This window comes from Pollicipes pollicipes, unplaced genomic scaffold, assembly GCF_011947565.3.
Source record: "Pollicipes pollicipes isolate AB1234 unplaced genomic scaffold, Ppol_2.1 Scaffold_4740;HRSCAF=5597_pilon_pilon_pilon, whole genome shotgun sequence".
NCBI lineage: Eukaryota > Metazoa > Arthropoda > Thecostraca > Pollicipedomorpha > Pollicipedidae > Pollicipes > Pollicipes pollicipes.
Genome location: NW_023596545.1, coordinates 28,535,896 through 28,653,395, shown reverse-complemented (window position 1 = coordinate 28,653,395; position 117,500 = coordinate 28,535,896). Strand labels below are relative to the sequence as shown.

The 117,500-nt window shown below is 50.9% G+C and overlaps 2 protein-coding genes across 2 annotated transcripts in view; both read left to right on the top strand.

Annotated features, from left to right (window-relative positions):
• The window catches only part of LOC119098163 (DE-cadherin), a 39,800-nt gene extending 20,620 nt beyond the window's left edge, over positions 1-19,180 (top strand). Inside the window, exons 9-27 of the mRNA XM_037221093.1 lie at positions 1-39; positions 1,159-1,274; positions 2,611-2,769; positions 4,494-4,628; positions 5,463-5,612; positions 6,097-6,268; positions 6,947-7,155; positions 9,353-9,538; positions 10,425-10,571; positions 11,281-11,475; positions 11,930-12,077; positions 12,680-12,779; positions 13,230-13,426; positions 13,859-13,995; positions 14,415-14,648; positions 15,253-15,388; positions 15,839-16,009; positions 16,909-17,088; positions 17,651-19,180. The exon at positions 1-39 is cut by the window's left edge and continues 108 nt beyond it. Coding sequence (XP_037076988.1) covers positions 1-39; positions 1,159-1,274; positions 2,611-2,769; positions 4,494-4,628; positions 5,463-5,612; positions 6,097-6,268; positions 6,947-7,155; positions 9,353-9,538; positions 10,425-10,571; positions 11,281-11,475; positions 11,930-12,077; positions 12,680-12,779; positions 13,230-13,426; positions 13,859-13,995; positions 14,415-14,648; positions 15,253-15,388; positions 15,839-16,009; positions 16,909-17,088; positions 17,651-17,805 — 2,966 coding nt within the window. The 3' untranslated portion in view covers positions 17,806-19,180. The remainder of the gene's footprint in view (positions 40-1,158; positions 1,275-2,610; positions 2,770-4,493; positions 4,629-5,462; positions 5,613-6,096; positions 6,269-6,946; positions 7,156-9,352; positions 9,539-10,424; positions 10,572-11,280; positions 11,476-11,929; positions 12,078-12,679; positions 12,780-13,229; positions 13,427-13,858; positions 13,996-14,414; positions 14,649-15,252; positions 15,389-15,838; positions 16,010-16,908; positions 17,089-17,650) is intronic.
• Positions 19,181-48,357: 29,177 nt separating this feature from the next.
• Positions 48,358-100,194, top strand: LOC119099208 (Kv channel-interacting protein 4). The gene is made up of 6 exons (XM_037222320.1): positions 48,358-48,438; positions 63,391-63,582; positions 64,695-64,833; positions 98,098-98,233; positions 98,838-98,900; positions 99,449-100,194. Exons 1-6 carry the CDS (start codon positions 48,369-48,371, stop codon positions 99,500-99,502), a joined length of 654 nt encoding a protein of 217 aa, XP_037078215.1. The 5' UTR covers positions 48,358-48,368; the 3' UTR covers positions 99,503-100,194.
• Positions 100,195-117,500: the final 17,306 nt, after the last annotated feature.

Here is a 117,500-nt window from a genome sequence, read left to right as displayed (position 1 = left end):
CCAACGTCATCGAGGTGGTGGCCCGCGACCCGGACTCGGGTGAGGCTCGAGGCGGGGCGGGGCGGTGACGGCCGCTCGGTGACGAGTGGTCGCCGGGCGCCGTCGCCCGGGTTAATTAACGAGCTCGTTTGAGCACCGGCGGCGGCGGCGCCTGAGCCGTCGCGGCCGGCACTGGACCGGTGTCAGGTGTCAGGACAGGTGTCAGGTGTCAGGGCGGGTGTCGGGACAGGTGTCGGCTGTAAGAACATGTGTTGGCGGTGGTATCGGGTCGGGCGTCGCATGTCTTGGCTGCTCATCGTGACCGAAGTCTCGGCCGTTCGCCGTGACGTGTGCCGCGTCAGTTCCTGGTGTTTCGTCTCCGGTTTGTGGTCTGCAAACTATTGATAACTGTCTGTAGCGCTCCTCATGCTCTTGCTGAGCTGCTTCTCTTTTGACCGTGGTAACCCCACCTACTCCGGTGCCCTGGACTTGGCGCGTGAGGCTCCATGCTTCGTCACCGCGTGAAGCCTGGCACCGGTGTGCCGAGGCAACCGTCCCTGGCTGCAGTCAGTCGGCAGTGGCACTCCACCAAATGTCAGTGTGGACATGGATGCCCCATCACTTGCTGAACAGTTGCGGAGTCCTGTCCATTGGTGACGGCCGGCCGGTCTATAATCATTCTAGCTCACTTCCCTTACAGTGCTGACGTAATACTGTGGTGTAAATCAATGTCCTCGGTTGTGTTGTACGGCAGGGAGCCTTCTATTTTGGTGATATGGTTTCTCGGGTTGTCTCATGGTGTGGCAGAAGACGTGCGCTCGTCCAGTGCTTGCTGTGATGCGTGCTCGAGGCCAAGCGTTGTTCGACCCCTGCGCTGCCGCCGTCACTCTCCGGAGACGATGCCATGACCCGGTCAGGGCTTCACCGGGATGAGCGTGGCGGGACAGCACCGCCCGCCCCAGCGCGGTGGATCCCGGTTCGTTTCCGTCGTGCTTTGAGTGGCAGCGTGGGCGCCCCAGCCCCAGCCCCGTGTTGACTCTGTGGCACGGTATCGCGGCCTGGACAGATGTGTTTGCCCCGGTTATCTCGGGCCGGGTCGAGTGCGCCCACCTGTGTGTGCCGGTGCATCCGTGTCTTATCGGTCCTCGCCCCGCTGGAAATTGCCTCTCTGCCCGGCAGACTCCAAGATCCAGTACCAGATAACAGACGGGAACCACGGCGCAGCTTTCGACGTTGACACCGACACGGGCATGGTCAAAGTGAAGAACAAGCTGGACTTCGAGAACGTGAAGGAGGTAGGGCAGACGCGGCCATCCTGTCCCGTCCCGTCCCGCTCACGCTGATCTGCCTACGCCGGAGCCGGCTGGACCGCGCCTCACGGTTCCAGACTATAGCGCAATAAACTTAAATGGATTTCAAACTGGTCAGCACGATCATAAACTTTATGGTGCTGAAGCCTTTCTATTCGAAGGCGTATCAAATTTGGGTTTCGTTGCGATGTGTGATGCCGCGTGATCATGTGGCGTTTTCTGTGAGTTTCGGGGTAGAGCTGTTTTACGTTCGTCAAATGACGTCATAAACGAACCGACGGCATTTTCGGCGGCTATTGGGAATGGTCTCAAAGTAAATGGTGGTCGCGTCCGTCATAATCCAGCATTCATCAGCATTTAACGTGTTCTCACACAGTCATGAAACGTTGACCGGCTGTATTAATGCAATGCAGAACGTGGTTACGACGGGGTAGCACCTCACTACACGGATGACACGTGTAGTTCGGCCCAACTTTGTCACTTTTGTACGACTGGATGGATTCCGCTGCTTCTCCGTGGCCGAATAGGCTGCCGAGTCGGGTGGGAGTCACTCGATTTGAAACATTCGGTTTGTCTTACAAGCTGCTGCAAAAGCACTGAACTTAATTGTGTGTTGTCCAAATATTGCTGAAACTTTGTAGAAATGTTGTCGACGTTTTGGCCCCATAAAGAACTATGGGCCTTCTTGAAAACTTTGTGCCTTTCCGGGGCCAGGTATGACGTAGTCATACGGAAAAATGCATGCTTGAGGATGGCTTGTCAATGTGCAACACCTTCGCGTACGTGCGATGCATCAGCATGCGCTACCATAAGCACATTTATTTTAGGCGTCGCGAGAACGGATTGGCGCATGCGCGCAACACTGCTGTACCACGTTATTTATTGGTGTAAACATTTGTTATTCGTGACGGTGTGGGCGCCAGGTAAGTTCTAACCTTTTAGCGTCACGTTCCGCCTCGCGACGTAAAGAGTCGTGCCATATCTCGCCCATGACGTATGGAAGGGCCATTTGCTGAACCGGTACTGTCAAGCTGGCCATTTGATCATCCGCCGTCTACTCATGACTATGAGACGGAGGTAAATGTTAATATACGCCCGTAGAACGCTCTTTGTATGTCCACTTTCATGTGCCCGTAGAATACCACCTCCACCGCCCATTTGCTTTCGGCTTTAAAAGACCACCTCTGTCGTCCATTTACTCGCGCCCGTAGAGGACCGCCTGTGACGTCCACTGCTCGTGCACGTAGAACACCGCCTCTGCTGGCCGTTTGGTCCTGTGCGTGGAGGCCCGGCGGTGAAGGTACGCCTCCCTGTCCGGCAGTACACAATCTCGGTGACGGCCTCCGACGGCAAGTACGAGGCCACCCACCCGGTGAACATCGACGTCACCAACGTCAACGACGTGGCGCCCGTGTTCAACCAGTCCGAGTACCGGCTGAAGATGAGCGAAGGCCGCGCCTCCTCCGAGCCAATCACCAAGGTCGGTGGAGCCAGGCACATGGGAATGGTATAATGATCTGTCTGGTGTAGGGGTTCGGGGACTTGAGGTAAGGGTGGGAGTGAGAGTGGGGAGGGGGTAGCGGGGACGACTCTTACAGTGGTGGAGTTTGTGTTGTTGCCATGTTTGGCGACTGGCAGGTGAGAGAGTCTGGTTGGAGTTGAGCGTGGCTTTGCTGCACGGTTTACTGAAGCCTCTGCGGAGGTGGTCCGAAGTGCGCGACTAAGGGTGCCGCGCGGTCTGCTGCAGTCTCTACGGAGGCGGTCTGGAGCGTGCGATCAAGGGCTTTTTGTTTTAAGAGTGAAGAATTGCTCCGTTGTTTTTTTCGTTGCAGCAGATAGGGGCGACATTTATTAAACGTTTGAGCCGATTGTGGCTCGTTTTTTTAAATCATTTTACGTCCTGACAAAGCCATCTTTTCCATACTGGTGGAGAAGGACACTTGACTCAATACAGTTGAAGCACGCATGAGGCTCAGTAACTGGTCCTACAATTCATATGTAGTTTCGAGCTTGTTGCTGTTGTGTAGCCGAAGAGAGGACTCCCAGATTGGGTCCACCTGCTTAAAGGCTGTTAAATAAAGCCGTGATTTAGAGATTCCCACTTCAAGCGCTGCCCATTATACGGCGCATTTCAGAGATCGATTACCACATTCGTCTCGCAAAAAGGCGGTCGCAGCTGTTGCACTGTGTCCTTGAAGCTGGTTGCGATGATCTTATCATGGTTTGTGATAGAATTACGATTGGAAATTTCCATACTGTTCAGGACAGACCTTCCACTATGGAGAAATATGACACCAATATCCGAGAGACCATTCCAATCTACAGTCCCGGGTGCTGTTAAACCAGAAGCCAGCTACGGGCTATATGTTGTCGTTGGAGAACTGTATACACCGACTCTTGGCACGCCAAGTTTTAACAGTATCTATCCAATGCGCCCGACAGCTTGAAACGTGCAGGAGGGTGTGTAGCTTTGGACGTGTTGTAATTCGTAGTGCGTAAAAGTAGGTTATATTTGGCCATGGTATTACTATTGTCTTTAACTATTTGACATAGCAGGCCTTTCCGTCACCTGTAACTTCTGTTGCCTTGAATTATTTTATGTAGCAGACTTTTCCACCCACCCAAGAGGCTACATGTCGCGTTGTGCCGTCTGAACCCCACGTGGAACTCGACTCCTGTTCGTTTTTACTTTTTTGGCCTGTGCATAGTGGGCGACTCACCAGTTGTTTCCATACACATGTTCTTGCTCGAAAGTACTTGGTGACACCCGCGCAGTCATGCTGGTCATGTTTTCACTTGTGAGCGCTCTTTGCATGCTTACGTCCCGCTCGCCTTGCCTGCGTGTTGGTCATCTCCCAGGTGTCTGAGTGCCGTGCCCCTACGTCCACGGAGCGGTACCTGGACCGGAGGCCCTTCAGGTCGCGTGATGTCCGTACGGGTCGCACCAGCGCGGGACGGCGCCCCGATGGGGCCCGGTAGCGTAGTCGTCCTGCTTTGATCGTCATTGTTTGTATTTACGGGAAATAGGACGCTTGAGCCCTATCGATTACCGGATAACCTAGTTTGATTATTTTAGGAGACCTGGCCTGATTTACAGTCGGGTTTTTGTGCCAATCCGCGCTGCACCTTTCTTTGGCGATGTGTATGTAGACGGCATGTAGTGTATGTGGGCAGCAGATGATAATCACCGGACGTTGCCCTCAGGTCACGGCCACGGACAAGGATCCGGATGGTGAGGCGTCCATTGTGTACAAGCTCTCCGGTCCGGGCATCTTCCCCGACCGGCCCAAGGACGACGTCTTCAGCATCAACGACGACGGCGAGGTGGTGGTGCTGAAGGTACGCCCCGCCGCCTGAGGCCACTGGGATCGCGCTCTCCCTCACGGCCCGCTCGCTCCATTGGTGGAGTCCAACTGGCTCCATCTCGCTCCTGTCTGTCGTGCCCAGGCGGGGTCGTCAGCGGAACCCTAATTGAGTCATTCTTCTTCGCGGCTCAGTCTCCCATCTCCGGTCTGGGCAGGCCGGCTGCATGCTCTGGCTGGGTCATTTAGCGGCGGGGCTTGTCGTCCAGGCGTCGTGCCGCGCGAGCGAGCGGATCGCAGCAACTGTTCCCGCGCCGTTCCTTTGACGGCGGAACACCACCACGTCCAGCTGCAGGTGTTGTCGGTGGCGGCGTCACCCGTTCACTTGCACGCCTAGCAATCCGAGTCCCGCGTGATCGATGTCGACAATTTGCCCAACATTGCGCTATGATTAGACTGAAATTGCTTCAGAACCGGCAAGTGTTCCGGCTGGGTGCGGCGAGACATGTGATACGGCGTTTGACCTGGATTCGTTAGCGCTCTGTCTGGCCGCGACGGGTCACGGTCCGTGACGCTGTGCGCGTTTTTGCAAGTTTACAGCGCTTACATGGGCCCGCCTTTTTCTGAGCATCCCGCGCTGTACTTCGTCATCATTATTTTCAAATAATCCTTGTTGGCAATCACCATGTGCTTCGCCCGACCCTCCGCGTTTCGCTCATTCCCAAGTCGACCATGTCCGCGTCTCGCGCCCACCGTCATCTCCCCCTCCCCCTCCCCTACCCCCACCCCCGCTCCTGGACCGGCGACAGTAAGCGCGCGCCGAGGCCGCGGCCGCCGCCACCGCCGCTTGTAACGGTGACCGGTGCCGCAGATCCTGGACCGCGACGAGGACACTGGCGGCCGCGAAATCTGGAAGCTGTCGGTGGTCGCCTGGGACAACGGTGGCAATGGCCTCGGCTCGTCCGTGCCCTTCACGCTCACGCTCACGGACATCAACGACAACGCGCCTTACCTGATCCAGGTGCGGTCACGGAGAGACGGCGCCGCGTGCGACTTGGTGCCTAGCTCCCGCCTCAGTACGTGCTGGCTGGCTTCACTCCCTCTCGAGTGTCGTGGCACTAAGGGTCTGAGCAGTTGCGATGATCAATGCGTAATTCCAGAGGTCAAGGAAACAAACATTTTGATCTCGGTTTTTGCAAAGGGTTTTCTTTCTCTTAGCTGCATGTGCCGCATGAATTTTGGACTTTCCTCTGACGGCTTCTATTTTTGGCTCAGTTTTTTTTAATAAGTTTTGTTAGTGACTTAGGTTTTGTGTCTGTTCATTGCTGGCAATCATTAGTAATGCATTGCTGCTATCAAGCGTTGACTTGACCCTGCTTGAACGTCTTCTATAGGACTGTTACCTGCTTTATCGCTAGCGTAGCGTTACGGCACCGTAATAGCGCCTCACAAGCTACCGACAGCCAACGCGCAAGCGTCTAAATACAGCTGCACATGCCCCGCAGAGCAACAGTTCGCGGCCAGTAATCATGGAAAACAAGTCCCCGGAGGATGTCGTCATCCCAGTGGAAGCGGACGACTTTGACGACCACCAGAGGAACGGCCCGCCGTACACATTCCAGCTCGACCCCAACGCCCCTGACGACATCCGGCACAAATTCAGCGTCATTACCGTCGGTGAGATGGCGCCACAGTCTCCTGCTCCCGATGCGTGTTTTGCTTTGACAGCTTTAGAACATGGATATTACATAAAGTGAAGTGCTTCGCCCTCGGCTGATTTGATAGCTAACGTTTCTTGGCATGTTTTGCAATGGATTCTCAGACGACGTCTCTTGGGATGTTTTGCAGTGAATTCTCAGACGACATCTCCTGGGATGTTTTGCAGTGGATGCTTAGATGACGTTTCTTGGCATGTTTTGCAGTGAACGCTCGGACCTCGGCGCGCAGACATCTTATGTTGCGCGGTGCGGGCAAAGCCATCTAATCATTTTGTTTTTTACAACTGGCTGGACCCGGTCGCCAGTTCACGAAGGGCACTGGCATCAGCCGTTTGTGGTATCAGAAACGAGGTCTTGGGTTTGACCCTTGGTGACCTATTCCCGGGCTCATGCTATTGGCTGGGAGGTTTTTCGTCATGTGTTCCACCTCTCTGGCTTGACCACACCAGACCAGACCAGACCCGATCCCAGCTGGCTTGACCTGACCTGGCCCGACCGGACCCAACATGACCCGATCTGACCTGATCTTACCTGACCTGGCCTGACACAATCGGACCTGACCCAACCTAACCCGGCATGACCCGCTGTGACCCGAACTGTCCCGAGCTGACCCGAGCTGACCCGAACTGACCCTCAGTCCAGGACAACCGTGCGGAGATCCGGCCGCTGGTGACCTTCGACCGCGAGGATCAGAAGTCGTACGCCATCCCGGTGGTGGTGAGCGACAGCCAGTCGGCCTCTCCCGGCCCGCTCACCGGCACCAGCCTCTTCACCATCATCATCGGCGACGAGAACGACAACGACATGAAGGAAGGCACCAGTCGCATCGAAGTCTTCAACTTCGAGGTCAGTCGCGAGGTCCCACTGTCAGTGGCTGACACGTGCTTGGCTCAAAATGCACCCGACTCTGCCTGCCGTCGGGGTCAGATCCGGACAGAGCGTCCCTGGATCGCTGGGGGACGGGGCTGCGAACGTAGCCTGGTGTAGGTTTAAGTCGGGGGTCCATGTCGTGGGATTATGAGGGTGCCCGTGAGACTGTGAAAAACGTGCTCTGGGGCTTCGCCGCGATGGGGTCACTCCTTAAGCTAGTCCCAACGCAAGTATGTCAGCGTGGAAAAGCATTCAAACGATCTTAAGTATCGTTGCTCATTATACGACGCCTTAAGTCGACTGCCGCGGAGCAGCGGCGCCGAACGCTGTGCTTATTGTTCATTAAGCATTGTGTATTCCCTCATCGCTAAGGTATTTTGATAATTACCACTCTGCTGCCGGCACGCTAGAGTGCAGGCTATTCCATGTTTTAAGCTGATTTGATGGTCGTTGACGGGGAAAATGGAGGTTAACGATATGGTCGGTACGGTGCGGAAGTGCAGCTGAAATGGTGCCATAACTGCATCTACACCATACCGTGAATGCCGATAACATCACCGACATCATTTCTCCCTTGGGACTTGCTCGCGCGACGTCGTCTAGCCGGCACCGGGCACCGTATTTTACTGCGGTGCCTCTCCACATTCATTTCACCGAAGTTGTCGTGGGTATTTCCGTTACCTCGGTCACTCCTTCTCCGGTCTTCCCGCGAATGCTGAAAGCGCGGGCAACCGGCGTTCCCATTCTCCGGCGGTGTGTCGTATTCCGCTGGACATTTACCCACGTGAAGACCATGACGACGTAAGTGTCAATGACCATGGAAACTAGAGGCGAGGGTGGCGACAACAACATTCGCAGTGATTCTTTTTTTTCTCGGCGCTTTTACCAACTGCAGCCACTGCTCAAACAGCCGTCTCGTGTCTCTCACGACATTAGCCACAACGGGCGGGCAATTCGTGCGTAGCGCGCGAAATCTGAACCCCAGCCCACCAAGCAGACGCGCCGCGCGTGCTCGAAGACGCGTCGTGACCCGCCCTGACCTCGGACAGGAGCGGCGGCGCGCGGCCGGGCCGCCCGAGGTCGCCGACGTGTGGCTGACGGCCGAGTACGTGCGGAGGAAGGTGTATTTCCCGCGCCCCAAAGTGGGTACCGGCTGCCCTCGGCCGGAGCCGGACTCCGCCGGCCACGCATGGATTGTGCTCGACACGCGCGGCATGCCGTTACTGGGGCGCTGATCGGCTGCGCGAGCCTGCCGGTCCTGGCACAGTGCAGCGTCGGTGCGACGAATGCGACAGCTGCGACAGCTGCACTGTGGTTGCACCAGCTGCTCTGCGATGGCTGCACTCGGCTGGAATGTGCGGGGCGCGTGGTCGATGCGGCCGCTCCGTTGCTGTGTGGACGCCCCCGCCTGTACAGAGTGATTCTCCCCGTGCCGGTGGCGGCGCGCCGGACGGCAGTGGTGTGTCGCACCTGGCTTGTTTACTCGACGTCGCCAATGGCCTGAGAACGGCTGCCCCTGGCGCCCCGCTTGTCCGTCACGTCAGCGGAAGCGCGTGACGCCGCCCTGACGTCACCGACGCATGACGCAAGCCACGTCAGCACGTCAGACCACGTCGGCACCGCCTGGCCTCTGCCCCCTGCCTTCTGCCCCCTGTCCCCTGCCCCTTGCCCCCTGCCCCCTGCCGCGGCCCCTGCCCCCCGGCACTGCCTTCTGCCACCCGCCCGGCCGCAGAACTGGTCGGACGTGACACTCTGCTTCCATTGACATCCGCGTCTGGCGCCGCGCCCCCACCGGATGGCTTGATTTGATTTCGCCTCTGGCCGTGCAGCACGCCGTCGGCTGCAGTCGCTGTCACTTTGCCGGCGGAAGTGTTTGTCATGAGGTGCTCTTCTGTCGCGATGATTTCCTCGAACGCCGCCATGCCGTGCTCCCCAGCGTATCGCGCCTTTCGGACGTACGGCTGCAAGGTGACTGACTTATTCGCCCCCCGGGCATCGTCCTGATGTTGACAGTGAGGTATGGCCGGGAGTCCACCTCTCCCAACCCCGCCCCTTTCAAAATTGAGTACCACTTCAAGGCACCGAAGCGTTTCTCCTGCTGCGTGACCGCGTGACCTTCAGCCGGTGACCGTGAACTTTGCCACCGCTGACCTGGTGACCTTCATGGCCGCAGGGGAAGATGCCTGACACGGTGGTGGGCCGTGTATTCGTGGAGGACCCGGACGACTGGGACCTGCCGGACAAGACCTTCTCCTGGCTGGACGGCCAGGACTACCGCCACTTCGAGCTCGACACGGAGACGGGCAGCATCACCATGCGATACGGCACGCCAAACGGCTCCTACCCGCTCAAGTTTCAGGTACTGCGCCGAGCTAGGGAGAATCTTTGTTTGCCTGAGAATGGGAAAGGAGGAGAGCGAGTCTCGCGTTTGAAGATATTGACGCAAGCGTCAGATGTGATGGAACAAGTTCACCTATAACTATTGTAATTATTGGTATAATTTTTTAATGGCAAAGACTGCTCTTGGTAGCACAATTCTCTGTTTAGTAAATTTGCTTTTCGATGTGTCATGGTTTGATTACGTCATCGTACCTTGCACAACATTGGTTGATAGCCGAATGACAGCCGTGATGTCTTGAAATCGTGCTCACAAACGCCATATATGAACTCCTCTATAATCATATCTTTCTTGGCCTTTATCGCCGTATGGCTCATGGAATAGCAGGACATTAATGACGCTATGATGACGTTATCAACTGTCAAGGCAACTTAAAAATACTCTCCCAGAAATACTCACCCCATTTTCGCGGGCGTGCAGCTCAGAAACTAGCGGGCCTAGGTCTTAAGAAGAAAAGGGTTGTGAACAGCACCGAAAGATCCTTCAAAATGGCTATTTCAGTTCAAAACCCCATATAAATGTGAAACACTCCCTTTAAGAGACAACACGTGGCATTCGGTTCAGACGCGGTACGCAAGCTCAGTAATGATAATATCCATCAATAATTCATCTCGTTTCGTATGCTACGCTTTAGGCTCAGCCCCGTCCCCATATTTGTAAGCGCTGGCTGGACCCGTTATCTGCAACAGGACGCCTAATCTGATACCCAGTCTGTAACTGAACCTGAAACTGAATCCGAAACACCGGCGAACGCCATCATCGGGCGACGAGAGCTTGTTTTTCACGCCACCACCGCGAAAGCCTTGTGGTAGCGTGCGATAACAACAGTTCCGCCGCGCGTCGCCAGGTGTACGACAAGAAGTTCCGCAGCACGGTAGACGCGTACGTGACGGTGGCGGTGCGCCTTCTGCCGCGGGAGGCCGTCATCAAGTCGGGCTCGCTCCGTATCAAGGGCGTCACGGCAGAGGAGTTCGTCTCGCGGCCGGACAGGGAGGTGAGTCGCCGGCGGATCTCGCTGGGCGTCACGCTCGTGACCTATCTGCCCACTGGACTCAGAACGTATGACCCGCGCCACGCCTCCCGTGACATGCGCCACAGCTCGTGCCCCGCCTCCCGTGACACGCGTCACAGCTCGCGACACGCCTCCCGTGATATGAGTCACAGCTCCCGCCGCGCCTCCCGTGACATACGCCACAGCTCGTGCCACGCCTCCCGTGACATACGTCACAGCTCGCGCCACGCCTCCCGTGACATGAGGCACAGCTCGCGCCACGCCTCCCGTAACACGCGTCACAGCTTCCGCCACGCCTCCCGTGACATTAACCCGGAGCTCGGTTTCAGGCACCTGGCTCGTTCCGCCACGCTCACACCATGCAGTGTCTCGCTCAGGCTGTCATGCCCTCGAGGGTCCTTGGCCACGTTCATCGGACGAGGAAAATACCTCTTGCTTACAGTCAGATAAACATATGCACGAACACGACCCACAATGTTTTGATCCGGCACAGGTCAAGGTCACGGCTTCCCGCCGTGACGTCACCGCCCCCCCCCCTCCCCCAGACGCCGTCGATGCACGAGCGTCTGATCGTCCAGCTGGCCCGGCTGTTCACCACCGTCCCCCCCTCCCCCAGACGCCGTCGATGCACGAGCGTCTGATCGTCCAGCTGGCCCGGCTGTTCACCACCGCCCCCCCCCCCCTCCCCCAGACGCCGTCGATGCACGAGCGTCTGATCGTCCAGCTGGCCCGGCTGTTCACCACCGCCCCGGAGAATGTTGACCTGTTCGGCGTGCAGAACAACGACGCCGGCGGCGTGGACGTGCGCTACTCGGCGCACGGCTCGCCCTATTACGACAGCGAACGCATGGACGGCATCGTGGCGCAGAACAAAAACAGGTGGGCGGTGGGGGGCGCCGCGCGTGGCGCGTGATGAGGCGAGGCGGTAGCGTCTGTGCATGCCACGGCTGGTGTGGGTGGTGCATGGTGTTGAAGGTGGCGGTTGTTGTGTTGCGCGCATTTTTTGCTACGGTGGTTTATGATGTTTGGTTTGCCTATGCATTTAGCTGTAGTCGTGTGAGTGCATTGACCTTATGGGAGAGAAACGCTGGTTTGTCACGGTTATTGTTGTCATGCCTATTAGAGAACCGCGTGATTGAAGTACTGTTTCACCTCGAATATGATGAGTAAGATATGAGGGAAGTACATGGCCGATATGTTCCTGGGTTTTTATCACCATTAAGATATCATGCCATGACACTGCGACGGAGCCACGCGCAGCTGACCGGCCCCGCTGATCCATCTTAAGCTGCTGGCATGCCGTCCTCGCGGTTGCTAACTCCTGTGATCTGCGTGCTCAGCTGGAGGATTTGTTCGGCTTCGAGATCGAGCAAGTGGGCATCAATGACTGCCTGTACGAGGCAACCTGCCAGGGCAGCTGCCACGCCGAGCTGAAGATCTTCGACGACGAGGTGTACCGCGTCCAGACCAACACGTCGAGCATCATAGGTGGGTCGCAGCGTCGGGATGGTGGTGAGCGTATCTCGCTCCTACCGCGCCGACAGTAGGCATCGGATCAGAATAGGGTCCGTAAATGCCCAGTGCAGTCAAAGCAAGCGACGCATCTGGAGTACATAAGGAAGTTGACTTCTCTAACGCTTGACCTGGCCCTGCCCTTCGCTCGCTCCGCCATCATTCTGTGAAGGCCTGCATGCCACACGAGGTAGCTGAGCTATTGCGTCACTGATCCCGATCATGGTGGTGGATGGGTGTAGTCTCGTTGGATTTAATGCCAACAACTGTTGCTGTATTGCCTATGTCTCCGTGTCATTTCGATAGCACCAGTGTGTCGACGTACGACTGGGAGGCACATGCTCATTGCATTTTGTACTGGTTCCCCCAGGCTGAAACTCGTGCAACAGCCGGTGCAACTTTGTGCTGAACTTTGAGCATTATTTTGCTTGGATCATTTTACCATGATCACCGCGAGTTTTTCCTCCCGATGACATTGAATCCGTTGCTGCGCCACAGCATTAGGACTAGCACACGCGATCATCACGAGCCGCTTTTAAATCTTGTGACCGACGCCTGGGGCTGTTGGACGTCACCAGGTGTGAAGACGGAGCTGCAGTACCGCTGTGGCGAGTGCGAGGCCAAGATGGAGCGCCAGATCTGTCTACACGACGGCGGCTGGAATGAGGCGCGGCAAAAGTGAGTCGGTGATGTTCAAAAGCCTCGATCCCAGAGCTGGCCTTGGATAAACCAAAAGGTGTTTTTATTTAGACTGAAGCCTCTGACGTTCGCAGTTCTACTACCGTTTGCTAAGTCTGAACGCCCTGCACTGTCACGGATGTTCACCGTATCCTACAACACACGAGAATGCAATTAGAGATCAGCTGGTGCTTTGCAGAAATGGTGGATAAACCAAAAATACATGTTTTCATTTGGGCTGACGCTCCTGACGTTTGCATTTCTATCTTTTGTGAAGTCTGAACGCCTCCGTTGTCAGGAACGTTCATTGCATCTTCGGACCCCGACCCGTCACGTTCGGCCACCGCGCTCCAAAGCGTCGGCCAGCCCGTCTGTGTGTTTCGCTCCGTGGTGGTGCGCGCCCGCGCGCCCGCGCTGCTCCCTCGCCGTCACCGGACCCCGCGCGCGCAGGTGCGACTGCCCGGAAGGCTACCCTGGCCCCAACTGCCAGGGCGACACGATCCACTTCGAGGGCACCGGCTACGCGTGGTTCCCGACGCTGACGGCGTGTAACGCGTCGCGGCTCAGCTTCGACCTGACCACGGCCGCCGACGAGGGCCTCGTCATGTACAACGGGCCGCTGTCCGAGCCCCCCGACTTCGTGCAAGGTCAGTAGGCGACGCCGGCCGCCTGGGAGGGGGAGGGCGTGCGGAGCCGCTGAGAAGCAAGGGGTCCGTGGGGCTGAGGGGGGTGGGGTGGGGGTACCGAGCCAGGCCCCGGAAGATGAACATTGCGGAAGCTGTGCGTGTCCGGATCGCCCACGTTAGTTCAAGGAATGTGGTACAAGCCAGGCATCGCCGTGCGCGACTTTTTCGGATGCCCAGCGGGTACGGTATCAACTGCTATGTAGGCGTGCTTTCACCTGTCACAACGACCAGGAATTTCACGCACTGTATGAAGAGACAGCGAAGGATTAGACGACTTCGTATTGGTAAGTAAGGTCACTTGGCAAGCTGCCGCTGCCTGGTACCGCGCTGATATACTCTGTTTCACTGAACCTAGCGTCTCCCTCCTTCTCTAACATATCACTCGGCGTGCAGATTTTTTCGCGGTGGACCTGTTGGAGGGTCGCCTGCGTGTGTTCATGAACTACGGTACGGGAACGGTAGTGGCCAGTCCCGAGGTCAAGGTCGACGACGGGGTCATCCATCACGTGGACATCACCTGGGACACAGAGGTCAGTATGCATGCGGGCTCTTGCTGCCATGCTAGTCACGGTCTGGAGTCGTGGTGTTTCCGCTATGTTGACGTCGCATCGGGTGTGAAGATAGGGATGTATATGGCGAGAAAAGGTGCCGCGGTGCACGTCTTGAACGCCCGCAACAGGACCTGACGGAACAGGCGTGCCCAGTACTTGACAAACGTAAAACAGGGGATCGGGAAGGATGCGTTGCAAGGGAAAACAACAGCTGCAACATGCAACGTGACGTGTAACGTGACGTGACGTGTGACGTGACGTGACGTGACTTGACATGTGACGTATGCCGTGCCGTGTGACGTGACGTGACGTGACGTGTGACGTGACACGTGACGCCTCGCGTTACGTAAGTGACGTGTGACGCCGGCGACCCGCGTGACGCCCCTCCCCGCCTGCAGACGGTACTGGTGCTGGTGGACAGCTGCGTGGGCGGCACCACCTGCCAGGCGTCGGTGGCGGCGCCTGCCGCGCCTGACGGCGAGAAGAACGCCTTCCTGAACGTGGTGACGCCCCTGCAGCTAGGCGGCTCGGCCGTGCCGCTGGACCGCGTGCAGGCCTTCATGTCCTGGGAGACGGTGCCCGGCTGGGGCGGCTTCTCCGGCTGCCTCCAGAACATGACCTTCCTCGACAGGGTGAGACAGCGCCCGCGAGCGGCGGGCGCGCAGAGAGCGAGACGGGCTTCGTGTGTGATCACGAACTCAATAAACCGATCATTATGTAGGTGTGTTAAAAAACGGAGAGTCACGTCAGTTGTGTGTATGATTGTTGAGAAAGGCTGAGGCGAAACAGATATACTTCAATTTTGGTTTACTCTGTCCATATCACGAACAAATCGCTGTTAGATACATATGAATAATGCCGTCCAAAGTTGATGCAGCATCGCCTATTTTACGTGTTTTGTGTAGCACAAGTGTAACTGGAGTTAGTTTAGGCGTGGTGCAGATTTTTGCCAGAGTAGAGTGCGGTTTTGGGTTATTGTGACAATTTGGATCCGGTTCGGGCAGGAATTAGGGTTTCAGCAGAGAACTGGTTTATAACCATCATCCATGACATGGGCCATCTATCATCCCCATCGAAGTGATAAGTATTTATCATAGATAGTGTATTGTCGACAGCTTGACTGCGACCGTATTTGCATCGCTCCCACGTCACTTACGTCTCGAATCCTCCAGCCAGAGCCACGCAGTGACTGGAAGGAGGCTGGTGACCCACTCCTTGTGTCCGTCTAACGCGCAGGTGTTCGACCTGAGCGCGCCTGCTGAGGGGAAGGACTTCAGCCGTTACTGCTCGGAGGTGGTGAAGGCCAAGCCGGTCATAGAGCCGACGTCTGGCTTTCTGGCCGTCATTCTCGGCTGTGCGGGTATCCTGCTGAGTGAGTGATCCCCAGCTCGTTGCTCAGCGCTGACCTGAGTTGGAATGCTTGAACTGCTGCTTGTATTGCATGAGTGGTGAGTGGTGCACCGGGGCACTTTGTTTCGGCGTGTCAATGCGCTGTACCAAAGCTGTCCTGCGGAAGGTTTTGTAACGCCGTGTACCGTCCTTGGCGTGTCAAAATCGAGATTCATTCACACAATGACACTCATTGGTTGACAACTCAGCGCTGTTCATTCATTCATTCATCCATTCATTCATTCATTCATTCATTCATTCATTTATTCATTCAGTCAGTCAGTCAGTCAGTCAGTCAGTCACAAAGAGACATCCGGTCGTCATTGTCACGATTATTCCGAGACGAACCCGATGTTCCGCTGTGGTTCAATGTTCAATCTTCGCCGACTCGGCTGCGACGCGCCCCTGGCCTGAACCCGCCCCTCGCCGGCAGTGCTCATCATCGCGGTGATCATGTACCGCCGACGGCACGTGCGAGCCCTCTACAAGGAGCCGACGGACGAGATGCGGGACACCATCATCAACTATGACGACGAGGGCGGCGGCGAGAAGGACCAGACGGCGTACGATCTCAGCGTGCTGCAGGTGGCCAACGGCGTGCCCAGTGAGTTGGGAGCGGGAGGGGGCCGGGCGTGGGTCGGTCGGACCCTGACTTCAGACATGGAGTGGCCCTGATGGGACGCGTGTGAGTGTGTGTGGATGTGCACCGCCGGCATGAAGCTGTTACCAGATTTTTTGTAAGGGTACGTGGGCTTTGGTAACGCTGATCACAAGCTAGATTTAGTGCCAGGTTTTCAAACATCACTGGTGTTACCAGAGGGTCACTTTATTAAGCATGTCTGCGGTGCTGGTCGTGGCTTACTGCTAACTGGCCAAATGTGAGAGAATGCTGTGTGTGGTAACAGTATCAGTTCACAAGCACCGGAGAGGATAAATTATGATGTCGCGTCAGCAGTAACAAAATTGGCATTTGCCTTGCGATACTGTGTCTTTTGGCTTCGAGTCCGTCCAGTTTCCACTTCACGCTGCCAGCGTCTTAGTTATCGATCTGCCTGCCATCTATGCCAAGTGTCCTGCACTACAGCTTCAGTTGTGCACGGTTGGGCATGTGGTCGATCCCTGCATGCTTGAGACTACGAGCGTTCTGAATAGGAGCTCTCTGGCACATCCGTGGGCAGTTGATGTTGTTGGAGGAGGGCGATGGATGTAGTTTAAGTGCCTGTTGACTTTAATAACGGCGCCGAGGAAACCTCAGGCTAATTGCTCACCTAATTGCAGCTGGCGGCGAGTAATTTGAGTGTTTGATGCGAAATTTAACGAGAACAGTGCTTCACCCCCTATTAAATTCCTCACGAGTTAACGATAACAACCCGTGAGATTTTCGCCCACTGTGTGCCATGCATCGAGCATTCTGCCGCCCCTACAGCAGAGTTTAACCGCATACAAGCAGCTTGTCACCCAGACGACCACCGGGACCCCGTGACATCGCCGTGCTCCCCGCAGAGGAGAACGGCCGGCCGGTGGGCCAGACGCCCGGCCAGCCGCCGTCCGTGCGCAGCTTCATCGACGACAACAAGAACCAGATGGACAAGGACGAGCAGGCCTGGCCGTCAGACGACGTCAGGAACTACGCCTACGAGGGCGGCGGCAGCTCGGCCGGCTCGCTCTCCTCGCTCAACTCGGGTAGGCGGCTGGTTGGTCGGCCGGCGCGCCGGCAGGATGTGGGGGCGCGAGGCTTGGTGGCGCGCGCCTGACGGGGCGCGGGGCTTCTGCGAGGCAAAACAGGTCGTTTGTTGCTGTTTGGATGTGGCAGGTGGATGGTTTCATTTCCGTGGCGTCGGGACGCTACGTCTCGCTAAAGCGCAGATGAATGGAGTGGATTTAGAGGGTGGCCGGATTATCTTGGAGCGAGGGAAAATGTTTACGTAGATTTTCTCAGGATTAAGGGAGTTTTTAAAGTCTGACTGGTGTAGTGGGTGCGCCAAGTGCCAGTCGTTTTGATTTCCTGAGCGATATTAGCACTTATTTCTGATAATAACTTCTAATTTCACGTCAGTGTCGTCCCAGCCGCAGTGGTGGCTGCCGCCTTTATTTTTAACCCGACTATCTTTAGACACCAAGGCGCAGCTAAACGCTTGACACGACGTGGGGCTGTCACAGCTGGCGGTGTCGTGACGTAGTTGGACGGGGGCCCCCGGGCACCTCGGGTACCGTCCCTTCTGACCCCTCGGCCCCCCCGCTGCAGGCACAGACGACAACGACCTCAACTTTGACATCCTGAACGAGTTTGGTCCCCGCTTCCGCAAGCTGGCCGACATGTACGGCGGTGGCGACGAGGACGAGGACGAGCCGGCGGCCGGCGGCCGGCCATCGTCTCTCGCTGGCGAGTCCTGGTGCTAGCGGCGGCCCGCCACCCCGGCCTGAGCAGGTGCCGCAGAGGACGCGGCCCCGCCGGTGGCCGAGAGGGGCTGGGTCCGTGCTGGACACGTCGCGTGCCTGCGACGGTCGTCCGGCGCTCGTGGGTGGTTCCGCCCGTCCCCAGGGAGGACTGTCGGACGGCGGCAGCTGTGAGTCAAGCGAACAAAGGACCTTGGGTCTGCCTGCGTCTGCGGCTATCTCGCCCGCGCCAGGCCTTTTGTGGCCGTCGACTGCCGGACACGGGAGACGCCTCGAGGCAGCGTGTGGGCCCAACCGCGGCCACTGTAGCGGCGAGAGGAGTGACGCACGGCGCAGGACCAAGACCAGCGCCGGACCGAAGCCAGCGGCGAAGTTGTGATACCCGGACGTTGTCGTGCGTGGACAGCACGAGCGGCCGCGCCCGGAGGTGAACGCACGAGCGGGATGCCCCACGCGGTGAGCCGCCGGCTAGCAGATATCATTGCCACGGAGTACTTAATCTATTTTACGGTGCGGTTTGTGTGCGCGCGCGTGCGCGCGGTGCCCGCCAGCTACCGCGCGCCTAGTCATGTGAACTGCGGACGGGCTGTCGGGACCACAACCAACCAACCAACCAACCAACCAACCAACCAACCAACCAATCAAAGCTGTGAACCTGCGTGCTGGCGAGCGCGAGCGCGGCCGGGCGCAGAGGTGGGGTGCAGGGCGGCTGACGCCCGGCGGGGGCGCGGGCAGACGCCGGGCGGCGCTCGTCCAAGTGCCGGCGTTGCGAGTCGACGCCGTGTTTTGTAATCCATGTGATTGGTGCATCGGTGGCCGTAGCTAGCGGTGTTGCGTGTGCGGCGGCGGCGCGCCGGCCGTCGCGCGCGCGTGTCGCGGTGACCGGTGGCCGGCCCTCGGCCGGTTCGCACCAGGTTCGGAGTGGGGTGGACCGGAAGAGCGGAGGCATTTTACGTGTAGGGTCTCCTGCCGAGAGGCGGGACGCGACCGCCCGATGTGTGATCGTCAGTGGGGAGCGGTCCAAGCTGAATTGTCACTGTCACATTCCACTTTTCTACAGCGGCGACGTCACGGTTGACTGTGCCTCGCCCCGCGGCTGTGGGCCGGGGCTTGCACGCTGGTGATGATGATCTCAGTCCAGATCTGGAGGTGCGTCCTGGAGCTGTCACTCGTGCAACTGTGCCCTCACTAGAGCCTCCTGCCCTGCCGGTCGCACTCTAGCCCGCCCGGGGCCGGTGTGTGGCTGTCTGTACCGATGTCCCGCATTTTCTCAGCACAGCGGGGAGTGGCCCGAGCGGTCGGGCGGTCTCTCTTCTCTTTTATATGTTTGATAAGGTACCGACAGTGCCATAACGCTGCTTCTTTTAAATAAAAGTGCCTCACGAATTGTCGGTCGTTTGGAGGTGTTATCTAGATGGTATGCACTTGGCTTTTACAATGGTAATTTGACTGGGGTTTTAGCGTCAAACTCGCTGTAAAAGACATCTGTCAACTTCAGTGTTGTAGTTTTTACGGCGGTGCTTCTTGCTTGTAGTTAAAAGTGTCTGATGAGTTTCTCTTTTTTGACTGAGTGAAGAACAAAGCTGCGTTTTGTCCCCAATTTCTGAAACGGCTATCGAAAGGGTTGCCCGTCTAATATAACCAATCAATCGAAGGGGCTGCCCTAAAAAATTAACGTAACTTAACATGAGACTGGCCCATTTGCGTGTTTAATAGTACAAATTTCACGCAGGTCAGTGCAGCTGGATGCTTGGAAATCGAGCCCCGGCAGCTTTGTTACGAGAGATGGCCTTTATATCCGCGGTCTGCTGTTCAGTTCGTGTCCAGCCAATCAACTTCTCGTTTTAACAGATACCTTTCACAACTAGGGAGGTGGCCGTGCAAAACTACAGTGATTTTATACCCGCAGCGCTGGTCGCTCGTGGGTATGCATAATGGCTGCTCGGATGTACGCGCACATTGTGAGAAACCGTCGGCCGACGGGTTTCCCGTCACAAATGTCATGACACACGATGTTTCGGAGCGTCGGCTCGGGCGGGCCCTCCCGTCCGAGCCAATCATCAGTCATGCGCCGGGCCAGCCTCCCCGTCTATCCCCGCCAACTGTGCTTAGCGTGCCTCTCCGTCTCGCGCTGGGTGGGGCCCGTCGGAGCGCTCGGCGGCCGCGCCCGGCCGCCGTCGGCTCCGACATTCCTGCCCAGGCCGGCTGTCGCGGTCGACGCTCGCCAGCGGACCGACGGCCGCCGGTCACTGACGATTCGTCATCGGCAATGACCGGCGCCGGCGCGCGGTGGCCGTCGTTAATGCGTGCCGACATACCGGCGGCGCCGCCACGGCCCGGTTGCGGGCGCCACAGGGCCACGTTGGGAGGCGTGGTGTCCTCGTTGTTGGGCGAGGGGCTGCTAGCGGACAGGTGTGTTGACTGCCTCGTGACGCGGGGGTCACTGTCAACTGTGGTGTATGGGAGGGCCGTGTGGTGTTGGGCATTGTCGTGAACGATGTGCTTAGGTGGCGTCCGCCATGGCGCGATGAGTAATGCAGTGGTTGCGGGCGAGGCCGTAGCACGCAGGTCAAGTGAGCATTATTTGGTTAGTGAGAATATTGTCCGGCTGCTACGCTTTCTGAGGGGGCTTTGTCACCACTGATCGTAGGTTGACGTATTTTCTCTGCCGCAGGGAGTGTGATCTATAAAAAGGCTAAGACTTAAGAACCATTCACGTACCAGCGCTTTGATCATATGCGTGTTTCCTGTCGCATAGTCACATTGCCACGACTTCCTCTCCCCACGTTCGAGTAACATGGACTACGTAAATTTACAAGTGCCGATGAAACAAAGTTCGACAAAAGTAAAGGATGACAGTTAGAGGAAAAATATCATGGATGTCGGGTCCGGATTTCAGCATACAGGTGCCAAAGCAACATAGCGCTATATGATACCGTCACAGGAGAAAACGGAAGTCCCATGCGCACAAGTTGATTTACGCAGGCAGACAATCGCTCTCGTGCGCGAACAACGATCCCGTTTTGGATATTTTTAAAGGATTAGCGACATATATCGCCAACCAAACCAGAAAAAGACGTGAAACCACCTGTACGGTGCGGGCGTATGTACGGGCTGCAACTCACTGACGGATTGTAAAACTGTCCGAGCCAAGCTACAGTTACGATCGACCGGTAAGCGGTCAGAGAGCTGTTGTTTCCAAAGCCGATCTCAAATACACGACGCCCCGTCTAAATGGAGGCAGATTGAGTCATGCAAGTTACACGCAAGTTTAGTCCTGTTCACTGTGATAAATAATCACCCAAGATATGCATGCGTTCTATAAAGCTTCAGTCATAATGGCCGCTGCTCTATATCCTTGTAAATTTAGCGATTTTGCTCATTAATCCTCGCCCAAAAGGGGAGGGGTCGGTACGATCCTATTTTTTCAAGAATAATCCTCCAGCATGGTGTGCAATGCTGTTATGTATACATATATATATATATAGGACGACGAATCGGGTCGACGGTTAAAATCACGAGATCTTACAAGCCTCGAAAACATCTGTTTTTTCTGTAATTATCCTACGCCGCATTAAGCGGCTAAATCGAGCTTTACCTCAGACACGACCAGGCATGCCAGCACGAAACATGTCCAGCTGAAATGTCAGCATTGATTTTTTTAATTGAAAACGTCATGTTGAAATTGACAAAGTCATGTGCAAGCTCAAAGTGCCTTGAAATATTTAAAGCGGCATGTACAAATTCAAAGCGTCGAGTTAAAATCTTAAACGTCATGTCAAAGTTGAAAATATATCAGTTAACAGCATGTCCAACTGTCTCGAACGAATGAGGGCATGTCATCTGAGTGCATGCGCACGAGGACCAACGCAGAACGCATTCACACCGATAGCGCGTGGCGATGCATCGTTTTTGCGCCCCCCCCCCCCCCCCGTGCGTATATCTATTTCAGTGGCGTCCGCGCTCGTTGGCTGTAACCACGTACACTGGGCAGCCTGCTTGACCAGCTTTTGGAGGACGCGCGTTTGTGAGGGAGGTGCGCTCTGGCTATGTAATACCTGATAGTGAATACTGCTGCATGCATGCTCTGTTTCGTGAGGCGGGCACGCCAAGGTTATTTAATCGCACTCTCTTTCATCCCGAATACGCTACATGTTGCTGCAGTGCACCAAAACACGCCCAGATGAAAGAGCTGGTAATGCTCAAATTTCCATTTCGGCCAAATCCTACGCCGAACTTAAATGCGGGCCGGATTACGCACTTGGCTGAGCGAAAGCATGGCTGCACCGACGAAGCTCGCGTTCTGCGAGTTGATATTTTAATCAAACATTAATATCCGCACCAGTGCGCAGTTCGTTCAGTTTGAACTAGGCCGGGTTGCCTGCAGCAGAAGCGACGACTAAATGAGAGGAAGCGCGTTCCAGGTGGTAAAACAGACCTGCAATCAGCTGTCAGCAAAACTACAGCCAATAGTTACAGATGGATATGGCCACGAAGCACTGCCGCCTTTGCACAGGTTTCGTCTTTGTCTTTCCGGCTTCTGCTTTCGCTTAAATGGAATGTTCCGCATTTTAAGATAACGAAGCAAGCATCATGGATGATAAAAATCACTTATAACTATCGCTTTACTTTTAAGTGGAAAAGACTGCTTTTCACAGCACAACTACTTTTGTTAATGACTGTCCTCAATACTCCATTGATTGCATCATGGAACGTTTGTATGACGTTGAGGTGTTGCCAAACTAGCGGTGCAAATTGTTCCCGTTGCATTCACTCGTGGTAAGTACGTCAAACTCACCGAGAGATAGCAGTATTACTGTGCTTCTACTTTGACCCTTTCTCGTGGTATCCTTGTGTAATTATCCATCAGTTTAAGACGTTTATTTACGTTCACATACTCGATTATGGCGCTTCTGTAAGTTGTTTTGTTTGCAGGTCTTTTTGCCGTAATAGGTAGAAATGGTGTCCAATTTCTTATATCATATAGCGCAAAACTTGATTCGTGATTGAAGCTTGCACAGTCCGCTCAACATTGATTGAGAGCCAACTCACGTCCACCAGGGGCAGCGCTACCAATTTTTGGTCGGGGGACGAGGTCACAAAACTATCGCGAGCCTTTAATAAAAACAAAGGGACGAGGAATCATGTGTTCAATAACTGGCATTCTTGTAAACGATCATTGTTATGGAAATTCCGCACGTGTTTTGAGCTACACCACCATAGGGAATGGGGCGCAGATACTGGGATGGGGACATGGTCTGGGACCCGCAACTTTCTGGAAATTTAGCATGGGGCCTTTTGGGTGTTAACTGCAAATATAGACACAAATGGCTGTCATCCCCTCGCCTTCTCCGCGTGGGCGGATGTCCGTTGTTTCATCCCGGCGGGAGCATGATCGCATTATCTCAGCTTTTTCTCAGCACATCATATTTTCAATGGAGTGGCTTTTTCTCAGGATAGCATGTATCTGTGTATCAACGTGTGTACATACGGTGGAAAAAGTTTCGGGGGTGACATTTTACGTGTTTGAATCCCGCAGCTACGCTACGGCTGGGGCGCCCCATTCCAAAAGTGTGTTGTTTTTTCTTATGGAAAAGTAACAACAAAGAGTAAATCTTGCCATTTCATACCGTGTCAATAAACATAGCAACGATCCGCTGCTTGAGCATCACAAAGTTCGCATACTTCTTCCAGGTCTGCACCGCCACCGTTTATGGTGCGGTCCTAAGCGCATCCAGACGGTCTTTGTTTTGTGTTTACACTGGCAACAGCGACTGCGGCTTGAACTGCATCAGTTTGACTCAGGCGAAGACTATCATATAACACACTGCTGGTGGGTCGATCCTCGTCTGCGTCTGCATTTATCAAAACAATTTTCAGCTCCGTCATCGCACGATGAAGTTGTATTCAGCTGTGGGTGAACTGGCGGGCAGGGTCGTGAGAAGACGATCAAGCGCGATGACCTCAGGGATGTGCTCCCGAGCGCTGTGCCTGATATTGCGGAAAACGGACAGGGGAAAAGATTTGAATACAGCCACCAGGGGCCATACGTGACCCCTTGCAAATGGGAAGGGTCAGTCCCCGGTTGCCCTTCTGGTGGCACTGTCCTCGGGCGTGTCCGTAGGGTTGGCATACGCAGCTTCTGCGCGACCTGCAATAAAAATGTCCCGAGCTGGAAAAGAACGAAGGAAGAAATTAAACCGCGTCTTTTCCGGCAACGTAAGTGGCGTATCACAACGCGATGGACTTAAAGCGAGGTGCATTTTGAGCATGTTTTCATGCAAAGTATAGGATGACAACCTGTCTTCGGCTGGTGAGTGATATTTGTAGCCCCCTAAAGGGAATGCTTTACATTTGAAGATATTGAAGCAAGCATCAGATACGATAAATAAGCTTACTTATGCCTGGTGGTAAACTTAAGTGGAAAAGACTGCTTTTGACATCACAATGCTCCGTTTAGCAAATATGCTCTTCAATGCATCATGCTTTGATTTCATAATCACGCCTTGAGGAACATTGGTTGAGAGACAATTAACGGCCGTTATATATGGAAATTGCACTCACTAATGCCAGATATGAACGCATCAGCACTACAATTTTCCCGGCCCTGATCGCCGCATGACTTCGATAATTGCAGGATTTCAATGACATAATCATGGCCTCATGAATGCCAAGATGACTTTTAAATACGTTCCACGAAATAATCTTCCCATTTTCGCGAGCGCGTGGCTTATAATTCAGGGGAGCGTAGGTTTTAAGAAGAGCAGTTTTATAAACTGTACCGAAAGGTCTTCAAGATGGCTATTTTAATCCAAAACCCCACATAAACGTGGAACACTCCTTCTAAAGATTTTCCAGTGAACCTTAGGAAGGAAAGGAAGCAATTCTCGAGAAATCTTTAGTACCATCTCTTCAAGCCCGTGGCCAAAATCTTCCTCACGGGAGCCAGGCGCAAAAACGTCGAGAGATAGATAGCGATTTCGAATGAATCTGATTGGCAGTGAGACAGAAAATACGACACACCCACTCAAGGATAATGCTTTTAAGTTGGCCCCTGCCGGTCCGGCCAGTCAGTGCCGGAATGCTCATCGAAAGCCATGCCGCCACAGTTAAAAGACCATACAATGTTTAAAGATTAAACAAAACCAGTAAATGCATCTGAAACATCAGTAAATGCATCTGAAACGTCTGATTAAACAAAACCAGTAAAAGCATCTGAAACAAATAACTGGACACTTCCGTGATGTGTGCCCAATCTGTCCATACGTAAACAAGTTATGAGTGTTTCAAACTTTTATATCTTGGTATCAAACTGACCTCGGTCAGCTCAGTGATTTGCTTTAAGCTTGAAAATCCCCTGGACAAAAAAGAATGGTACTGGAAAAGATATGTAAATTTTGCGTCGCTCCACTCGGCCGTTTTATTTTTCCTTGCTCAGCCCGGGAAACAGCTAAAAGAAAAATTCCTGTCTGCCCACCGTCGTCGTCGTCATAAGGGGCTTACGGCACACTCAGCTGCTGGGGCTACATAGTTTCGCCTGCCTCTCACCCTGGCCGTAGGGGCGAACACCGCAGGGACGTCTTCCTCCCTGGCCGAGCTGGGCTGATACCTCAATTTCATTTGTTCTCATTTCAAATAGAAAATTGTTTACATAAAACTTGTTTAAAATACGAAAGTTCAGTGATATGATATCAATGGATTAAAACTTGCTTTTAACAGCAAATTTCATCGGAATTGCCGTACACATTGTGACTCCTGGAGCACGGGAATGGCTAAAGAAAATATCATATGCTGGTGCCATCATGCAAGACACTTATGCATCATTAATTCAAGGTACGCAACAAAAAACACACAAAGTTGCTGGGCTTATCTGTTTGCTTTCTAAAGCTTCTGAAAAACATGACAGTGGGAGCGGTGATAGCAGGTGGTGGTCATTGACAGAGAGTGTGCAAAACACAGTCGTACCTAAGTTAGGAGCATTTTGGTGTGTCCGCTGTCAGTCAATGTTTTTTGAGATCAGTTTTCACTGTTTCCTTTAAATATGTCTAATATTCATAGCCTGCAGGCACGCGATCATCCACCACATCCTAATTCGGCTTTGAAATTCAGGCTCAAACGCCAACGGATGTGCTCCGCCAGTATAGGGTGAATATCGCAGAGCGGTGTTTTGGAGTCCTCGCGGCATCGTACTAGCTTTGTAACAATACAATCATACCGATGCGGGGTACCTTCAATGTGGTAAACATGGGAAATCTGGCCTGTTAGTGAGAATCTACGTGATGGACTTTTTGCCTGCGGGAAGGCTGTTAGGGTAGGGGGAGTATCCCCCCTATTCGACGATAGAGGGGAACGCGTCCCCCGCCCCCCCCCCCCCCCCCCTCCCCGGCTCCCCAGTGACGCCGGCCCTGGCATCCAGCGTACGTGGGAATCGTGCTCACGGACGTCAAATCTGAACGGCTCAACCACAATATTCCTTCTGGCCTTGAAGGCACCGTGTCCAGTGGCGTGGCAGGACATTGCTGTTGTGTCGTGCATGTCTGAACGGCCTAGAAATAGTCTGCATGAAAAATTCTGCACATTTTGGCGGGCGTGTAGCCCCGAAACTAGAGGGTTTTAGGTTGCAAAGGGAATGCCCCACGTCTGATGATGTTGAATCAAGCATCATATGCAATGAAATGAGCCCACTGATGATCCTTGGCAGCATTTAAGGTGAAGAGACTGCTCTAGACACTGAAATTTCTGTATTCAGCAGAAATGCTCCTCATTACGTTATTACTTAATTGCGTCACGGAGCGTTGTTGTAACAGTACTCCCCTGCAGCTCTTCAATATCCCGAGATTGACAGGTGGTGCTGAATGCATGCTGAACCAAATATTGTTCGGTGCTCGTTTTTTGGCCCTTTCTAGTGACATTATTGCATATTTATCATTGAGTTAGGGTGCTTATTTGTATTCACATGCTCGGTTATAGCGAAATGCTATCTCTAGTTGTTCTCTAATGAAGTGTTAAAGTTCTGGCTATTCAATAACAAGTCTTATTTACGTAAACGTTAGCAAAAAAGCATTACTTCTTGCATTATGTACCACAAAGCGTACTTCGTGTTAGAATGTTGCATGGCTTGCACAACATAGGCTGAGAGTCAACTCACAGCCATTGTTTATTGAAATGGTACCTACGAAGGCCAAAAATAAACGACTCAACAATTATATATCTATTTACCTTATACGCCGCGTGGTAAGTGAAATGACAACATATTAATGACGCTATTATGGTGCAATGGATGCCTGAGTAACCTTGGAAAGGCTTCACGAAATAGTCTGCACGTCTTCACGGTCATGTAGCTCAGAAACTCGAGGGTTTAGGTCTTAAGAAGTGCTGGGCTGTGAACTGCACCAAATCATTTTAACAATGACTGTTTTAGTTTAAACCCCATGCAAATGTTGAACGTATTTTTTAAACCACTCTACTACCTTCAATTTATATATATATATATATATATATATATATATATATATATATATATATATATATATATATATATATATATACATGCTTTTTTAAAGATTACAGCTGACTCAGCATTGATTACATTTTTGAATGATTTTTAGATCAATCTGATGACAGTTTTTGCTTCGTCTCGATGTTGGTGTTGAATGTCACCAAAGCTCATGATGCAAATAAGATATAGATCGTCATGTTGCATGGCCGGGTATTATTTATGTTTCTCAACATTTCGCCCTCAAATGAAATTTTTTGGCAATGCCGATATGATCGCATATTTGTAAATTTCAAGCTCACTCGTGACTGCTTTAACAAAGACCTCATGCGTGCACTCATCAGGTTTTGTGATATCAGTATATCGCAAACATATTATTTGCATATGACATCACGCACGTAAGCATGTCTCATGAACATGGTAGGGTTCATGAACATGGCAGAACATGGTAAGGTTCTGAGAGGGTTCTGCGTTCGCTGAACATTCTGGTTAATGCCCATCGAAAATAATTCGCTAGATGGAAGACTGCTTCCGCATGTTGCAATTGCACATCCGATGTCGCAAAACAATCATGGCAATTGCTGAGGGTGTATTTGGCCTCACAACCGAACCATGTCAATATATATATATATATATATATATATATATATATATATATATATATATATATATATATATATATATATTTGTCAGGCAACAACGTTCATCCGCGGCACGCAAAACACTCAATGTTGCTGGGCTCTCCGCCCTAGTGGTGGTTTCCCATACAGATGGAGTGCTGCACGCGTTTTGTTTGCTAATGAGAGGGTTCTGCGTTCGCTGAACATTCTGGTTAATGCCCATCGAAAATAATTCGCTAGATGGAAGACTGCTTCCGCATGTTGCAATTGCACATCCGATGTCGCAAAACAAATCATGGCAATTGCTGAGGGTGTATTTGGCCTCACAACCGAACCATGTCTGACACGACTTATATTCGTGCACGTTTCCATTTCAGTCATACAATGGCGCCTTGGTGGACAGTAAATCAATGCCCAGAATAAAACAATAAATAACGTGCACCAGCGCCCCGCTGGGTGGTGGGGTTCGGAATTCTTGTTGAGTAGCGGTGTTTCAGCTAACAGAATCTATTCATTCCAAGTATTCCAAACGCGCATTTTCCGGTCACGTGATGACAACGAATGCGACGCTGATGAAGCTTATAACATCCTTCGTTGCATGAGTTAATCTTACTTGCGGAACTCGGCCCTTCGTTGATTCTGGCCTTCCGCGCCGACGAGGTTGAGGGGCGTTAGGATCGTTGTGAGGTAAAACAGCACTACATGTTCATTGAAAGATTTCGGCATGCAAAGGCAGCGAATTACACTTTGCTCTAAGTGCCTGCTTTCTCATACAACTAATCGTTCCTGGTTTCATTAGCATCTCCTGTTAGCAAGCAGGCAGCATCATTAGCTCCACTCGCCGAGGATGTCCGCCTTGCTGTGACATCTCGAGCGGCAGGCGGGCCCGCCGCCGTCACCAGCAGTCCCTGGCGGCGCCTCCGACGATCCCCCCCCCCCTCTCCCCCGCCTCCAGGGAGCGGGAACCGACGGCTGGGCCGTCCCAACTTGAGGTCGCGGCACAACCGCGCCACGTCGCAAGGCAAAAAATGGGTTCAAGCAAACAAAAAGTGTTTCCCTCATCCCTCAACTTTTTACATGCTCTCGCGCTGCCGTGCCGCCTCCCGTCAGTCGACTACCGCTCGTCCGAGCGTCGCACTGACAGCGGCACGCGCCCACTCAGCGACCCACAGCCGCTCGGGGGGAGTGGGGGGGGGGGAGGGGAGGGGAGCGACACCTGCGGCGGGTGGGGAGGGGCGCCCAGAGCCCCGGCGGAGATGCCCGCGGCGGTGAGACGGCGCGCGGCGGCGAGTGCGGCGCACGCGAGAGCACACACCGCGGGACTCATCATGAGCATCTACCGCCGCCGCGAGATGGGAGAGTGGGAGGGGTAAGTGCGGCGTGCCGCGACACGCTGGTGTCGTGCGGTGATGCGCCCGTGACGTGTGTGTGACGTGTCCATGACGCATTGTGACGTGTGTGACGCGAAGGCGACGGAGCGCGGCGGTGCCGCTGTGCTGGGATGGATGAGCTTGGCGTGGTTGTCGGAAAAAGAAGAGAACAAGTCGGGGAATGACGAAGGGATGTATGGGCTGTTGAGTCGCGACCACTGATGCCAAAGTTAAAGGAAATGTTCCGTATTTGAAGATATTGAAGCTAGCATGGGATGAAATGAGCTAAGCTCACTTTTAAGTATTGACGTATTTCTAAGTGGAAGGATTCCTTTAGAAACACAACTTCTCTGTTTAGCACATAACTCCACCATGTGTCATTGTTTGATTACATCATCATACCTTTCACGATCTTTACTGAGAGCAAATGACGGTCGTTAGATCTGGAAATCGTACTCAACACCAGATATGAACGGCTCGACAATTTTACTATGTTTGGCCTCGGTCGCCTCATGGTCAATGGATTTGCGGGATTAGAATGACGTGATTATGGTGTTAAAAGTCTCCCCAAAGTGGTCTGCACATATTTGCGGGCGTGTAACTCAAAAAACAGAAGCGTTTAGGTCATACGAATGGCAGGGCTGTGAACTGCACCGAATAATCTTCAAGGTGGCTTTTTCAGTTCAAACCACACACAGATGTGGACCTCTCCCTATAAAGGTGACGGTGGTGATGGTGGGATCAATCAATAGCGCTTTACTCGTGACGGCTGCCTGCGACAGCTGTGTAGAGACGAGCAGGCGAAACAGGTGTGATTTAGCCAATGCAGGGGAAAGACGAGGAGGTCATGATGCCGGAAGAAGTTCAGCGGAGCAGTACAGTAATCGTTTAACCACCCTCTGTTGACGAGTGTATAACTGCTACTTGATGGAGTATACTTATATAGGTATCCGCGTGTAGTTGTCACAATATGTTATGGAAGAAGTGTTCCAATTTTTTATGAGGTTTTGAACTGAAATCGCTCTTTTGAGAATCATTTTGCGTAGTTTACAGCCGTGCTGTTTTGAAGGGCGTGTTGCACGTTTGTGCGGGGTTTTGAACTGAAATGGCCATCTCGAAGATCATTAGTTGCAGGTCACAGCCCTGCCATCGAAGGTGTAAATACTTCAAGTCTTCTAGCTATACACCCCAAAGATGTGCAGACTATTTCGTGTAGACTATTTCAAGGTTATTTAGGCATGCTCCCATGCAAACGTCATTCAGATTCTGCTACCCCATTAGCCAAATGGCGCTCAAGGCCAAGAATGTGATCGTCAAGCTGTTCATAACTGGCGTTCGTGGGCACGATTTCCAAATATTACAGGCGTCAATAGGCCTTCAATCGATGTTGGACAAGCTGAACAAGTTTCAATCACAAATCACGTCTTGTGCTAGGTGATATAAGAAGTTGGACATGGGTGCCAGTTATTGCGAAAATAAGTCTTGTAATCGAATAACTTGAGAAAAGCGCCAAAACAGAGTTGGATAGGGCAAAGGCTTTAAACTTTCTGATAAACATGCAAAAGCATTACGAGAAAGAATGAAAACGGAAGCACACAACGATATTTAGTTGAAAAAAGACCTCCAGCGTTGTCACAGCCACCTCTCGGGAGATTGGAGCACCACATATGAATGCTAGCCTGGCAATTTCGCACGGATAGTTTGGCAGCGCCTCAGCGTCACACAAACCTTCCATGACGCAATCAAACGATGACGTATTGAGGAGCATATTTACCAAATAGAGAAATTTTGCTGTCTAGCGCAGTTTTTTCACAAAATTATGCTAATGGCTAGAAGTCAGCTTATTTCATCATATCTGATGCTTGCTTCAACATCTTCAGGCGCGGAAAGCCCCTTATAAAGTATCGCACATCGTACAACACCTTGCTGGACCCTGCCGACTAGAATGGAGGGCATAATGCAAGCTTTTCAAATCGTAGCTGTCCTTACAACCAGGGAGTAGTTCCGCCAAAGAAGTTAGGGGACGGGGGACAGTGGAAATGCCGAAACCTGCCCCCGAGTAGCCAGCAAACTGGTTCTCCTCGGATTTGGATGTAGCGGAAGATTGCCCATATCCAGCCCAGATACGGCCCACCCCATATTTGGCAGCACAATCGTAGGGAAATATCTTTAAGGGGCAATATATCCCCTAAACAACGGAACCCTAGACATGTCACAAGTCGTCTAAAACCTCCCTTAATCCTAAGGCTACGGTGAAAATATGTCGCGTACCTTAACTAGGGGAAAGTTATGGACGATGAAAAAAGTATTTCCGCAGTGCGTCCCCTACGATACGCTTCGAGATTGCCCCATCGAACTATCGACAGATGTTCATGAAACTGGCTAACGCGAGCCTGAGAGAATTCGAGATTTAGCAGTCAAAAGAAACCCATAAAACGGGTATTCCATTCGATATCGACTTGTGTAGTCCCAGCTGCATGTTAAATAAAACGTTTAACTCAGACACATAAGTGCTTAGAGAAAACAGACACCTATCTTGTCTGAAGAGCAAGCTAGAGACCATATAAATTACGTACCGCTGCCAAAGGCTGACACTCCCAAAGAGAAAGCGACAGTGGCCACTAAGGGTAAACGGTCCCCGCACATTCTTATGACTACACCACATCATAGACTGTATCCCCAGCCTATGGTGGATTTAACTCGCTATTCGCTCATTACAGCGAATGATTTAAAACCGAAGGTAAAAGATGGGGTCAGCACGCCTTTATTTGACGGCGGTCTAGGAATAAAGCCCCGTGGTAGTTCCGTCAGCAAGCACCTCAGCGGTTTGGGGCGCTTTTTCTCGGAGCCCAGCCCTTGGCGTGTCGGAAACCTTTTGGCAGCATGAATGCACTGTTGGCGGCCTGACGAGACCGCGCCGCGTCTACCCTAAACAGATCTAACGTCGCTTGAAGTTGATACACTCTTTTCCTCGGTGTGGCACCACACCATCTGAAAGGTCTGGACAAACGAACGGTGCCCCACACAGCCGGAGCTGACGCGGGCACTGCACTTATACCCGCCCGTACACGCCACTGCCGCCGGCTCCACCCCAAATTCAGGATGAACGGCGCGAACTGGCTGGCATGACTGCGCTATTGTGTATTATCAATTGCAGGAAATGGTGCCATTAACAGGGACGTAGGTAGTCTAACAGGCCTTAGAGAGTCCGATCCAGTGAATAAGCACTCGCCCGCATCCGCCGCAAACCGAATTATGAACATGCGCATCATGTCAAAAGGTACAGGTTAACGTGGTTAGCGAGGTATGTAACATCGATGGATCCACTCATGCATTACATCTCCTGGGAGAGTTTTTGACGGGTCGAAGGACATGTTGGCCCACTTCTGCACGCTTGGATGGGAGTCATGGCTCTGATCGGGTCTGCCAGTGGCGGTACAACGAATGTTTGAAATCCTCTCTCGCTGACAGTCGTGCGGTCTCGCACGCGCCGCTGCCGCTGGGTCCTCGGTGAAGAACTGGTGGTGGTGAGAGTGGGCTGACTTGGGGGCACTCTTGTCCCTCATTTCGGAAGGAGATTTTATTTGCAGGTCTGGTAATAGTCTTACAGTTTTCCAGTGTCCATTTTGTGGGAGTGCCGAACGGCAGCATTTTGTACGCTGCAATGTCGGATATTTTTGGTGGCATGCACGCACACGCGCAACACCGAAACCGGAGGATCTGAATTATTGGCATCGCTAAAGAAAAAGCTGTTTGTCGGGTCCCCCGAGCGACTGACAGACATGTATTTGCGAACAAGACATCCCAATGTTGCATAGATTCTGTTCCCGCAGTTTCCACCAAAAAAAAGTTTGCGGAAGTTAGTGAGGATGACAACAAATGGAGTGCGAGAGCAAACTACTGTTGTGATGCGATAGCATAATATAAATAAAATCAAGAGTTGAAAGTAGCAAGACAAGCCGTGTTACCCACTTCTCACACTGTCTACAGCGATACTGGAGTGCCGTTAACGTCTCAGATATTGTTTGACAGAAAAAGGACCGCATCCCCCGCTCAATCTGCGGCCGCCTGAGTAAGCCGTAGGCCACTTAAGTAAGTGGCCATGCTTCGGATGGCCACTTACTGATGATCGGATCTTACGTGCGCTTCCATGACTGGGTCCGTGTGTCATGTCCGTCCCGTGTGGCGTATGTACGTCTACCATGGTCAATGACATTTTACGTTACATTCTGCACGCAAGACAATGCGTAGGCGAACGGCAGCAAGGGGACCGGGTCGGCTTCCGGTCGCATCGCAGCTGCTAGGCCCTTCCAATGAGCAATAGGACAGTTCACGATGATGCACGTTTGCATTGGCCCGCTTGCAGCCTGACAGGCCCAGATTTGTTTATGAGACGCACACTCTAAACCACTAACCGAACAGGTGCTCGGTGTGGATTTGATTCAGCGCAGGTTCCATTCGGTAGCGACCAATGACCAAGCCCCGAGTGGAAACTTGAATCGGGCGAGAGCGGCATTCTCCCCAGCAGAGATGTCGAGATTTTCGGTGCAGTTCAAACTAGCTGCTTCCGTGGAGTTCAAATAATAAGGCGAAGTTTGAATGATCTGATGCGTGTTTGGCTGCCCCCCCCCCCCTCCCCCAACCCCCATCCCCTCTGGCTCTGTCAAGGCCTGCAGACAGACGGCAAACGACAAATCATGGCGACAATAGGTAAAAGCCTGATGCATTCCCTGTATTAATTAATTATGACGGCAACATACGCCGGCTTTTAACGCGAGCTCTCGGATACGAGTTTGGCTTGATTCAGGTGTGATTAGCTTGCCGGGATATCCAAGTCAATCTGCACATTCGACCAAGGTAAGAAAAAACATGGGTCCTACCAGCGATAGGGTTTCCTACTTCTAATTACATAAACAATCAAACTACGGGCGTCTGTTCTGAAGCCATGTGAGAGCCATTGCCAACTGATATCTCTGAAATACCGCGCTGCAAAATTTATAACTTTATATCGCTAGCTGGTATAGAGATGCGGTGGCCCCAATTCACTAGAAGCCATTAGGCTGTACTCTAGTTATTGGTTGTGCTGAAGCAGAAGGTAGAGATTCGGCTGCAAGACGCCCCTATGCAACATAAGCATGCGATACGTCGCTTTGTTAAATCTTGAAACAACAGCTGTTGAGAAATTGAAGGTTTTGTGGAGAATTGTGGATCTCCATATTTTTCTCCTTTTTTGCGAGAGGAACGGAAGGTAAAGGAAAGGGTATCCACATAATTTGCGGCCGTAGCTCAATTTGCGAGGTAGAGAACAAGTCCATACTCGCGAGGAATTTGTGGCAAAAAAAAAATGTTGGCCCTCTCCACAGTGTTTGCGGACGGCCATGGCTCCAGTGATTCCCTTTGCCAATGACAATGAGCGTGGCACCAATGTGCTGCACTCCGACGCCAATTCTTTGGCAACATTACATCTCCTCTCAAAGGGAACAAAAGGAAAGGAGAAACAAAGAGAAGAAAGGAAAAAATAGAAAAATAAAGGGAAATTACAGATATCGATATAAGAATAGAAAATGTTTCCCGTCATATATCCAAAGAGATTATGAACAAAGCCACAGGTCGAATGAGTCTGAACTGAACAGTGGAACATGTAAACTTACACTGCCCAGCCGGCCCGGCCGTCACTTGTGCAGTCCAGCCCGGCCCGGCCGTCACTTGTGCAGTCCAGCCCGGCCCGGCCGTCACTTGTGCAGTCCAGCCCGGCCCGGCCGTCACTTGTGCAGTCCAGCCCGGCCCGCCGTCACTTGTGCAGTCCAGCCCGGCCCGGCCGTCACTTGTGCAGTCCAGCCCGGCCCGACCGTCACTTGTGCAGTCCAGCCGGCCCGGCCGTCACTTGTGCAGTCCAGCCCGGCCCGACCGTCACTTGTGCAGTCCAGCCGGCCCGGCCGTCAGGCTTCCAAGAATCGTGGTGCCGTAGAAGACCTCGGCAGCCTCACACCGAGAGCTGACAAGTTTAGCTTGTGGACGGCACAAGTTATCTTTTGTAATCCGTGGAGAAGAAGCAGAAAACTTGTCTATGCTGCAAGTAATAAACAAAGCATGTTACCAGCCAGAAATGCAGCTTTATAACACAAAATGAAAGTGAGAGACGAAGGGCGAATTGTTCAGCACGTAATGCGTTGCATTTGTAATCTTTTCGGTTTTTTGTGAGTTGTGTTCTCATTGGGGGAGAGGGGGACAAACATTAGGGGGGAGGGTCTCCAAAAAGAAACAGTGCTCCGCCCATGTGAGCAGGCCCGTGATCATCTTTTCTGTCCGGCACACTGGCAATACGGCCATTGCTTGGCCGTGATTCCCGAGTAGCCCACCGATGCGGGTCGCTGCGTCCTGCCTGCAGACCGGCGGTAGCACTGCAGTGCTCGGCGCGTGCCGTGCTCACGACTGGGCTCAGAAAGTCACGAAGCAGTGGGACCCCTCGACACAAACAACACCACACGTGGACGTACGTCTGGGTGTGCTCCAGCTGGGCGGAGTTCTCAAAGTTCGCGTGGTCCTGTCAGCAGAGGTTACAAAGTTCGGGCCGGCTAGTGATGAGCGAGTCGATGTCCCCCCCCCCGTCCCCCCCTCCGTTCCAACGTATTCCAAATGATGAGTTACAGTGCGTCTTGACAACGCAGTGGTGACTGCAACACCCATGTCTTCACAGCTCCACAGAAGCTGAAAGGGGACACTGTGGCTTGCGTTGCATGTATCTATCAGACAGAGACGTATTTGGAAGAGGCGCTGGGACACATGCCCCCTGTCTTTATCGATTTTTATGTGAGTTGATATGCATGTCACTAAATGTTGCCAACGAAAAAATCAAGGTATACTCGTACAGAGAGAGCAAAAATAGATTGAAAGTGACATTATGCGACGTGCAAGACACTTGGCTTGCCTCCGGCGCAGTTTATTAAAACTCTGTTCACAAATGGAGTTGTATTCCCCATTGCCAGATCCTGCATACGCCCCTGGTGTACGTGCCGGCATGCGAGCCGGCATACGCCCCTGTTAGCAACACACATGCTTGGTGATCAGTTACGCCGAGAAACAAATAGCTTAATACGCACGCCACTGCATGAAATAGGGCCAGCCTGCAATCGCCATAACACTCTTCATGAGCCTTTCATCTAGCTTCTCGCCAACCTCCAATGTTTTCTACGCTATCCCTGTCGTTGGGTCGCATTACACGCTCTGGTTTCTGCCGCCGTCTGCTTCCGTTGCAGTCCAGTCGGTGTCATGTGGAGGCGCCGTCCTCGGCCTTTGTTTTCCAGCGTGTGCTGGGTGACTGCTCCGTAAGCTTTGAACTCACGCGACGAGGTCTGGACGACATTCGCTCCGCAGCGGCGCTGTAACCGTCCTGTGCGCGACTGACGGCTGGCAAACGGGTGCGGTTTTCACGGTTTGCGCTGGAAAGCAGCCAAGGCGTCGCTTTTGCACGCGTGTTGATCGGTAGCGGGCAGCCGAGCGGCGTTTTTAGACGTGACAGTGAGTCATGGAGAAGCTTGTTCTCCTGACGTCTCCGTTCAGGTATGTTGGGACTCCAGAAGGCACTCGATGCCTGGCGAGAGCGGCTGGGTTTTCTGTTTACATTAACGAACCGGGTCGTAATGTGTTGATGCTTCGTACGGATTGAGGCGAATTTTTTGTAGCCCGGCTGTCTTGTGCGCATCATGTGCTGGCGTTGTTCCGAGTCCAGCATGGTTTGGTTCGGGCTAATGAGTTTGCCCCATTCATATGAAAATGCTTTGGGACTACCGATAATGATTGGTGGTCCTCGGACGTCTCGGTTTCAAAGGCCATTTTGCTGACGAAATCTCAGTATTCATTGAAACATGTTCCCAGCTGTGACATACTTTACCGACACCCATGACTCCTTTCTTTTTAGCACACGTTTTCTCTTCGCGCTGTGATGATCCTGCATGCCCCTGGCCCTAGCTGGCCCTCTGAGGGCCGACTTTGCGCCGTGGTGATGCTGCCATTGTAGCAGCATAGCGGCGCTACACCATCAACGCCAGCGTCAATGGCGCCATGACGAGCATAGTGCTGCGGCCGGAAGCGAAGAGCAAAACGGATTGCTCGGGTTGAAAAAGCATTTCATATTTAATCGATTTGCCGGTGCCTGGAAAAGTACAGTTCGATTTTGTATAAAACATATGCATTAAAATTCCCCGTCCGTGACCATTAGATGGGTGTAGAAATGGAGAAGTCAGTCATGGAAAATATAAGAACATTGAAATTCCTTGGCAAACGAGGCCTTTGTACCGCCGTCAGCTGATCGTTGCTGCCAATGTCCGCTTCAGCCGGAGCGCGTGACCAAAATGAAGAGAAATGGCACACTCTGAATGTGCCAGGCCCTAAATTGGAAATAGCTTCATCGCATGTGATGGAACGTTCCTTCGTCACCATTTACATATTTTATGTTGCTTAATGGAACATAGATCAGCCCACACTCCCTACTTTTGCACATATATCAGACGGTATCCTCCGAATCGGCAGCGGGCGCGGCGATAAGTGTTCATCTTTCAAGCCTGGCCCCTCGGGACTTTCATCGTCGTTCGTTAGGTGCTTGAATGATAACTTACCTAGATCCGCCCGTAAAACTGCGAGAAGTTGGCACGCTTTTAGTATAAGCCTAACTTTATAATGAGGTCTCTTGTCTTCTCACCTGCTGATAGCGTACACCGCCCGCGAAGGCTTTGTTGTCAGCGAAGATTAGGATAGAGGCTGTCTCACTGATACAGTTATTCATCTCGCCATCCCCGCTGGTCGTTTGTCAACAGGCCTGTGGTGGAAACAGAAAACTTGAAGTAGTGCTTAGTTCTACATCGTCGTCAAATTCCTTATCCTATCGCATGTGCAGATATCGCTGAAGTTTGCCTCGATTTTACTACATTTGAGAGATCAATCACAGCATGCCATATTCAGATATCTTTCAAACAGTCCGACAAACTTCGGACAGAAGCGCAGATTTTATCCCTAACCTGTATCGCAATCTTTCGACCTGACTCCAAAAGTGGCTGTGTTGATGCATAGCCTGACGTCATAACAAGCCCCCGCCCCCATTGGTGGCGTGTCTGCAGGATGAGGTCACTGAACCGGCTCCTGGCTGCGCAAGTCCCGTGGGTGGGCGGAGCTCAGGCGCGACAGCGTTGGTTTCCGTCCAGGTCGAGCTGAAATGCTGCATCGTGATCTGTGGAGAAAAATGTTATTCGATTTCCGCTTTTAATTGGGCTTGGTTTCAAGAATCACCATCAGACAGTGCAATCGGTAGCATGTTGAGTCCTACACGATCGAATCGGAACTCCAGCAACTTTGGAAAACGAATGCGGCAAGAGAACCGCTACTGACATGACAGAGCCGACCCATGACGCAATAAGAGCGCGACATCACGAACTTGTTCATGTTCTTTGTTCTTATCTCCCCAGATGCCCTTGGCCACCACTGACGTGCTCGGCTCTTCTGATGTTGCATGGCGGCGCCAGGGCCTATCTCGCATCACAAGGCGCGCCTGTGACGTCTCATGGGTCCCCGCTACCCCAGACAGCTTTGCTCGTAGCGGCTTAACTGACACTGGCTGGTACCTGGGGGTATTTTCGGATGGTGTTTAACTCCGACCTGGCCCTCAGCTGGCACAGTGCTGTCATTGTTGGCCTCCTCGTGAGGATGAATGCAGCGGGAGATATGGAGTACCGCTAGCAGAATCGTTGTTTAACACTGCAACGTCGTTTAACCAGCACATTCTGAAATACCGAAAGATGTCAACTCGGAAGAAGAGCTTTGAATTTACAAGGCCGAAAAAACAGGAGTGGGAGGCCATTCTTGGTTGTATCCGTCTGATCGTAACCCAAGCCATGTCACGCCAGTGACCCTGGGTGACCGCAAACCACCCATGTGACCCCAGTATCTCTGCCTGACCTCGACCCACCCCATGTGATCCCCAGTAACTCTGCCTGACCGCGACCCACCCCATGTGACCCAAGTATTCCCCGCCTGACCGCGACCTACCCCATAGATCCCAGCAACTATGCCTGACCGTGACCTACCCCACGTGACCCCAGTAACTATGCATGACCGCGACCCACCCCATGTGACCCCAGATCCCCGCCTGACCGCGACCTACCCCATATGATCCCAGCAACTATGCATGACCGTGACCTACCCCCATGTGACCCCAGTATCCCCGCCTGACCGCGACCTACCCCATATGATCCCAGCAACTATGGCCCTGACCGCTGACCTACCCCATGTGACCCCATATCTCCCGCCTGACCGCGACCCTACCCCATGTGACCCCAGTATCCCCGCCTGACCGCGACCTCCCCATGTGACCCCAGTATCCCCGCCTTGACCGCGACCTACCCAGGTGACCCCAGCATCCCCGCCTGACCGCGACCGCCCCCATGTGACCCCCAGTATCCCCGCCTGACCGCGACCCACCCCATGTGACCCCAGTATCCCCGCCTGACCGCGACCTACCCCATATGATCCCAGCAACTATGCATGACCGTGACCTACCCCATGTGACCCCAGCAACCATGCATGACCGTGACCTACCCCATGTGACCCCAGTAACTATGCATGACCGTGACCCACCCCATGTGACCCCAGTATCCCCGCCTGACCGCGACCCGCCCCATGTGACCTCAGTAACTCTGCCTGGCCGTGACCCACCCAATGTGACCCCAGTAACCCTGTTCGACTCTGCATAACTGTGGCGCGACCAGTCTATTTATCCCGCTGTTTGATCATAATTCACTCCACGCAATCCTATTTTATCCAGCGTGAACCTACGTCACCCTGTCTTATCCCACATCACCTTACTTTTCTCTTGTTTTTAAAAGAATGCGACGTACGTCGTCATGCTCTTTGTATGGAACGGCGGCGACTGTAGTAGCCATATAAGCGCTCAGGGTCCATCCCGTAACCGAGCCTTGAACTAGGGCCCAGGGGTGAAAAGTGTCGGTTCTGTCACCGACGAAGTTTGGAACAGTCTAAATTGCCACCTGGAGACTATCAGATCTATCAAATCTATCGATCTATCAGAAACTATTGCAGTATAGCTATAAATGCGATAAACCACACAAACAAAAGATAAATGAAATGCAGTGCGTCATAAATTTCAAACGTTTTTGTTTCCCGAGTTTCATTTGCACAGAAGTATCATTTGCCAACATGCCAATCGTGCCAGCGTCAACATCCTGCGAACAGTCCTGGTGGTTAGGAAACAGGTATTAGTACACAAGTGGTCGGAGCAGTGGGCTTAAGACCGATAAGCACGTCAGTTTTTCTGGGCGTAGTCCACCCATAAAAATCACCCTTCATTACTTTGCTATAAGATTGTGCAGTCCTTGTGATGTTACGAACAACGTCATCCTAATTTGACCACTGCTATGCTGTTATACACACAGAAATGACCTTAGTCGGTGACGACGTTGTCTGAAATGGAGCTTTACATGTTGCATAGTTCTTAAAATAAATATTTCTGAACCTTTACTACCCGCACTTCGGAAATATTTATTCCCCAATCCATAACCACCAACCAGAAATCCAGCAACGGACAACCTATTTCGTGGCCTGGGTTACATGGATGGTGGGTCAATGTTCACGTGATGAACCATGTTTAGCGAGATTGGTGGAACATTTCAGGCTTTGGGCGCTGGGACTATTCCGTCAGATGACGACCTTCTTTAGTGTCCCGCAACAATTCAATTTCAGCAACAGTCGTGGAACAAGATCGCGACTTTTTAAAGCAGTATTTGGGCTGCGTACATATCATAAAGCCCATAGCATTTGTCCGCAGTCCTGTTATGGGCATATCCACGCACAGCGTATCACATGTTACATCTGTGGACCTTGAACCCAGTGCTCGCATATCACGAACACGTAAAAATGAGGCAAGGTGTGAAATACTTGTTGCATTAGCCCATATTGTGCCATTGTGACGTTCTGCATCTTAACAGATGGTACGGCACCAGTACCTCACTGCGGCGGTGGTGAGCCGCTTACTGGGGCGTCGCTATTTCGAACACTAGGACTGTCACACGTGTGGTACAGGAGCGGCCGGATGTCCGGCACAGGGGGGGGGGGGGGGGGGAGGGGGAGGCGTGTCCAGCATGAGTGGCCATCCGGCATAGAAAAGGCTGCGTGTCGGGTACTGGACCGGCCGCGTGTCCGGCACGGGAGCAGCCATCGTGCACTAGGGCGGCTGTGTGTCCGTCACGGAAGGGACGCGCGCCGGCGCAAGAGAGGCCGCGTGTCTGACGCAGGAGCGGCTGTCCAGCAGAGTGAGTGGGAGCACGTCCGGCATATGAGCTGCCGCGCGTCTGGCATAGGAGAGACCGCGTATCCGGCGCAGGAGAGGCCGCGTCCGACACAGAAGAGGTCGGGTGTCCGGCACAGGAGAGGCCGCGTGTCCGGCTCAGGAGAGGCCGCATGTCCGACACAGGAGCGGCTGTCCAGCAGAGTGAGTGGGCGCACGTTCAGCACTAGAGATGCCGCGCGTCCGGCATAGGAGAGGCCGCGTATCTGGCACAGGAGATGCCGCGCGTCCGACACAGGAGAGGCCGCGCGTCTGGCACAGGAGAGGCCGCGTGTCCGGCTCAGGAGAGGCCACGTGTCCGACACAGGAGAGGCCGCGTGTCCGACACAGGAGAGGCCGCGTGTCCGCCACAGGAGAGGCAGTGTGTCCGGTACAGGGGAGGGTCGCATACCCGGCACAGAAGAGGCAGGACAGGAAGGCACTGGCGCTTGGCTGAAGAGTGACTGACCCTTGTCCTAATTCACCGTTTTTCATAGCGAGGACTAATGGGAGAGGGGAGGGGGGCAGTGGGGATCAGGAGGGATCGATTCGACCTCCACCCTGCCGTTTGCAAACCGAGAAAGATACGGCCTCGCCGAAATAAACAGTGGACGGGCCTCAGCAACATTTTTCGATTAGCAATAAGTTGTATGCCACCAGGTCAATAATTGATCCTTAAGGTCACATCAAAGGTAAGCTTCGTGGGAATTGAACATTTTGAGCTTTACATGGCCTTATGCGTAAGATCATGAGCCGTACGGGCGTGGTATTTAAACAGCCTGGTTTCCGCACGTGCTTATGCTGTAGGGACTCGTAAAGGCAACAGCGTTGGCACGTCGCGCGCGTTCCACGGCATCGCCGGTTGCTACCCATCGCCCGCGCCAGCCGTGGATCACCGTGCAGTGCTCCTAGAAGACAGAATCTACTCAGAAAACAGAATTGCTAGGAGCACGTCAAGACGCGCATTAGGTACCCCAGAAGATATCGGAATTTGGGCACGACAGCACGTCATACTGGGGAAGTATCCTCCGAAACCTTTTGGGGTGGGGGAGGGGGTTCATGCCAAACTGATGGTCCCATGAAAGTTCTGAAGGTTTTGCACAGTCTACCGGCCTTGGACCTCATGCGTATCCACGAGACCCGTTTAATCGCGGACCCGAAGTCAGGTCAGCAGCTGCTGCAGACGCGCTTCCGGCCGGATCTTTACCCAGTCTGTCGAGATACAGAGACTGACACACGTATTTATGACAAATTCACAACCTGAATTTGTTCAGCGGATGGGTAATGCCAGTTTCAATCACAGAAACGAAACTGCTGACTGTCTGGCCAACGAAGTGGCAGCTTGGACCGGGCCACCGATCCAGACGAACCGACCAGGGCGTGGATGGTATCAAGTGCAACACTGTTCAGCTAGCCCACGTCAGAGTCCTGGTAACCCGTGGCCAAATGCCAAACCCGATGAAAACCCGGCTCACTAGGGCTCATCACTGTTCTCGGTAGTGGATAGATGGAATTTGAATGTGTTAAGTCATGGAATTTGATCTTTCGTCTGGACGTAAGGTTAGGTTATCATATGGCATAGGCTGATCGATTACCCCTGAAACTTAGAAGTACAGTGCAAACACTTCTACTGATGGGTGAATCCCTCAACCAAACGGAAGGTCTTTGCGATAAATGCTCCCAGCTCTTGATAAATGTGTTACTTATCCACAATGCTACTCTGGAATCAATTCAGCACAGGATCACGTCCATGGAGCTTGCTGAGGATTTATTGCTCCAACACGTAACAAAGCATTTAGTGGAGTGGCAATCGCCCTATAACAATCATGTTAACCCTCACTCTGGGAGAGGGCGTGGACAACTCCCTGAGGTTTTCTGAGGATACCTCTCCGGCATGTCGTGCAATTGCGCATGGTTTTTCGATTCACTCTGGGGTATTAATTGTGAGCGTTTTCACATGTCCCCAGCTCTGAGCTATGTTTTTTAGGCACAGCGGCGGTGCCTGAGGACGGCGAGGGCGGCGGTGCGACACTGTTACCTTAAGGGAATTGTTTCACATCTTCTTGGGGCTTTTGACTGAAATAGCCATTTTGAAGACCTTCCGGTGCTGTTCACAATCCTGCTCTTCTCAAGACTTAAGCCCCTGCATTTTCTGGGCTATACGCTCGCGAAAACGGGAAAAGGGACATCGGGAAAAGTATTTCAAATTCACCTCGGCGTTGGTGACGTCATAGTAACGTCATTCAAATCCTGCCATTCCATAAGCCATGCGGCGATCAAGGCCAGAAAAATATAATTGTCGAGGCGTTCATTCCTGGCGCTCGTGAGCGCGATTCCCAAATATACCGGCTGTCAATTGGCTCTCAATCGATGTTGTGCAAGGTACGATGACGTAACCAACCATGACGCAATGAGGGGCATATATACTAAACAGGGAGTTGTGCTATCTAGAGAAGTCTTTTCCACTTAAAAAGTATGCCAATCGTTCTAAGCGGGCTTGGTTCTATCATAGGTGATGCTCGCTTCAATAACTTCAAGTGTGGAGCATTGCCTTTAACGGAGCCCCACGTGATAAATATATGTTCAAAGCAAATAACATTGCACACCGCTGTACTCATAATAAAAAGAAACACGCCAATGAGATTTCGTGTCACTGCGGGCATGACCTCGGATATACGAGCATGGAAGACTAGTGATGTTCGATTTTCAGTAGAGTTTTACCGTTGACATGCTTTGTTTTATCTAGAAATATAAAACTTCCCACCAGTCACGAGATCTAGTTGAGACCATTCTGCTGTTTTTTTTTATTCGCGTGACTGTATCTACCATAGTTTTGAAACGTCATGGGAGGAGTTGCATCGACCCCCCCCCCGTCCCCCCACCATCAGTCTACGTTATGAAAAACGGCGAATCAGGACGCGGGTTATGCATGATCCGTGACCAAACATCATGTTTGGCATGCTCATCATGCAGTTAGACTTTCACTCGTGTATGCCCCAAAAGAGATCTAGCAGACATCACGCGATGACAAATATATATGCACCGCATGCGCACGAATAAAGCCTAAAGACGCACAATTTTTAAAATTTAACAACAATCCCATGCTATTCAAAGGTTAAAAACTGTCTGGCTTCAAAGTTGCCAAGGGATCCAGCATCACCATAAGCTGGGGGATTCATGGGATGTGATGTGATGGTTGAGACAATTTATAGGCTTTGGTGGACTCTCAGATGGCACGAAATACACGTCAACACTTTGTCCACTTTCAGCGGTTGTTTTGGTCCGAGATTAATTTTAGGCTCGTTGAATGAACCCTGACCACATCCCTGACAGATTGATGTCCATGACTACGCCACGTGCAGCAGGAGGATTATCACTTCCAAACTGAAATGCAGCGGTTTGTCAACCGATTGCCTTCGCAAATACTCGTTGCGCGCGCGCGCGCGCGCGCGTGTGTGTGTGTGTGTGTGTGTGTGTGTGTGTGTGTGTGTGTGTGTGTGTGTGTGTGTGTGTGTGTGTGTGTGTGTGTGTGTATGTGCGCGCGCGTGCGCGTGCGCGTGTTGTGTTGTGTTGTGTGTCGCGTGTGTGTGCGTGCTTGCGTGCGTGCGTGCGTGCGTGCGTGCGTGCATGCGTGCGTGCGTGCGTGCGTGCGAGTGTGCCTCTGCGTCTGCGCGTGCGCATGCGATGTGCGTGTGCAGGCAGACTGCCATCAAGCAAAGGCTACCAGTTCTCCATGGTTTTGGCTTCTTCAAAAGTCATCACTGTCAGGTAACCACGGTTTGGGCTTTTTCAAAAGCATCACCATCTGTTTGGGTTTGACCCAGGGCACCTGTGGGACTGGGTAACATAAAACAATCCATCAAACACTGAATGTTGATCAAGCCAATATGCTACAGTTATCAGATTAGGGCATACTTAACATAACTAGCACTTGAGAGATGTAGTGTCTTATCTAGTTGGGGATTGTGTCGCCTAGGCAGGGATGTAGTTTCCTACTTTAAGTTATCATTTTTATTCATCACTTTTCATCATTCATCACTGTTAGGTCCCAGCCCGCCCCCCAAGTTTTTTTTTTAAACCACGCCCCTGCTTCTAATTAAAAAAAGGTAGATAATATCAGGGAAAACGCTGTTTTAATTGCCTTTCAGGGGACATATGCAGCCATTGTCCCATTCATTTCTTAATTTTTATTTTATATATGTGGCCCAACATCTACCGATTAACATGGCTCCACAAGCATCTGAAAAGGTATCACTTTTGGCTATATGACGTCAGCGTACAATCAGCTGGAAGCGCTGCCAACCTTCATTGTCTCCGCATACTTTCCGATATTACAGGTTCAGGCCTCGCGCTCCCTAACAAATTTGCAATGAATATAACTTAGTGCAAAACGTTTGCAATCTTGGCATCTGCAGATGCAAAGGAATACATTTTGCAACATCTCTGGTATCTTCATGTAGCTCTATACACAATATTATGACATCCCACACCTGTCAGCCGGTCAGTTCGCTAAATCTGAGATACGAGGGGCAGTGTCAGAGGCCTACGCCGGCGATACTCGGCCTCTTACCCCAAAGTCGCTGTTCCTCTTAGTAACAGGAAATCCGGATGAATTGTTGAAATATGTCACTCCAACCTCATCCTTTGATCCTCTGAAGCTACGGCTGGGGTAGGTTCAAACCATAGACTTCCTAGAGCAGCAGGGTTTTTGATGATGTTACCAAGGACGCCCCCTCTCCCCCCCCCCCCCCACGGTAGATCCTTAGAAGAGCCACGCTGCACCGTAAGGAAACTGAAAATTTTCTACGCATTTCAAGCCCGTGTGCTTTGTGGTGCCATCCATCGAAGCTGGGTCAGCCAGCCGGGCTGAGAAGGGCGCTGCTTGCATCGTCGGCATCATGTTTACAGCCATGCGACCGCACGCCGACAAATCATGTTTACAGCCATGCGACCGCACACCGACAAATCATGTTTACAGCCATGCGACCGCACACCGACAAACAGTGCCGCTGCCGGCAGCGTCCGGCTCTGGTCATCGGGCTAGTCCTCTCCCGGACGCCGTTGCGTTAGCTGCAGTGAACTTAAGACTAAGAACGATCTAAATAAGAATGCTCCTTACCGAATCACCGCTGTAGAGTGGTAGCGAGTGGGCGCACGACCACAACTCTCACGGCACGGACGCAACCAACGGCGGCCTACAGTCTTGCACTGAGTCCGGCTCACAACCGAGTGGCGAGCCGTCAAAACCATTTGTCGCAAGTGGCACGACGCTTTAAAACGCCGCATAGCAGACTGATCACGTTTTTCACGTGGAGCCCGGGCCAATCGCGTTTCTTGCAACTAGTAATAAGCTTGGTTATTCGGTTTTTATGCTGTTCAGTATGTGAAAAGAATCTTGGCTGAAAAATCTGAGAAAAGTACTGATGTAAAGGGCATTGGTCACCAATGATCTGTGACATCCGCACTGATATAGTATAGTTTGCAGTATAGTTCTGCCGCGTGCTAAAATTATCCTGATTGAAGCTACTAAGCCAGGAAGCATTTTGTGGCCCAACTTGTCCATATAGCACGACTCCAATATTTCAACGTATGCTACACACAAGCTGTAAGCGTTAGCAGGCACAGACAAATGCTAAGCTTTGATTTTGCCCTAACGGAGATAGTCTGTCGTACTTTGTTTCCACTTTCGCGGCTCCATGTGAGAGTCCAAGGTGCCAATCTCCCGGCCATTACGCCGCCCCCTCCCCCCCCCCCCCCATTCTTACCTCGCTCTAGATCACCGTCTGCATCATCGTCATCGTGGGCATCACCTTGCCTGGCCAGATTGCATCCGGCTTCACTAATTTGCCCGGTTCGTTTGTCTGAGCCTATTTAACCCTCTTTGAATTGGTATTAATCAGTTTGCGGCTTATCGTCCTTCCTCGCCCCACATCGTCCTGCCTGGAACTACTGACTCAGTGTGGCCCCATGTCTCCACGGCCCCTTTGTACATCAGTGCGCCTGGCGCGGTACCTGACCTCATCCATGCCTGGCCCAATGTTACCCTATCTGATCCTAGATGTCCTGGCGTGATTTCGGTTCGCTTTTCCTGCCCCAGTCTGTTATTTAGGGTTGCATATAATCCTGTTTGACACCGCCAACTCCCGACCCTGCCTGACCCCGCTCGGTTTTGTCCAACTCCGTCTAACTCCGTCCAGCACTATTTGACCCCACCCAGCCCCGCCTGATCCTGCCTGACCCCACTTGACCTTACCTGGTCGCACATGACCCCGCTGGCCCTGTCCGATTACACCCGGCCCCCTTATGACACATTTTTATCCTGACCTTGTCCGACCCCGCCTGATCTCGTCTGACGCCGCCTGACTCCGTATGGTACAGCCTGTCCGGCCCGATCCCGTCTGATCCAGCCTGGTCAGTCTAGCCCCGTCTGATTCAACTTGACCCCACCTGGTCCTGCCCGGCCCCGTCTGACGTTTCCTGACCTCTTCTGATCCTGCCTAATCCTTGCCGCCCTCACATGATCCTGCCTGACCTGAACGTGACCCTTTCGACCGAACCTTACCCTTTCTGACCCCGCTTGATCTCGCCTGACCCCGCTGACTCCGGCTGACCTCAGGTTCTGGCCGCTGTTCCGGTCGCTGAGCGTGCGGGCGCCGTCGCAGCGGGCGCGGCGGCGCGAGCGGCGGCCCCGCAGCGCCAGCCGCGAGACGGCCGCCCGTCAGTCGGTGGTCGACGCTCGGGCCGGTACCATGCTGGCCAGTGTCAACATCAACCTCGGCCGAAAGCTGGTGCGCAACTGGAAGGACAAGGGCAAATCAGGTGAGGCCGGCGGTGACGTCTGGTCGGGCGCGCACGCGGCGCGTGAAGCGCGTGGTTTTGTGCTTAGGACGCGCGCTGGCGGGACGCGCTGGCTCTCTTGCGTCTGCATACGCCATGAGACATTGGGCGCCTGGTATTGACACGGATGGAACTGAACACTTGAAGCCATCTTGCTAGTTGTTTGCAGTGACGTCAGTAGAGTTGATGTAACCATCCAATGTTAGGGTAAATTTTATTTAACAAATTTACATGTAACGGATTTGTAAGTAGTTTGGTGCATATAAACGTAAGCATGGCACGCTGGTAGGTGATACGTATGGCGTAGTTGTTTTATCAGAATCGCTTATCTGCTGGACAATTTCTGCGTGACGCATAATCCAATTTGACCATCACAATGCGTCCAATCTTGAGGGCCAACCTGAGTTTAGGTATGAATCTATCGAATATTCAGCGACTCCCAGCGGTCCAAATGCAATCTACGAGAGCGAGGAGTTCGAAGGTCACTGTCCTAGCCCAATCGGTGGGAGGCCTCGCGTGGAGCAAAGGTCGTAGCTTTCTTGGCAGCAAGCAACGTTCGTTTATGGCGAGCTTTGCTGAAGGTCGCGGAAGGGCCAGGGCCACGGAATGTATCCGATCGATGATTTCTCAATTTTGGGCGCAGGCTTGGAAGCTGTGTATTTTCGATACTGGCTGGACGCATATGCGACACTCAGGGGGAGCCGCTGTGTCAACTGTACGCAGCTTATTTACGAACTCCGTCGTCGTAACCCTGCGGCAGACATGTTCAAAAACCATTGATTGGGCGAGGCTTGCGCAAACACCTCATTTCACTTCGCTATACGCTGTGTTTGATCCTACACCTTTGAACTGGGAAATACTTTGATTTCACTGAACGACTGGGCGATGTGGAGGCTGTGTTTGACAGCGCGCGGACTTGTCAGCTGCAGAGCTCTTTGATGCGGGGCCATGCATCTGTCGGCCAAGGAAAGCCCAGAAGGTTTGCCGGTGATCGTGTAGACCAAGCCATTGTACGATTTTCCAGAACTTAAAAATATGATTACAAGATGAGGCCATTTTGATATTTATGTGTTTATTATGATAATATTAAAACATGTGATTATGACATGAGGTCAAATGAAACCATCAGTATTAAGTGACGTTTGTTCGCCTTTGAAAAGTGTCACATTCTACTTTGCGCATCATCACATCGAGAAACCATGCAGTGGGTGGCGTTGAGTGTCGGCCCGGCGTGGCTAACATACGATGATGACTGTACAGTACCCGATGTCGCAGCGTCATGCCCAACTGGTCTGTAGTGGCCTCCACCCACGCTCTGCTTGCCACGCGGCGGCCGATCATGCCGGGTGATCACAATATTTGTTTGCTGCACGCAGACTTTATCAATATTGCTGTCCCCAATCTAGGCAAGTGCAAACGGTTGTTATTGCCACCAGATGAACCATCTCAACGGAACCTTGATTTCAACGCAGACAGAGCCCTGGAAACTCAACCAATCGAGGCGTGCCATTACAGGTGTAGGGTTTTGCGAAAAGATTTTGTGGCGATTTGCTGGAATGTGCAAATGTCTCTTATGATACGAGTTTGTATATTGGAAATTGAACTTTGAGCGTTTTTCATATGGAGACAGCAAGTGGCATGACATGTGTAAAGGCATCTAACGCTGGCAAATTCAGGTAAGCTGCTGAATTCGGCTCACCACTTTGCCAAAAAGCATCTAATTTATTGGGTTAGTACGGCAAATGCTAAACGCGAGAACGCCAGACCGTAAGCGTGGAAAGCGTAGGATGTTTTTGCTATCCTGCCAATCAATGCAGAGCGTGCAAGTTTGTAGACCATTTTGACGGAAATGGCCTCAGGACTCAGTGCACTACGTTAACCTTGGAAACCTATCCGTAAAATATCAGTTAAATGAAGCCAGCTTATAGCTCTAAAGCCACGGAATCATTACTTTGCCTTTTGCCAGCTGTGCTGATACGAGACAGCTATATATAATATCATGTTACCACGGTGCCGGCAGACATCATTAGGTAAACACTGGTGGTATTGGAGCAAAGCGTGAAATCTTGCGATGTGGGTAAACTTTGAGGGCATCATGTAGCGTCCGCCTGCATCGAGTACATGGGGTGCTGGCACCGAAGTCGGTTCCAGCCAAATCTTGACCTTCCCTTGGACGTTACTCGACGCATTGTTACAGCACTGTTACAGTATAAGTAGGATGGGGTATCTACGACCGGTCCCTTTTCAGACTACCGGTTACTTGTACTGAGATCGGACTCAAGTCATGCCAGCTCGGATTCAGACTGGAAGCCTCAGATCGGACTCGAGTCATGCCAGCTCGGATTCAGACTGGAAACGGTAATACAACGTCGACTCCTTATCCGCAACGAGTACATACAGATAAAAATAACTTATATACTAATAACTTTGATGGGGACTCAAACTAAGCGGAGAAGAACTCATGGTAGCATTGGATGCATTGGGATTCAGACCATACATCTGGGCACCGGGCTTGCACTGGGACCCAAAATCACAATGCATGAATCGGATTCTAGTGACATGAACATAGTGGGTCCAGACTCAAACTCGAGACTCGGTGCACCAGTACTGGAAATCAAACCCTTTCTACTGGAATGCGGAAATGTTGTACTTGGGCTGTAGACGTGTTACGTCAGGAATTGGGCTCACGCTCGGGCTCGGGCCCGGACCCGGACTCGGACTCTGACTCGCTCTTTCTCAGACTGGACTTACTCCGACTCGATTATCTTGCGCAGACCCATGTCTTCCAGCACGGTTGTACATACAACACCAAAAACAGCAATGGATTTGCTTAGCGAAATAAAATCCATGCTACACGACAAATGTATGATATGTTATATAGGTTCCGCAATAGTTGTTCAGCGTTTATTCCCGCCGCACTAGTAATGATGCAGACAGAAATGGCGCGTCGTCCTAGACTTACTGTGTGATCGAACATTCATGCGAACAAATGGGCCGTGTTTTACGATAACTAGAAAAGCATGACTACGCGGGGAGATATGATCAAGCCTAATACTATATCCTGTCATAAGTGTCATCTCTGCGATGTTCCCGCCCGTTGGCTGTCGGAAAGAACTCTGGCACCAAAGATCACTGACCAGGAATGAAGACATTTTCCGGGGACAAAAGATGTTGAGCACCACGTGATGTACATCGGGCATTCAGTCGTCCCGTGGTGACATTTTCTGACGAAAAAATGTGGCTAAACAACACTTATTATGTACAGTAAGGCGGGTATTGAACGATTTAGGCACGCAAGGCATTTATCTACGATTTTATTCATGCATGTATTTAGAGCTTTCTTACTCTGCTGAGGGAGCCAAATGTATCTAACAGTACTGGACCTTTACGGCATCCATGCACGGTGTGATACCTTTGGTCTTACAATGTACCATCAGCTGTATTGCACTCCTCAGCCCTCATACCGATGGGCGGAAAGACACGCTCAGAATTTGTTAACGTCCATTTACAAAGGAAAACCGATCGTTTCGTCAGTGAATACGCTACAAGTAAAGCGCCACGAAATCATCCCATCTAATGATGGATAATGACCTGAGAGCGGCAGAGAAAAACCAAAGCGGATCAATGCATTGTACCGGTTCACCTGCCTCAGCTTAGGACGCCTGCTTCGCGAAATAATCGCGAAATCGCAAAATAGTGTACCAATCTCGTCATGACTGCTTTACTCAGAAGATGCACCATGCACAAAAGAAACGGCTCTCCTGAGCGTGACGTGTTGGTTATCCATAAACGCCGAATCATGCCCCAGGGCCTCACTAAGACGATCATGTGCTGGACGAAGACAACTCAGCGTCCTAGAAGCCTGCCTTTTTCGTCGGGATAAGCAGTCGATCCATAATCGACTAAGTTTTGTATAACGTGGTAGGTGGTTGTTTAGCGACCGTGTGCCGTCAGCGAGGGTGATACTTGTATCGCTCAAGATTATTGAGTCCTGCGAAAATGCTGCTCGCATCGATATTTTTGGAGCATCGTTTTTCCTATTTTCATTACGAAACGTGATGTCATGGCTATAACATCCTGTGTCGATTGCGTGACATACTTATGGTTTCGGGAGGCGTGATTTGCAACCCTTTATTAAAAAAGGCGAGAATCCGACGACAGGTGAAGACGACTTAATGTAAGCTTTCTCCACTATCAACGAGCCGTGTCCAGATGAAAGCACATTACCTCCATATGCCGCGTCCGTGCAAAACCGTCAGGAAGCAAACTAAGCCGCCTATTCTGCGTGTTCTACACAAAACAAACTTGTGTCGTCCCATCCGAGCCGTATGCGAACCACAGGCGCATCGGTTTGCATTTCTACCAGTTGCCTGCTTCTTTGCCTGCAATGAAAACGTCTGGGCGTACTCAAGCGCGGCGACTCTAGAAGTTGGCAAAATGCCGTCCCAATTCACACATCCGCCGGGTTGAGATATATCACACTGCCAATCAAGTGTTTTCTTTCCAACTTGAAATCGCGCCCACATCCTTCCGCCTCTCTAGCACCCGGCAAACAGACTGCTCGCGGACAAGTTTTGCCGGGCGTCCAATAAGCGAGGCAATAAACGGCGCGCTACTCCGTCCCGCGCCAAACTTAGCGCGCCAAGTGTTTGACCGGAGCGTCTCCGCACGCTCTCTTCAGCGGTTCATGAAACTGCACCAGCTTCCGGACCGGGAAGTGCCCTGCCAGCGAGTGAGGACGCTGACCTGGTGATGGCCGCGCTGCCGGCCCTCAGGGGTAATTACTGACGGACACGGCAGGGATCGCTAATAATTAACCCATGCTGAGAAGCGGCGACGGGGGCGCGTGGGAGCGCGTGGCCTCGGCGGGCTCGTTGTCGTTAGTGTGTCCGCGCGTCATGACGGGGCGACTGCTGGCGAATATTTGGGGCGCCGTGGAAATAGCCGTCGTGGTTCTGGAACGAACAAGTTGCTCTGTCGTTTTGCATTCGTCTGACTGCTGCCTGCGCATAAAGATTAAGTCCTGCTCAAAGGCGTTAGGCCTACGTGTTTTTTAGCCACGGAAGTCTGACAAGTCGTTATCGTGCATGCAAATGATCTCTATTTGGTACATCTCTCCTCATCTTACATACTCTGATCGTTGCGATTTGTCTGTAAACTGTATCTTAAAGAAAGACGAATTAAGGTCATTATTGTTGTGTGAAAGCGGCCTGTTCGCAAGTATGGTGTGGGAGTGTGGCGAGCCGACGCCGAAACCAAAGCATCAAGAACGAATGCTGCAGAAGCGAGCTTACAGCGGACGAAAAATTGTATTTCAGTCAAGGGATGCAGCAACTCTGTACTTGGTACATGTGTAATAAAAAAGGTTTCCAGGTCCACTGACTGTAAGATATTCACCGTTAATGACAGCATACAGGGTGTACAGAATGCAGGTACGTCTAGTTGAGGGCTGTCATGTCTTTTTTCGGTGCGTGGGTTAGTTCACAGCTCAATACGGCATGACAAGTCGGATGCGGAATCCAGTATTTAGCTCTCGGATAACCTGCTTAACCCTCGCCCGATTCGCCGTTTTTTATAGTGCGGGGTGATAGCGGTGTCAAGGTGACCTCCTGGCATTTCTAACCTATTAAAAATGGAGCTTAGAAGAAGCACCAGAAGGCTGGTCTCAATGAGATTTTGCGATCAGCAACAAGTTTTATGCTGCGAGTTCAATAATTGATTCCATTAAGCAAGGTCAAAGGTCAAATTTGTCCGAATATCTCCCTTTTCAGCTTTACGTTCTCATACATTCAAGACCGTGCCTTGTAACGACACAACATGTATGCAGTCGTGCCCCCTGTTTTATTCTGAGTATAATGGTGTGCACATGATGTATTTTAAGCATAGCTCTATGATAAACCGCTCCGTTAATGTAATGATGTCGGCCCAGTGCGCGCGTTCCGCTGCATCGTCCGTTGTCGGCCGTAGATCGCTGTGCAGTGCTCTTCAAAAAGACCGCTGCTGCTACACGTGCAATGAATGCCACATAAGCAACTGCAAATTTGGGCGCGACCGCACAATATGCCGAAGAGGTATTCTAAAAAAAGCATATGGGGCTGCATCGACCCCCATCCCCTATCATGGCGAGGGTCAATCATCATGTGTAACATTCTTGAATGTCTTCTTGGTGGTCGTTGGCAAGTATGCGCTATGCGAGTGGTAATGACTTCCCAGTACTGAACGAAGCTTATCGCAGAAATGTCAGTTGACCCTCCGAGCTGTCTACTTCTCCATGCGACATCCTGGTCAGTTGCCGTCAGAGTAGAACGTGATCCCTTGTCATTTCTTACAAGCACTTCAAGTTAAAAACAGTGTGGTTGAACGCACGTCTAAGCGCCTTTTCCAACTCGTGCCATATCACATTTCCATCCTACTTCTTACCAACCACATTCATCTCGGCACGCACGCGCTGTTTTTAGAAGTAGCGAGGCGGCAAAGACGAGTTCATTATCTTTACTCGCTTGCGTGTGACGTTCTCCATGATGGGCCATAATAAATCTAGCGACTTCCCCCTTGCCTCACGATAGCGACCATTGTTACTCACGTGCCCTTCTGAGCCCTGAGCCCTTCTGCACTTAAAGTGGAGCGTTTGTTCTGACTAGGGCTGGAAATTATGCACAGGCGTGTTCGGTCGTATCCAACTGGTTGGGCTGAAAACCCCTATCCAGCTCGCAGCTGAATCGTTCCAACCCGACAGGTGCAATTACCAATGTGAGACATTATGCGCACTGAGAAATATACTCGGCAAAGAACGAAATACAGATACACCAGTGTCATGTACATGCAACGTTTATTTCCTAATTTCTGCTTCTCATCGCTCTCACAAAGCTCTTGTGTAAAAAAGACGCCGAAAAGGAAAACATGAGTGGTAAATGAATACCCCAATTTCCCCCGTAGGACGAGACAAATTGTGGCACATCGGGGTACATCCATGGAACCATCTGGGTGCATGTCAACGTTGCGAATCCTTTACGCTGGTCGAACACGGACCTAACTCTACAAGTAATTTTGGAACTACACATTTGCTCTACATTTGCAACCTAGATGCACCAACAGCGCAGACCTGAAAGAACCGAAACGCTTTTGCAACCAGCAGAAATATACGAAACGAAACGAAACTGGCTTCACAGGTAGTTCTTGTGGTAGGTATGGTATTGCCAGTGGCTAGGAACGCAATTTCCAGTATCTGCAAATTTTCATCCGTGTTTGTTTGAGAGGCTGTTTGCAGCATGTCTGTATGGGTTCAAAGAACAGTTGGCGGGATTGATTTGCATCACAAAATATTTCGGAGAATTTTTGAAATGCTAAAATATTCTAAAGCACTCGTGTGTGCACTGGACAAGACAATTAATAAGATAGTCTATCACGCTGTCCCCGCAAGAGCCTCGAGCAGTATCACACAGAAAAAAAAACATGGATCTTGTGGCGCGCGTCCGACTGAGATCGCTTAAGGAGATGTATTGTTAATCTCACGATTGTCGGATGGGAGAGGGAGGGGCGCAATGGTAAGATAGATGACGCTCCGCCTCACCGACGGATTAGCTCGCCGAATCATCCGCGATCACGGCGCACGCGGGAGACATACTCAAGACGGGAGGGTGGGAAGAAAGAGAAGTTGCGTCGGACGGCTGTGGCCTTAAGAGCGTGGAGCGCACAGATCCACGCAATTATCATCAAGGTGGATCAATATCAATATATCGTTGTGGGCACTGATATCCTGGTGGGTTCGTTTGTGTGTGTGTGTGTGCATGAAACTGCTATGATCACTGGCCTCACACAAACACTGAGCCTTTTGTACCTGGGGGAGCGCAGCGCAGCTGCTGGAGGCCCCGGGGCTTCACTGTGTGCTAACAGCTCCGGACGGTGCCCCCCGGCCGGCACAAGTGATGGCCACACCTGTGGGGTCAGATCGGGCACAAGATCGATGGGCGCTCACGCTGCCTGCCCTCGTCGTGCCGCCCAGCGTGCCTTGGCGGAGCCGTGCCAAGTACGACAGTGGCGCCACGCCGAGCCATGGCGTCACACTGGAGCATGGTGCCACACTGGTCCGTGGTACCACGCCGAACCGCAGTGCCACACCGGAACATGATGTAAAACTGGACCGCGGTGTCTGCGGGCATCAGGCACAACCAAGGACAGACGGCGACGGCACAGGAGTCTCGGTTTCTGGAGGACCGTTGTAACAGTTCAATGAATAATTCACATGCCTCTGAGCCCTTGCTTACCAACATATAGGAGGAATCGACGTAATTAATATTTTTGGCATTGGTCGTATCACTTAACTTTCGAAACTACTGTCAATTTTCGCGCACCTTTCTCCTTAAGGTGGGCTTGAATTCCTGTTCTTTTCAAAACTTCACTAGAAATAAGTCGCTTCGTGGTTACGACTGATCCAAATTTTCACGCAAGTCAAGTACGCCCAGACCGGGGAGAGATCTGAAGATTGGGGAAGATCTCGTTATCTATGTATACACACACACACACACACACACACACACACACACACACACACACACACACACACACACACACACACACACACACACACACACACACACACACACACACACACACACACACACACACACACACCACACACACACACACACACACACACACACACACACACACACACACACACACACACACACACACACACACACACACACACACACACACACACACACACACACACACACACACACACACACACACACACACACACACACACACACACAACACACACACACACACACACACACACACACACACACACACACACACCACACACACACACCACACACACACCACACACACACACACACACACACACACACACACACACATATATATATATATATATATATATATATATATATATATATATATATAGGGTGCTGGATGTCTGGTGATTTCTTAAAAAGAGCGGTATTTTAACAGCCTAAGCTCACACGGAGATTGCCAGCTCCAGCAAGACACCACAACCATTGGATATACAACAGCCTCTCTCCCCTCTCGCGCCGCCTGACTTGCCACCTCCAGTCTCGGACCCCTCCGCAACGCACAAAGGAGGTTTATCACTGCGGACTTACTCTGTTATTTTTTGTTGTGCGGTTATTTTTTTGGCCATTTTGCGTTTTTTATGTCATTTGATTCGTCCACTCATGCTGACTTCGGTTGAAATTTTCACAAACTTTTAGACCATTCTTTTAGATAAAAGCTTGTGAAAATTTCAACTATTGGTTTAAATATCCGAATGCAGCATGAAAACACGAATCAGATAACATAAAAAACGCAAAATGGCTGTAAAGGAACATATGGGATTTTACCTTTGGACGGCAGCTTGGAAGACCCCACCCCCCAGCCATCAAACCGTTTCATGATTTCAAAACTCAAAATATAAAACGGGTGGCCAACCTCAGCGGTCTTAGCTTCCGTATCGCGTATATCATGTAACGAGAGCATGAACACCTGCCCGAATGTGATCATCCGAAAAATCGTCAACGGCACGCATCATATATGGTATCGCGTTCGCATTTTGCCATAGCTTTTTCGGGACTTTTCAATTTATTCAGAAATCACATCACACACAATTAAAATCATCACACGAGGATGCTGCGTACAATGAACGTTCGTGCAAAATTGTTGGCAACCATATCCAGTCACACCTGTTACATCATCGCGATCCATCATATATACAAGCACATCACTTCACACACTTGCCCACGCATAACTTAATGCCTGCATCACGGCCTTATTCGCCCCACAATGTCTCATTATCACGCGCTCGTTTCTGGACGTGTGCGACATCGTCCCCCCCCCCTATCACGAACACACACCACACGATATTTACTGCGAATGATGCGTGCAGGAAACACGTGAATGTGCACATGCTGTTCGGCGGTGTGTGTTCGGCGTGTTCATGGCCTGGAAGCATGTGTATGTGTGAGAGTGCGTACATATCTGCTTGGGCTGTGTATTGCGCAGTGCATGCGCACGCTCTGGCACATAATTTTATGGTTGTGAAGTTTCGGGCATGACTCACAGTATAAGCCCTACTCTACCCCACTTGTTGGAACATCTGTTCGTTTTTTTACGTCATCCTGTAAAGCATCGCTCTTTTTGTGCTTCAAGTTTCAGCAGGCTTGGGAAATGCCCTATTTGTGGTAGTGTTCCCTCATATGTGCCTCGTAAATTGTCAGCATGGCTTACATTTTATTTAAAATTGAAATGCTTCTTGTGGTTTGTGAGCTGGAGAATGTTCATTATCTTTTGCGAAGATAATGGTAATAAGGTGAAAGTAAAAGTAATGCGTCAAATTCTTCGGACATTTTGGTGAAAACGCTTCTGAGGAAGTCTTGTATTCTTAAACAGCCCCAATTTGAATGCGTCAACGCTCGCTCGGTTGAGGGTCAAATTGACCCCCGAAGAGTTTTTATCCGAACAGCGCGGCATAGCAGCGCCAGATTTTGCATAGCTGTAGACAATTGAATAGCGGACCTTGTAAGGTCGCTGACCTACGGCAGGTCAAAGTCAGGCCATGGTTTCAGCGAAGGCAATTTCTAGAAAATAGTTTAATCTGATCCAACAACGGAATATTAGTCGAAGCCATACATCTCTGAGATACTTTTCTAGGCGACACAACAATTGAATGAACAAGTTTTATTGATCTAAGGTTAGGTGTGAAGGTCAGACCAAGGTCAAACCCAACCTGTTGTATTACTCTGGCGCTTGCTGTATCGGGCAGTTCCTGGTGCTCATTTCAAAGGTATTGATAACGGGAACCGCATTATAAGCCTGCCATATACTTCTCAAAGGTCAGAATAGGTCACTGACCTGGAATGACCCAGGTCAACATTTTGTTTTGAGGAACATACTACCTGGCGTAATCGTTGTCGCTTATCCAAATGCAAAACTCAAAGAGATCTTGTATGATTTTGGTCACTATGACCTTAAAAAGGTCAAACAAAGTCACTGGCCTTAGGTGAGCATGTGGCCTTTGCTTAGAACAGTTATCTAGGTTCCAGGGACCCTTTGGAGACCAGCCCAAAATCTGATATTGTTTGACCTTGTTTAACCCAAAGGTCGCGGTCTAGGAACCTCAAAATTTGACCTAAGTAAGTTCACGTCTTGGCCAACACACCCTGTGAATTTTTTATTTCTAGCTCTCTTAGTACCTGAGATCTCAGGGGGTTGAATTGCCCCTCGACCCGAGCGAAGGGTGTTAGGGCGTTGTGAGCGAAGCACGCACCCGGGTGACCGGGTGCGTGCTAATGTTTCAACGAACTGCGATCAAAATGCACAGTAAATTGTCTTTGCATGACGGAATCTGTGCCGGAAAAATTTGTTGCAATTTTTTTGCTGACCATGCGAAATAAAAGGATTGAATCAAGTGTTTTTTGCCACTCTAGAAATGTTGTACATACGACCTGTCCGCACAAAGCATACGTCTAGTGACCATTTGTTTTCTTAATTGCGTCTCGCCGAGGACTGTTTTGAAACCAGCAAGCGTATGAATCGTTTGCAAGCGTTTAAAGATCATATATCTTGACTTGCCAGCCTTATCTGGTAAGGCATTTTGGGTTTAATATTGATCCCCTACGGTTAAGGTTCTTGATGATTTGCAGGAGGCTTCTAACGAGAGATTCGCAACACAAGAATGTCAATGACATGTTGTAAATCTCCCTTATCTCTTGTCTTGAGTACGGCTGCCCACATAAAGGGATAATCAGATCTGCTAAGAATCTAAACCCTTTCTCGTCCCAGCCATTAACTATGGTGCTTTTAAACTTAGTCATATCCGAAAGCTGTAATTTTCCTGGCAGAAGCTGATGCATATCTGGATTGCGTAGTGTGGCAAATTCTAGCAACACTTGAAATACGTTCTTCGAAAACGGATTTCAAAATCTCTTAGTGGCATATTACGCCTGAACAGCCATTCCACATATTACAAAGGAACCTGCGTGAGCGCTGTAATGTAGCCTATGCTGTTCAATAGGCAATACAGGTCTCCAGCTTAGACAACTGCCGATAACTTTTATGATGTTAGATATTTATGTATTAATAGGCACTACGCTCACTTGCGTTTGATTATGCTTGGACAAAATTAATTTGATGGGATATTTAGGCTTGGCTTGCTTATGACCGACAGTGGTATGGCATCCAATGACGACAGGATTTTCATTGGGCTTGATCCTGACTTCAGTCAAAAGGTCTGCTTGCTAACCTTAAAATCGCGGACAATATATCAGGAATATTTGAGTCAAGCCGCGAGGTCGCGAATCAAGTATTGCGGATGCGTCTGTTTCATAGACGCATTCGCAGATACATCTGCGGATAAGCTAGATCTACTCGCTCGGACTCCTCAATTACCGGATGCAATCCCCAATCCGCATATATGTTCCCAGTAATCCACAGTTACAGGCGTGCGCGCCGGCCGTCCCGTGCTTCAGCTCACACCCTGACGTCCTATCGCCGCCGGGTAGCAACGGCGTCATTTACATCTCACGCCGACGCCGACGCACTGCGAGAGCTCAGGCAAATCCTCAGATGAAATGAGGTTATCCTCCATAATGAACGGCATTCTATTCGAGCTGGTTTCCGGGCGAAATCTCCCTGAAATTTCCATACCGCGCGATCAGCTGGCGCCAGAAAATGGGAACCGCCACAGTTGGCGATTCGGCTCCCGCTTCCGGCGGCGCCATCGGCCGACCTTCCGGCTCTTACCTCTCTCTCTCTCTCTCTCTCTCTCTCTTCTCTCTCTCTCTCTCTCTCTCTCCTCTCTCTCTCTCTCTCTCTCTCTCTCTCTCTCTCTCCTCTCTCTCTCTCTCTCTCTCTCTCTCTCTCTCTCTCTCTTCTCTCTTCTCTCTCTCTCTCTCTCTCTCTCTCTCTCTCTCTCTCTTCTCTCTCTCTCTCTCTCTCTCTCTCTTCCCTCTCTCTCTCTCTCTCTCTCTCTCTATCTCTCTCTCTCTCTCTCTTCTCTCTCTCTCTCTCTCTCTCTCTCTCTCTCTCTCTCTTCTCTCTCTCTTCTCTCTTCTCTCTCTTCTCTCTCTCCTCTTCTCTCTCTCCTCTCTCTCTCTCTCTCTCTCTTCTCTCTCTCTCTCTCTCTCTTCTCTCTCTTCTCTCTCTCTCTCTCTCTCTCTTCTCTCTCTCTCTCTCTCTCTTCTCTCTCTCTCTCTCTCTCTCTCTTCTCCTCTCTCTCTCTCTCTCTCTCTCTCTTCTCTCTCTCTCTCTCTCTCTCTCTTCTCTCCTCTTCTCTCTCTCTCTCTCTCTCTCTCTCTCTCTTCTCTCTCTCTCTCTCTCTCTCTCTCTCTATCTCTCTCTCTCTCTCTCTCCTTCTCTCTCTCTCTCTCTCTCTCTCTCTCTCTCTCTCTCTCTCTCTCTCCTCTCTCTCTCTCTCTCTCTCTCTCTTCTCTCTCTCTCTCTCTCTCTCTCTCTCTCTCTCTCCTCCTTCTCTCTCTCTCTCTCTCTCTCTCTCTCTCTCTTCTCTCTCTCTCTCTCTCTCTCTCTCTCTCTCTCTCTCTCTCTCTCTCTCTCTCTCTCCTCTCTCTCTCTCTCTCTCTCTCTCTTCCCTCTCTCTCCCGCTCCTTCTCTTTCTCCCCCTCTCTCTCTCTCCACCTCCCTCTGTCTCCACACAGACTCACCATTCGATAGTCCGCCGTCACCATTCGCCAGTTGCGGGGGTACAAATTTGACTGCTCTTTCAGCCCGGAACGGCGCAACGGACTCTCGTCTCGATAACGAGGGAAACGACGGGTGGGGGCAGTACGCTGTGGGGCAGTTCTGACAACGGCGAAGATCGTTAAAGACCCCACTCCCCCCACCCCCAGACCTCGTACAGGGGGAGTAACGGCGGTGGATAATTGGCTGTCGGTGCTGGCCTCACCGTTTACACTTAAGCGCCCACGTCACCAACGTGAAAACATCGCTCCTCCGAACACATCCCACTTTGGATGCAGGGTCTGAAATCCTGACCGTACCCGCCTGATTGCGGGTCAGCCTTCGGCCCATTGCATAACGAAAGACCCAAGAGCTCAACCATCATGCTGTCATTTTTCCCGGACCGTGACATCCAACTTTACTACCGAAATGACGTACGAAATGAAATCCGAGGCGGCGGCGTGGGGACGGCGGAGCCGTAGGCGGCGGGTCGCTGCCTGTCTCGCGCAGCTTTCCCGTGGGAGGACCGTTCATTCAACGCCGCCGACTCGATCAGAGGTGATGACCCACGCAAGATGGCGTCGTTTCCGGTGCGGCAGCGGTCACCACGCGGCTAATCTTGATTTATGTTCAACGGCGCCTCAGTGTAGGAGGCTGCGGACAGGGTGGATGTGGTTAACCTTCAGCGTGACGAGCATGGCCGGCCCGACCGCTCGCCCTGTATCGACCTGCGTGTGACAGCCATCCCATGCGCGTATCCGGTGCCCGGCCGTCCACCGGTACAGGCCGCGTGCCGTACGGACCACTCACAGGTACATGCCGCCCACCGGTACAGGCCGCTCACCGAGGCCGCCCACGGGTGCAGACCATTCACGGGTGCAGGCCACCTACCGACGCCGCCCACTGGTACAGGCCGCCCACTGGTGCAGGCCGCCCACCGGTACAGACCACCCACGGGTATTGGCCGCCCACCGGTACAGGCCGCTCACCGGTACAGGCCGCCCACCAGCACAGGCCGCCCACCAGCACAGGCCGCCCACCGGTACAGGCCGCCCACTGGTACAGGCTGCTCACCGGTGCAGGCCACCCAGCGATACAGGCCGGCCTCTCACAATTCTCAGCGACGTCCCCTCTGCTCCCAGTAATGCTCGCCCCGGGCGTGTTTTCGCCGCTCCTGACAGCCATCGGTGGCCGGCGGCCAGCCGCAGCCTGACGTGTCGGATCGGGTTGCCGCAGGCGCGGCCACTGACCCGGAGGACACGTCCTCTCGCTACCGACCCGGCGACCTGCAGGCGCTGGCGCTGTCGACCAAGTTCACGCGCCGCGAGATCCAGTTCTTCTATCGCGGCTTCAAGCAGGAGTGTCCGAGCGGCAACATCGACGAGGACGGCTTCCGCGAGATCTACGCCAAGTTCTTCCCGTTTGGAGGTGACGGCTCGGCAGCTCGGTGGGGCGGGGGGGGGGGGGGCAGGGCAGGGCGGGGCTGGGCCGCCGGAGTAGACTGGACTTGGCGGTGGGCTTTGAAGTAGAGTAGGAGGACATGTTGGGGTGAATGCTCAGCGTTGAGTGAGAAGCGATTTGCTTCAGGGAATGCATGATGTGCTGGTAAAAATGTCTAATGGCGACTTTCAGCTTTGCCAGGCCTTTGTTTTAACCAGGGTATTCAATCGAATGATTCTGATATTTTTGGCCGTGCCCTGCACCATTGACAAGAGCAGTCCGGAAGACTTTTGACAAGTTAGATGCATCTGAGGTCGAACAGTCGAGGCAATCCTAGAAGCCCCCACAGCCCGGCAGTATGCTTTAATATCGCACCATCCGATGCATCTTCTCGTTGGTGGTGTGACAGTCCAAATGTATTGCGCCCCAGCCACATGGTCCTCGGCATTTCAGACATTCTGTCTTCACATGTCTGCTTTCCAGACATATGACGGAGTCAGCGGGGTCACCCAGCCATATGCCGCTGACAGCGCTCTGTTCTCGTATCATTTTACATTGCAGTGAACATATTTCACGAATCCTAACCCAACGAAATGGGGCTCTTATTTGATGCATGATGCGTTTTACATAGGTCGTAGATTCTTATGAGCGAAATGGGCTGAGGGCCGGAGCAATCACAGAGACAGAATATTCTTGTGAGCCTTTTCTTGAGAGATCATTTGTTTTCTAATACCAATTTTGAGACCGGAAGAATACTGCGGATCTGTTCAATCCTGCCATTCAGAAGTGTTCAACGGTTCCATACGGCTCATATAGCAGGCTTATACTAATAAGTCGTACGATCTCTCTCTAATAAATTTACAATCCTCTAAATTCCTATCTAAGTAATTTTCGTGTGCTCTGCCTTTTTGCATTTGTTCATCTATTTTTGAAACAATAACAACATAGCATGCTGGCCGTAGACGATAAATCCATTGTTATAGTTTATTGTTCCTAGTTAACATTGTTGCACCACTCTGCAGGCTCGCAAGCTCCGATCGCTTGCAGTAGTTGTTGGCCCAGCGCTCGTCATTAACCCCGCGGTTATCCCTCTGTCTCAGACTCGAACCAGTACGCGCACCTGCTGTTCAACGTGCTGGACAAGAACCAGTCAGGGAGCATCTCCTTTGATGACTTCATCTACGGCCTGTCCACACTCATCAAGGGCAGCACGGAGGACCGGCTGGCCTGGACCTTCAGGTGAGGGGCCGCCCTGCAAGTCTGTGCCGCAGCGGTTAGGCCGGGGCAGGTCAGCACGCGGACACACGGCGATATAGCGCGTGTCTGAGGGGGGATGCACATTGGGAGGGTGGAATGCGACCTCATCTCGTGGTCGTCAGACGACCTAGCGGAACAAGCAGTGATTCAGTAGGGGGACCTTCTCATCGGAGGTCGGGGAGGGAAAGTACACATTGGGACTGAGGGGAGCGGCCCGCCGGCCGATCCCTCAAGAGCGGCAGGCGACGGGGTGGGGTGGGGTTGTGAGCGAACCGAGACATAGACACTTGGCAGGTCAGATGCGACAAGGCTAGGCGCGTACAAAAAGCAGCGGAGTGCGTTGTTATATCCAGTGAGGCGAATGAATAAATGCACGCTGCGAGGCAGACGGCCGATAACAGTCAGCCACGTCACGAGACGAGCAGTTTGAGGAAGCAGTCATACATGAACAATATGGAAGCATTTGATAGCTCAGCCGGCACGGAACATGCACATGTCTGAGATTATGTAGGTTAAGGTTTGCATGACACCTTCATTTTCCACGCCTGGGAAACAGCGCGCTTTCTTTTTTTTAATGAAATACACTTCACGGTCCTTAGAGAAGAGTCATTGTTTTTCCGGCATGTTAAAGAAAATACATTTGGAAGTTATCGAGTGGAACTTTTAAGCCACCTGCAAGCCATCTTTCAGATCCGTCCTACCCTCAAGTGTATTGCTCAAGCTTTTCCGCGGTAGGCAAACATGTCTGGAAAGCGAGGTTGGTGCCCGCTGAAAAGATCAGCGGGCGTTGTCAGCGGGCGGCAGCAGCGGGCGGCAGCAGCGGGCGGCAGCAGCGGGCATTAGCCCACATGCTGCCGCGACCAGGCTGAAAGATAGGTCCTCTGATGACAATCCGATGACAGCATCGGGGGCGGTATTGGACGCCCGTTTCCCGCGTCCTCCCTCATCCCTTCCCGCTTAGAGATACTATTGCATGGCAAAGGGTGCGTCGAGAAGACGTGGAAATCGTTCGCGTTGCGTTGCGTTTCCGGTCCGGCCTGGTCCGGTCCGATCTGATCTAGTTTGTTCCTTCCGTTCCGTTACGTTCCGATCTGATCTGATCTGATCTGATCTGATCTGATCTGATCTGATCTGATCTGATCTGATCTGGTCCGGTCGGTCTGGTCTGGTCTGGTCTGGTCTAGTCCGAGCCGTCCCATCCCATTCCGTTTCGTTCCGTTCCCTTCTGTTCTGTTCCGTCCGGTCCGGTCCGGTCCGGTCCGGTCCGGTCCGGTTTGGTCCGTTCCGTTCCGTTCCGCTCCCCGGCCCGGTTTGGTCCGTTCCGTTACTTCCGTTCCCTGGTCCGGTCCGGTCGGTTTCGTTGCGGTCCGTTCCATTCCGCTCCGCTTCGTTCCGGAAGGCTGCACACATTTATTCGGTCCGCTCTCAATGTGCAGACCACCAATTCATGACATCTTTCTTCCTGGTGTGTGTGTTATGTCGGGAATATCTATGCCATCAAGGCCTAATCAGAGCGTTTGGTCGTGAGAGGACACCAATCAGAGAGTAAAAATGACAAAGCATCCCCTTCCTAAAGTCATCTCGTCTCTGTTCTTCGATATCTGCCATGATGTCGGTTTTGTTTCTACCACACAAACCCTCGCTTACCATATCTTCCCACCATGCCTTACCATATCTTCCCGGGTAGCAACGGGGCGTGGAGACGCCAGAAAATCTGCACATCGTGGTGGGCTGTGCGGTGGTGTCTTATTGGAAGCCGCTTCCCATGGGCGCGTCTCCTGTTGCCAAGGGAGTATAATGACAGGGGCTGGGAATTGTTGCTAACGCCGGTGGTCAATATGACGCCAGCACAAAGTGTAACGTTACACCATTACGGAGTGTAACGACTGCTGTGGGAATTGCTTCCACGCCTGTGTTCGCACGATCAGTGTTTTAAAAGGAGTTTCTGGCTGAGAAATGACACGTAATGGACTTCTTGCCTGCATCCTAAAGGACCATGGGTGCTGAGATTTTGCCTCGCAGTCAGGTAATATTTCATACTGATTGCCTGATGGGAACATCGCACTGGGCATGCCATGCATTCTTGTAGGGCATATGATCTCGGGTGCTGTAGGGTTAGGACATTATGGTAGTATGTAGTAGCCCATGTTGTATAGTAGCCCATGTTGTAGGGCACTTTACAGCTCGCAGGAACAGTGGGCTAATTTCATGCAGCTGATTTACGCAGCTGAAAACATTAGAATGACACAGCATGTTCGTAGAAGTAACTTTACCTCGATGTTACTTTTGAGGTGTAACATGTGCTATTGCAGATACATAATTGTGTAATTTTACAAAAAAATTTCGGTGCCGATGTTCAAGGTGGCGAAAGTGTTGTGATTAACGCGTTTGCGTTAACTGCTGCACGTCTGAGAAACCAGAGATACGGGGTTCGACTCCCCTCGGTTCCCGTCCTTCCTGTCAGGGTGAGAGGCAGGCGACGCCATATAGCCTCAGCAGCTGAGTGCGTCGTAAAGCTCCAATGCCCCCTCTCCCCCCCCCCCCCCCCCCCCCCCACCCGGTGCTAATGTTAGTCAAAATATGCCAAAATGCCGAAATACCGGGGAAGGCATCAACAACAGAATGTCATACAGCTCACTACATTAATGTTAAGCACATGGGCTATCTCTGAAAGAAAAAATGACAACAAGCATGTTCACGCTTCATAAACGAGTAGCCCCGACGCTTGGTAAACGAGGCAGAGTACGTAAAAGCAGTCGAGAACGCAGTCGTTTTAGCCAGAACTTGCTTGTCGGCGTTCTTTTTGGCTCCCCATGGGATATTTTAACTGACTTGGAACTTCATCGCTTTCTGGGTTTTGGCAGCGTTTGTAAAGTTCACAGTAAAGCTGGGCAATTGGTTGAAGCACTTGCACAACTGCGTAAGAGGCCATGCTCAATGAGATGCGTTCAAATCCAGTCCAAAACACATATTGATATTTCTCCGCGCATTTTCAAACTGATTTCATTGTTTCGTCGGTAGTGGCAGCAAAGATGAGTAGATTCCCTGCTACGAAATGGAACTCAAGGCTAGAATAACAGCTTAAGGAAGGCTAAAGCTAGCAACTAACTAATACAAGAAACCGCTAGCTTTTGCCCAGAAGTTATTGCACAACTTGCTGTCAGCCAAAAACGTGTTATAGAATGCGTATTTCGCGATAACATAGACCTTCTTCGCTAGTCATTCCACGATTTCGGTCGACCTCCTAAGTTAGTCTTTTTATTTCTTAGAATGCTGTAAGATATTCCGTCTAAGATTGTTGCCGGTGCATAGATGCGAGGATCGAAGCTTGTACATCGGGCTAAATGGACGATGGAGGCATTCTGACCTCATGTGATAGTTGTGCATGCCAGTTAGTACTCTTTTTCTCATAAAACACCAAAACTACACAAAATGGGTACAAAGTTGCTCTATTTGCAAAAATCGACGTCACTTCAGGGCATTGACAACGCCTGTTTTCAAAAATCTGAAAAATACAAAACGCAGGTAATTCGTGTTCTCTTACTACAGCAAGTTTGACCAATCGCAAATAGCCCACAAAAACGTTGTGTGGCCAACGATTTTAGAGGTTGGCCTCTTTGACCTGAACAAGGTCACTTATCTTGGTAGACAGAAAACTTCAAATTGGTGCAAAGGTGCCAAATTGGTTGATAAATAAATACTCAAAACTTGGTGTTGCGAGAAGCGTTTTCTTCAGCTGCACTCGAACAACCTTAAGTGGAAGTCAAGTTCGCCGGCTAGGTCACGGGATAACAGTTCCTACCTCTGAAGTTCCAGCTCTGTAGATACCTTTCATTTTCTTCAGAATCTTATCTTTTGTGCAATGTGCAGTGCGCGAGCCCAAGTCAGTTTTCCATTTTTCTTCAATGTGGTCGAAACCCTTGAAACTTGTGGTGACGCCACGTGGTTGGTGTAAGCTGCCAGTCAGGTTACAGCAATTTTGATCCACCTGCCTCCTGACTCAAACGCCTTTCTCTTTGGAGCGGTGCTGTGGGCTCGGCAGTGAGGTACTGTGGTGGTGAATCCGACGCTTGTAACGGTCATGGAGCCTCTACCACATGCGGGTGTAGTTTTGAAAAACAGAGTTGGGGCACTGCGTGGTTAACATGGCCTTAAATACACAAAAATAGGCCCTAAATTGCACAAAAACAGGCTTCTCCTGGGATTTAACCTACTTCAACCTCACAGTAAGGGAACTGGAGTCTCCCCAGCTGAATATTAATAAACTAGGCTCCTGTTCCAATGCTTTTCTTTGTTTTATCTCGGGCGGGGGGGGGGGGAAGAGATGTTGTCATCGGGTCCATAACCATTTTATTGGGCCTCGATGGTCGAAACAAGGTTTCGGCGCTTGACGTAGGTTCGATGTTTTGCAACTTCAGACATTAATGAACGTGCATGGCTTCGGGAACAGTTTAAGTTGATGTGCGCGTCTATTATAGGTTGCCATGGAAACCCCCAACAGGTAGTCGCGAGGCAGGCTCCAATCTGCAACGCAGAATTCGCGACAGGCATGTTCGAAGCCCCTTACGTTCTTTCGCTGATCACTGTCGGACGATTGGCGCTATCGGCTTAGTCGCTTGGTGCCTGGTCGCGAGGTTTCTGTACTGTTACATTGGATATCCACGTGGAAGTGGAGGCCGGCACATTTGAAGGAATCTTCTGCACGTGGTAGCTGGTAACTTGGTGAGGTTTTATGGGTGACAATATTCGACCGGCCTGCTTTAATTCTCCGATAACACGTTGTGGTAGAATATCACGGCAAACGCAGCCTAGCACAATCTATAGTACTTGAAGCATTGCTGCATAATTCCAAAACACTCAGGCATTGATACGAAATTAGAGCAGAGTTCATATGACATCTGAAGTATGCAGTAAAACATGCAGAATGTAGCAAAACAGAAAATACTCCAGACATGGTACGAACGCAGAGCTCTAAAAGTTAGACGAGTTCCGTCAACTGCACCCAGCTAAACATAACATTGCGGTTTGCACTTTATTTGTACCTTTCATCTGTGGCACAATAGTTAAAGATATTTCATGTTCATGTGGTTTTGATCTCCCACTTTTAATGTTCTGCTCGTGAATATTTTTAGCTTCAGAAGGTTGGGGGATGGGCAAACCCAACGTAAGTGAGCCAAATTGAGCTTGAGGGCATAAGCCCACCCAAAAGAACACAAATCGACAAGTCTGGGGCCAACTGCTATCATGATGAGAACTGAAAAATGAAGTGTTTAATTCTGTGTGCCCTTTGAAACCAATTTTCTTCGTTCTCCTTTGCAATTCTGGATTGTCTGGCGTTCCTCACTCGTTGACCTTGCGTTCAACCCTAAAAGACATCCACATTCGAGAAATGGGCCTCCAATTCGTGATTAACTCGATGATGATGATCTCGAGAAAAAGTTTGGCATAATCAGAGGTCGTACTCGAATCCGAGTATCAATACATCACTAACCTCACTGACCCCATGACATGACTAAGAGCACATGACTTGGCCAAGGTCATGACCCTTCTCAATGGGCTTCTTCCGGAAACACATACTGAGCTCAGAACAGGCATTGTTAATAGGCCTTTTTGACGCCGAATTTGAATACTCCGCTGAAAGCATGTTGTGATATCATCATTATGCATACTGAGGTCGCAATAGATCATGCGAGGACATGCAAGGTCATGCGACTTCATCTAAGGTCAACGATCTATGCTTGCCAGTAGTGGAGGGGCTAGGCGGACAAGTGCGACGCGCGTAACCACCTTCTTATTATGTTTGTGAAGCTGTGGACGCATAGTTTTCTGTATCAACGTGCCTGTTTGCAATTTGTCACAAATACATTACCAAGCAACGAAGGGATTCTGTATAACATATACAAGAGCCGTGTGATCTTGAATACCTGTAGATGTACAACGCACTATTTCCGATCGCATGAAAGCATTGCACTGGTCACTTAGACCTAGTTAGCAATTTAATTTGTCAGTTTTTGCTTTATGGATTTGGCTTTCGATAAAGCGAGTCCAAATGAGAGCAAAAATGAAAAGAGTGGCATGTTTACGTAAGGACTTCCAATGCCTTTGCTGGCTAACTAGTGATACAAATAACATGACATGCTTTGAGCCTGTGCGCTCGCGATCTCAGGAACAAGAATACCGATGAGCTGGGGTTGCACGTCCCATCAAACTGTGCAGCGTAGACCGCTGCGGATGACACCAAGCATCGGGCGGCCGCTGTGCGAGAACGACCGTTGTGAAACGTCCTTCCGAAAGCCTTTCAAAATCAATTCTGACCGTTCAAAGATTAGGTTCGGCCGCTTTGATACTCATAATTTTTAAATTTTCCTCTGAGCAGCTTGAACATAACAGCAACACAAAAATACATAAGTTGCCTTTACCTTGCCAATTTTGCCACTACACTCCAGTACTATTTCGTGGTGCTGTAAATGCTAATTCGTTTCTTTTGTCAATCTTGATATCATACAGGCAAAAGATTCGCCCGGAATGCCTTCTAAACGTAGAAGTTGATGTCATAAAGCTTTCAAAGGTACTTCTTTCAGATGCGTCATGGTTTTCGACCGCCCGTTGGCCACCGCCTAGTGTTGACCGGGAGGCGAAGGGAGAAGGGGAGGGGAGGCAGTGAAACCGTGCGGCCCTCGGAGACTGTAACGCCGGGCGTTGGGGTTTTTTGTTTTTAAGACTTGCGAGCACACTCATGGTCATAACGATTTGATCTTTTCACTATTTAATTTTGATTAAAGGTTGAACATTCCTCGACGAACGTGGTTTATTAATATCAATGTAGAAAGTTTGATTCGATTTCGATCTACAATCGACGCATACAAAGCCCCCAAAGCTGTTTCGGCAGAACCATCTAAAAATCCTGCGACAACCCTCAGTGCTATCGATTAAGAAAGAGTCCACTGAACCATTGTAAAATGAAAAGCGCCGGTGGTTCATTTCGTGCAATCGTTTAACGTCTGACAATAGCGGTGCTGTTATGTTTATGAAGCCCTGTTTTGGACATCACAACATCATGGAATTGTGTAGAAGCGCACTGGGATTTCAATTGTGCTGTTACGTCATCGTCATCCGATTCCAAAGAACGTCATGCGTGTGCAATCTCCATTGTTACCGAATGTATTATGCTGCATCACTGTGGTAGGGGCAGCGCCCGCTGCCCGGTTGATGCATTCGACAGTATCTTTCGGCCATGGTGATAGCTGAGTTTCGAACATACAATCATCGTAAAGGCCTTGGAAATAAGGGTATAATAGTCCTGTCGAATTTGCTGTTCTCGGCTGGTGGCGTCACAAGTGTATTTTGCACGTAACTGACTGGCACAGATACTTGAAGAAATACTTAAATAAATAAATGAATGTTGGCACAGATGCTTGTCCCAATATCTCTGCACAACAACGCAGCCCTTCTGGTGGTTCGGCGGTTCTTCTCATTGAAAGGTGTGCAGACTTCCTTCTTTCTATGTCCATGCCTTAGGCGCCTGACTGACAATTTCATCACAATCCCTGGGGGATCAAAGCAAAAAAAAAAAACGTTAAGTACTATAGTTCTCATCAGTTTTCAAGGGAAGAACTGGTTTTTATGACGCGTTTTTTTTTAAATTGGACTAATACAGTAAATTCCTGGACCTGGACTTCGAGGCATGAAATGGAACAGTGACAAAAATTCCATGTCTGATCACTTTCATGGAAATTATTTCTCTTCCATCGCGTGATGCTACTACGTGCATTTGCGCACCCACGAAAGACGATGTGAGAACAAATTGATGTGAATGGGACCCATTCCCAATCAACTATGTTGTAAACGTGAATGGAACGTAACAGGACTCAGGTTATCGACTTAGGGCGGCTTTGGCCCCAAATGTCGGGAATCCGAGACATTTTAGCATTCCATGTTATTTGACCCTGAATTGGACCTTAAAGGCCAAGAGTAGTTCCAGAGAATTCCTTGCTCTCCCTAGACTTTGACACTGGTACGTTTTTACACCAGTTTCATTTATTTACGACGGTAAGTTTGGATGTTCTGACATCCACCGTCTTTGACCTTGGATTCGATCTTGAATGCCACTGTTCTTCGGGAGGAATATTTCGGTCAACCCAGAGTTTAGCTCTTTGCAATTTTGAGACGGTTTGTTCCATTTCGTTGGTTCATGTGGGCAGTATGGCGTTTCCAGCCTTTGACGTTGGATTTTACCCTCAATTTTTGTAATTGCAAGCTCGTTATTTATCGATAAGGAATCGCCAGGAGGTAATGTCTGGCAACATTGGAGGTACGAAACCGCGAATGAATCTGAACCGGAATAGGCCGTGCGTTTTGCGACCATTATCTCAATCCGTATAAGGGACAACATGTAGGGGGGGGGGGGAGGGGCGAACGGAGAACGCAAAGAAAAGAGTGCTGAGACGAGTTTGCTTCGACCTGAGGATAGGAACAGGTCGCGAAATAATGGCTTTTGATGCAATTTTTGATATCTTATTGCCGGAGCTAAGCTACAATTTAATGCTTTAAGTTATGTAACTACGCATTCCAATCCACTGGACATTACAATGGATGCCTGTTATGGTTTAACCGTTGCACCTCCACAAACCGGAATGGATGGACATCCGACCAGCAGACCAAAGGCAAAGAAACGCCGTACCTTACCAGCGGCTGTTAATGATCGGGACAGGGGTAACAAGCCGAGCGTGAATGCCCGGGCGGGCTGTGCGACAGAGACACCTTTGTGCTCCGACGGCCCGTCGCAGCGACAGAGACAGCTTGGCGCTCCGACGGCCCGTCGCAGCGACAGAGACAGCTTGGCGCTCCGACGAACCATCGCAGCGACAGAGACAGCTTGGCGCTCCGACGAACCATCGCAGCGACAGAGACAGCTTCGCGCTCAGACGGACCGTCGCAGCGACAGAGACAGCTTCGCGCTCCGACGAACCATCGCAGCGACAGAGACAGCTTCGTGCTCAGACGGACCGTCCCAGCGACAGAGACAGCTTCGTGCTCAGACGGACCGTCCCAGCGACAGAGATAGCTTCGTGCTCAGACGGACCGTCCCAGCGACAGAGACAGCTTGGCGCTCCGACGAACCATCGCAGCGACAGAGACAGCTTCGTGCTCAGACGGACCGTCCCAGCGACAGAGACAGCTTGGTGCTCCGACGAACCATCGCAGCGACAGAGACAGCTTTGCGCTCCGACGGCCCGTCGCAGCGACAGAGACAGCTTGGCGCTCCGACGGCCCGTCGCAGCGACAGAGACAGCTTGGCGCTCCGACGGCCCAGTCGCAGCGACAGAGACAGCTTCGCTCTGACGGACCGTCCCAGCGACAGAGACAGCTTCGCGCCCCGACGAACCGCGGCAGATGCGGTGCGTGACACGCCACGACCGCCGCGTGACGCGCCACGGCCGCCACGCGCGGCCCATATTAGCCACGCTCCAGCTGTCTGGGTGAAATTGTGTCGCGACAAGTGCTACAGCAAAAACGCCCGCCGACAGAAGTGCTACGTCAGTTATACGCGACATTTCTTCCACTGCAAAAACTTATGCAAATTTTACTATTACACATTATGCCTACCGCAAAGTCCACATGAGCGTTAGGCGACAAAATGCATGCTTCAAAAATTCATTACGTGAAAAAGTATACGCGGCATTATATCTTTTGCAAAAAGCTTATACAGCTGTACGTTATACGGAGCATTGCTTCTTTTGCAAAAAACTCCTACATCACGTGAGTACCTCATAATAAAACATACAATGGAAAAAAAATTGTCAGTCATTATTTTTACAGCAGAGACTTACGCATGATTTACCGACACGTGACATTGCTTCTACAACGAGTTAGGGTGACATCAGTGCTACGCAACAAAACTTAGAAAGTAAAAAAGCTTCTAGTTAAAAAGGGCTGTAATCATCATTACCTATGTCCACTGTAGACACCCATATAGTCTTATCACCACCAGAAACCTTATATTGTCTTATCATTACTCATCAGCGGTATTACTTCTTGGGCCAGTACCTACATACGACATTTATGCAATACGATGCAGGTCATAATCCATAAATTAAGACCGTCAGCACTCCAACCCATAGGTTAAGCCTCAACAATGTTCTGGAGGCAACGAACGCATGGGAGCACTTGGCTGGACGAATAAGACTGCAGGTGCTCATTTCATGGTATCGATACATTTTTGCTGCTGTAAACATTGTGGTCGACAGACCGACGATGACAATAGTTCTACGCGACACTTTGTCTGCTCATAAAAGCCTATGGTGCATTACCGTAATATTGTAAACAAGTTTGGGGGCTGATCAGGAAAAAACGGGTGAATCTGCTGCAAAATACACGAAACGCGGTGTTTTCCAGGAATGCGACATACTTTCCTACCACAGTGGTGGAAGGGCTGAATACGAAACCACACCTCTGGCTTGGCGTTCACTTAAACGGGATATTACCTCGTCTACAATAACTCATAAAGCTCCAGTGCTACACGAAAACTCTAATGCCTTAAAATTGATGCCTGTCGTTGATATTTTGTTGCCCAAACTACAGCCTGTGCTCATACGCCAAGCACTACGAATCGACAAAATCACGTCGCATAATCATCAAATGACTTTTCGTACCCGCACCACGAGCATTTCATTGCAGTATTTGCCAGGTGGGGCTCCATCCTAACCGATGAATCATTCCTGGAGCCCTGCTAGGTATTCACGCACTTTGCCCTCAACGACAAGTTTTAACGGCGGAAGTGATTTTATGTATACGTTAAGACCATATTAGTTTTTTGCAGCGGAAGTAATGGCATATATGCATTTTGGAAGTGTAAGTTTTGTAGTGTTGCGCGAGCGTCTCGTATAAGTTTTTGCAGTAGCAAAAATGTCACTAGGAAGCAATAACTGTATATCTTTTTGCAGTAGAGGTAATAAATAGCAAGTATAATTTTTTTGAAGCATAAATTTTGTCACGCAGCACTAATATCGTATGTAAGGACTGGTCGTATAAAAAACATCATATCACTCCTGTCGGTAGGAGATTGTGTTGTAGCACTAATGTCGTGGCACCAGATGATGAAGCCGGCGGCGCCCGTCTCTTTCGGTAGGAGATTTTGTTGTAGCACTAATGTCGTGGCACCAGATGATGAAGCCGGCGGCGCCCTTCCCCTGTCCCTGTCGGTAGGAGATTGTGTTGCAGCACTAATGTCGTGGCACCAGATGATGAAGCCGGCGGGCGCCCGTCCCTGTCGGTAGGAGATTGTGTTGCAGCACTAATGTCGTGGCACCAGATGATGAAGCCGGCGGGCGCCCGTCCCTGTCGCACCCACGGCGCGTCTTCACTTCGAGCGGCAGTCCCGCACGACGACTATGGGCGCTGTGCGGGGGCACGGCAGAATCGCTTGGGGGCCAAACAGCGGCCTGACGCCGCGGGGGGGGGGGGGGGAGAGGGAGGGAGTCGGTGCTGCGCCCCGGTGCCGTTTCGTTGCGCGAGACGCGTGGGTGGGCACCGCTGGCGCTGCAGACGACGCAGAGGATGCAGGCGTCTCACAGTGTTTCTCTGGGAGTTGGAACTGGTCATCAATCGCTGAGGTGGAGACTTCGCAGGCTTCGGCAAGATGTCTCATGAGAAATTAGCCCTTCGTTCGTGACTCACGTGCCGTTTTATTGATTTATGTGTAGGCCATCGCTGCGGAAAATTGGACCAAGTGTGCACATGCGTCACCCAGCCGTGCTTTTAGCTCCACGAGATGCGTCCGTCGAAGTCAGGGATCTTTCAGGGCTAGTCTGCTTTGGACTTGACCAGAAACGATTGACCTTATTGGCTTTGACAGAATTGCCATTAGCGGACGGCGAACTCATTTGTGGTACTTTAAGCGCTGGAAAATGATATGGCGCCTGTGCGTCTAAGCTTATCTTATTAGCGGTATGTGCGTTATTTTGGTCTTTTCTCGTGGTGCCGTTATCTTTTTGTCCGTGATGCCATGTTTGTTACCTCCCGTTGCATTCTCGATTCAGAAACTATTATTTCTCAGCCTCATGCCCGTGATAACGAGCAGTGCTGCCCAAATGTCACTAAACGTGGTCCGTGATCGTTGCACGCAATCAGCGCTTTTATTTCGATGTTTATTTTAAAGGAAATGCTCCACATTTGAAGATGTTGAAGCAAGCATTAGATATGATGAAATGAGCTCACTTGTAACTATTGACAGAATTTTATGTGGAAAAGACTGCTTTGGACAACACTATTTCTCTATTTAGTGAATATCTTCATCAATGCGTCATTGTTTGATTGTGGCATCGTACCTTACACACCATTGAATGAGGGCTAATTGACGACCATTATATCTTGAAGTGGTGCTCATGAACGCCAGGTATCAACGACTCAACGATTATAGTGTTAATGGCCTTGATCGCCCCATGGCCAATGGAATTGCAGGATTTGAATGACCTTATTGAGGCGTCATGGATGCCCGGGTGACATTGCAGCAACGAAAAAGTTTACACATCTGCACGGGCGTGTAGCTAAAAAGCTAAATGAGTTTAGGTCCTCAGTCGGGCAAGGGTGTGAACTGCACTGAATGATCTTTAAGATGGCTATTTCAGTTCAAAAGCCCATACAAATGTGGAACACCCTATCATTAGCGCCTTTAACCTTCTGCTGATGCGACGATCCATGCTGGCGTGTTCCAGACACGAATGTTCCAGTGCCCATATCATGTTTCACATTGAGCTCAACACGGCCATTGAGGTGGAGAATTCATGTGACGTTCCTATAAAACCATGCTGGCCTTGGTAACATTGAATTAGGCAGCATCAAATGGTATGCACAAGGCTGCGTGGGCTTAGCTCAGACAGGAAAGAATTAGGGATGTTAGAATGTGACTGTTAATTGCAGGGGGCCATCTTGGAGACGGCCATCTCAGTTAAAAATCATACAAACGTGAAACAGTCTCTTTGAACGGATGCATTAGCATCACCGGAGCGCTTTCAACCTGCCATAGCTGACAACTGTTGATAACTACGCACTAAGGCACACGTTTCTACATTGGCGTTTATCTTGCATTCCGTTCCTCTTCTTTCTTCCTGTTTTTTTTTGCCGGGATTCTTCATTAGTCTGACCAAGTAAACTACCTACGACTAGCCGATGGCTTCTCTGTATTGAAATCAAACGATTTCCATCGACGCGCCTCGGCCATCGAACCACCAGCTGCACGTCCTCATCTGAACGTCACTGGTATCACAGTAAGCTGCCGCTCGTTTCAGGTAGGCCCTTATTTGCGGAGGAGCCGGGCTCTTTGTACTGATCCCGTCCTGAAAGCCTAATAACGCCCATCACCATCCCATCAGGCGTCCTTTTGCGCCTGGTGGCCTGCACTATACCGCCGCTATCTCCGGTGGCTGATCGGGGGAGGACGGACCGCTCCCGCCACTCGTCAGCTGGTGCGCCACGATCGTCCAATCGCACAGCAGATTTACCGACTGTCGGCAACACTGTTGCCTTGAGCTCGCTGACAAAAAAGCGTCTCACATGGAGCTATAGCCGTGACTCAGGCCTTAGCGGGAAAAAACCATGTGACTTCTCAGGGATGATTATACTCTGGATGTTTGCGTCTTAAGAAAATGAAGCCCTTTCTGCCAGAGGTGCTGGAGGTGAGAACTCTGCCAAGCTAAGGAAAATGAGATTGGAGACATTGGAGAATGGTTTTCTTTAGTTATGGCAGCCGCTCTGTGCTAGCTTGTCCGTTGGCCGCCTCTGCCACAAGTCTGGTATATGGCCGGGGAATTTTGTCCTTAGATACTGAAAGCAAAAGCAGATTGTTGGACAAATCGTTCGAGGGAGCCAGATATTTGTCTTTTAACTGCACGAAGTTTAACAACGCAGGTATAAACTGAACTACGGATAAGTATCAGCGATCCATTTTACGCACATCACAACCGATTATAGATGATGCCATTTCACAATACTTACAGGTAGACTGTGCCGGCGGGCAGCGGCTTCCTGACAGCGGCTTTATCCCACGTTCCGCAATACTCGCTGGTAGACTGTGCCGGCAGACAGCGGCTCCGTGACGGCGGCTTTATCGCATGCTACACAATACCTGCAGGCAGACTGTGCCGGCGGGCAAGGAATCTACGGCAGCGGATTTATCCCATGCTCGGCAATACGTGGAGGCAGACTATGCCGGCGGACAGAACGGTTTCCCGTGAATTGTGCGACACACCTCCAGGCTTGATCGTACATGCTTGGGGCAATGCACGTCCGAGCACGTGGAAGGTGAAGGGATATATGAGGTGGGAAATGGAGATTTGGGAAGACCGGGTGGCAAAGAAGTTGAGCATTCACAACTTTGTTTGATACTTAGGCACTTGCCATGTTAAGCACTTGTTTATGCCATGTTTAGGTCATGGACGGTACTTGCGAAGAACGCAATCGATTAGTCTTCGCCCCCATCCAAACATATTGGCTGCCCTGACCATTGGCAGATATATGGCTTGATAAACGCATTTCATTTTGACTCTGCTGTTTGTCAATGAACGTGCCCTCCGATGGCTAGGAGTGAAAGGCAGTGCGGCCACTTGGCTGCGTTGATTTCTTCACCATACGCCGGAAATTACAGCGCCTTCGATTTCCGTTCACTTTCGGAATGAGGCCACCTGCCGCCATTTGGGACATCATTCAGGATGTTTTATATTTATGACGTGGCCAGGCACTGTCAGGGTGTGTGCGTGCATGTAGAGAAGTCTGATGAGTGAACTCCTCACTGGTATCATGTTCGAAGTAGCACTACATTTCTTACACACGCGTGTTAGTGGTGTTCAATAGTTAACCTTCCATTTTTTGTTCCGTCTTGAAGGTTAGGCTTTAAAAAATATCGCAGGCGACAACAGGTAACAAATATGGTTTGTCTCCCTCTTCATGGAAAGATGGTCAACAGCCTAGTTTTCAGAATTTCGGTAAAATATCCTTGGAAACTCCAAACTGGCATCACAGTGCTGTGCTCGCAGTGTGTGCTATCATTCGTGTGTTATTTGATCCCCCGAAAACGGCGCGGTACAGCCGATAAACGGCTGTGACGATCTGCTTACAAGAAAGGTTCTCGGGTTGCGGGACAGAGACATGCTGTTAGTCGACTGAAATATGTTGCTTAACGACATTTTGTGGCCAATGACAGTTTGGTGCGACTCTCCGTCTCCTGGATCCCAATGCAGTTGGTGCTTTGATAGGGCTCACTAGACATCACTGCATGAAATGGGTTTTAGCTGTGTCGTAACTGTCCAGATGCATACGGGATGTCAGGGAACCCGATCTGGAGCCCGATCTTGAACAAAAATATACTTGTACCTGTCTGTTTCTTGAGGCTTTCTAGCCTCCGTAGTATCTAGCTGAGTTGTGAACTGATTTATATAATTGCAATTATATAACGATAGCAATGTTATGTAATGATGTCACAATTTATCGAGCATATGATAGCCTCTCCCAATTATCAGTTGCTGGAGGCTGGCAGGCAGGCAGGAAGGCATTTCACAATCTTGTCGCGAGATGTCATGGTGCTCTGCGAAACTGATGGCGTGTTCAGTCAGGACGGAATCAACATTCAGTTGCAAATGTTACGGGGAATCCTACGGCAAGAAACACTGTCTAGCGTGTTCAGTTATCGTGAATAAAATGTATAACGGTAGAACCCTCCGCCGACCGTTTCTAAGAGGATGGGACCTGCGTATCATCGGTCTCATCTACAGGACCGCACATATTCCGAGCCAAAGCGAGTCCGCCGCCAGCTCGGACCATGCTCAAGACTTCCCGGCAGAGCCTACGTGTCAAGCGGTGCCAATCATCTGCACCCCCGCGACCTGCTCCTCCTGCCCCCCCCCCCCCCGCGTCTTGCCCGGCTCGCCCCTCCCCGCTACTCGGGCGCTGATGGATCCGCGGCTATTACGCCGCCGACAGTAGCGCGCCGGGGCTGGCGGCGAGCGGCGATCCCCAGGTGACGGATACGGCGTCTGGTGAGACGGTATCGTTCGCTCGGCCCCGCAGCTGACGGATCGGACGGCCGGGCACGCCGCCGCTATCCAGCCCTGGGACGGATCGGACTGCCGGGCACGCCGCCGCTATCCAGCCCTGGGACGGATCGGACGGCCGGGCACGCCGCCGCTATCCAGCCCTGGGACGGATCGGACGGCCGGGCACGCCGCCGCTATCCAACCCTGGGACGGATCGGGTGCCCGGGGACGCCGCCGCTATCCAGCCCTGGGACGGATCGGGTGCCCGGGGACGCCGCCGCTATCCAGGCCTGGGGCGAATTGGGCGACCGGGGACGCTATCCAGGCCTGGGACGGATCAGGCGCGCGAGGACGCCGCCGCTATCCTGGCCTGGGACGGATCGGGTGCCCGGGGATGCCGCTGCTATTCAGCCCTAGGCGAATCGGGTGCCCGGGGCATGCCGGCCGACTCCTCGCCCTGAGCTCAGGGTGGGAGCGGCCGCCAGTCACATTTAGTCACTTGTTTTCCACAAGCTTCATGTTCAAGTTTTCGAAAGTTGAGAGCTCAGCCCGTTGCGTATTTCTTTCCGCAGCCGGCCCCGGTTCTCGCACCCCTGCCTGGGAGGCCGGTCCTCAGCGGTAGCCGCCAGTCGCCGCCAGGCACGGGTTCAGGCTCGAGCCGCCCGTTGCTGCCCGACCGACGGAAGGGGGAGGGGGAGGGGGAAGGGAATCTGTCGTCGTCGCCCGTATACTTCCGGCGTCGTCCCTCTTCCGGAAGTGCATCACCCAGAGCGACGTATCCGGTTTTGGAAGCTCATTTTCTGACATAGAGATTCCTCTGAATTCGGCGGCGGTCGATGGCGGTTGGTTCAAGGGACATTCGCTCGTTCGTTGGCACTCCGTTTCGGGGCCGGGTTCAGAAGAAATAGATCTCACTGGTGTTTTTTCTTGACTTTCTGCAACTACTAGAAGCACAGCTGTGCACATCGCTCGAGGTGCAGGGTAGCCCGTCCAGGATCTACAGAGGCTTTTCTGCAGGGCAGCTCGTCCGGGATCCACAGAGGCTTATCCTCAGGGCCACTCATCCGGGATCTGCAGAGGTTAGTCTGCAATCCAGCTCGTCCGGGATCTAAAGAAGCTCGCCCACAGGGCAGCTTGTCCGGGATCTATAGAGGCTCATCCGCAGGCAGCTCGTCCGAGATCTACAGAGGTTCGCCAGCAATCCAGCCCGTTCGGGATCTACACAGGCTCGTCTGCAGGGCACCTCGTCCGGGATGTACAGAGGCTCGTTTGCAGAGCAGCTAGTCCGGGATCTACACAGGCTCGTCTGCGGGGCAGCTTGTCCGGGATTTACAGAGGCTCGCCTGCAGGGCAGCTCGTCTGGGATCCATAGAGGGTTGTCTGCAGGGCAGCTCGTCTGAAATTTACAGAGGCTCGTCAGCGGGGTTGCTTGCCCCAGAGGCTCGTCTGCGGGGCAGCCCGTTCGGGATCTATAGAAGCCCGTCTGCAGCGTCTAGCTCCAGATCCCCGGGCTGGCACTGGCTCGTCGGCAGCAAAACTCGTCAGACGATGGTGACGATGCAGCGAAAGGAGAGCATCAGCTCTGATGCCGCTGTGGGGCATCTCCGACGTCGTGGAAATGGCACGATACATTCCGGGGATGGAGCTGTTTGTCCTCCGTGTACAGCCGCCTGTAAGGAGCGTCAAAATTCGCCGGCGCGGAAAATGTGTGAAGGATAAAGCGTGTGTGGACATGAAGATTCCTTATTGACCGTTAAACTTCAGATGCGTTGGAGATGCGGTACGTAGTGCGTCGTGGTACAAATATGACACCAGGATTCTTTTTTGTCATCAATTGTATGCTTCTAGAAATGGTTGCCTACCGTGTCACGACATACATCACGGTAAATATCCTTCCTACTTGTTTTGCGCTGAAAACCTTGACATTGACGTTGACATCGTTTTGAAATAAATGAAAAATGAAATGCTACATGCGAGCTGGCTGGGGAAGCATTAATTTCTGTCATACTGTCATGTTTACCTGTTTGGCATAAGACCTTCAGGAAAAATTACACCTTAGACTTTAAAAACAACGCGCATGCCGGCTCAGATTTTACACTGGCGCCGCGCCTGTATGTTTCTCAAGCGAGTATGGCGTCAAAAAGGACGAAAATTACCTTTAATTTCATAGATTTCACGTAAATCTGATAAATATTTGTCCTCTTATACTAGACGCATTGTCTATGGCAGCAATCGAGAAACGTTACAGCTCATGGAGGTCCTATCATTCCAGAATGCCTGGACTTAGAGGGAATTCAAATGACTTCCTTACAATGCCTTCATACGTAATATTCTTTAAGTGAGTTAGGCTTTTAAATAAAATTTCGGTCGCGGACCTTGCTCACGGAAGTCACGACTTCAAATATAAAGCGAACGCCAGGTGATAGCCAGTGCTGACGGCAGTTTTTTCCCAGACACACACGTGATCAAATGGCACACGGCGTTTTGAGTACCTTTTGGTTTTAAAAATTTTGCCAGCAAGCAGAGACCATCCTATAGCAAAATATATAACCCAATCGACATCCGCAAGCTGAAACCCCTACTAAATATGAAATGTGCATCCTAGAGAATAAGTAATTTGTTTGGTCAAAGTGTGGAAAATGTGCGCCATTTGATCACGTATGTGCTGGGGAAAGCCTGCTCTCAACGTCCGCTAGCACTTGGTGTCTGCCTCATATTTTAACTTTTTGACTCTGAACAAGGTTCGTGGCCAAACATTTGTTAAGAAATGCAAGTTACCTAACCAATATAACATTTATGATAATTGATGGAGGCTATCCTATTTCTTTGGATACTTCACATGCGTTACATTACACAAGCACTGTATCATCTTCGATTTAAAGTCTGAACTTATCGAAATTCATGGCATCGAGGCCTTAACGTGCATTACATATATTTTTGCGATGTGTAGTATTGCGCGAACTTTAGCAGTCGTGGAAAGGTTTATGAGGCGTTTTTCTGAAGTAAACAGCCGGCTGATGTGTTTATAATGCCGACAAATATTGCTGTGAAGACGTTAGAAACGTTTTAAATATACGGACTTGACTTGTGCATATCAGTTCCCAACCATCATCATCTTTGCATCCCCATCTTATTTACTACCAATATTGGCCTGCAGTTCAGTGGCGCAAACGGGACAGTGGGCGGCAGTCTTCCCTGGGGCTCGGTGTCTGTCCTCGGTACCTGCGGGCCTGTTCTTCCCTGGGGCTCGGGTGTGTCTGTACCTCCGGTACCTGCGGGCACTGTCTCTCCCTGGGGCTCGGTGTCTGTCTTCGGTACCTGTGGGCCTGTCTTCCCTGGGGCTCGGTGTCTGTCCTCGGTACCTTGCGGGCCTGTCTTCCCTTGGGCTCGGTGTCTGTCCTCGGCTACCTGCGGCCTGTCTTCCCTTGGGGCCTCGGTGTCTGTCCTCGATACCTGCGGGCCTGTCTTCCCTGGGGCTCGGTGTCCTGTCCTCGGTACCTGTTGCTGTCTTCCCTGCGGGCTCGGCGTCTGTCCTCGGTACCTTGCACACCTGTCGTCCCTAGGGCTCGGTGTCTGTCCTCGGTACCCTGTGGGCCTTGTCTCCCTCGGGGCTCGGCGTCTGTCCTCGGTACCTGCACACCTGTCGTCCCTAGGGCTCGGCGTCTGTCCTCTGGTACCTGCATCGCCTGTCGCCAGGAGCGAGGGCTTGCATTTGCCCAGGAGCCTTCGGAGCATTCGTTTTACCTGCCTGAGTTATTCGTTTGTTTTGCAGCGCCTCGACGTGAGCCGACGCCCAAATAAAGTGGCGGAAATGGCATCTGGCTGTTCGCGTTGAAAACGCAACTGCAGATTTGTTCTGCAAGAATTATCAAGACGTTGGATCTATATAATTCGCCTAGATGACGTTAGTCTGCCCGTCTTTCTGTCCCAATTTGCGTGCCGGCATCAGTACCTAAGCTTAAGTTCATTCATTCGTTGCGACGAAAAAGGTGAGCCACAGCAACGAGCGAATGCGACATTAGAACCCCCTGCTTTGAGAAATGTTAGAAAAACCAGGCATGTAAAGCGAGGACTAATATGGAAAGGATGAGATGAAAGGGCGCATTAAGTTCAGCTATTGTTGAGGGAAGCAGGCTGCTGCGGCAAAACAGCACGCCCGCCGGTTTCGTGGGTGTGGTTTGGAGCTACTTGAGAGTGTGACAAGATGTTAACATTGCAACAACATTGACAAATGGCAACGGAGAAATTAGGGAGATTTGGCTTTTGCAGCGCCAGCCAGGGCTGTGTCCTTGAAGCCATTGGAGTAAGTAACACAACACTTGAGCCGCTTGAAAAATTTGGGGAGCAAGATGTGAAGACTGGGCAACCGCTGATTTTGTATTATTGGACTGAACGTGACCGTGATCGTGGCATGACACGTGAGAATGCCTCCAATGATGCCAAAAGGAAGATGATCATGTGTTTTACTGCTGTGGTGTGCCCCATCGGCTTCGACCCATGACTGTATGACACAAAATCGATAAACGCTATGGCAGCGTTATCTCAGGTTTTAATTAAAGCTGTCATCACGGTTTGCGATTAATTCTTGAAACCGGTGAAATTGGGTTCGTCAGAGATTTGTAACAACCACCTGCTCGAATTCGCCTGGAAATAAAGAGACGGAGGGAGGAGTTTAGAGCACAACTACCGATTTCCGAAAGTTCGTAAGCGATTCGCCCCATGTTGCTGTAAGACAAATTGGCATGGAGATGGAGTTTGTTTCCTATGACCCACGTACGTCCCTGACAGTCAGCAAATCACACCCGGCTCCCGTCAGGCATACCGGCAGCGAGAGGTCAGATTGGTGAGGAAATCCTTTGTAGGATATTGAATGCATCCAGACGTAATGCAAACATAAGTCATCCATAGCAATGCATCATCGCCATCACACACACACACACACACACACACACACACACCACACACACACACACACACACACACACACACACACACACACACACACACACACACACACACACACACACACACACACACACACACACACACACACACACACACACACACACACACACACACACACACACACACACACACACACACACACACACACACACACACACACACACACACACACACACACACACACACACACACACACACACACACACACCACACACGCACGCACGCACGCACGCACGCACGCACGCACGCACGCACGCACGCACGCACGCACGCACGCACGCACGCACGCACGCCACGCACGCACGCACGCACGCACGCACGCACGCACGCACGCACGCCACGCACGCACGCACGCACCACACACACACACACACACACACACACCATACATATTTCACCAAGCCCGCAAGCGTTGTTGCTTTGTTTTTGCGAAGCATCTTGTGTCCTTCCTCATCGTATTTTAGGTTTTGCGTGTTCTTTTATCTGGCACCATCACATTTTAAGGTCCAGAATTACCTGTGATTTCTTGAGGAGGGGCAAAATGGTTGTCTGCTTAGAAAGATTGAAAGGCTGCGGTAAAAGGTTCTGTCAGAACTACACCATATTGCGGATGGTTTCCATCCCAGTGTACAATTATATGCTAATGGAATGGTTTAATACATAGATTGCAAGCCTTATGAGAGTGTTGTCGAATGGGGAGTTCCAGCTGCTTCTCACTTGGCTGATAATAAGGTGTTTTCTGCTTGTGTCCCAGATGTTATGGGACATTCGTTAATAGTGAAACCAAATGGCGAAATAGCGCACGCTTCAAAGGTAGCCTGCTTCTTCCATGTGCCAGGCTATTTTACTGAATTGATCGGCGCTGGGCAGTCTTACTGAAGGCAGCATTTCGAAGGTAACTGACTGAGTCCAGCTGCTTCAACGATATTAATCAAACCAAAAAGAACACCGCGGCGCTACAACGCCCTGAGCGACTTCCAATGGCCACTGCCGATGCCTCGATGCATTTCTGAACAGCGAGTACTAGTGGCCCGCATGACCTTTTCCTACGGGGAGTGACGACCTTTAACCCCGACCTGCTTCTTCGTGCTGCTTGTCACGCGGTGGGGCCTCGCGGGACGACCATTGTCTGCTGCCCAGCGTAAGTGAAGCTCACTATCAAAGAACAACATTATGCCGCGCCGCCATCTTGGTCCGGTCAAAGGTCATTGTCATGCGGTCCTGGTAGTCCTGGTAGAGGGCAGAATATCACCGGGAGGGTCGCTCCGCGATCTGGAGGTACTTTCTAAAAACAAAACCACAGTTTTAACATAGTCATAATTGCGCAATCTGCGCATGCCGACGCGTACTGCTTACCTTGTTCTTCTGTTGTGCTCATCAATGAATTAAAATAGGCAAGTCATAGGATGCTAAGTGGCATTTTACGGCTAGTCTAGCACAGCACGAACAACTGCGTAAGTTGTATGTTTGTTTTAGGAGTCTGATTTTGACGGGAGTTCAGCCGTGACCTTTACGCACTTTCATCACACTTCGAAAATTTCATCGAGACTTAATGTTATCGTCACTCCGTTTAGACGTGATGAGACATTATGTAAGGTAAGACGCTGTACGTTTACTGTATTGCTAGGTCGATACTGCGAATGATAGGCTTTCCGCATGGTTATCAGTCTATTGGAAAGATGGTCGACACCACCGTGTATGGAATGCTTTAGTTGGCGTACTTTTGTTTGCTTGGTCCGAAGTTACAGGTCGAATCGAGCCTGGGAAAAAAGATTTGGCAAAGTTCGAGATATGCGTGCGTGGTAGCAAAAAGATAGAGGCCTATTTAGTTATGCGAGCGATTTTCAACGGTCATGCTGATGCAGAAATGCACATGCAAACGTGTAATCGCCGATCATTTCCAATCACATGCTAGGGCGACACTCACATCCGAGCCTGAATAACTGCCTTCAAAGTCGATCATATTGTTCTTGGCTATGCTTTGCTTATATTGCATTGTAAACAACCACGACCTGCGGCTGGCCCGTGACGCGATGCGCATTTGGCGACAAGTTGCTATCATCATCAAGAAACACGAATTTAGTAAAGGGCATATAATTTACAATGGGATCATTATGTTGCTTTTAGACACCGAATGACTCTTACCCCGGGCCGAGATGTGTATCTCAAGTTTGGTAACTTGAATGCAGCGCGCCGTCTGTCTCGATAGCTCAGCTGTTGGACTGGTATGGCCTACCACCTGTGGGGCTGAAGGTCAGATGACGTCAGAGAGCAAGAGGGACCGGGTCGAACATTGGACATCAGTCACGATTTGTTTCACGAGCTCATAGCAGGTCATTGTAAGTCTGCAGGTCATCACTGGTCGCGCTGCAATGACGCAACAAACCAAAACAGTGGTAGAGGCTAATAATTTCAGAACCTGCTGCATGTTCACGCATTATCATCTGGGACGGAGGCTCGTTGGTAGGCTGCAATGTGTGTCATTGTCGCCTTGTGGTAGCAGTCGTTGTGGCTTGTGATAGATCAACTCGACCAACAGCTCATCCCGTGTAACGCCGGTCTAATGCACAACTGGGGTCTGCGCACTGAAGGCCTCACATAAAGAAGGCACTTTCCAACCACTCACATCAATTCGCCTATAAAACAGGCGTCAGGTTATGCCTGAAGTCCGGAGCCGTATCTGACCTATTGACCTGCCATGACCTCAAAGGCATGCCTTCCACACAACACATGTCTGAGGAAGGCAAACACATTGTCACGAATGTCACCCACCCGACGAGTTCCCCGAGCGGCCGTTTATCTCGTGGTTCCGTGATCGGCCCCGTGTGGATATGGCCGCGGTGGATCCCCTCTGCTGGCGCCGTCCGACGGGCCGGCACGCGCCACCGGAAATAACAATTAAGAGCGGCTGCGTTCGCCGACTGCAGAGTGGCGTGTAGGTGCGGCTGGGTACTACTATGGCGTGGTGTGTGGCTGCGTGTATGCCGGAGGTGGGGCACCGGGCACGTAGTGGCAGGGAGCGAAAGCCTGGCGTTGCGGCCGGGCGCCTGTGAGCACGACTAGTGGTGCTCGGGGAACAAGGCATGAGTTTTGCGGCTTGAGCGGCAGCAGTTTTGCTCGTATCCGTCGCTGTTCTTATTTACAAGGCTTGCATCCCGTGAACGTTACCGACGGCGATTAATATCATTGAAGCTCGAAAATGTAAATGTGTGAAAAGATTACTGACACACCCCCGCGCACGCACGCACGTACGTATGCACACGCGTATGCACGTAGTATGCACATATATATATATATATATATATATATATATATATACATATAAACTTATCGGGATGTCTACTAAAGATACACCTTTCTGATGCCTAGGTCCTTAACTGTATTGTGAACTCGATGAGGTCGCTGTGGGGTCACCGACTGGTGTGCTTTTTACAGAGGCCTATATGACGCAAATCGGCTAACGTGGCACCGACGGTATGAAAACAAAACCTTTTTCCATATTACTGGCATATCGACGATATTTTCGTCGATGTACTAAGCGAGCAGTAGCGTCTCTGCCTGAGGTCCAAACTTGAAGAAAACTCAGTCCTTAAATGTACAGCACAGTCAGCAGACAGTATACCATAATATTTCGTTTCTAGACGTAGCTGTTTATGCATCAACTGGAACTATGCAATTCCAGTGTTCAGAAATTCCACAGGCAGTGGCAAGTGCCGGCACGGTCTTAGCGAGCGCCTAAATCGTTTGTGCTTAGTCCCGTCGAATCCCTGATGTATGGTCGGGCATGTCGCGCAACACGTGAGTGCCCTGTGTACGCATCCCGGATCAAGCACTGTATATTGATCTGGACACTCACTAAGACCGTGTGGACGTTCTCCTCGATAGGAATTGCAGTCTCTCTGATACAGGCAACCAGATCCGTGTCGGCAGCTTTACAAACACTTCCGCTCACACGCAGAACAACGGATAGAAAGGTGGTAAGCATGCTGGCATTAAGGTGCGTTACCAGAGCAAGGCGGCGGCTGAAGCCTGAAAAGAAGGCCGTCCGCAAGACAACACAAAGAAACTGCTTCTCAGCAAATCTGACGGCAGCATTAGGCTCACAAACTTCTAGAAAAGCTCCAGAGCAACGCACAAAGACCATCTTGTTCACAAATAACCACTACTCAACTTGATCAACACTGTCTACGACTTCTCGACCCCATCGGTGACCGCACGCGCCAACGCAAGAGCCAGACCCCATGTCAACCCTTCGCTGTCAGCAAAACAGCGTGGGGCGCGCTAACCACGCACCACTCAACAGTGGTACATGCGCGCTTGGGTGCGGTGCGCCGCCTCCAAAAAGCCCCAGCGGACGCCGTGGGCGACGCGTCCGGTGACAGCCTGTGCCGTCCCGCCTTCCGCCTCCGCCTCGTCCCGCCGTCCCTTACGCGCCGCTGCCGCCTTCCATGGCCGATGCCCCCTGCCAGATCCACCCACTCAGCCCAGCCGGATGGAGACAGCGTGGGCTCTCGGGTATGAGTGCGCAGTAAAGTCCCTGCTACACAGATTGGCACGCTTGTCCAAGTATAGCCTTCCGGAGGGCCCACTCTTGACAAAGCGGACGCCGTCCATTACAGACGGATCCTCGAAGAATGTGGCACGTGGTACGGCGTTTGACCTGGCTCCTTTTTTCCCAGCAACGCTTAAGTGTCCTTGCCAAAAAAATCCTCGAGACTCGGAGAAGGGGACGGGGGAGGCCCTTCGCTCTGCCCCCAACTCCGCCTCCGTTGCTCCTGCCTCTATCCACAAACATCGGCTCCTAATCCGCCTCGTGCAAGCCGCCCTCGGCTGCTGCTGCTCCGGAAGGGCGTTGCTTCTGACATATCGCGTCCTCACCGAGCGCCAGATGTGGATCTTATCACAGCTCTACTTCACAGCTCTGTCACAACTCTACTTTTGACATGTCACATCTTCACCGAACGCCAGCCGTGGATCTCATCACAGCTCTACTTCACATCTCTGTCACAACTCTATTGTTGACATGTCACATCTTCACTGAACGCGGCCGTGGACCTCATCACAGCTCTACTTCACAGCTCTGTCACAACTCTACTTTTGACGTATCGCATCTTCACCGAGCGCCAGCCGTGGATCTAATCACAGCTCTACTTCACAGCCCTATCGCAGCTCTACTTTTGACATATCGCATCTTCACTGAGCGCCAGCGATGGATCTCATCACAGTTCTACTCAGGCTTTCACGCTCGGCATTCTCTCTTTGTGCCCCCTCTCCTACATCCAGATATCAGCCGAACAGTGGTCATTGATCACTGCTACCCCGGAAATGTCGCAGACGCTAACAGCTGATAACTGCTCACGGGCGCTCCAGCCAAGCCCCCACTGACCCCGCTTCTGGCCTCATCTGATGCAGCAGACCGACGGTCCGCCGTCTCAAGCGCGGCGGCCAGCGCGGCGCGGCGGAAGGTCTCAGCGCCGGGGCAATCGATGCGTATTCGCGCCGCCGGATTTCTCGCTCGGTCGTCCTGATTGCTTCTGCGTACGGCTCAGGCACTCATGGACAGTTCCGGGCGAGATTCGACAGGGGGGGAGGGGGGGGGGAAGGGGGGCACAAATTCGCGCGGCGCTGGAGAACGTAGCTTTGTTAGGCGTGACTTGGTACCGTATCAGCAGGTCCCAGCACACGAGCTGGGACCTGCGTACGTTCAATACATCCTGATTGCTCTGGCGCATAGCATGTTCACTGCGTGTTTGGCGTGGAGATGTGCGCTGAATAAAGCGTAACTTTTGGAAAAGGGAGTGGCAGTTGCCAGCGCTGAAGTGAACGAAGAGTTCTGAGTGCTGGTTTTCTGGAGCTAGGCGGTCTCTCAGCCTCGCTGTAGGCGGAAGTTGTCTAGAGGTGGGAATCCTCTGCGTCATAAGCATCCACCAGCGACCAGATCTACGTGATGCTGCTCACTAGATTTTTCCGACGTTCATTTTAAATGTTCAACGGATTTTAAAACGTGTGATCTGTACAATGTTAATCAACTTCGAGGGGTGCAAGCGCACAGGAATCTTTCATTGGCTTTAGTTTTTATCAGGGTTGGTAGCGCTATTGAATGTTATGGCAGCACCATGTTTCGGTATCACAGTCAATGGCACATTGAGGGAATAATACTTGCGTTTCCTAGCAGTTACTTTGCAATCACTGATTGTAACTTTCTGCAGGTTTCGCTAAGATAAAGCACGATTCTGAGCTTTGCCCGACAATTTGTAAGACACACAACCTGTCGAATAATGGTGGCTATAGTCTTCCCTGTTCGATTAACAAGGAAAGCGCAAAAGTTCGAACCTAAAAAGCTGCGGAACACTGGTCGAAATTGGGCCAAGATCTGGCCGCCCTGTGCTCACCCTGGCACAAGACCAGCGTCCCTGAACGGGTGGAAGAGCTGGAATCCTCGTCGCTGGTGAAGTGTGGGCCGATGCATGCACTCTGTTTCTCGCTGCCGGGAGCAAATCATCGATTGTCCCCCGTTGGCTGTGCATGTGTAAGGATTGATGTTAGATTTCAGCAGCTGGTATACAAAGAAACACGGAACTGATCGCACGCCGTATGTAAATGTACCGCCTACAAATACCGTAGCAAAGGCACTCCCGTTCGACCCATGTTTACATTGCTTATGAACCGAAAATGAGCCCCTCAATGGCGTGAAGCCGCTCCCAAAACGTTTTGACTTAAACCTGTGGTGGTCCTGTCCAGGGGACTACACAGTCGTGTAGCCCAGTCCCCAACAGCCAATCTCCACCGAAGATGTTCCTGTTTTGTGTAGTGCATTGGTCACAGTCACGAAAAGCATATAAGTTGTTCTGTTTTCCACTGAAGTTGCCGGGCCTGGCAACAGTAGAACTAGAGCATGCCTATCTATAGTGCAGGTCGGACTTCTCAAGTGCACTTACTTTTTGCATGGTGTCTAGCTCTGTAGGCTTACTGGCTTAGTTTTTGTTGCAGGGGCGTGCGTAGAACGCATATAAATGTTCACACTAAACAATTTGGGGAAGAGATGTGCAAATAAGTAGGTGAATAACATGCAATACAGTTTTACGTCATGTGACGAGTTTCCCGCACCTTCGGCGGGCGAAACTGGGTTTTCAGCGAAAAAAAGTTATCTCCGTCCTAGAACGAAATCCTGCCTACGCCCCTCTTTGTTTTTGCTTGCATGCTACATAATACTAACTCCTTTCCATTATCGCATCGCATTTTTGTTGTTTTACAAAGTTATTTAACAGATCTTCAGAATGGCGCAAAAGAAGACAGAATTCACGCCAACATAGACGCACTAAAAGCACCAGTAACAAGTCTGCAATATTTGAACTTCTTCGGACGCTCCCATTTTTTTCTGACCGTCACCTACGGACAGCGACCAGGCGTGCCCTCCCACTATCCCAGCGGCACACCGAACCCTACGTCAACACTAAAAATGTAAAAGAACGAAGTCGCAGCATTTCCTGCTAAGAGGTGGACGTTAAAAAAAATAGAGAACGAGGCTGCAAAGCCCATCTGCAGGTTACGTAAGTCATTAACAAAAATAGGCAAGGGAGGTGAAATAGTGGTCGTAGTAAAAAGCAGCATACAACTGGCCGCTAGTGCCCGCCCAGAAAAGTAACTTACTCGATATTAGTAGAACATTCGCGCAGGCTGGGAGGGACAAGGGTCTGGTCGGAGAGGTGCAAGTCCACGACTCCAGTTTCATCCGCCACAGGGCTTTGCTTTACGTGGTGAAAACCTACGCAAAGTCACAAAAACATAGCGTAACATAAAACATACAATCATACGTGTTGTATGATTGTATGTTTTATGTTATACTAACACGCATCCTCGGCGTTGCTGAGTTTAATCTCGTCTTCAGAGTCAAACTCTAAAACGCCCCCAAAACGCGGCATATTCAAGGAGCCGAACAGCTGTCGGAATAGAGGTCCACTAAAATCACAAACTCCTTCACCGAAGCCCGTTGGGGGTGCCCTGCGCAAACTGCTGAATGTCCGTATCCGGGGTCAGATGGCTGGAGCCGGACGTGTTTTGCTGGGAGCTGTCTATGTTCTTGGTCGGCGTTGGTCACACTGGCGACCAGTAATGCACTCAGCCCAATTGCCTGCGGCCAGAGAGGCGCCATTAGCGGTCGTGGCGGTCATCTGCAGCCCGGGGCAGCGGTAGAGCGGGGATGGAGCCGCGCGTAAAGGAAACTGGAGCTACTGGGTTCTATTCTCGTGGTGCCCGCCGCTTCTGCCGGGGTGAAATGCAGGCGACGTCATGTAGCGCCGGCTGCTGAGTGCGTCGTAAGGCCGTTTTGACCCGTCTGTGGCCCGGACGGCTCCCCCCCCCCCCCCCAAGCTCTTCTCTAAACGAGGCAGCAGAAGACACCATGTGAGCGGTCTGGGATCAGCACGCCACTTGGTGCGGTATGACGTCATTGGTCAGTCTGCAGTGAGACAATTATAGATCGTTTCCGTGTGCGAGAGGCAAAAGGCGGGAGATGTGAAGAGAGACGTCTGTGTGCTCTGTTATATGAAAAGGCATGACATTTCAAATTCGCCTCTCAGAAGGATTGGTTTTGCCAATTATTGCGAAGCATAAAGTCACGCAGACCGCCCTTTTACTCACCACTTGGTGTCCATTAAAAGCCACCGATGCGCGAGTACGGATGGCCAAACCTGGCACTGGCTGATATTAGCGAATCCCACGGCTTGGACAAACATATGGGTACCCCTTTGGACCACATGGAATGGGTAACGAGTTGGCTTTGTTGCAGATCTACGAAGCTACAGTTATTAATATCGGTACAGGTAAGACGTTTACGAAATCCCCGAAACATACTTCAGGAAATACTACACAATGTTATTGCTTCTCTTCTGTCAGTCACTTTCAGTTCTATTCACACCACGTTTGCAATCATCAACAGCAAAGCACGCGTTTTGGTGTAAATCTTTTCGAAACGCTTCCATAATTTAAACTAACTGGGGGGACAAAATGCGACTGGATGTGTGGAGGATGCGTGTTACTGATGCGGGACTGGTGGCGGGTAATGAGCTAATCCGCGCTCTAATGACAGCACCCGTGCCATTTGTGTGCTGATAGTTTAATGTGTTCGCTTGTTTCTGCGCAGCTGCCCTATTCCCGTGGGCAGAGGTTTGTATTCTAGAATTCAATCTCCTTGCTAAGTGAATGTTCCACATCACTTAAAATTTGCATTCATAAGTAAAGCTAATGATCTTAGGTAATTGCTTCTACTTTCGGCTGCCCATAGTCCAAATGGAATAAACTCAAGACGCGCTGGGATCTCACCGTGAATAACGACGAAACCATTGGTTTGTAGTGTCTTACGGTTTACCATAGCTGCATGACGTGAGCAAACAACTGAAAAATCCTCAAGCACAAGTCCACAAATTGCATTCGTCTTTCCCAATTGCCCACTCCTCAGGAAAAAGGTCAGTGTATTTGATTCTTTATTAACATGTCCATGCTCAACACCGGCTCACATTTCCACGCACGATTTTACTCACATCGAAGATGTCAACGCAGAGGCAAGTCTAGACGACACTGCTGCTGTCCATGCTTAAACGCACACGAATCAGCCCCACTTGAGCGTCAACACCCACGAATCTGCTCGCGAGTAGCAGCACTAGTCGCCAACAAACGTCCTCCTGGTCTACTGCCACCCTGATACCCCGCTGCTTCCTGACTAGCCGGGTCACCGCCCGCTGTGATACGTGCACACGCCTGTCCCGGCTGTGGTCCGCGCCCCCCTACTGGGGTGGTCCCATCCTCGTAAGCCCACCGTGGGTCGACACGCTGCCCCCCCCCCCCCGTGGTAACGACACTGCAGGACCAGGTTGTACAACTTGAGACGCTGCTTTTCACGAGATTTGGTCTGCAACCCTCCGCAGTTCAAACTTAGACCCACCATGGAAGGCTTGGCGTGGCGAAGGCGTGGCACCGTTCTTATCAGATTAAGTCAGTGGGTGCCCGAGTTCATGTGTTTATGTTTCAGTTCTGCAGCGAAATGTCTTAAGCACTATTGCTGGTCCGTTTTTGCTGTCTTCTTTGAGGCCCGACAGCTTCACGCGTTGGCTGAGCTCTGTGCCATGGCTGGGTGACGCTGGAGCATGAGAAATTCATGACTCAGCCTGATTGGAAGCTGAGGAAGCTCGGCTTGCGCCAGCCAAGAGCCGTCAGATCTACTGAAATCACCAGAAGTTCCTCACGGGAGGGGTAATACGTGTGGGTCCTCTCGTCACTGGGCACGTCCTCTCCTTTCCTCCCCCCCCCCCTGCCTTCACCCTTCTTTGATTTTATGCAACCCACGGCTTAAGTTATGGGCGTAACAGTTACACCTGGAAAGTGCTCTTCTGCAATATTGTCATGTTTCGAGTGGCACATATTGAATGTTAAGTAGATGTCGCAAGAACAGCACCAGAAAAATTGCAATTACCAGCCAACCGCAAAGGACAAACACCCAAGGCGTTAAGCGCGATTTCAGTGAGTGTTTGACATTTGTCATTCAAATGTCACTATCCAGGTATCTGTATGTCGAAACTTAAGTCACGAAGCCAGCTAGAATAGAGCAGTAAAAGCGATTTTGACCTGTACCTGGACAGCTAGACTGAACTGTCATCTTTCGGCCGGCTTGCTCCTGCGCCCCCCTCCCCCCCCCCATCCCCCATTCTCCTTGCGCTCTGCGATCGGACAGCGATTCGTTTCTCAGCCCACGCTCTGTGACTGACGTAGCCGACCACCGTACGATGTTGTACTCGCTTCTCATTGGTTAACAATCACATCATTTCTGCGGCACATGATCGTGGCTCGTTTCCATTGGAGGTAGCACATAGGGCAAACCGTTTGTTACCGTGTATGTTCGCACGCTCACTGGATCTGAAGACGTAAGGCTGCTGTTGGTTGTTGACATTGTGTCATTGTTTGAGTGTCGGTAAGTGTAGGTTGTTGACAAGAGGAGGGTATAGACTAATATTTAACTTTGATAAGCGGCAACACGTCTTTGCCGAATCGAATAGCAGAAGTAAATTCTGCTTTATATGTAAATGTTTTATCTATATGCATAATTTTCGTCGCGAATGCACTGAACAACTTACGTAATATTATCTTTGCCTGACTCGCGAGGACTGGCACGAGCGGGATCGTCACCAATAAAACTATCACGCAAGCAGTTAAAAATCTGCTACAATCATTCAGATGACTTGTCGTGGTGTTATTACAATATTACACATTGAAATATCGGCATGTCGAATAACAAAAATAGTTATAGAAAGTTCTCAACAATTTTTTTTTATCTCAGGCTGAAAATTATGAGGGCATGAAAAAGGTATCTTGGATACGACTATGAAGGATTATTGTGTCAAGTTACAAGCAATTATGTGTAACTGGGTGAGTTATGACTTGAAACGTATCACAGCGCATGTCGCCCGTGCCCGGGTGGGCCCGCGGCCGCGGCCGGCGGGGCTCAGGTCAGCGGCGCGGCGCGATGACGGGGCGGCGGAGGCCGTTATCAGTTTCACACGCAAAGCGACGACCACGTGACTGGAGCGGGGCTGATGTGTTTAAGGTGCGTTGTCGGTGGGACTGAACCGTCGAAAACAACGCGAAAGCATACCCAATCAATTATGTGCCACCGAGGTCATCCATTTCACCTTGACCATAGACGGTTCATGAACAAGTCGACGGTCTGCCGCTGGGGGGCCAGTTCATTGCCGGGTTAGCGTCGGTGACAGCTGTTTGCAGCTGTTAACCCAGAAGACGATGTGTCAGAATTGCCATGCTTTTGCCATTGCCATGTGGTTTTCTGCTTCATTCGCGTATTCATTCCTCGGTCATAAGCAGCTTTAGGTTGTGTTTCGAGTGAAACTTGCTTCCATCACCCACATTCATGCTGCTACCTAGAAATACGTAGAGAATCCTGAAACAATAATAGAAAAGTTCAGCTGGCTGTCAAAGCTGCGTAAGGATGTGCCTTTGCGTTGAAGGGAAGACTGGCAGCAGTCTTGGCTAACGCAGTCTCCTGCGATGCCGCCCCTCAACACCGGTGTTTAATGCTGCCAGAATGTCGCTGCGCTCCGTAGACCCCTAAGGCCCCCGTTTCCACACCATCCATTCGGCACTGCATCAGTCTTTCAAATTGAACCAGTCCTGGGCAGGTGTGACCCATCAAACTGCGGCAGTCTCAGGTGCAGTTTCTAATTAAAACACGATGTCTGCGTGTTTCCAGCCTGTACGATGTCAACAACGACGGCTTCATTACCGAGGACGAAATGCTGCAAGTGGTCGGTGCCATCTATCGGCTGATTGATACAACACAGTCGGACCACGTTTCACCAGAAGAAAGAGGGCAGGACCTGTTCACTGTGAGTTGTCGGCAGGCACCGGACGCTGCTGGTATGGGTTGAATCTAATCCAGGAAGGTTCAAAACTTGAGTCGGGGCTGAATCTGGCACTCTGAATCTGGTGAGTACCAGTGAGTACCTGAACAGTCGATTTCAGAGTTTAACGACTTCCAAGGAGACGGTCATTTTTCCATTGTGAGTGGAACTCTGAGTAATTGTGAAACTGGAAGTTTCAAGGCAAGCGTGGCATTTACTTCGTTCATTTCCGTGTTTTGCCCATGTCAGACTTTCAGGGAGAAAGCGTTTGGCCTTATTTCCTACCCCTCGATTTGCTGCCAAGACATTTTCCCTACACTCTCCACTCTCCAGCCTCCCTGGGTACGGTTCGGACCGAAATGTTTAAGGAAACATGGTCATGCTTAATGAGCTGTTTTTTCCATGCCGACCAGCCTCAAACAAAGCGCACTCCGGCCTGTGTTAGGGAGCCTTGCCATGATGATAGCCATGCCGGGCATGAGTGATGGGGATACTGTGCGACATGATGTTGTGTAAATGCTATGTTTCGCGAGGATATGGTGGACGTAAAGTAATTCCAATTTTACCAACACCTGTGTTGCAATTTCAGAAAATAGACGCAAATCATGATGGCATCATCACCCTGGAAGAGTTCATGACATACTGCTCAAAGGTGAGGTGGCGCTGTAGTCAAATGTGGTTACATGCGTATTTGGAGAGATGGGTGTGTTCTCGCAGCAACTCAACACTTGATACTAAGACGATAGTTGTAACAACTGTGTGGAAGAGCACAGGGAGTTGGATGCCACATAGCCTGTCCAATTCGAGGGGCCGCCTCATCATTTTTTTGTGTTTGTTTTTTGTGGAAATTGGCATTAACCCTACGATGCTGCCCGGTGGGTGAAATCATCTGAAACAAAATGGCAGAACATTCTTCTCTTCTCGCAAACGCTTTTCCAGGCTATTTTTAGCTGAATTTCCTGTTTATATGCGACCCAATTTGCATGTTCCACCTCTGAGAGCTTACGCCGTTTTGCAATATGTGTCCGTGTTTTGTGTTTTTCGCTCACGAGCTTTAGGGACAAGATACACATTTGAGCCGCGATGCGATCCGTCACAATGCCGACAGACACATCTACCAGATGTTCTGTTGTGGTGGTTTGGGAGGGGGAGGGGCGGACAACCGACAACGCCACCTACGCTGAAACTTTTATGTTTCAGGACGCCACCATCATGTCTGGCCTGGACATGTATAACCTGATGTGGGAGACGTAGGAGTGCCGAACTCCACAGTGTGCCCGTCACCTCCAGCTGCCACATCCGCAAGCCCGTGGCCGCCTGCGTTGACAGCCGCGAGGGGCTGCAGCGGTATCTGGCATGGAAACGGCGTTCGCTACGTTCACTCCACCACTTGCTCTGTTATTTGTTACTGCCTGGCGTATGCTGAGCTAGTCGTAAAGCACCGGACATGGTCGGGCAACACGAAGTCTGTTCCAATCTATCGTCCACGCGGACGCGTTAAGGATGCGTGTGTGGTGTGATGCGCGCGCATTGTATGTGTAAGTATATTTTTCAGTGAATGTGTTGAATGGTTCAGGAAGTTTCGTGAAAATGCTGCTGTCGATTCAGATCAGAACCAGCTGCATGAAACTACTGGTGCGTCAGTCGTACTAACTGGTTATTGCAACGACGTTTCTGTCAGAGGCTTGCTCATTCAGTTCGCTCTCGCGTAGTCCGGTCGTGAGCTACCATGACTGCGGGTGACTCCGGCACTTGCTGTGTTTTGCTTGCTTGTGTGTAGTGCCCAAAGGTTCTAGATACGCGCGTTTTTATCAAGTAGTCAGGACATATACAGAGATGCTGTGACGAGCCTCTTTGAATAACCTCATGCCACATTCAGTTTATCATGTAGCGAGCACTGTGTTCATCTTTCATGTTCGGATTTATAAATGTATATTGGTCATTCACAAATTGTGTCGGTTGTGTGGGACCGCGAGCAGCAGCTTCGTGTAAAACGGTTTCTTCGCTCTCAACACTACGAAAAGGTCTGTTAATTAATTATCCCTGTATAAACCATCCTGGGATCATTCCAGTGTGAAGTACAGTATATTTTACATCCTGTCCACCAACTGCTGCAGTCATTCAGCCATGCACGCTGCGCGTTTTGATATCTGGTAACACCCCGCGCGTCCTCAGTAGCAGACTTCTCTCCCTTTCCGCTGGTGTGTAATTCGTTTGGCATCCCGGGAGACCGACCCTTAACGCATGGCTACCAGGAGAATATTTCGATTAATTTACAGCCACAGTTACTATTCTCAGCACACCCTGCCTTAAGGGCTTTATAACACGCTCGGTACCGGCGTAACGCGTCTTTCACTCTGACAGGGCGGGGGGGGGGGGGGGAGCACCGCGCGGATTCGAACCACGCACCTCAGGTTTTCCAGACGGGTAGTTTAGCCGTTACAACATTGGTACCCTTCTCAACACCACTCAAACCAGAGTGGTTTGCAGTTCGCAATCGAGAAAGGTCATGACGAACGTATTGTCCGAAAGACATTAATCGTTACTGGACGTTCGTTACGTCATTTCATGTTTTCTTGCATGCAGCCTCGAATGCCTTTCTGCCGCAAAGCTTTCCATCGTCAGGTTACGTTTCCATCTAGCGGTACCTGGCCAGCCATGTCCTGCATACCTTTTGAAGAGAGTCGCTCGCATGCTGTAACTTTACGTTTAACTTAGTACTCATTGAGGCAAGTCAGCGCCGTTACATTCCGCCACCGGACGTAGCTCTGAACCTTGCGGAAACTAAACGTTCCATAGCTGGGTGGCTGATCACGGTAATGGCGCATCAGGAGCCGCACAACGTTGCCGTGCGTCACCCGCGAATCGCCTGCGGCATGCCGACCACGTACAACCCGCTCCGTGCTCCGAGCCAGCTGGCACGGCGCCAACAGCACCACACGCCGCCGTTGCGTCATGTTGACCGGGCCCGGGGGGGCTCTCGGGGTTTCCTCTGACGCCGCACGTGTCAGATCCGCTGCTGGGATACCACCCATCGGAGCCTCTGGCACGGCACTGGCGCGTGCACGCCTGCGTGCAGTGCTCACGTCCTTCTGACGAATTGAACTGGAGCGCCGCCGCTGCCAGCGCCGCGCGCCGATTCATGCCAAGGTCGGGCGGCATGGCGCCACCTGATCTGGTCCCTCCCCGAGGGGGGGGGGGGGGGGTGGGGGGGGGAGGCTGGTGCTCACGCGGGGTGCCGTTAGGAGGAACGTCACGGTCGCGGCGCTGGGTGCCGTAACGTAAACGCTGCACGGTATTGACATACGCAGTGGCGACAAGGGATCACGTGCGGTGCACGTGCGATGGGGGGGGGGGGGGGTCTGCGTAAAGTACGCATCGACGTGTGGCGACGAGCGGGCAATGGACTCCACAGTTTTTGCGGGACGTACCCAGCATATCAATGGTATATCCTGATTGTTTTTTTTAAGTTGCAAGGCTTAGGTCAATGAGCAGCGTTCTTTAAAGCGGGGCAATGTATTCAATTATTCATCGCTGTGTGTGCGTTACGGTATGCTTCTGATGACTTGGCTTTGGTACAACTTGTTCCTACTAGTGCTGCCAATTTGGCAGATTTGGAAAACCCGTGTCCGCCCCACACCAAAATGCTGAAGCCCGCTCCGACCCACAGGGCAGTACTGGAGAAAAAGGCAAAGGCCCGCAAGCATTGTTTTCACTTCCGGTTAACTAGTCCCAATTTCACCTTCAAGTCTATTTGTTGTTTGAGCTAATTTTTCAAGACTAGGGCTGAGAAATCGCATTTGTCATTCCTGACACTATATGCTTGTACATGACCTCAACATACCGTCTGACTAAAAAAGGTTTGAGAATCATACCCATATTTATTGTTTTAGTGCTTGTTTTGAAAATAACATTTCCTGCTGGAGTTGTCACATTTCATTCGCTTTGAAGCCTATAAGTTTGACTGATTGGAAGGAAAGTTCAGATTCACAGAAGGGCCAAGACTCACAGTTCTCTTGGTCAAGTAGATCAGATTCTTAAGGTCTAGAACCATATCCTCATGGACAAATAATAAATCTCTCATTATTTTGGATTATCATCAATGCATCATAAGGCACTTCAAAATAATATTTGCAACCCATGCCGTGGAAGTAAGGAAATGTGACGATAGTGTTACTCTGGAGAACATTGTTTAGCTGGCATTTACTGCCTAATGTGCATTTCTACCTTTTTCATGCGATCCCCTTTCTTTCCTGCATAATATGCACACCTACGCCTTCTGTAATGACAAAATGGGCATCCATAACTCCAAGGTGATTAGTATTTGAAACCATACAAGTGTCATTTTCACAAAGAAGCAATGTTATACATAGTGAGAAACAAACGTCACAAATTCATTTGTGTCACGGACAACATATGACTAAAACATTTCTGCACTACAAACACTATTTCAATAACAACCTTGTCCTTTGCATACACAGCAGTGTCAACAGTGCCTGAACGATGACTGAGCACTCTTGCTTGCGTGCAGTAGCGAGGCCTCGAATCTCACTAAGAACATGTTTTTAAAGCATGATTCATTTCATATTGGAAACGAATTTCGGATGAGTGTGACTGACGCTATCAAGTTCCAGAAAGCCGCAACACTTCACGCCTCATGGCAAGCAAAACGCGATCTGGTGCGCCATAAATGACTCCACGCTAAACGCTTAGTCTGTGAACAGCTGATTAAACGTTACTACTGACTGGCAAGTGCGACCTGGTTTGTAAATCGCGTTGACGCCGTTGTTTGACGGCACCAAGGCCACCAGAATCTTTTACAGTTAAAGTTAAAGCATGGTGCGCACCTCACGCGTACTGGTGCGATGAGGGTGTGCTTTAACTCTAGCCGAGTTGTAGAGTGCTTTCACTAAAACCGATTTAAGCACGACTTTTGGGCGCTCATTCCGTCGTTGCGCCGCTCGTCCACAAAAACGTCACAACATACGTGGCCAAAACAGGTTATTTCACGCAAGTTGTGCTATTACCTCGCTACTCAATGCAAGTTTATTAGTGCATTTGCGAGGAACATTACCCACATAGATAAGACAGTAGTAATAGCCTTATTCTTCAGAGAAAAAAAAACCAGGAAAATGGAGATATAGATTGGTTCAAATTTCGGCAACACGCCTTTATCGAAACAATAACAGAAGTGTCTCGATAAAAGCGGGTTGCCGCAATATCAACCGATCTATATCTCATTCTCCTGGCGTTTCTTCGAGGAATAAGGCTATTACTACCGGCTTATCTACAGGTTATTTCACGCGAACGCATAGATATCATATATGTATGTATGACGTTGGCATATATGTGTTTATACATATACATATATCCATATATATATATATATATATATATATATATATATATATATATATATATATATAAAATAGACCATTATTTTGCGTGCCAAGGTATTTCCATGCAATGGTTTTAAGTGGACGGTGCAAGAGGAAAGCTTCATTGATGCCTTGCATCGATTTGCCCAAGCTCCGTTAATAGCTGACAACGTCGACCACCCCTGCTCGTGCTCTTGGCTGTGCCGAGACCGACCTATGTGCGCCGCAATTGTCCTTCGATGCTGCGGCTGGTGCGCCATTATCCTGGCGGCTGAACGAACCGTGGGCGAAACCAGAAGACTTGGCATGCATTCGGTAGACATCATTGCTTTATCTAGGTTACAGTCTGCAGATAAGTTCTGGGCTACAGACAACTGGTTAGGTAGTAACGTGTTTCGAATTTTGCGGAAATTGGCATGTGTTTTCACTCCAATGCAAGGCCCTCTTTTCGATTCAATCTAAGCAAGACCCGTTGGGTGGCGTTTGTCGTTGAGCATGTCCTGAGCACTTGAATCTAAATTTTTGAGTAAATAATAATAAATTGAGCGTTGCCGGGCATTGTGTTCTCATGAAGCGTATTCAGCGTTATGAATTAAATTTAACATTACCTACCGCTACTTTTTGACAGGCTAACAATGGTTCTTGGTCTTTGGTGAGCTGTGGAGATTTCAACCATTCAGAAGGTATGTATTATTATATATTGTATAAGTAAACTATGAGCAGCAGTGGTACATTGCTTGAGCCACATTATTCTGCTAATGAAGTTACTGACTTAGTCATGGCAGATGCAGTTATGAAAGAGTATGCTTGGTATCTGAAAAACCTTGACCATGACGATGCTGCTCCTTTATTATCACCTATCTTGTCAAGCTTTTCTTCAAGCTTATTAGTAGTTATTGTGCTGCAGTAAAAGATAATTGATGTGTACTTGTGTTGATAAATGAGTCAGTCAAATGATAAGATGTGTACTCGCGTCGAAAATACACATTTTGGACTAATTTCTATCGTGAAAGTCCACCATTATATACAACTTTGTTAGAAATATCTACCAAAAGTCCTGCGGGGTATTTAAGCCCACATGCTGGGAGCCTGCAGGCTCAGAAATGGCCGCTCTAGTTCCTACTACACTGAACAGAAATATGTTGGCCAAGTCCTGAAAAATATAAAATGTTAAAATGGACTGAAGTATGATCAGTGACCAACACAATGAGACGAGTGTCAATTTATATTGTGGGTAGTCACGACAGCTGAGCCCGACGTGATATGCAAAGCTCCTGGCAATCATGTATGCCGCGCGCAGCCATGTATGCCGCGCGCTGCCTTTGAAGAATTGCACAGACTGATGGATGCACGCTGCTGATTTAGAATATGAAACGAAGTCACACTGGCTCACCTCCACATTAGCCATGCGTATAGTACACACATACTTCGGTCACACAGCGCCAAAGATCCCCTCCCCAACATGCAGCGGGTGTGGCGAAATGGTGACGGGCAGAAATGCAATAGCTGGCTTTTCACAGCTGTCTGCGCATAGGCACCAAAGCTTTGGTCGCACCAGGCTACTGGAGTCATTAACTGGGAAACATTCGTGAGTAGAATCTTATCAGATTCTGAAATTTCTGGCAACCGCCGGTTTCCGAGTCATACACTCGCATTGCTGGCGGCATAACGCAGGAGAAGTAGAATGCATCGAGCGTGAAATGGCTCCAGTAACGCGCTCGTAAAGTCGCCAAACGTCATCACTATTTCAACGACACGAAATGGAACTCGGTGAACACTTGCAAAATGGGTCATACTCATGCGTCACTGGGTCACATTGCCCATCCAATGCTGTTCCACGCAATCAAGACATCGAATGCATATGATGGATGGGCGATGTTGCCACTGGGTTCGTTGCGCTATGATGCGACATTCTCGGCGTCGGTATGGCACCGCCTCCAGCCACATATTGCTTCGCATCTCAATAATGTGCTATCCGTTCTGATAAGTTTCTCTAAGCTTTCAATCCCGTTGTCATTCGGAAGTCCCTGTGTGTGGGGATGCTATACAAAACACTGCGTGTTTCTCCCACATGCACGAACAAGTGTTTCCCTGTTAAATGCCGAAGTACGCTCGTTTTTGCACGCCCTGCGGCTGGTACCAGCAGCCGCCGAGCGTGTGTTGTGTGGTGGATCGACCCGCAGACTGAACCTGTCCCGCCGTAAGCGTAAAATTCTGGCAATGCGTGCAGTCGTCTGTGATGTGCGTTTGTATGAAAAATGGAAATGTGTGTGTGTTCAGACAGACAGACAGATGCATGCGTCTAATTCAATACACACACACACACCAACACACAACACACACACACACACACAACACACACACCCACACACACACCACACACAACACACACACACACAACACCCACACACACACACACCACACACACACACACACACACACCCACACACACACCACACACACCCACACACACACACACACACCACACACACACCACCACACACACACACACACACACACACACACACACATATATATATATATATATATATATATATATATATATATATATATATATATATATATATATATATATATGCTGTCGGTTGTACACCACAGCATGTTCAGCGTTGTTGATTTTCATAATCGTTTGTTCAAGGATTCGTATTGTGCGCTTGTCGTTTGCGCTGTGTCGATAGAGAACGTTGCCAAAGTTCATCTTTGCTTTCAAAGTTTCGAGCAGTTCCATGATCATTTTCAAGGCAAGCTTTACATTTTAAGCGTGCAGTTACAATCACAGTAATCCCAGTGGAATGCTTTCCATAGCGGTTAGACCGGCTTCGTCAGATGCTTATCAATAATGGTCACACAAACACTGACTTTGACGATGTTATGAGATCCTCATTTGCTCACTTTCTCAAAACAGACAAAAATCATAATGCATCTCGTAGTCGTCATGAAATATTGAAACATTTTGACGGAAATACTCCTACCCCATTTTGGAAAGTCCATGAGAAAGTATTGCGTGACGTTTTCTCAGACACTGCGCCCGCACTGATCAACGAAAAAAAAACAAGATTTCTTATATGCTACAAAACTCCAAAAGTATTTTCTTTGGTGATCAAAAATAACTTCAACCAAAACAAAGATAAGTTGAAGCAGACCAGTCCAGCCAACTGTTTCCAATGTACTGCCGGTGACTGTGAAACCCGCAAAGTAAGCCACATTGGTCTGACTGTTACAAGTCCCAGCCGACGTCTAAACACGCACACGCGGGAGGGGGCACCGAAAACACATGCGCGGACACACCACAAACAGCCCACTCACCAGAAATGCATTAGTCATGAACACTACCATACCTGCGCACACCACAGGGCCGTGGACGCCTTGCCACAGTTAAAAGAGTATACATCAGAGACATGACACGCATCTTTAATACACAAAGCAACTCACACACTATCGCTCGAAGACATGCGACTGATGGGACATGCCCCTCCTGCCCCCATAATTCACACCTACCTGGGTGGCAGCCCTTTAACATTTAGCATGATTGGTGAGAAGTGAGTGTACAAATAAAGCATGTGACAAATTTGAGCTTGGCAAGTACTTGTGCTCTTCATCGATCCGTGAAGGCCGTGAACTGGCGAAGGCAGCAGAAGGCGACATCACGCCCACTGCGATGCAGATTCAGCAACGACTTGTACGTCATCCGCGGTTGCTGGCCCGTGAACACTGGCATCATCGCGGCATCAGGTGCGCCAACGTCCACCCCACGGCAGTATCAGATTTCGCGTCCCTGAATGCCCACCACGGAAGCCGGCGCAACAGCGGGTGAACCCTGCGGCACTGGACCCACGAACGCCAGCTAGAACGGCAGCTCCGCCAAGGCTTGGCGTGAGCGCAGCGGAGCCATCCGGGCCGGCGGCGGTGTCACGGCGGTCATCAGCAGTGGGCCACCACCCAACAGCGTTCCGAACGCCCGGTACGGAACGGGTGAAAACCCGACTCGTAGCCAAGCCCATGCACGACATTCCCCTGCTGTCGCCAATATGGTCACAATATATGGTCTGTATTACCCTGACTGTAATTAGCTGCGGATCGATGCCGCAGGCGGGTGGACCAAAGCCCGAAAATGATTGGACCATACACAGCTCCAGACACGAATAAACGTGGTTTTATTCCGTCTTTCTACTGCGCGGTTAATTAGTCATTGGTGTTGAATTATTCACAGTCAATCAAGACACTCGCTGGTTTTATACAAGTTGGCGTCTATAAATTTCGTGGTCACCGACCGCGTTGCTAAAGAACGGAGGTTCGGTGAAGGTGCGGAACCTTTAGGCTCGGTAATGCTGGCGGCGGCCGAAAGAAACGGGACTATTGAGCTAACTGGTTTCATTTAAGTGACACAAACGAGGATGCGCACTAAAACATCTAGCATTCATAACGTCCAATGTTCAAAACGTCCAGAATTGCTGAACGTTACTGGAGCCTTGCGGCTTCGCCGCCGCCGTGCCACCGGCTCCATCACCACATCGCGACGGAAACCTGACAACATTCGGCGCGGTGTTCAAGTGCTTAAAAGCTTGTTTTAAGCCTTAAACAAGAGCGCAGCGTCCCTGTCAGTGCTTCTAATGGCCTGCAAGCAAAGTACGCCATGACATCTGTGGCATGTCTGGCGTGTGTGATTCCTGCGACGGGGCGTAGCCTGCGGCTGGCTAGAAGTTGCGCCCCGCTGGCTTAGCGACGCTCGCCGGCGGCGGTTCACTCGCTAGCTGTGGGACTGGCGCGCTGCCGGCGATGGCGTCCCAGCGACGGGACTTACAGCTCCGTCGATCGCGGCTGGTGCGCCGGTGGTAGCGGGAGTTGTCCGGTGCCGGCGAACTTGATGGCACGGTCTCGGGTGAGCTGATGAGCTCTGCTGCCGGCTCCCTCGGCCGAGTGCTGCGTTTGTTGCAGGCCGAGTGCTGCAGTGCCGAGTTCTTGTTATGCAAGGACACGGCGGCTCCGCCCAATCTACTCAATGACAGGGGTGCGGCAGCTTCAAGTGTGGGGGGAAGGGGGCAAACCTAAAAAGCCCAAACGGGACACCTTAGATAAGATAGTGGGTCGCCTACAAGCTAGAACGATCCCTTTAAGTCAATAATGGGCCTTTTGCAGGTCATAACGAGACCCATACGGGTCAGAATAGGTTTTCTGGACGACAAACTAGGCCCTCTATAGTCAAAAATGGGTCCTCTGTAAGTTAGAATGGGCTCACTACAGGTCAGAATCGGACACCTTTGGGTTAGAATAAGCCTCATTATGCCAGAATGGGCTTTTTACAGGTCAAAATGGGACCTCTGCAGGTTTGATTAAGCATTCATACAGTCCAGAAAGGCTCTCCATCGTCAATAATGTGTACATTACCTGTCAGAATAAGCCCTCTACCTGCAGGCCAGCATGGACCCCCCACAAAACAGATTGGACTCTCCGCAGTCAGTAATATGCCCTCTTCTGGTCGCAACAGGCCCTTTTCATGCCAGACTGGGCCATTTACAGGCCAAAAGTGTCCTTCTTCAGTCAATAATTTGATGATGATGATGATGATTTGGGGTTTTAGGGCGCATCGACTGCTGAAGGTCATGCAGCGCACATCAGTCAATAATTTCCAGGCCAGAATGGTCCTTCTACAAACCAGAATTATGAGAGCTACAGTCAATAACCAGCCCTCTACGATCCTGGATGGGCCCTTCTACAGGTTAGAATGAGTGGTGCACAGACCAGAACTGGGCACTGGACACTCAGTACTGGGCCCGTTACATCTCGTACCGGGCCTCCATAGATTCTAATGGTTCTCTTCAGGCCAGAATGGTTCCCTTAAAGACTAGAATGGGTCCTTAAACGCCAGAATGGGCCCTCAACAAGGCATAATGGGAACTCAAGTCAATGAGGGGCGTCTGCAGATCAAAATGGGACTCTAGAGGCCGGAAAAGCCATCTACAGTAAAAAAAAACAGCCTATCACTGGTCAGGATGGGCCATCTATTGACCAGAATAGATCTTATATAAGCTAGAATGAGCCCTCGACGGGTCAGAATGGATTTTTACAGGTTTGCATAATCCCTTTGCAGTTTCGAATCGGCCCTTAGCATGCCAGGATGAGGCCCTCCACGGGCCCTTCAAGCTGGGAGGAGTGGGAGTGGGGGAGGGGGGGGGGCAGGAGCACCCGCCCCCAACTCTCAAGTGGGGGGAGGGGTGAGCCGCCACCATCACTCGCCGGCTCCCGCGTCCTTGCTCACTGACACGTGTAGGTTCTTTCGCTTTTGCTGCCGTTCGCTGCTCGTGCGGCACGCTTCTGTTACACGGAGTGCAGCCTGGTGCTGACGGACCGGTATCGCGCGATACTACCACCGGGATTTACATGATGGCGTGGCGCAATTAGCACCACGCAACGCACGGTGCTGGTGGCGTGGTCGCCCTGATGTTCGGTTAACTACTGCAACTACCCTCTGCGCTCACCAGGTGTTTGGGATGTTTGAGACGTGATGTGTTTGAAACTCCGAAGAGTTTACGCGTGGTTGGCTGGTAGAGAGGCGTGAGTTGTTTTGCATGCCGTTTGTGGCTGTGCTTAGCCCGGTGCCTGTCTCGCTCCCTGGGGTGCTCCTATCCTTGACGACTGGCCAGTGGCCACTGATTAGACGGGTCCACTGGGGTGTCCGGCGTCGGCATGGGGCTGTTTTAGAACCGCATCGTGTCGGGACTGAAGAGGAACGAGGCGCAGCGACTTCAGTTCACACTGCTTTAGACAAATGGCAGAGGAGCGTTCCCCCCGGCAGCTTCATGACGCAGGAAATGATCCCACGTATGTGGGGCCCACTTGGTGGCGACAGCCTTTTTGAGACCCGTGGATCAGACCGTTTGTTTGGCCTTTAGTCCTAAACTGCCATGGAACACATGAGGTGAACTGCACAAGGCGTCTGCTAAGGTCACGGCGGCCGCCTTTGGCCGCTTGGCACGGGATCTTTGCGGAGCCTGCTGAGGTCACAGCGGGACGTCTGGCCCAGGCTGTATGGAGCATGCCGAGGCCTCAGTGGCCACCTTGGAACGCGTGGTCCAGGCTCTGTATGGAGACTCTTGAGGTCAAAGCGGGAGTCGTAAGTAGGCAACCATAAATAAAGCGGGAGTAGGCAACGACAAATTTTACCAGACAGCTCATAAATACCGCAAATAAAATCAGACTACCCACATCCGTTTCGCGTGCATAAAAGTCCTCGCAGATGCACTTAACAGCTTAGATGCATGTGAAATAACCTAAAACAATTCGACCTTAGAGTCTCCATTTGTCCTATGATGCCGAACTTTAAGCGTCTTATGACTGATAAACGCGATTTCACTTAGTCGCCACAACCACACCAAAGATGCCGCCAGCTCAGCACTGCCAATTTTGATACATCCCAAATCTATTCCAGTCCAGATGTCGGTATACTTTTAGAATGTTTGGACATCCACCAGGCAAGATGGGGCAAGACAAGGCAAGGCAAGGCAAGGCAAGTACTACTAGACAGGGCAACTACTACTTGGCAAGGCAAGCACCCAGTGTTCCATTGCCCCTATATTTGCCTGACTAGCGAGAAGGACTGGCACGAGCGAGGCCACCACCAGTTTAACCGTCGCGCAAGCAGTTAGAAATCTGCTATACATATTGAGGCAATTCAGACACCGCATAGATAACCACTGATCAGAAAAATCCCGGTCATCTTCGGCGAAGATGTAATGAAATTTGTATTGAGTGGGATGAGGAATGGTGAAGCAGAGCACTCATAACTAAAAGTTGCGCTTGGACTATGCCGGGACAGCTGACCCTGAGCCCGTATTGTTGAATAGTGTAAGAGAACGTAACGTGCACTCGCCCGGCCTCGCCCAAAACCCGACTGGCGCCTGCGAGCGTCGGGTCCCTGCCGCCGCCCCAGAGGCCGACCCTTGACCCCCGACGAATCGGGAGACCCGTGGTCACGTGACGCCCCCCGGCACCCAGTCAGATGCAGAGCTCGGAATGCAGTGGGGGAGAGGGCGCACATCCCGCACAATCACACCACAAGTGGTTTTGTGGGAGCTGGCAACAGGTGCGCTCAGTTTCTAGCATGTTCGACGACTGAGAAACGGTGCAATCAGCGCGCATTAATGATGTCGCCCCTCTAGCATCGCTGGGAATCCCAAAAGGTCTGTGTACATGTGAAAGCTACGCATTAATCAGATTAATGTCAGTCTACCTTCCAGCAAAGAAGGGAAGACGATGGTTACCGCGATCCATAAGCCAGTCACAAACAACCTTCAATATTTTCCTTGGAGGTGACTTACTGTCATCTATTACTCCAGCAAACACTTGAGGCGCGTCAAAAGCATTACCGGGAAGGAAGAGGCCATCAATAGCCATCCCCTCAAAAGACATGCGAAGAGCCAGTAATAGCTATGTCTTGCATGGACTTGCCGGACTCTGACACATAAGACGGTCACTATTGCTGACGGTTGACACATACGACGGTCACTATTGCTGACGGTTGACACTACGACGGTGACGGTCACTGCGGAAATCATTACCGTCAATGGTGTTAATTTCAAACGTCCGTAAACAGTCAAGGAAAAATCGTTTTTCAAACTTATACTGTGAGAGATTGTAAAATTAAAATGACTATGAAGTCTTTCAACAAATAAGGAGTATATCGCAAAATGCTGAGCGGCTTCGGTGCTAAGCAAAAGGCAAAAGGCAAAACCGCCGTGTGCCATCAACATGCCTTGAGTTATTCAGCGAGTTCATTAAAGGGAGGCTTAACGTCCGCGCTTCGCGCAACTGGTCAGACTTTTGCAAACAAAACCTCAGACAAATAGAACGACTTCCGAGGGCGGACAGAACGACGAGCGAACGGCACCAGTGCTATATGAGCCATGCGTGCCATTCGGCGTTGGGAGGCGCCCGACTTTTCTGTCGTCACACAAGCGACTCGATTCAGAATCACCTTGCCCGTGATTGCGGTCCACGGGGAGGGTAAGCGTGGGCGCCAGCGGGTCTCTGACGTCACCAGCCGGGCGGGGCGCCGGTCCGCCATCGACGGCGATGAGGGGCAACAGAGCGCGACGCGCTCGGTTGCCAGGCGGACGTCGACGGCGGCGGCGGCGCCGGTGGTCGGCTGAGGTCAGACGGTGGCCGACGCAAGGGCAGGTCGGACGCGGTCAGTCGCCGCCATGCCGGGCGTCCGTGTCGACCCCGGCGGCCGGGCCGGGCGCGGCTCGCTCTGCGACGTGTGGCGGCGCACCACGGCCCAGTTCGTCTGCGAGACGTCCGTGGTGGGCGTCAACAACGCCGGCAGGACGCCGCACCCGTTCCGTCGCTTCGTCTGGTGCTGCCTGTTCCTGGCCGGCCTGGGCGTCACGGTCAATGACGTGGTCATCCTGTTTGGAGAATACTTCAGCTACCCGGTCACCACCGACTACAGCATTAACTTCCAGAACAAAGTCACTTTTCCGGCCGTCACCGTCTGTAACCAGAACAGCATCATGTGCAGCAAGCTAGCAAACATGCTCTTTAAGTTCCCGAACGACGTTCGCCTCCAGAAAGTTGCGAACAGTTCCTCTTGTTTGAAGTCCTGCCTAAACCTGTACCCGGGCGCCTCCAAAAACGGATTCGTGCCGGACTTTTTACGCGACCATCCCTGCTTCTCCAACACGTCAGCCAACTGCTGCCAGGCGGAAAAGGTTGCAGCTGAGTTGGCATTGCCGAACATCAGCCGTCTCATGAGCCTCCTCAACTGCAGTTGGCCGAGTCAGAAGACCGCCTCCGGCCCTTGCCAGCGGCCGCAGCTGCCAGGAGGAGCGGCACGGGACAGACGAAGCATCACAGATTCAACCGAGTCACTTCTGCAGGATGGGAGTTCGCGTGAGGTAGCTGCATGACAAACCAGCGGTTTTTGGGAGGGGGATACTGCCCCCTGAACCGTTTGATTTGATAGCGCCAGTTTCAGAGCCTTCACCAAGCATAGACTGTTAGGTGTATACTGCCGCATTCCCATCCTTCCATCTTCCTGGACTTATGTGCAGCATGAGAGCGAACCGTCAGCCACGAAGAACGGTCGCTGCTTATTATTCTTTTCACATTTTTCCACACCAGAGCGTAAGCAAACTAAGCCACTAGATATGCCTATGAGGTGCTCTTGCGTCGCATCTGACTTGAATGATTTATCGTGCATGCGCGGCATCAGTCAATGTGGCTGCTGTTTGCGGTTCAACATTGCAACATGCGGGGGTTCATGTACTCTAAAGTGGCTTTGATGTCATGCGAGGAGAGAGAGAGAGAGAGAGAGAGAGAGAGAGAGAGAGAGAGAGAGAGAGAGAGAGAGAGAGAGAGAGAGAGAGAGAGGAGAGAGAGAGAGAGAGAGAGAGAGAGAGAGAAAGAGAGAGAGAGAGAGAGAGAGAGAGAGAGAGAGAGAGAGAGAGAGAGAGAGAGAGAGAGAGAGAGAGAGAGAGAGAGAGAGAGAGAGAGAGAGAGAGAGAGAGAGAGAGAGAGAGAGAGAGAGAGAGAGAGAGAGAGAGAGAGAGAGAGAGAGAGAGAGACGGAGGCGGAGACGGAGACGGAGACGGAGACGGAGACGGAGACGGAGAAGGAGAGTCTGGTTCTTTAAGATCACGTTGGTAATAAATCTGGCGAACTAGACCAAGGCATTGACTAAGTCCTCATTTTAAATGAAGCATAGACCCAATCCTTGGAGAACTCTCGAGATAGTAAAATATATTCTCCTCCATTCTCCGCACATAAACGCATCATGCAATGTCAAAAGCTGCAATTGCGGAGATGCAATGGGTTTTCCTTGTTTTAGGGTCACAGCCATTATATTTATTCGTTTCAATCGATTCGTGTATAACATGACGGTGTATTTCACGATCAGTGTTGTTACAGGGAGATATCTCACACAAGCGGCGTGCTAGGTCCCCGGAAGACCCCGACAACAGCAAAAAGAAACCCCCCAGGTGAGTGACAAACGCGACGCATGAGATGATTTCCAGGCGTTGGGAGATTGGAATGAAGACAATGCTGGTTTGAATGGCATGAAGAGTATGCTGGTTTGATTGGGATGGAGATCGTGCTAACTTGATGTGGACGGAAGGCATGCCAGGTCTCGTGTATGTGGGTCACCTTGATTTCAAATTGGCTTTGCGCTGAAACGGATTGTGCATGTTTTTAACAAAAATCCCACTGACTTGGTTAATACAGCCAGATAGATTAAGGTGGTAAGAAACAATGGTAGCAGCATTTTGCTGGAAATGGTTCATCCGCACAAAAGAGCATTCCAACAAGTCTGGAACTGTCACTGTGCAATTGCTGTGGACTGGAATGACTCAATGCTGTTCGTCTTTGCGACTTACACAAATAGCTCAGGCATTACATCTAGCCTATAAACGAAGATTTTGTGACATCGCACCGCTGAGATACACTGTTTTAGCATCAGAGCGCCGGATATGTAAAATGCATAAGCTGCTATTAAATTGGTAATTAAGTTGAGTGGGCTATACGGTAGTTTTACCCAATGCAGCAAAATGATATTTATCCTGACTAAACCCTACAACAGTGAGCTTTTTGCGCAAACAGACTAGACACTTAACTACCTAACGTTCTTCGTTGCAGCATGGGAGAGGATGCCATCCACAACAGCAATATGGCCTTCTACGCCCGGTTTGTGGGCTTGTCGGAGGATATTCGCGGTAATCTCTCGCAATCATTCAACGGGCTAATCAAGAGCTGCAGCTTCAACGGAAAAGATTGTCTTGATGAGAAGTAAGTCCCTTGCCCAGGGGTAAATGAAAAAATAACGCAGCTCACGAAACAGATGCAGATCATCAAAATAGATCAATGATCATAAGGAGACGGTTTAAAGGGCGCACTCGCAGCCGTTTAGTGTCTTGTAACCTGAGCGATTTTCTTGCGTTCGGTCGAGATTGCTCCTCACGGCACAATCCGTGCTCTCGTCTGCCGCTTGCTGAGTGTCGGCGCCTGTGGGTTTGAATCATCGTCTGTTGGCCTGGTCACACTACGATATACCAGCTTCACCATACGCAGCTCGGCGGCATGCGAAGTGGACGGCGTCAGCGTCCGTTTACTGACGGACAATTTCCCTGCTGTCGGTGACAGCATTTAGCACATCATCAATTCCTCCCTTAACTGCTCAGAACTTTTCTGGCATGGCAACACGCCATTATCCACCCAGTCTACAAATCCGGTGACCTCACAGACTCACAGGGACAGGGATACGGTCCATATCACGTCTGTCATCTTCAAAAAGGTAGGACAGGTGATCATGGAGGCGGCTACCATTGTCCCTTCCATAGCCATCTTGTTTCCCTCAGCCATCACTCTGTGGAAACTATGCCGACATTGTTCACCGATCACATTTAAAACGCCGCCGGTAGCGAGGAGCCGTCAATGCTGTACGTGATTGATTTGGTATAATGCTTGACGTCATTAGTCATAGCATGCTGCCAAACCTAAATCTACGTGCCGTCGATGCCGCCTAGTTCAAGTGTAACCTACGGGAGCATACGTTGAGCGTTATACTACCAGGCGCATAGACCTCACATCAACTGGACAATACCATGGGCGTATTTCAGGGGTCGGTCTTGGGGCCCCTGATGTTCGGCATTTTTGCGATCGGTGTAGTGTAGTTTTGTCCGAAAGACATAACTACCCCACGGTCACGGCCACGACGATACCGGTCTTGCGGTGTGGTTTTGTCGTGCAGTGTGCAGAACCTATTCAGGTGCTTACCACCGGAAGAAGAAACGATCTTCTGAACAATGCTTAATTGCATCACTACCACGCTGGTCACCCCTCTCGTCCTCTGACACGTCAGATATTGCGTTTGATTTATGATCATGGCACCAAAAAAGGACACAAGTCTTTGGCGTCGTGGCTTGTGTTATGTGTGGGCGTCGTAACTTCGACCACGCACCTGCGGCCTGCGCTATACGCGAGCAAGGCTCGGCGAGCTGGCTGCACAGCAACTTGCGACCACCTGCTCACTGTGCGTGGCGCATAAGGTCCCGGTATACAGTGCACCAGACCCCCTTGCGCCAATCCTCCCAGCGAGTGGCCCTATCCGGCTGCGGCGCACGAGGCGGCGGCATGTGCTTCACCTACCCCGCTCGAGGAGAGAGGCTGGAGGTCGGTGCTTGTCGGGCAGAGCACCTGCGGCGCCGGCGGCGCGCGAATGCCTGCTTATCGCAGTCGCTCGCGCGCGCTGTTCAGCATTTGCTGGATCGACCGCCGGAACAGATCGCTCCAGGAAGCGTGTGGAGAGCTTACCCTAGGTGGGCGTGTACTGCATGATGACTAAATGTAGTCCATCAAATGTGACCAGCGAATTGATAGCCACTATAACAGTGGATTACCACACGAGGTCAATACATGCATACATGTATGCTATATATATATCATATATATATATATATATATATATATATATATATATATATATATATATATATATATATATATATGCATATGTGTGTGTGTGTGTGTGTGTGTGTGTGTGTGTGTGTGTGTGTGTGTGTGTTGCGCGCATGTATACACATGCGTATATGCGCATGCATACATACATGTATACACACCCACACAAACACCACAACACACACACACACACACACACACACACACACAACAACACAATACACTCTCCCCTCTCTATCTCTCTCTCTCTCTCTCTCTCTCTCTCTCTCTCTCTCTCTCTCTTCTCTCTCTCTCTCGCTCTCTCTCTCTATCTCTCTCTCTCCTCTCTCTCTCTCTCTCTGCACTTAAGACACTTCTTTAAACCAGACCTTCAGATCACTTCTGTCAACCACAAAGAGCGCGCC

Bases quoted from the DNA above. Each gene is read 5' to 3' on its own strand.
- LOC119099208 (XM_037222320.1), top strand. From the start codon at position 48,369: ATGCTGGCCAGTGTCAACATCAACCTCGGCCGAAAGCTGGTGCGCAAC. The intron at 64,834-98,097 runs GTGAGGGGCCGC...GCGTGTTTCCAG, and splicing joins CGGCTGGCCTGGACCTTCAG to CCTGTACGATGTCAACAACG. The intron at 98,901-99,448 runs GTGAGGTGGCGC...TTTATGTTTCAG, and splicing joins TCATGACATACTGCTCAAAG to GACGCCACCATCATGTCTGG.